Source organism: Leptodactylus fuscus, chromosome 4 (assembly GCF_031893055.1).
Source record: "Leptodactylus fuscus isolate aLepFus1 chromosome 4, aLepFus1.hap2, whole genome shotgun sequence".
Taxonomy (NCBI): Eukaryota; Metazoa; Chordata; class Amphibia; order Anura; family Leptodactylidae; genus Leptodactylus; species Leptodactylus fuscus.
The window spans coordinates 162586281-162730459 of record NC_134268.1 but is presented as its reverse complement, the minus strand read 5'-3'; the positions used below and the strand labels follow the sequence as shown (position 1 = coordinate 162730459).

General features: G+C 42.2%; 3 protein-coding genes across 5 annotated transcripts in view; 2 read left to right on the top strand and 1 right to left on the bottom strand.

The window, feature by feature from the left end:
* The first annotated feature begins 37842 nt into the window (after nt 1–37842).
* On the top strand, nt 37843–49926 carry GGCT (gamma-glutamylcyclotransferase). Its single transcript, XM_075271306.1, has 4 exons — nt 37843–38004; nt 44556–44701; nt 47078–47210; nt 49602–49926. The coding sequence occupies exons 1-4, from the start codon at nt 37867–37869 to the stop codon at nt 49746–49748; spliced, it is 564 nt and encodes a 187-aa protein (XP_075127407.1). The 5' UTR covers nt 37843–37866; the 3' UTR covers nt 49749–49926.
* Nucleotides 49927–59749: 9823 nt separating this feature from the next.
* NOD1 (nucleotide binding oligomerization domain containing 1) lies at nt 59750–102871 on the top strand. Its single transcript, XM_075271310.1, has 12 exons — nt 59750–59823; nt 75769–76032; nt 76486–76660; nt 79609–81397; nt 84503–84586; nt 86315–86398; nt 87640–87723; nt 88209–88292; nt 89852–89935; nt 101082–101165; nt 101485–101568; nt 102586–102871. The coding sequence occupies exons 2-12, from the start codon at nt 75856–75858 to the stop codon at nt 102653–102655; spliced, it is 2799 nt and encodes a 932-aa protein (XP_075127411.1). The 5' UTR covers nt 59750–59823; nt 75769–75855; the 3' UTR covers nt 102656–102871.
* Nucleotides 102872–115232: 12361 nt separating this feature from the next.
* Nucleotides 115233–144179, bottom strand: part of ZNRF2 (zinc and ring finger 2) — a 91666-nt gene continuing 62719 nt past the window's right edge. The window contains exons 2-6 of one of the 3 annotated variants that reach the window (XR_012715472.1): nt 130930–131025; nt 122784–122889; nt 121892–121972; nt 116306–117182; nt 115233–116271 (exon numbers count right to left, since the gene is read on the bottom strand). Coding sequence is in view for 2 of the 3 variants with exons in the window: in XM_075271304.1 (XP_075127405.1) it covers nt 121915–121972; nt 122784–122889; nt 130930–131025 (260 nt within the window). In the remaining variant the exon portion in view is untranslated. Of the gene's footprint in view, nt 117183–121891; nt 121973–122783; nt 122890–130929; nt 131026–144179 lie in introns of all 3 variants that reach the window. The other 2 variants (XM_075271304.1, XM_075271305.1) reach the window with 2 other exon arrangements.

Here is a 144179-nt window from a genome sequence, read left to right as displayed (position 1 = left end):
TTTTAGATCTTTGCGTCTGAAGGCCTATTTTTCGACCCAACCTACCAATGCTGCAACACAGGTCATTGACAATTCAGGACTTATTTCCTCTAGGTCACTGGGACTTAGGAACAGAAGTACGTTCCAACCACCTAAGAATATCCCAGCAGTTGAGGCCACGATCTCTCTGATCCAGAGGGACGTTTACAAATTGCGTAGAGAAATAGAGGGCAATAGGCTCTCATGTGTCTCGAATTTAACTTCAGTCCAGAGACAAACTCTACGGTCCATCATTGAGGATAAAACCCTCATTATTAAACCAGCTGACAAGGGGGGCGCCACGGTCATTATGGATAGGACAGATTATGTAGAAGAAATCCGGAGTCAATTAGACAACAGGGATGTTTATGAGCCACTAAGGCAGAACCCTTTGAACATAATCAGGGAAAGAATAGAGAATACATTACGATTACACCAACAACTAGGCACAATTGATGAGGACACAATACAATTCCTAGTCAACTCATCCCCAGTTACACCGGTCTTTTACATTCTTCCAAAAATCCATAAAAGACTACAGAAACCCCCGGGTAGGCCCATAGTTGCTTCCACCGACTCAATACTGTCACCCTTGGCCATTTTTTTAGAAAAAATACTAACTCCACTCACAAAAGGCACAGCATCATTTCTACTTGATACCTCCGATTTCCTCAACCACATACGCACACGCAGCCCAGTACCTTCGAATACCATTTTGGTCACATTTGATGTGGTTAGCCTCTACACCTCAATCACGCACAACAAAGGCATTCAGGCTACTAGGAGGTTATTGGAGAGATCAACACTACACCAACGAGTAATATCATTATCAGTAGACCTTCTGAGGATCGTACTGGAGGAGAATTATTTTCTCTTCCAGGATACTTATTATAAACAAAGACAGGGCACAGCCATGGGGTCCAATGTGGCCCCCCCTTATGCTAATGCTTACATGGCAGATTTTGAAGAAACCTGGGTATACCCATCCCCCCAGTTTCAGACACACTGCCTATTATGGCGGCGTTTTATAGATGACATCTTTTGTCTGTGGACGGGCAGTGTAGACTCATTGCTGACTTTCAGGGATTATATTAACAATATATACCCTGAGCTTCAATTCACTTTAACTCATAGCAATGAAACCATCAGTTTCCTTGATACATTGATTTGTAAGGATAGAACAGGGAACCTGTCCACCGACCTGTATGTGAAGGAAACAGACAGGAACAGTCTGCTTCATTATTCTAGTTTCCATCCTGAAGCAACCAAAAAGTCCTTGCCCAAATCACAGTTTACTAGAGTAAAACGCATAGTGGACGATCCACAGAAACGCGCTTCCAGACTGGAAGAGATGCGCCTGAAATTTGGTGAGCGGGGTTATCCTCCTTCAACCCTGGAGGATCCTCCTACTCCTAACATACGGTCGGCCAACAGGGTGAAACCAAAAAGGATCCCTTTTATTCATACGTACCATCCCTTTAACTATAAAATTCACCGGATAATTCGCAAACACTGGGGCACTTTGAAAAGGTCATTTCCAGATGTAGAGGAATTCCAAAATGGTTTCATGCCATGCTACAAACGCCCCAAGAATATTCGCGACACCGTGGTGAAGGCAGACCTGGGGTCTGACCAGCGAGTATCTAGGCAAACCTTCCTGGATACACCAAGGAAGGGCACTTTCCCTTGTTTAGGTTGCTTACAGTGCTCCAATATACTTAGGGGCGATAAAATTTACCACCCCCTATCAGGACGCACTTTTTCGGCGTCAGGATATTATACATGCGAGTCCACGTATGTGGTTTATCTGATTAAGTGCCCATGCGGTCTCGCATACGTGGGGGAAACTACCCAGCGTGTGCGGGACCGCATACGCCAACATAAATCGAACATCCGTTGCCAGTTACTACATCTCCCTATACCAGCTCACTTTATTGGACAGAACCACAATATTGCCCAATTACGCTTCCAGGTATTGGAACAGGTGGAGGCACCAAGGAGGGGAGGGGACAGAATACGCCTACTAAAACGCAGAGAAGCGTTTTGGATCTACACACTTCAGACAATGGAACCCCAGGGTCTAAATAGGGAGTACGACATTTCTGCTTTTCTTTAAGGTTGGACTCTTGACATTAACATGTGTTTTATATGATTTTTCAGAATCGCCGATAGACGAGTCTTTGTGACGCCACAGAGTAAGGTATCCTTGGTCCTACCATATATTTTCTTGATTCTAACTATCTCTAATTCTAATTTATTATTTTTTTCTCAATTCTCTTATTTATCTCTACATTCTTACTTTTCTTACTTTTCATTCTTACTTTCCATACACATACATGTCCATGTGTAGATACATTGTTGCATCCATTCACTCATCCTTTAGAATTAACCACTTTGTGTTACATCTCCTCTACGTTTCAATCATATACATTCCCTCCAGTCTCCCCATGGCTCCTCCCCCCTCGGCCATACACATTCACACTAATATGTGATGGATTGAGGGGCCCCCTTAGCTACCGGTCACGCTCGGACAGTCTAGAGCGTGGCCACGGCTTCCTGCGGTAGCTTGGTGTGCCGACGTCTCCATGACGACGGGTCACGTGTGCACGATCCGGCACGTGACCGCGGGACACCACGTTCGGCTGCACTGTCATTCAATTGAATGATATGCATGCCGAACGGACGTCGCGACGCACGAACGTCGTGACGTCACGGTGGGCGGGTCCAGCGCGGGTTATAGCGCTGGCCGCCGACAGAAGCTGCCACACCACCAATGCATGAGGACGGACCTCACATTCTCCCTAAGGTAAGGGGGATTTTACAACCTGGACAACGCCCACAGGCCACAGGGGGCTTACACCATAACTATGACTGACACACTTTTCATCCGTAGGAGACACTGCATATCATTACCTTCACAGCCATTGCCAGGAGGAGATAAAGGTAATTACCATATGATTTGTCAGGTGTTTGGAGCCATATGTGCAACAGAGTCAGACATTGACCACTGTTTATGCGTTTTACAGTCTTTTGCCAACAACAAGAGCATTTATACTTGATTCAGCCACACAGCCCCTACTATAGGGTAAGCCACTTTAATTTGTTCCCTTTGTCTTCAAACCACTCATATACAAATATGCTCATTATTGTATATATTCATTATGCAGTATCCACAGGACGTCTTTCCACCAAGCTGAATATAACACCCCTTATCCCAACCCACTGAGGGTAAGGCAATACCCTAACTTGACATATGTATCACTCTCACCCCTACATAATACAACCAATCTTGACAAACATATATTCTTCTACAGGTTTTCTGAAACACCTTTTGGTGTCTACTTATCCTCAATCTTCCTCATAAGCTTGAGTTGGTACGTACCCACAGTGATTTTACTTTCCATTCATTTCTTTATCTCCATAGGGGTATATAGACAATCGGTAGATTGTTATATTCTTTCTTGGTAGAGTTGGGACATTTTCTATATGTATCCTACTATATATCCTATACTTTATGTGACCAAGGACCTACGGCTGGAAGGCGATTTATTATTTCATCTATGTTCCACAATAGGCTTGAATATGAATCCCTGTACCATCGAGCCTGGTCTTTTTCCTCTATACAATGTCTTGCGAATGTGATGCTTTTGTATATTTTGTAAATTTTGCTATAATAGTTTGTTCCATGTTAGATGTCACTGTATGAAATATAATGCAATGGTGTATTATTCACTTTGATTGATTGTTTAATTTTATTTTATTGTTTATTTGACCTTTGTAGAGTCTGATGAAGGCCGAATAAGGCCGAAAACGTTTTCCACAGGACGTCTTTCCACCAAGCTGAATATAACACCCCTTATCCCAACCCACTGAGGGTTTTCTGAAACACCTTTTGGTGTCTACTTATCCTCAATCTTCCTCATAAGCTTGAGTTGAGTCTGATGAAGGCCGAATAAGGCCGAAAACGTTTATTTCACCAAGCATTATTGAATCTTTTGAAAAATAAATAAGCATTCTAAACAAAGTATATTCTTCTCGTGGTGAGATCTTCTTCATTATTGCTTATACAGTGGCCAAATAATTTTGCAATAGAGGTTGCTGTCATTACACACAGTCGTGTCCTTTAATCACTTCAGTATCGGGCCAATTTGTGGTCCAGGACCAGACACATTTTCAGTATTTTTTGTATGTGCGGTTTTGAGGGCTTTAACATTTTTCTCGTATGTCGGGGACACATAGGGCTTTATTTTTATGTTGTTTTTATTTTCGAATGTGTTTTAACTTTTTTTTATATCCGGGAAAATATAAACATAATAGGAGAGAAATTGTGTCTGGTTTTCAATTTATTTTTATTTTTTTAAATTTAATAACACAAAGTGTCACTGAAAAACTTTAAAAAATAGTTTTTCCTCTCCGTTACAGTAATTTTTATTTTTTATGGTGTCATCGGGGGTGGGGCTATAACCTTTAATAACGGCATTTTATTAGCGTATTATTTTTTTATTTACATTTTTTAAAACTTTTTTATTATTTTTTTTTTCAGATTGTGTCCCCATAAGGTCATAAGAGACCTTTGGGGACATCTGATCACTTTATTTTTTGTTGCAGAGGCTGATTTTCCCTGCAACTGAGGCTGCTACATTTAGCCCCAGTTGCAGGAGGAATACAGCCTCCTGCATGCTGTATACGCAGTATACAGAGCTGATCTGGGTGCTGTAGGACCCAGAGCAGCTCTGGTAAGACGCTGCTCCCGGCGGATCACGTGACCGCCAGGTCAGAGGGCGGCCACATCATGGTGGTGCCCATAGCCGTGTATACAGCGCTCATTGAGCGCTGTATACACAGCAATCGAGATGGCAGGGAAGGGAATAAACCTTCCCTGCCATCTCTCTAGGAGCTCCGGCTGAAGTTACAGCCGGCTCCCAGCTTCAGCAGCTGCACGATCTCTGTTCGTATTATTATTATTATTATTATTGTTTATTTACATAGCGCCATTAATTCCATGGTGCTTTACATTTGGGGGTTACATACAATACACAAAATATACAGGTACATATCATACTAACAGTGATCGGCTGGCACAGTGGGGTAGAGGGCCCTGCCCGCGAGGGCTTACAATCTATGAGGGAAGGGGGGTAGAGACAAAAGGAGAGGGGGAGACTGTACAGATGGCAGTGCGGTGATAGTGTTATTGGAGGTTGTAGGCCTTCCTGAATAGGTGAGTCTTCAGGGCCTTCTTGAAGCCTGTGATTGTGGGGTCAGTCTTATGTGTCGTGGTAAGGAGTTCCAGAGTATGGGGGATGCACGGGAGAAGTCTTGGAGACGGTTGTGTGAGGAGCGGACGAGGGCAGAGCGGAGTAGGAGGTCGTTGGAGGATCTGAGGTTACGTGTGGGCAGGTAGCGGGAGATGAGGTCAGAGATATATGGAGGGGACAGGTTGTGGATGGCTTTGTATGTTAGCGTTAGTAGCTTGAACTCAATTCGCTGGGTTATGGGTAACCAGTGGAGGGACTGGCAGAGGGGAGCAGCCGATGAGGATCGGGGGGTGAGGTGGATTAAGCGAGCAGCACAGTTTAGGGTGGACTGGAGGGGGGCGAGGGTGTTTGCCGGGAGTCCATGCAGAAGGGTGTTGCAGTAGTCTAAGCGGGAGATTATGAGGGCCTGGACGAGCATCTTGGTAGTTTCTGGGGTGAGGAAGGAGCGGATTCGGTAGATGTTCTTGAGCTGGAGGCGACAAGAGGTGTTGAGGGTTTGAATATGTGGTTTGAAGGATAAGTCGGAATCCAGGGTTACCCCAAGGCATCGGGCCTGTGGGACAGGGGTAAGTGGGGTTCCATTAACTTTGATAGATGGGTCAGGAGGAGGGGCCATACAGGATGGGCTGAAGATGATAAACTCTGTTTTCTCCATGTTGAGTTTGAGAAAGCGGGAGGAGAGGAAGGAGGCTACGGCCGCTAGACAATCTGGAATTCTGGCCAGCAGGGAGGTAATGTCTGGTCCAGAGATATATATTTGGGTGTCGTCGGCATAGCAATGGTACTGAAAGCCATGAGATTCTATGAGTTGGCCCAGGCCAAGGGTGTAGATGGAGAACAGGAGGGGTCCTAGGACGGAGCCTTGGGGGACACCTACAGAGAGAGGGCGAGGTGAGGAGGTGGTGTGCGAGTGGGAGACACTGAATGTGCGGTCAGAGAGGTATGAGGAGATCCACGAAAGGGCAACGGTACGTCCTGTCAGAACTAGGCAACCACTTCCTGGACGTATAAAGTCTATGGGCGGTCCGGAAGTGGTTAACATGTGGATAGAGCTTAGACATATAAAGTTACTAATGCATGTGGAGAAGGATAGTAGATCCGCAATACTTGTCTGTTCCTTTAAAAAATTACTTTTAATTCATTTAATTAAAAACTAATAAATAACATTGAAAAAATATATAAAAAATAAATAACATTGAAAGAGCTATGATTAAGGGACATTAAAGTCCTGAAACACGTCAGCTACGATGCAATGACAGCGTTTTTTATGGCACTTCTTTGTTTTTGTATTTTTTCCTACTTTTTTCACGTTTTTTGTATTTATTAGTCTTTAACTGAATGAAAAGTTATTTTTTAAAGAAACAGACAAGTTTTGCCGATCTACTATCCTTCTCCACGTGCATTGGTGATTACCACAGCTTTCTTGAGTCCGGAAAGCATTGGATCGTGCACCTTGATCTGCTGAATGGTGAGCTAAATTTCAGTACTATTATTATGTTTTTGGAAGTTGTACATATAAAGTTAGCCTGAAATGGCATCATATCATGTGGAGTAATGTGGGAGCGGGGACAGAGGAGGGTTAAATTTTGGGAATTCTAATTATGGTATGGAAGAGTTTACATTAGGAATTGTGATAGGCTTGTCTGAAAAGATGTGTCATTGGTTTGCGTTTGAAGCTGTAGAAATTGGGAGTTAATCTGATTGCCCGGGGTAGAGCATTCCAGAGAAGTGGTGCAGCTCGGGAGAAGTCTTGTATAAGAGCATGGGAGGTTCTGATAATAGAGGATGTAAGTGTTAGGTCATTGAGTGAGCGGAGAGCACGGGTTGGGCAGTAGACAGAGATGAGGGAGGAAATGTAGGGAGGTGCGGCATTATGGGGAGCCTTGTGGATGAGGGTGATAGCTTTATATTTTATTCTATAATGAATAGGCAGCCAGTGTAGCGACTGGCACAGACCAGAGGCATCGCTGTAGCGTCCAGACTGATAGATGAGCCTGGCCACTGCATTCAGAATAGATTGTAGAGGGGAGAGTTTAGTGAGGGGAAGACCGATTAGTAAGGAGTTACATTAGTCAAGGCAAGAATGAATCAGAGAGACAATAAGTGTCTTTAATGTATATCTGGTAAGGAAAGGGCGTATTCTGGAGAGGTTTTTGAGGTGGAGGTGACATGAGCGTGCAAGTGGTTCAATGTGAGGGCAAATTATGGGGATAATGTCTCTCCATCCTTATGGAGAGACCACCTATTCGGTGTGTGGAGACTTGTGCAGCCATAGTTGCTCCACTTCAAGGGATAATGGGAGGAATATGCAAATCTGTCTCCCAAGATGTAAATAGGGAGACAGTGCCTCTGTTATGCTGCCCTCTATAGGAAGCACCCTGAACATCATGCTCGACTTTCCTAGAAGCCTTTACTGCATAATGTGGGTTTTATACCAAGACAGTTTCTCAGCTACGGATGGCCATTTCGGTCTGGTTGGACTTCGTCAGCGCAGCGTAGAGAGAACTGACTTGGTAGAAGTGAGAGGCTGAGAGACCAAATTATGAGGATAATGTCCATCCTTATGGAGAGACCACCTATTAGGTGTGTGGAGACTTATACAGCCATAGTTGCTCCACTGCAATGGATTATGGGAGGAATATGCAAATCTGTCTCCCAAGATGTAAATAGGGAGACAGTGCCTCTGTTGTGCTACCCTCTGGGCTGGGGTTTGGAGAGATGTCCCCTGCAGCTAGGAGGAGTAAAACAGAGACAGATGGTGGTTCAGTGATTTATGTGGGCGCTTATGTTTAGTTTCACTGCTAAAAGAAGTAAAGGGGTGATTAAAAGTGTGAAAAGTGTGTGAGAGCTGTACATGGGAGAAGATAGAAGAGAGGGACGGATATGGATAGTGTTCACTGGTGGTAAAGATGGAGGGGAGGTCTGCAGTAAGACAATTGCTAAGATAACATGGGAAGAATATGCAAATCTGTCTCCCAAGATGTAAACAGGGAGACAGTGCCTCTGTTATGCTGCCCTCTATAGCAAGCACCCTGAACATCATGCCCGACTTTCCCAGAAGTCTTTACTGCATAATTCGGGGTTATAACCAAATCAATTTCTCAGCTACGGATGGCACCGTTTCTGTCTGGTTGGACTTCATCAGCGCAGCCTAGAGAGAATTGATTTGGTAGAAGTGAGAGGCTGAGAGACCAGATTATGGGGATAACGTCCATCCAATGTCAGTTCGCGAGCGCCGGAGGAAGACGGGACCCGAGGACATCGCAGGAAGAGGCGGCGTGGATGAAGAAGACGGCGGACCCTGAATGCCCGTCCACTGTGCACGATGGGTAAGTTGATCACATTCTTTTTTAGGGTATTATTTTAAAACTGGGGGGTAGTTTAATATAACTTTGGCGGTGCCTGAATAGCCTTTATAAAGGCTATTCACGCATATGTGGGGCTCTATCAGCATGATTTTGCTGATAGAGCCCCTTTAAGGATGGACATTATCCCCATAAATTGCCCTCATATTGAATCACTTGCACGCTCATGTCACCTCCACCTCAAAAACATTGATAGTAAGTGATATTGCAGCTCCATGATACCAAGTGTTAAAACTTGTTATTTTAGGTTGAATTTTACCTGGTCTTCTGCCATGGATAGCCTGTTTAAGTGCCATGTACAGTATAGGTGCTCATTGGTTAAGATGGATGCTTCCCCATAAGCTATATCTACTTATATAGGAAAGCAGAGCTTCAGAACTAGCACTAATTTAGTCATTAACTAATTAATCTACAAACTGTGACACATGAGGAGACTAGCATTGTGGATCCAAGTAGACCCCTGATCAGACACAGCCATAACATCAGTAAGGATCAAAAGACTGACACTAGTACAGATAAGAACACATGGAAGTGCAAAAATACAGCCTGGAGGAAATGCTAGAATATAGTTCAGTAATCAGTCAGAGTTGGGTGAAATAGAAGATCATATACCATTCAATGTTACAGCAGAGGCTGTGGATAAGCCTGTGACAGTCCTGGATGGAGATGCGCTCTCTTATTAACACGAGGCAATTCCTGGTGAACCATGTAGAGTCCTTAAGGATAAGGCCCGACATGTTGGAATCGTCACATTTTTGTTGCAGATTTTTCTGTGTTTTGGGGGGGTTTTTATAGCAAAAGTCAGGAGTGACTACATAATGAATGGACAATATAAAGGAAGCTCATATATGTTGACTTTCTGTTAAATCCACTCCTGACTTTGACTCAAAAAAATACAGAAAAATCTGCAACAACAAATGCTGTGTTGTTAGCACTTCAATCTTGCCGCACTGGAGCCTGAAGTTCAAATCCTGCCTAGGGCAACATCTGCAAGGAGTTTGTATGTTCTCCCTGTGTTTCAGCCTAAAACAGCTTACTAGGTGCCAGGTCTCCTGGATTTCCTCTTCAGAATGTAGCCCAGGAAATAGTCCATAAAATACTGAGTGGTACAAAAGACTGTTCCTAGGCTCATGTGATGTCTAGTCCAATGCTATGGGACATAGTACTGTGTGAAGGGGCCACTATGGGGTATAATACTGTATGCAGGGGCCACTATGGCGCATAATATTGTGTACAGGGGCCACTATGGGACATAATACTGTGTGAAAGGGCCATTATGGGGCATAATACTGTTTGCAGGGGCCACTTTGGTGCATAATATTGTGTTTAGGAACCACTTTGATGCATAATAGTATGTGAAGGAATGCGGTTTGTGCAGGGGGTGGGTTGGGGGGGCCATGTCAAATGTGGGCCAGTCATTCCATTACGCCAGTGTGTGAGGGGATGGCTAGATCATGAAAGAAAAAAATAAATGACTGGAGTGTCACTTTAAAGTGGTGGCCTAGTGAGCAAATATGCTCAAAACAAATTACTATTTCATGAAAGAATGATATTCTGCATCAACCTTATGTTTTCCTCCATTGTATGGTGCATAATAAAAAAAAAACAAAAAGGAACCTGATGAAAGATACCATTTACATATACACAAACCCTGCATATGTTTTTTTCAGACATCCATATGGCCTCATGTGATTTTCTTTTCTTTCTTTGTAATGCCGCATGGTGTTTGGATTAGAACAAAATATTTCCAACCTGGCTCATATTCCGAATTGAGCATATGCTGCTTACATAGAAATCTGCCATGGATACTATACATGAATTTCCATTTGTTTGCTTTTTCATTCTCAGTTGTGATGTTTCCTTTACATACTTTCACAATCTGTATAACTTCAGGAAATTCTTGGTATTCATTCTCTGCTGCACTCAAAAGCATTTGTGCTCCTTGTCGCTTGGCTATATAAGAACTGGGATTTGGTTGTTTTAAAAAAAACTGTAAAATTGCAGGGCAAGTTACAGTCAGACACGACTTGTTCTGCAGCCTATGTGACCAAAAAATGTCATATCTTAAATTGCCCTATATCCAACATGGTGACTTTCATGTTGTGTAACACAAGTCACTGTATAACGCTATACTTACCTTGAGCTACTGTTAGGGGCACTGAGAGCTTTCTAGCGTCGGTATTAGATTTAAAAAGTAGGGAAATAAGCAATAGTGGCAGTGTGACTACTGGAGTAGCATGTTTGTGCCACTAGAAGTATAGAAAAATGTGTATTCACCCTGGGAAAGCAGGGTGGAAGAGAAAAGTCTCTGGAAAGTTGGGTGTATCATTTTAGTTAATTCAAATGGGTTGTTAATGGGGTTAATCAGGAGCCAGGTGGAGGTGCTACACAAAAGATGTCAACCCTTCCCATAAGGCTCCCTGTTTGGGGAAAACAGGCTTTGCCATGGCCTGATGGCTCCAGTACCATGTGGGTTGTTAGAACCACTGTGTTTGTGGAGATACCAGGTATCGTATTGAAGGGTAATGAATGTGTTAGTAACTAGATGGCTTGGGATTTATTTTGTACTGTGATGTACTCTGTATTGGAGTGAGAATTTATTAAAGGTTGGATGAAGAGTTGGTGGTCCTATGAGCTAAAATAACCCCTTAGTTAATAAATAAATTTAAATATATATATATATATATATATATATATATATATATATATATATATATATATATATATTAGGGTTGTATCTCCCTATATATGTAGTCCAATCCTCCCTCAATATAACACGGTTTAAAATAAAACATGCACCTAAACAATCTTTCTGGTTATGGCGTTCGATGTTCATTGAGGCAATTTCATGTTCACATCAGCTGTTGTAATAAGAGCTACAAATTATAGCTGTAAAGTAATTTCCATGTCCTATTTCTGTGCACATCCTAGGGCCATTCATCCCCACTCCCACAGCAGATTGCAGCCAAATAGGGAATTTTTCCCTTCTCTTTGTGCTGGAATTCCTATTTTAATAAATGACAATAAGAGACCACATCTCTTAAATGCCATTATGAATGTAACCTTATGCACTGCACCATATCAGGCATCAATACAATAGAACATATAGAATGAAGCTTTGCAATTTTAAATCCATGACTGTGTTACAGGGGTAAAGACTATTCACTATCACTGGCCTGTCATTATAATTAGAATCCTATCACCAGCCGGTTTTAATATGCTAATGTGAATAGTTACATGTGTAATTCCTGAAGCTGAAGGGCTTATTTTGTGAGATGAATAAGAACACTGCCAGCTCACTGAGGCCTCAGCTAGCGGAGTGGTGAGTGGGCGATATTCTATCAAAGAGGACATCTGAACAGTAGGTGCCATGCTAATGTAAGTGTACGGCAGGATGATTCAAGAGATTTTATTGCATCCTAAAGTACCATTTAGGAGAAAATCCATAACACAATCTTAATCGATACATTATGTTTCTTTAGGGTTTCTTGTTTGTTTGGCCTTTACTCTCTATAGGCAACAATTTGATACATAATAATGGAATGGGAGGAAGGCGGATAAATGATGTACTTAAATGGTTTTAAACATCTACTATTTTGAGTAATTTATAAATTATATTATATTGGACTTTCTATATATAAAAAAGAATATATATTGTGGGGGGTATTTTATTTATTTTTTATATCCCACAGGCTGATAAATATTTTGGGTCTATTCAGACAGAGGAAAATGGTGAGGAATTTGGTATGGAATTTCAGCGCTGAGAAAAAAAACCTCCCATAGACTTGCTAGCAGAAAAAGGAACCCATTGAAGTTAATGGAGGCTTTATTTTCAGCGCTGAAATTCCATACCTAATTTCTCACCATTTTCTTCTGTAAGAATGCACCCTTAGGCCGGGGGCCCGACAGGCCGGAAACGCCACGATTTGGCTGCGGTGGGAAAAATTGCAGCATTTTACAGTACTTGCAAAGTGCATGGGATTCATGGCTTTCCCATAGATATAATTACAACAGAAAGTCTGCGGAGGAAAACTCTGTGAACTTTCTGTTCAAAGCGTGTGCGGGAAGAACCGCAATGCAGTCACGCTGCGGTTACTCCTGCAGCGCTTTAGTGCGGCGGTTCTGGCCCATGGGGCCTTAGCCTTCATGTGGTTTTATGGTTGTGCTGCCACCAAAAGGGGTCCCTAAATTGCCCTTTGCAGCTGCCCTCTTCCAAGATTTGACAGATTCCCAGTTTGTCTCTATTCAACATGGCAGCCAGTGCTCATAGCTATGTAAATGTCAGGACCATGCACGTACCATAAATACTGCACCAGAAGGAAGTACGAAACACTGATACAGCACAAAAACTAAGTTTCTCACTTCATAAATCAATTGCAATACCTGGTTGACCTCTTCTGAGTTTTCTATTGTCTAAAACTACACCACCCAGTATAACTTTGCAGTGGTAAGGGAATGCTGTTACTTGCTGTTTAACAATCCAGAAAGTGACCATCTGAGTGACAACAGTAATGATCCAATGCAGTCATTCCCAGAATAAACATTTCTCATTCAGTGACCTACGAGATGTTTTCTCTGGAGACATACTTCACACTTTACCTCTTAAAAAAAATGCCTCAATACTGTGCACCTAAATAAAACCTGCCCCATTGTGTCCCCATTGAATGTGCCCCTGAATAAAAACAATGTGCACCTGAATAAAGATATGCTGGCAATGTGCTCCTGAATAAAATATACCAGTATGCTCCAGAATAAAAATGTTACCCTGATTCAACTACTTGTCCTTCACTTTGCACCTAAATACAAGTAGGCCCCACATTGCGTCACGTATATATCACAATGTGCATACTGAACAAAAAGTGTCCCATATTTTATATATATATATATATATATATATATATATATATATATATCCTACTAATATTATAAGTGTGAAAGTTTGTGTGTTTGGATGTTTGTGAGTTTGGATGTTTGTTCCTCAAGCACGCTAAAACGCCTGGACGGATTTGCATGCAATTTTCCACAAACATACTTTTCCCTTAGGATTGAGTCACAGGCTACTTTTGGTGCCACTAAACAACATGGCTTCCTAGCAGGAGACTCACAAAAGCAGGACTCCTAGCCCCAGCTATAGACTCACACACACTGCCTGGCATTTCCTGTCTCAACCTGCCTGCACACTCCTTACTGTCACCTCAGGAGTAGCCCTCACTCTACTCACTCACATTTACATATACACTCACCGGCCACTTTATTAGGTACACCTCTCCAACTGCTCGTTAACACTTAATTTCTAATCAGCCAATCACATGGCGGCAACTCAGTGCATTTAGGCATGTAGACATGGTCAAGACAATCTCCTGCAGTTCAAACCGAGCATCAGTATGGGGAAGAAAGGTGATTTGCGTGCCTTTGAACGTGGCATGGTTGTTGGTGCCAGAAGGGCTGGTCTGAGTATTTCAGAAACTGCTGATCTACTGGGATTTTCACGCACAACCATCACTAGGGTTTACAGAGAATGGTCCGAAAAAGAAAAAACATCCAGTGAGCGGCAGTTCTGTGGGCGGAAATGCCTTGTTGATGCCAGAGGTCAGAGGAGAATGGCCAGACTGGTTTGAGCTGATAGAAAGGCAACAGTGACTCAAATAGCCACCCGTTACAACCAAGGTAGCCAGAAGAGCATCTCTGAACGCACAGTACGTCGAACTTTGAGGCAGATGGGCTACAGCAGCAGAAGACCACACCGGGTGCCACTCCTTTCAGCTAAGAACAGGAAACTGAGGCTACAATTTGCACAAGCTCATCGAAATTGGACAATTGAAGATTGGAAAAACGTTGCCTGGTCTGATGAGTCTCGATTTCTGCTGCGACATTCGGATGGTAGGGTCAGAATTTGGCGTCAACAACATGAAAGCATGGATCCATCCTGCCTTGTATCAACGGTTCAGGCTGGTGGTGGTGGTGTCATGGTGTGGGGAATATTTTCTTGGCACTCTTTGGGCCCCTTGGTACCAATTGAGCATCGTTGCAACACCAAAGCCTACCTGAGTATTGTTGCTGACCATGTCCATCCCTTTATGACCACAATGTACCCAACATCTGATGGCTACTTTCAGCAGGATAATGCGCCATGTCATAAAGCTGGAATCATCTCAGACTGGTTTCTTGAACATGACAATGAGTTCACTGTACTCCAATGGCCTCCACAGTCACCAGATCTCAATCCAATAGAGCATCTTTGGGATGTGGTGGAACGGGAGATTCGCATCATGGATGTGCAGCCGACAAATCTGCGGCAACTGTGTGATGCCATCATGTCAATATGGACCAAAATCTCTGAGGAATGCTTCCAGCACCTTGTTGAATCTATGCCACGAAGAATTGAGGCAGTTCTGAAGGTAAAAGGGGGTCCAACCCGTTACTAGCATGGTGTACCTAATAAAGTGGCCGGTGAGTGTAGATTTCCACTATATAACAGATAACATTGTCTGTATCACTACATACACAATATAACAGATCACATTGTCTGTATCACTACATACACAATATAACACATCACATTGTCTGTATTACTACATACAAAATATAACACATCACATTGTCTGTATCACTACATACACAATATAACACATCAGCTATAGACTCACACACACTGCCTGGCATTTCCTGCCTCAACCTGCCTGCACACTTCTTACTGTCACCTCAGGAGTAGCCCTCACTCTACTCACTCACATCACAATATAACACATCACATTGTCTGTATCACTACATACACAATATAACACATCACATTCTCTGTATCACTACATACACAATATAACACATCACATTGTCTGTATCACTACATACACAATATAACACATCACATTCTCTGTAAAAACTACATACACAATATAACACATCACATTGTCTGTATCACTACATACACAATATAACACATCACATTCTCTGTATCACTACATACACAATATAACACATCACATTTGCTATCCCACCAAACTTTTTAAAGCACTTTTACAGTTTCACACGTCTGTGTCCGCCCAATTCTCAAATCACCGCAGACGAAGTCGCGGGTAAAAGCTAGTATATATATATATATATATATATATAATCATTAGAGTACTGATAAGATGCGGTTAGTGGCAATATGAATATTTTACATCTAGTAATACAAAAGCGATTTCTTTGATTGAAGTTGTGCCGGCGAATAAAGAGTATCCCTATACATGTGTCCATAAATAACAATATGACCCACAGCGTGCCCCTGAATAATAATGTCCTAAACTGAACCCCAAATAAAATAAATGCTACATTTTTTTTTTTATTCATCCAGAACCTAAATCTGAACCACATTGTGCTCCCTAAAAAAAAATGTTCTCCTTGTATAAAAAATGCCTCCCAAAGCATCCCTGAGTAAAAATATGCCAATGTGCACATAAGCTAAAACTTGATTTCAATGTGCCTTGGAGTAAAAATATACCCCACAATGTGTCCCTGAATACAGACTGACCCCACAATGTGCACACAATAAAAAGTGCTCCATAATGACCTGTGACTATTAACATGGGCAACGACTAAGATGGCAGCAAATCCTGAAAAAAACAAAACCAAAACCTATTGAAACTATTGAATATGCTAGGACATAAACAAGAGGATTAGAGTACATACAGTAGTCTGTCCTGTCTCACCACCATCAGTCTGGCAACTTATAATGCAGGTCAACATTGTGTAATATGTTCCCACAGCAAATAGAACTGTAAATAGATTAAAGGAAGGTTAGAATTACCTTGAGAAACACATTAGCCATGGCGACTGCTATTAACAAGTAAGATGATGTTGATTCAGGGATTTCTCTGATTGTTAGGATTCGGGAAACAATATTTTTGCATTTCTAATGTGGCATATTATCTGATGATGGATGCAGGCAGAATGCCATTATACTGTATAAGATTTTGTCTGTTGTTGTTCTGATCCTATGACTGATCAGAAAGACGGTCTGATGTGAACTTAACAGGTTGAAGAGATAAGAACAGAAGCAATCATAATTAGTGATGAGCGAACCCGAATCTGTGCCACACATCATGGGTTCCTGCACCTGAACCCGAACTTCAGCACTAAAGTTCAGGTTCAGCTCATCCCTAAAGCTGGTTGGTTGATTGACTGCTCATCAGTCAATTGACCAGCTTTAAACCTACAGACATGCCAGTATGGTCATGGCTGTGATTGGCCAGGCAGGACATGTGACCACTCTGTATAAGAGGCAGAGCCACAAGTCCCGTCACCATTCCAGGTAGTTAGGCTAAAGAGGAAAAAGGGGACCAAAGGTCTGTTGAAGGAGAACAGCGCACACTGGTAAGTTTAGGAAGATGGTAAACCAGGGTCCAATCACATAGGGTTTATTGGATAGTTAAAAATACAGCATATAGCATGACGCGTTTCGGGCCTTACACTGGCCCTTTCTCAAGTGCAAAAAATGAGAGCTGTAGGATGATACAATAAAACATACTAAATAAAAACATAAAATAATATAAGGGGACCATCAAGGTATAATCAAACAAACGAACAAGAGGGCGTCTGACTCATTAGAATGCATCAACATATGTTGAAAGATACGTATGTATACATTTAAAAGAAAACAAAAATTGGTTTTGACATTCTGTAAAAAATCAATTAGCTGACAAGTGTCAAGCTCGAAAGATGTAACTATAATAGGTGTGACATTAGGTATATAGTAGTTAGGTAGTTAGGCTAGGTAGGGAGAGGCTGCAGCTGGAGATGGGACAGTCAGGACCTCAGCTAAATAATTATCCTTTTCAGGGCAGTGCAGTTAGATAGGGAGAGGAGCCGGATACTGTGAGTTTCTTTTATGTTATATTTTTTTATATTATTTACTCTCCCTACCCCATTTTTTTACAGGGCATTTGCCCTGTTATTGCCCCCATTTTACAGCCCTCTGCTCCTTACTATCCCCATTTTACAGCCATTTTTGGGTCAACAAGTTTGGGTCCCCATTGATTTCAATGGTGTTCGGGTACCCGAACTGAACTTTTTGCAGAGTTCGGCTGAAATTGTTGAACCCAAAATTTGATGGGTTTGGTCAACACTAACCATAATGGATTCAGGTAACGGCATACATAAAGTATAGAGTAGTATTTGGAAAATTAATGTAAAAGGCGCCATTTTCCCGGAGGCGCTCGGGCGTCGCCATTTTGTCGGTGATCACCGGCGCCTGGAGCAAGCTCCAGGGCCGACGTCACGTTTCCATGACAGCCGGGAGCCTTGTAAAGGCTCCCGGCCGGTGTGCAGCCTCTTTCTTTTGCAGTCTGGTCTATGCAGCCTGCAAAAGAATTGTTTGTTTTTTTGCAATGCATTGCAATGCATTAGCATTGTAATGCATTGCATTAGTGATCAGACCCCCTAGTGTTCAAGACTCCTAGGGGGTCTAATAAATGCAAACATTTTAAAAAAAAATATATAAATTTTTTTTTTAAAAGTATTAAAAATTCATATCACCCCCCTTTCCCTAGAACACATATAAAAGTAGCTAAATACTGTGAAACACATACACATTAGGTATCCCTGTGTCTGAAATCGCCCGCTCTACAAATCCATAAAAATAGTCAAGTGCCAAACTGCCGTTTTTTCACTGTTTTGATTCTGATAAAAATTAGAATACAAAGTGATCAAAGCAATAGCATTTCCCAAAAATGGTAGAAGTAAAAAGTACATCTGGCCCCGCAAAAAAAAGACGCCCTATGCATCCCCGTACACGGAAGTATAAAAAAAGTTACCGCTGTCAGAATGACGATTCTGACGATAATTTTTAGAAAAAATATTTTTTTAACAGTTTTGGATTTTTTAAGGGGTCAAAATGTAAATAAAACCATATAAATTTGGTATCCCCGGAATCGTACCAAAACACAGAATACAGGGGACATGTCATTTTGGCTGCACAGTGAACGCCGTAAAACCGAAGCTCGTAAGAAAGTCGCAGAAATGCATTTTTTCTTCAAATCCCCCCCATTCTGAATTTTTTTTCCAGCTTCCCAGTACATTATACAGAATAATTAATTCTGGCATCATGAAGAAAAATTTGTCCCGCAAAGATTAAGACCTCATATGGCTCTGGGATCCGAGAAATAAAAAAAGTTATGGGGTTTAGAAGGAGGGGAGTAAAAACCGAAAATCAAAAAATGCCATAGTTGGGAAAGGGTTAAAAGGTAGTCTATAGTTTCTGCTCTAAATATTCCAAGGAACTCTTGCCATGTGACAGTATTATGATGCAATAGTCGTGAATATCTGAGAAGACCAATAATTTTTTTGTCTTAATTGTATTGAAAATGACTTTAGACGTGTTTTTCCAAACTATAAAAGTAACAATAAAATGGAAATCTTTCTGATGAAAACAAAGGACATCCTGCTACTATTGTGCAGCGTACAGCCAGTGACTTCATACATAGTTTAATTATACAAACAAGTCTAATAATAACTCAGAATAAGTCAGCAATTAAATTACTCGTCAATTTTTAATTTTTTTTAAGGGATATTCTTGGATCATATGTAATCTTGTAACTTAAGCTAAATAAAGTCTTACCCAATACATTGCATTGTCTATCTTGCTCCAATTGACAGATACAGCCATATATATTTCCTCAGTTTTGTTGCCTAGGTTACAGACCACCACTCTCTATCTAGCTCTAGTGGTTGACTGATGACTCAGTCCCTGCACCCAGGGCTGCTTTAACACATTGGTGGGCCCAGTGCAAAGATTTGTAATTGCCCCCCCCCCCCCATCATCAACACTTAGAAATAACTGACATGCACAAATTATAATGCCCCCTTTAATGCCCCTCTCATAGTATAATGCCTCCCTAGTGGCCTCATACAATATAACGTCCCCCTCCGGCTATCCCCACTGTTTAATGTCCCTGTCAATCTGCCTCCACAACATAATGTCCCCCTCCAAGTGCACCAACAGTTTAATATCATCCTCCGCCTGTCCCCTCAATATTAGGTCCCTTTCCTACCAAAAAAAATACTCACCTTTCCTTCCTTTCTTTGCTTCCCTGCTGTTCTAGTCCAAAGTTTTCAGTGGGCTCCCAACTCCTGTATACCAATATTATCAATATACGGTGACCACATAGTAGTAACTAAAGACTTTACACGGGTCTCTGTAGACCAGGGGTAGGGAACCTTCGGCTCTCCAGCTGCTGTGAAACTACAACTCCCAACATGCTTCATTCACTTCCATGGGAGTTCCAAGAACAGCAGAGCAAGTATACATGCTGGGGGTTGTAGTTTTGGAACATCTGGAGAGCCATACGTTCCCTACCCCTGCTGTAGACCATTTAGGTGAATACAGCACAGGAAACCTTTCATGACTTATAGGTGAACTTTAATCTCTCACATTGTTTCTACCTGGACTGGACTGCCATGACTACTTTATCTTCCAGTTGTGAATTGTCTATGTAAAGTTTGCAACACAGACATATTTGGCTCCTTTTTCAACACCCCCCCCCCCCCCAAAAAAAACAAAACAAAAAAAAAACAAAAAAAAACCAAACCACTGGAGTTCTGACACCCAGGATCCCCGCTGTTTGAAGGGGACCACAGCGGTTTGCATGTTTACATTGTATCAGAGGGGGTCACCGTGCCAGCACATGCGTCATGGCATCTTCAAACAGCTGATCAGAAGAGTCCCAAGTGTCATTTGATCTGTTATTGATTATATATCTGAGGACTGACCATCAATAAAAATGAGCTGTAACAGCCCTATCATAAAGCCCAAGTGTTCTTTAAAGGGGTTGTCCAGGCAAAAACGGACAACTATTTTAATACAAAAGGGAAGCAATGGAGTTAAATATGTAGCCAGAAGAGCAGATACAATAGGTAATTTATTAGCCCCGAGCTGTTTACCATTAGCAAAAAAACCCGATTCAAAGGTTACAAAAGATAAAGGCTTCTATAAATGCAAATTTCCTAACTGTAAAGTATGTAGATACACCAGTAATAAAATTGTAACCAGTTTTGCAGCTAATTTTAGCTGCACAATTCAGACACACATTACTTGCGATAGTTGCAACACGGTTTATTGTATTAAATGCACTAGTTGCAATATCGACTACATAGGTTGTACTACAAGGAATTTAAGAACCCGAATTATGGAGCATTTAAAAGACAGCACAAAAACAATCAGTGAAGGTATGTCGGGAGCATCCCGACATTTCGCTACAGTGCATAAAGGCAACACGCAGAGTTTTAAATTTTATGGGCTAGAAGTCCTTAATCAATCCATTAGAGGGGGCAACATTAAAACATCGCTATTCAAAAGGGAGGCATGGTACATCCTTAACTTTAACCCCTTAACGCTAAATCACGTACATTGTACGTCAGGGAATGTGGTTAGTTCCCGCATTCCCACGTGCATGTACGTGATGGAGATCTCTCGGGCTCAGAAGCAGAGCCCGTGCGATCTCCATGGGAGGCCGGCTGTATCTGACAGCCAGGCTTCCCCTGTAGCAGCAGGGACGGTGATTGCACCGACCCCCCCTGTTTAACCCTTAAGGTGCCATGATCCATAGTGATCATGGCACCCTAGGGGTTTGGCCGGCTATAAAGCATGCTGCCGTCTGCATAAGGAGTCTGTGTTAGCTGTAATTTACAGCTACACGCTGCTCCTTAATCCCTCCCTCCATCGGAGCGAGCTCCGATGGGGGGAGGGTTAACCCCTTGGACATACCTCCCAACTTTTGAAGAACTGAAAGAGGGACAAAATGTGCAAATTTAGCCCCGCCCACTTTTGTGTTGACCCCGCCCACTCGTTAATTTTTTATGTGCCCGCACACAGTATAATCCTCCTACAGTCACCCGTAAATTATATGTCCCCCCTCTATCTCTCCCCCAGTTTCATATACACCCTTCATCTGGCCCCAGTTTCATGTCCCTCTTCCATCTCTGCCCTCAGATTCATGTCCCTCCATCTCTGCCCCCAGATTCATGTCCCCCATCTCTGCCCCCAGATTCATGTCCGCCATCTCTGCCCTCAGATTCATGTCCCCCATCTCTGCCCCCAGTTTCATGTCCACTCCATCTCTGCCCCCAGATTCATGTCCCCATCTCTGCCCCCAGATTCATGTCCTCTCCATCTCTGCCCCCAGATTCATGTCCCCACATCTCTGCCCCCAGATTCATGTCCCTCCATCTCTGCCCCAGATTCATGTCCCCACATCTCTGCCCCCAGATTCATGTCCCCACATCTCTGCCCCCAGATTCATGTCCCCACATCTCTGCCCCCAGATTCATGTCCCTCCATCTCTGCCCCGATTCATGTCCCTCCATCTCTGCCCCCAGATTCATGTCCCTCCATCTCTGCCCCCAGATTCATGTCCCTCCATCTCTGCCCCCAGATTCATGTCCCCCCATCTCTGCCCCAGATTCATGTCCCCACATCTCTGCCCCCAGATTCATGTCCCTCCATCTCTGCCCCGATTCATGTCCCTCCATCTCTGCCCCCAGATTCATGTCCCCCATCTCTGCCCCCAGATTCATGTCCCCCATCTCTGCCCTCAGATTCATGTCCTCTCCATCTCTGCCCCCAGATTCATGTCCACTCCATCTCTGCCCCCAGTTTCATGTCCACTCCATCTCTGCCCCCAGATTCATGTCCCTCCATATCTGCCCCCAGATTCATGTCCCCACATCTCTGCCCCAGATTCATGTCCCACATCTCTGCCCCCAGATTCATGTCCTCTCCATCTCTGCCCCCAGTGTCATGCCGTCCTCTCCATCTCTGCCCCCAGTGTCATGCCGTCCTCTCCTTCATCTGCCCCCAGATTCACGTTCCACCTCCACATTAAAACTTACCTTCTCCTCCGCTCCCTCGCCGCTCTCTGCCCGCCTCTCTCACTGACACATGCGGCTGAAGGAAGGAGCTGACACAGGTCAGCTCCTCGCTTCGCCGCTGCCCGCCTCTCTCCCTGACACATGCGGCTGAAGCTGCTCACGTGCTCGCTTCGCCGCTGCGTCTCTCTCTCGCTGACACATGCGGCTGAAGCGAGGAGCTGACCTGTGTCAGCTCCTCGCTTCGCTGCTGCTGCCGGCTCCTGGCTTGTACATCGCGTCTACAAGCCAGGAGCCGGCGGCAGCAGCGAAGCGAGGAGCTGACACAGGTCAGCTCCTCGCTTCAGCCGCATGTGTCAGCGAGAGAGAGACGCAGCGGCGAAGCGAGCACGCCAGCAGCTTCAGCCGCATGTGTCAGGGAGAGAGGCGGGCAGCGGCGAAGCGAGGAGCTGACCTGTGTCAGCTCCTTGCTTCAGCCGCATGTGTGTTCAACTCAGATCTGCGTCCTCTGGACGCAGATCTGAGTTGAAATCGGGACATACCTCCCTCCAACCGGGACCGCGGGACATGTCACCCAAATCGTGACTGTCCCGCGGAAATCGGGACGGTTGGGAGGTATGCCTTGGATGCCGGGACGAGAGGAAGCTAGTCTATGCATCTGCATAGCTAGCTTCCTCTATAGACTGCAATACTCGTGTTCTAGTGTGCTTACAGCACAAATGTAAAAAAGTTTTTAAAAAAAAAAATAAAATAAAGTGTGTAAAACAAACAAACAGTTACATTTCTTGTAAATCTGGAAAATCGCTGTTATACTTGTAAGCGTTGTAACGTCCAAAATAAATTAAAATACAATCAAAAGATGATGCCGATATAAAGCAGAGATATGGTAGATAATATTTATTCATGTATTTGGGTGATATGGTTATCTGCCTGAAAAGCAGAGAATTTCACATTTTGAAAATTGCAGTTTTTTCCAAATTTCCATCAAATTTCCTATTTTTTTAATAAGTAAATACAAAAATATTGATTAGTGTTTACCACTAACATGAAGTACAATGTGTTACGAGAAAAAATTCTCAAAATCACTTGTGTAATTTAAAGCGTCTCAAAGTTATTGCCATTTAGAGTGACACATGTCAATTTTGAAAAAATAGGCCTGGTCCTTAACATACTTTTGGGCTGTGTCCTTAAGGGGTTAACAGTAGAGCACCATCAGGAATGAATATAAGAATTGATATATCTTATATCTACTAAAATAAAAACCTCCTCATTCCTTCCTTCCCCCTCCTTCATCTATTATTCTTTCAGTCATTCATATAGAATTTACAAGTGCCCAAATATGGAGAGGATCATATATGTATAAAATCTATTTGTTTGTAACAGATGCATATCTCCTACATATCTCTTTACTTCATAACTAGTTTTGTTATCTTAAACCTCACGACGTAGTTGAATTCATATTAGAGATGCAAATGATGTTGACACCATGCAGGGTTAAAAATCTGGGATCTAATTCATGAATCTAATTATTAATACATTTAGACTTTACTTCTCTCCTAACCCATTAACCAGTCCAGTACTCACCTTTATATCCTATTTAGGTTTGTGTATGTTGTTCTCTTGGGGCTTTTCTTGTAGCCCTTATGCGCTTCGTGTGAAAATATTAACACGAATGACGCTTATTGGTCCAAAGGGGTCACGTGTTCCGGAACATAAATAGGCGGGATTATGTTATATAGTAACAACAACATACTTCAACCTGATAGTTCATTGGTGGATCTAAGTCACGTGACTTATGTAGGCGTGACAAAGGGATTTCCTATATATAGTAAAATAATGAATGAAATAGCCCGTCTCTCGGGAAAGGTATAAATCCCGAATAGCTCTATTGGTTCAGTCTATAGAGTAATTTATTTGTCATTTATTCGATCTATAATCCCCTTTTACTGTTAGAATTAGAATTAAAATATTGTGCAGCAAGTCTGAATATCTTCAGACAATAGACCTATTCAGCATTTTGTATGAATACATAAACGACAACAAATGTTAAATATGTGAAATCCTTAAAATAAGAACTAAAAATATCAGTTCTAGTGAATAAATAATACGAAACAAAGTTTTTTTCAATCAAAACAAACTTTATTTATACCCCAAGTTAACACACTCTGCACGTGACAGAACAATTACAAGCTACACCTGTGTATAGCATTTATTAGTCTTAGGGTTGTGAATGTATAACATGCTATGACTAAGGGGGACACCCCGAAACGCGTAAACGTCTTTTTTAACGCACCATGTGTGATTTCTGATGGACACCCTTTCTTGTGTATCTTCATTTTTTTAACCTAAATGAAATAAAGAATTGAATATTTTAAAGGCTGTGGAGTGTTTGCGGATCGCCCTTTCCACTTCATTTCAACTATTTTAATGTTTAAATCAGTTGGGGGGCAGTGAAATAAAAAAGATATGCATAATCTCCTGTCCCTGATGCTCCGGTGTCCTCCCATGCCTCCCGGTTTATCTGCTCCAGCATCGTCTTCCTACATTGTTGCTGAAGCCATTGATTGGCCTCAGCATTCACGTGACTGCTGAGGCTGATCAGCAAAGGGCCTGAATGTCACTACCTGTGACATCATATATCCTCTTCCTGAGGCCTCTGATTGGCATCAGCTGTCACATACATCTTTACCAAAACAGCCAGGCAACAGTGGGGCTAGTCACAAATGGTGCCAAGACTATGAAGGCATATTGTCTTACAGACAGTAATCTTAGAGACTGTGGTCCCAGCTCTCTTCAGGTCATTGACTGTGTAGTTCTGGGCTGGTTCCTGACCTTTTTCAGAATCATCCTTACCCCACAAGGCGAGATCTGGCATGGAGCTCCAGACAATGGAAGATTGACAGCCATCTTGTCTTCCATTTTCTATTAATTTCACCAATAGTTATTACCTTCTCACCAAGTTCCTTGCCTATTTTCCTGTAGCCCTTATGCAGGTCTACAATTTTGTCCCTGATGTCCTTAGACAGCTCTTTGTTCTTGGCCATGGTGGAGAGGTTGGAGTGTGATTGATAGAACTAGTTACCCATATAAAAAACACATGTCCACATGCCAATAGATGCAGTTAATACAGGCAAGATAAGATAATCCTTTAATTGTCCCACAGTGGGGAAATTTCAGTATGTTACAGCAGCATAGTAATACAGATACAGGATAATACACAGTAATATATTACAGAAGTAGACACACACATGCTGAGAAGAGAAGATATACTAGGAGTCCGTAGCAGCTTAGGAAGAGAAGAAAGAAAGAAGGAAGACTTCATAATCATACTCATTTAGTTTACCGTGCGGGGTGATCTTCGCTTGGTCTGATGTAGATTATACAGCCTGATCGCAGTTGGAAGGAAGGACCTGCGATAGCGCTCCTTCTCACACTTGAGGTGAAGCAGACGGTCCTTACAGTGCTGCCAAGTGTCATCAAAGTCCCATACATGGGGTGGGATTTGTTGTCCTGCATGGAGGCCACCATGGACAGTATCCTTCTGTTACCCACCACCTGCATTGGGTCCAGGGGGCTCCCCAGGATAGAGCTGGCCCTCCTGATCAGCCTGTCAAGTCTATTTCTGTCCCTGGCTGATATACTGCTCCCCCAGCAGGCCACACTGAAAAAGATGGCTGAAGCAACCACAGAGTTGAAAAAGGTCTGGGAAGTGGCCCCTGGACTCCGAAGGCCCTCAGCCTCCTGAGCAGGTAGAGTCTGCTGTGGCCCTTTCTGTGCAGCGTCTCCAGGTGATCAGCCCAGTCTAGTTTATTATTGAGGAGCACACCCAGATACTTATAGGTCCTGACTATCTCAATGCATGTCCCTTGGATCTCCACCAGGGTCGGAGCACTGGAATAGGAGGGCTTCTTAAAGAAAAACTAACAGGCCTGTGAATGCCAGAGATCTTGCTGGCTAGTAAGTGATCAAATACTTATTTCATGCAATAAGAGACTAAGTAATTAAAAATCATAATTACAGAACTCTCCATTCTTTGTAAGTGTGAAAACTTTTATCAAATACTTTCCCCACTGTGTGTATGTGTGTGTGTGTATATATATATGTATGTATGTGTGTGTATATGTATGTGTATATATATATATATATATATATATATATATATACACAGTATTTATTATTTCTATATTTTATTAGTGGGGAAGTTAGCTCGATAGAAGCAGTGGTCCAGATCCAAACAGTCAACAAAATATACAGCAAACTGGTTTATTTAGAAAAAACAGGAAAATAAATAAACCTTGACTTCAGGCACAGAATAAGTAAAACAAAATAAAGCCTTAACTTCAGGCAAAAACAAAATAAATACCTGCTCGTCTGAGCGACTACCTACATAGAGTTGATAACCAAACTATATGTGTGACTTACTTCCAGCCACACGTACAAAACAAGTGCAATCTTGTCTCACCGGACTCAGGGTTACAGGACAGACCCATACACCTCCTTTCACTCTGTAGAAGTGCACCGGAATGCAAGATCTACAGCCAGCCTTTTTCTGACCCAGTAACGAGCCAAGGATCTACACCTGGCTGAGGCCTACTCCAGATCCGCCCTGTCACCTTCTCAATATATATATATATATATATATATATATATATATATATATATATTCTTGTGTCCTTACAACATCTCTGCTAGTAATATTGACTTGCACTACAATTATGGTAATTATCTGCAAATGTACATTAAAAAGCCAAGGCAACCACTTAAGTGTTAATGTAATAGCCCTTTCTACAGCATAGTGCTTGAACGCCGGATATAAGATGTTCAATGAAATCTAATTTATTGGTTATTTCTCACATCTGAAAGGTCACTTGAGCACAGCAAAATGTGTTTTTATATTATATCCCTGGAGTAAGCTTATATTTCACTTACACCTCTATGCATCCTGACAGGTTTCTTTTATACAGTGGGGCAAAAAAGTATTTAGTCAGTCACCAATAGTGCAAGTTCCACCACTTAAAAAGATGAGAGGCGTCTGTAATTTACATCATAGGTAGACCTCAACTATGAGAGATAAAATGAGAAAACAAATCCAGAAAATCACATTGTCTGATTTTGTAAGAATTTTTTTTCAAATTATGGCGGAAAATAAGTATTTGGTCACATACAAACAATCACGATTTCTGGCTCTCACAGACCTGTAACTTCTTCTTTAAGAGTCTCCTCTTTCCTCCACTCATTACCTGTAGTAATGGCACCTGTTTAAACTTGTTATCAGTATAAAAAGACACCTGTGCACACCCTCAAACAGTCAGACTCCAAACTCCACTATGGTGAAGACCAAAGAGCTGTCAAAGGACACCAGAAACAAAATTGTAGCCCTGCACCAGGCTGGGAAGACTGAATCTGCAATAGGCAACCAGCTTGGATTGAAGAAATCAACTGTGGGAGCAATAATTAGAAAATGGAAGACATACAAGACCACTGATAATCTCCCTCGATCTGGGGCTCCACGCAAAATCTCACCCCGTGGGGTCAAAATGATCACAAGAACGGTGAGCAAAATCCCAGAACCACGCGGGGGGACCTAGTGAATGAACTGCAGAGAGCTGGGACCAATGTAACAAAGCCTACCATCAGTAACACACTACGCCGCCAGGGACTCAGATCCTGCAGTGCCAGACGTGTCCCACTGCTTAAGCCAGTACATGTCCGAGCCTGTCTGAAGTTTGCTAGAGAGCATTTGGATGATCCAGAAGAGTATTGGGAGAATGTCCTATGGTCTAATGAAACCAAACTGGAACTGTTTGGTAGAAACACAACTTTTCGTGTTTGGAGGAAAAAGAATACTGAGTTGCATCCATCAAACACCATACCTACTGTAAAGCATGGGGGTGGAAACATCATGCTTTGGGGCTGTTTCTCTGCAAAGGGGCCAGGACGACTGATCCGGGTACATGAAAGAATGAATGGGGCCATGTATCGTGAGATTTTGAGTGAAAACCTCCTTCCATCAGCAAGGGCATTGAAGATGAAACGTGGCTGGGTCTTTCAACATGACAATGATCCAAAGCACACTGCCAGGGCAATGAAGGAGTGGCTTTGTAAGAAGCATTTCAAGGTCCTGGAGTGGCCTAGCCAGTCTCCAGATCTCCACCCTATAGAAAATCTTTGGAGGGAGTTGAAAGTCCGTGTTGCCAAGCGACAGCCCCAAAACATCACTGCTCTAGAGGAGATCTGCATGGAGAAATGGGCCAACATACCAACAACAGTGTGTGCCAACCTTGTGAAGACTTACAGAAAACGTTTGACCTCTGTCATTTGCCAACAAAGGATATATAACAAATTATTGAGATGAAATTTTGTTACTGACCAAATACTTATTTTCCACCATAATTTGCAAATAAATTCTTACAAAATCAGACAATGTGATTTTCTGGATTTGTTTTCTCATTTTGTCTCTCATAGTTGAGGTCTACCTATGATGTAAATTACAGACGCCTCATCTTTTTAAGTGGTGGAACTTGCACTATTGGTGACTGACTAAATACTTTTTTGCCCCACTGTATGCACCAATTCAATATCTCTAATGGTTTATTACGTACTACTGAAGGAGTGTAAAGCACAAGAGGCTCTTCTTTCCTTTACTTGCATGTCCTTACAGTCTACAGCAGTGTTTCTCAACCTTTACAAGTGAACTACCCCCCTAGTGAAGGTATGTCCAACCAAATACCCCCAAAATCACTGAAGGGGGGCCACACAGTGGCTCAGTGGCTAGCACTGCAACCTTGCAGCGCTGGAGTCCTGGTGTTCAAATCCCGCCAAGGGCAAAAAACCATCTACAAGGAGTTTGTATGTTCTCCCCGTGTTTGCATTTATTTCCATCCCATATTCCAAAGACATACTGATAGGGAAAAATATACATTGTGAGCTCTATGTGGGGCTCACAATCTACATTTAGAAAAAAAAAATCACTGAAGGGGAAAATTACTCATATCACTGAAGGAGTAAAAATTTAAATATAACTTTTAATAAATTGCTTAAAAACACTTGTGAGATAAATAGTCCATTGATACGTTAAGGGGTGGTATTACCGATTCATCTAAAGTCGGGATGAAATATTCCCCACCTTTTCAAAGAAAACCACTTTTCCAGGCTGAAAATCTAGGATCGTTTTCCTTGATTAGAAAGTCATATATGTGAGTGCACTCAGCTATGGCTGTTGAATAGCTTCCCTACAAAAAGCCACAATAACTACTGGGCTACCGTAGGTGAATGCTGATCCCAAAGCTAAGTGTCTACACTGCCGATATCACATGGCAATTTACTATAGATTCTAATGTGGCCAATAACTGTGAAAGCTAAGTGCCATATATATATATATATATATATATATATATATATATATATATATGACACGGCGTCCTCCAATAGGTCACACCCATATGTCGCGTCAGAGGGCATCACAGAGGGGTGTGTGGGCTCCGTAAGTATTGTAACCCAACAACACATAGTAAACAAGATCCTAAATGTTTAATGGTAGGGTTGGCTCGTCACTGTGCATGCATCGGCTGATAAAAGCAGAGGTAAATAACATTTCTAAAGGTAAGTATGGATTTCTACAAGGAAAAAATAAGGCCATGTGTTGTCGCGGTCTCTATCCAGCTATAGCGGAGGTATTTGCATTTCTCCCCTCATTATTCCAAATAATCAAGCCTATGAGTTAGACCCGTACAAAGATCGCATGTTTACACATTCCGGAGGATTAGAAAGGTAGTAACGTTAGCTGTGATTCCCGCCTCAGAGAGCGCTTAGATGAAAAAACGCAACCTAGACGCACCATGTGGTTTGTTTCCAAAATAAGTGGAATGAGGTAAGGAGAGGAGGATGGTTACACAATTTCTACGTTCGCCAAAACAAATATAATAAATTGTCTGTTGGTGTGACAAAACAGATTCTATAAAATATCCCCGCCCAAATTATTATGAGGTAGGTGATAGAAATCAATGATTATTAGAATACGCATCTTGTGAATTATGGCTTATACACAATGGACAAAGGCTGATTATCTCATACATCATTGAATGATAAGAAGCTGGATATGGGGATAAGATGTCATAAGATGACCATGAAGGCATTCCATAAATCATAATCTATATATGTTTGGCAAAGAGAATTGTTCATTTTTTTTCTCATGAATGTACACTCGGCACCCCATTTTGACAGATAAAAACCAGAAATGTAGATATTTTTGCAAATTTATTAAAAAAGAAAAACTGAAATATCACATGGTCATAAGCATTCAGATCCTTTGCTGTGACACTCATATTTAACTCACATACTGTTCATTTCCTTCTGTTCCTCCTTGAGATGGTTCTATTCCTTCATTGGACTTGATTGGGAAAGTCAAACACCTGTCTATATAAGACCTCACAGCTCACAGTGCATTTCAGAGCAAATGAGAATCATGAGGTCAAAGAGACTGCCCAAGGAGCTAAGAGACAGAATTGTGGCAAGGCACAGATCTGGCCAAGGTTACAAAACAATTTTTGCAACACTCAAGGTTCCTAAGAGTACAGTGGCCTCCATTATCCTTACATGGAAGAAGTTTGGGATGACCAGAACTCTTTCTAGACATGGCCATCCATCCAAACTGAGCAATCGTGGGAGAAGAGCCTTAGTGAGAGAGGTAAAGAACCCAAAGATCGCTGTGGCTGAGCTCCAGAGATGCAGTAGGGAGATGGGAGAAAGTTCCACAAAGTTAACTCCCCCAGTTGGGGCTTTATGGCAGAGTAGACCGAAGGAAGCCTCTCTTCAGCGCAATACATATGAGCGCCTGCATAGTTTGCCAAAAAACACACGACGGACCCTCAAACTCTGAGAAATAAGATTCTCTGGTCTGATGAGACGAAGTTTGACCTTTTTGGCGTTAATTCTAAGCGGTATGTGTGGAGAATACTAGGCACTGCTCATCACCTGCCCAATACAATCCGAACAGTGAAACATGGTGGTGGAAACATCATGTATGGGGGTGTTTTTCAGCTGCAGGAAGAGGATGACTAGTTACAATTGAAGGAAATATGAAAGTGGCCAAGTACAGAGATATCCTGGAAGAAAACCTCTTCCAGAGTGCTCTGGACTTCAGACTGGGAAGAAGGCAGCACACAGCTAAAATAAGAAAGGAGAGGCTTCGGAATAACTCTATGACCATTCTTGACTGACCCAGCCAGAGTCCTTACCTAAACCCAATTGAGCATCTCTGGAGAGACCTGAAAATGGATGTCCACCAATGTTTCACCACCCAACTGACGGAAGTGGAGAGGATCTGCAAGGAAGAATGGCAGAGGATCCCCCAAATCCAGATGTGAAAAACTTGTTGCATCATTCCCAAGAAGACTCATGGCTGTACTAGCTCAAAAGGCTGCAAATACTCAATACTGAGCAAAGGGTCTGAATACTTATGACCATGTGATATTTCAGTTTTTCTTTTTTACTATATTTTGCAAAAATATCTACATTTCTTGGGGGGTTTCTGTCAAGACTGGGCTGAGTGTACGTTATTGGGAAATAAAATGAACTTTTTTTATTTTTTTTATTTCAGTAAATGGCTGCAATGAAACAGAGTGAAAAATTTAAAGGGGTCCGAATACTTTCCGTACCCACTGTACAATATATGCAGCTGTATGATATAAATATCCTGAACCCGGCTGTTATCAACCAGTGATATCTTTGGAAATCATGTAGATAGCACTGCAACCTTGGTGTCATATGAAAGAGAAGTTTGTACGTTTTATGTGTGAGATATAACTTTTTGAAGTGGCCCTCCCCCACCCTAATTTTTCTCTACATGCTACACATCCCTATACTCCATACACAGTAATATTCAGTGAGAGGCAGAAACAACCCTCAATACAAAAACAAGCGTGGAAGCGTGAAAAATAAATTGCAGGATTTTACAGAAAGGATCCAAAATTTGTTAATAAATCATCACAGTATAAAGTAATAAAGTATATTACAAAATGTATTAATGATACAAATACTGCCATAAAATCCAAAGTTTTCCGGAGGTTTAGTTTTGATTTAATCCTTACTTACTGCTTGCTTACAGTGTTTTTAAGAGCAGTCTTTCGTAATTGTGTTGTATACCCCCAGGGACTGCAGGTCTATACTGTATATACACCTTTAAATCAACGTATTATAGACTAAAATATTTTTTGCAAAAGGTTTTTATTACTAAAGAGAGACTGTTTGGTCCAGAATGCCGTCCAAACCAATCATGGTACAGTGTAGAGTCCTTTTAATTGGAATATGAACACATTTTTGCAACCACAAATCAATGTAACTTTCGTGATTATGACTTTGTCATTACTATGCAAATCAGTCATTGAGTGTATTGGTGACAGATCAAATCTGGGAGATTTGCACAGACAAAGGCTGAAAATAGAGATTGGTAAACCTCTCAACTAATTTCAGGTTCTGTGGCTTTGGTCCCTGATTTCTTTCAGATCAAACAAGTTTGGTTCCAACCACATCTTAATTGGCTTAAAACATAGTGTACTGTAGAATATTCTTAGGGCTCCTTGAAACACATCTATCCAATTTACTAAGTTATGTCAAAATGAAAAGTGACATTATTATACACATGGGTTCTTCAGACCACAGAGTATAATAAGTGGAGGCCCAGGGGACATGACAGAAAAATCCATGCATACTCTTTCCATTACCTCTTGTGTTGTTTGCAGCTTCTGGCGCTCTTCTGTAATGTCACTGCCCAGGGGGTCATGGCCAATGGTTGAGCCACCAATGGTCATATGGGCACGCCAAGTGTTATTAAAGGGATATTCCCACGTCGCATACTCACCAGTCTTCACTGCTGTAAAATCTTCTTTCTTCCTGGTTTCTTGCATCATTTGGTGGGCGGGGTTTCACAAGCAACAAACAAAGCAGTTTTGCTGAAGCAATGTATTTAGGAAAAGGCTTACATTCACATTAACAAGCAGTATAGATAGGATCCTTGTGATGGGACAACCCCTTTAAGTCTCCGGAAGAACCCTCAATGCTGCAAGCAGGCCCATAAGGTGAGTATGATTGTGTGTGTGTGTGTGTGTGTTTTTTTTTTTGTTTTTTTTTTTTTTTTAATCTCCCCTGGAATTCCTCCTATTATACTCTGGGGTCTAAAAAAGATCCTAGAGTATGAGGCAGCCGCTTTAGGTCGTCCAAAACAAATCTCCATTTGTTCAGTTTTACAAAAAAACTATTTCGAACTGCTTTGCTACATTGGTTAATGACCACAAATGTATTTTTCTGCTCTTATTAACCCCTTAACGCATATTGACATGCATGTACCCCATGGGACGCAGTGCCTAAATGCATCGCAATGTATATGTACATCATTAAGTTAAACGGTCACCATAGTGACTCATGGTGACAATTTAATATCAGTGGGACCCCATGGCAGGTGACAAATCCTGCTTGGCGACCGAGGACCAATGAATGCTGGTCCCAGCTGGTGATCGCTGTGATTAGTCCACATGTGGCTTCTCCTGACTGTCATACCTTGTTTAATGTTATGTTACTGAGGAAAAAATGGACATAAAGTTTTGGCTGCAGAACCTGACAGATTACCAGGAGGAACCGCATGTAATGAACATTTGTAGCATATCCAGTGGATATAACCATAAACGTCCATATTGGGAATATTCTACAGTGACCCATTATATCTGTAATTATCATGGGTCTGTGTATGGGGTGGTGACCCCAGGCAAAACTCAGGACAGGCCCTATACCTCATTTAAGCACATTAATGTGCACTCAGTCGTGTATATCTAGCCTCATGAATGTTCCCTCTTGTGTATCATGATTGTGCTATAGCTTTAATAATTCCCCATCATGATTTTCAGATTCTCAATGGAAATTTACAGGAGCTGGCGGATACGTAGGTTTTATATTGCCATCTATAGGCTATTATGTAGAATGCAGGAATAATTAATCTTGAAGGGTGTTGTTCACCTTGAGGCTGGGAATAGAGTGGAAATGTTTTATTTTTGTTGCTGCACGAACGCCTACAGAAAAAAAATGCAGCATTATTCAGGCTTTGCATCGACATTTCTGAAAAAATCTGCAGCGATACTGACCTGTGGTGAAGATATATAATCGGAGGCATATTCTTTTAAGCTGTGGATTTCACCATTTGCAAAGAGGGAAATTGGAATAAAATCTGAATTTCCTGAATGAAACACCCAACAAAAACTACACTATTTCTGTTGCGGAGTTCTGGCTTAATTGGTACAAATGATCTTCTACAGTCAGTCTCATGTTCTTACTGTTGGGCTAAGGCCACAAATGGTGAAATGCTGCTGCAAAAAATTTTTTTTTCTTCCCCTATCAATCTATGGGTAAAACTTTTTTTTTTTTTTTTTTTTTTTTTTTTTTAAATTCAGTAGAAAAATATGGAGTTTCAACAACATGGGGCCTTAGCCTACTTTTGGAATTTGATGCTCCTGTTCTCCATAGAACTACAGGAGCGTACTGCGCATGCGCGTGTAAGCGGCCTCCAAAAAATGGCCGCCGGCCTTTGCACTCGGCTGTGCCTGGGTCCCGATGGCAGAGCCAACTACGCAGGATGAAGAGGCGGTTGCTGAAGAAGATGGAGGCGTCGCTGGAGAGAGTTCTCTCGCAGCATTGGGGACGCCCCTAGTGCTGTTTGAGCGCTGGGGCCCGCCCAGTGGTGATGTCCAAAGTGATGAGCATTAAAGGGGCTCTATCAGCAAAATCATGCTAATAGAGCCCCACATATGCGTGAATAGCCTTTAAAAAGGCTATTCAGGCACCGTAAATGTTATATTAAACTAACCCCCGTTTTAAAATAAAACCCTAAAAAAGAATGTTATCTACTTACGGATCGTGCATGCTGGGCGGGCATTCTGGGTGTGTCTTCATCTTCATCCCCGCCTCTTCTTCCTCCGATGTCCTTCGGTCCCGTCCTCCTCTGGCGCTCGCGAGCGGACACTGATATAAAAAAAAATGGCCTGTGCGCGTGCGCAGTAGCATGCGGCTTCTACTACGGCTACTGCGCAGGCTCCCAGGCCATTTTTTTTCCATCAGTGTCCGCTCGCGAGCGCCGGAGGAGGACGGGACCGGAGGACATCGGAGGAAGAAGAGGCGGGAATGAAGATGAAGACACACCTAGAATGCCCGACCAGCGTGCACGATGCGTAAGTAGATAACCTTGTTTTTTAGGGTTTTATTTTAAAACGGGGGGGGGGGGGTGTTTAGTGTAATATAACTTTTACGGTGCCTGAATAGCCTTTTTAAAGGCTATTCACGCATATGTGGGGCTCTATCAGCATGATTTTGTGATCATGTGATGAAGGAGGCCATTGAGGGGTGATTCTGTGATTCAAACCCACCTAAAGGATCAGGCTTTAGAGATGGTGGAGCTTCTGTCATTTCTTTTATCTTTTAGTTTCAATTGTTTTATAGACATTACACTTGGCATCGCCGAAACTGTAACAAATCGCACAAGACAATGAACACAATATTGGTGTAAAGAAGAATGGCGCAATGGTACATTTTATCTAACTAGTAAAAACCCTGGGTCCAATATTATTATATGGGGTCTGAGGATATTTAGCTGCGCCCCTTTATAAAAGACCTCACCCCTTTATAAAGACCACGCCCCTTTATAATAACCATTCACACTTTTACCTCAAATTTGGATTAAGGAGCCACCCTGTGAAGGGCTCCCCCAGGCTGACGTATCTTCCATTAGATATGAGGAATAGCCTGATACTGGTCCAGGGGCCACATAAATACATCACTATTCTAATTGACAAAAGGTAATCTTAACCTCCCGGATTCTTGTGATTCTGTCAGTACAACGCGATTTTTCAGTTTTAGGGAGCGTTCACACTACCGTCGGTGTCCGACAGGTAGTGTCCGCTGCTAATGTCCGTTCAAAATCTTGTACAGACATTAGCAGCGGACACTAGCTGTGTCCGTGACATTTTGTATTGATTTAAATGGAGACCGGGTGTGTTTTACAGTCCGTGCCTGTCCTTAAGTGTCCGTTCCCAAAGATGTCCGACTTTTCAAGCGGACAGCAAAAACCTACATGTCAGGCTTTTCTGTCCGCTTGAAAAGTCGGACATCTTTGGGAACGGACAGTTAAGGACAGGTACAGACTGTAAAAGAACACACCTGGTCTCCATTTAAATCAATACAAAATGTCACGGACACAGCTAGTGTCCACTGCTAATGTCCGCACAAGATTTTGAATGGACATTAGCAGCGGACACTACCTGTCGGACACCGACGGTAGTGTGAACGCCCCCTTAGAGTTTATGGAGATAAGCTTTTGTATCCACAACACACCAATAGAATTCATTCTGGGGACCCACTATACAGAAAATATTAGCTGCCTCGCTTTCACAAATTCCAAATACTGCACTGACATTTTATTTTTTTTCAATATTCTTGTATTATCTAGCCCTTACCTTGGACGGTTTCTGTCCTGTGGCCCTCTGAGAAGCCTTACTCATTCTTGTCTTAGAATAGGGCCCCTTTTAGCTTTGTGAGCAAGAAGACTGGTGATGGAGGGTCTACAGTGACAGTAAGAAGATGGAGTCCAGTAGGGAGGATAGTGGTGAGCCACCCAATGCATCTATATGTAATAAACTGGGTAGTTTATGTGACCGCATAGACTGTATGAGGTGCTGTATGTTGCCTATTTATATGTAGTGCAGTGAGTGTACTGTCATGCATCACTCTTGCAGGGATTGGGGGTCTAGGGGTCCACTATCAAGGGCCTATTGGGGGATTCACCTGCCCCCTAAGGGCTTGTCCAAAACTGCAGAAAATAAAGAGATCAGAGAATTAGCTTAGTGTTGATCTCTTAAACTTTATTTAGCTGCAAAAAATTATAAGATAAAATAAAATCATACAATACAAAAAATAAAATAAGCTCTTAAAGCTGTCCATACAATGAGGGGTGGTGATTCTTTCAGTTAGGAAAAATGTAGAATTGCTTCTTTTTATGATTCCACATTTGTAAAACAATTATTTTCATTTAACAATATGACATGAATGGTAAAATAACGGCTCTGGTGACTTCTGTGTGACTACCACCCTCATCATGTGAATCAGTGTGACAGATGAGGATTGCACAGGCCGGACATCATGCTCTTCTATCCCATAGTGTTATCCTCTGGTATCTTCCCGTGAATCGGTCACCTGAGCAGGACATGAGACTGGCTGCACCACACAGGTTGGCTTCTGGGCTAGTACTCCTGCATTCCCGTGAGTCACCAGGGGAGGGAGTAACGCGCGCCTTTTCGAGGGCAGCTGGTTATGTAGTGCTGACAACGGAACATCCTTCACTTCACGCTGGTGACATGGAGAGGAATAACACGGCCGGGCTGCAGCCGGGACTCAACTGCTTCTACTACTTTGCCTATGGGAGCAACCTGCTGAAAGAGCGGATTCTGCTGGACAATCCATCTGCGTCATTCCACTCCATAGCCATGCTGAAGGTACTGCTTATATTGTGAGGAGGATGCGGCGTACAACGATGTGTAGTCACGTCTGTGCTGGGGAGAAGGCTTGTGCTCATGGTGAGTCAGCAGCTGCACGTAACCGAGCACTGCTACTTTAACCCCTTAAGGACACGGCCTGAAATGTCACTTTATATGGCAATAACTTTGAGACGCTATAACTTGCACAATTGATTTTGAGATTGATTTGGGGTTTTTTTTACACATATTTCATGTCTGTGGTAAAAATGCATCTGTATGTTATGTAATTTTTTATCAAGCACATAAATCCCACACATGTACATATAAACTGATGTTCGAGCACAAGTCAGTGTGTGGAAGGGAAGGAGCAACATTGGACGCTAGAAAAGCAGATTTTTGCTGGAGTCGTTTTTAGGTGACATGTCTCATTGGCAGAGTCGCTACAGTACCAATACAATGGGAAAACCCCTAAAGTGACCCCATTTTGGAAACTACACTCGCACAGAATATATCAAGGGGTATAGTGAGCATTTTGACCCCACAGCTGTGTCACAGGTTTTATTAACATTGGGATGTGTAAATGAAGAATTACTAAAACTTCACTTTATCCCCAAAGTTTTATTGGTACTATTCCGTTATCGGGCCAGCAGCAGCGCATTTCAGCACCAGCTTTCGGGACAGCAGTTCAGTTCAGCAGCGGGAATTACAATGACATCCGAGGACTGCTGGCCCGATGCTTGTGCCCAGTAGCCAGTACATCAATGACCCCCCCTCCATCTCCTCCTCCTTCCAGTGCTGCCCCCCAGCTCTCCTTACATCTACCCCGTACCCTCTCCCCGCCACATGACTAAGCCGATGCTGGCCCGATGATAGAGGCCGTGCTTGTGTGTAGTAGGCAGTACATCGATCGATGCCCTCATCCTCCTCTTCCTTCCAGTGCTGCCCCCCAGCTCTTCTTACATCTGCCCCGTACCCTCTCCCTGTAATAGGCCTCACCGTAAATCTTGAGCAATGAATGCTACTAGATAGCCGCCGGACGCTGCAGAAAGTTTGTCCCTCCGGCTCGCTGTAGCTCACCGTTCCTATAGTCGGCGTGTTTCTTGTCAGGGCCTGGATTGAGCCCCGGTGTCTTTCCTTTCGGTCTCGGTACTAGCGCTGAGGTGAGGCCTAGTCGTGTGGCGGGGAGAGGGTACGGGGAAGATGTAAGGAGAGCTGGGGGGCAGCACTGGCAGGAGGAGAAGGATGGGGGAGGGGGGTCATCGATGTACTGGTTACTGGGCACAAGCATCGGGCCAGCAGTCCTCGGATGTCATTGTAATTCCCGCTGCTGAACTGCTGTCCCGAAAGCTGCTGCTGAACTGCGCTGCTGCTGGCCCGATAACGGAATAGTACCGTTTTATTTTCACAAGAGGATAAAGGAGAAAAAGCACCTCAGTTTGTTACATAATTTCTCCTAAACCCGAGAATACCCCATATGTGGCTATAATATGCTGTATGGGTACATGGTGGGGCTCAGAATGGAAAGAGCGCTATTTGGCTTTTGGAGAGCAGATTTTTCTGGAATGGTTTTCTGGTACCATGTCATATTTGCAGAGCCTCTAGAGCAGGGGTCGACAACCCCTGGCACGAGAGCCAAGAGTGGCACGGGAGGCATATTTTGCTGGCACAGCAGCCAGCCCGCATCCTTCATGCATGAAATTGAGAGAGCGTCCGTTCAGTGCTCTGCTAGAGCTGAAGTACAGGACACGCCCCCTTCTCTCACTGCCCACCAATCAGAGGTGAGCCTCTCACTGTATAGAATAAGGGCTGGACCCTGCTGCTACACATGAGGAGCGCCTGCAGCCCTGAATAGGAGAGGAGGAGAGGAAGCTTCGCAGAGCAAAGTGAAAGTTAAAACAACCAGGTACATGCTTGTGTTACTAACTATTCTTATTAATGTCAGGAGTTTAGGGTTATTAATTTAGTTTTAGTAACTCAATGTGCCTCACATTAATAGCAGTTAACCCCATCATGTCCCTCATACTAACCCCTGTGTGGCTCACATAAGGGTTACTAAAATGTGAGACATATAGAGGTACTAATAAAGGACCTATATGATGAAGTTATTACCTCCATATGTCTCACATCAGTAACCCTTATGTAAAGCACAGGGGGTTAATGTGAGGGACACGATGGGGCTAACTTCTATTACGATGAGGCACATGGAGTTACTAACTTGTAAGGGCTCGTTCACATCTGCACCCGGTCTCCTTTCTGCAGGTTTCTGTTTCCTGCACAAAACAGAGGCAGGAGACGGAAACCTGCAGGACTCTTTCATACCCATTCATTTGAATGGGTTTGAAAGATGTCCGGCGGGGAGCATTTTATGCTCTATGCCGCAAAACCGTTTTTTTTTAAACTGGACACAATGTCGGACATGCAGTACATGGTGTCCGATTTTTTTAAAAAAACGGTTTCGCGGCGGAGAGCATAAAACGCTCACCACCGCTCACGGACGGACCGATCTGACAGGTTTCCGTCTTCTGCATGCAGAAGACGGAAACCACAGAACGGAGACCTGAACGCTAGTGTGAACCTAGCGTAATGCACATGACCAGACTTTTTATCCACAACTGTGGATAAAAGTACAGACCTATACATTTCAATTGATCAGAAGGGAGACATACAGTATAAGAAGCTTGCTATATATTTACCATTCCTTTTCTAGCCATTCTTGGCTTTGACGGAAATAACGCAGCTAAATCTGCAACAAAAAAAGCTGCATTTTTGCAACGTTGGGCCTCAGCCTTAGTGTGATTCTACTGGGTGGTGACACTGTAACTAGATGCAGCTATAGCCAAATCCAGTTCCTGGGTGTAAGTCTAAGTGTCTCAAAGTTATTGCCATATAAAGTGACACACGTCCGTTTTGAAAAATGAGGCTGGTACTTTTTAGGCTGTGCCTTTAAAGGGGTATTCCCACGTCGCATACTCACCAGTCTTCGTTGCTGTAAATTCTTCTTTCTTCCGGCTTTGTTGCGTCATTGGTGGGCAGGTTACATATGCAAAGCCAGCGGTGAGATGCTGCTGGCTCTGCGTGCACGCTCATAGACCAGTCTAGCCTTCACAATGCGAATACAGACCCGGCATCCGCCTCTCTCTATTACAGCAGATGCCGGGTCTGTATTCACATTGTGAAGGCTAGACTGGTCTATGAGCGTGCACGCAGGGCCAGCGGCATCTCACCGCTTGGCTTTGCATATGTGAATACAGACCTGGCATCCGCTGTAATAGAGAGGCGGATGCTGGGGAGTGTAGACGCCGGCACAGATGCCTGCAACATCGCTATGCTCCTGCCCTGCATGAAGCCAGCAGCGGCAGAAGCGATGCTGTTATTCCGCTCCTCCGCCCCCCCCAGAATAGCAGCATCACTCCTGCCGCTGCTGGCTTCATGCAGGGCAGGAACATAGCGATGTTGCAGGCATCTGTGCCGGCGTCTACACTCCCCGGCATCCGCCTCTCTATTACAGCGGATGCCGGGTCTGTATTAGCGGCCTCTTCCCCCCCCTCTCCAGGCTCGCTCCCGGGCACTTAGCCCCTCCTCCCTCCCCTCAGAGCAGCAGATACATCACTTGACTTATGACCAGATAATTCAAGGGATGTGTAAAAAAAAATTAATAAAGTAAGATAGTGGACAAACAAAGCAGTTTTGCTGAAGCAGTGTATTTAGGAAAAGTCTTACATCCACATTAACAACCAGTATAGATAGGATCCTTGTGATGGGACAACCCCTTTAAGGGGTTAAATGAAGCCTGACACCAGGGTGAAGAATATTAAATTAACATCACTGTAATGGTCAGGTTCACCTAAATGTAATGTTCTTGTCCCCATAAAAATTTGTGCCTACTTTCAGAGAGATTTATTTCATAATATGCAAATGAGCAGACTTGAGCATCAAGGGTGCTTCCCTTGTTCCAAATTGCTATGTCTCACACTGCCCAGGAACACTCTCATTTCCCCCTCCCTTCTATGAGTGACAAGGCCAGGGAGCCAGGCTGAAGTCTTGCTTGGTCTTGTCAGTCAAAGAGGGAAGGGAAAAGGAGGGTATATTAGGGCAGTATAGGGTGTAGTAGTTTGGAATAACTGGAATAACTAGATTGCTCATTAAGATATTGCAAAATCAATGAATATCTTATCAAGGGGGTCCTGAGTTTAAGGGCAGCACTGTTTATTTGTAAGGCTAAGCCACCAACTTCTCTTGTTTCTGCACAGTCCTGTTCTATTTCCCACTTCTTCCTAAATAGCTGACTGCCATGGTAAAGATCCTCTAATTCTCAAAAAAAAAAAAAAAAGAGTGATTGAATTCCTGTGAAAGTAAAAATGCAGCAAAATCTACAACTAATTATTATATAATATCAAGAATTGTATAATTACTAATTATTTCTTTGTGAAGTACAGGCCTGTAAATTTGGGAACAAATAGACCACGTTTCACAGGTGAAACTGTCTGTTAGCCTGAAGTTCATGCCAGGTTCCGGCACACACTTGGACAGAGTTTCACGGTTGAAACTCTTTCCTGTGAATGGGAGGGTTAGGAATATTATTACTTTACAACTGTTAAAGCTTAAGTGCTTAGTCGAACCTTTTTTGTAAGAGGGCGTTGCCAGCAATTTTGTTGTTGCATGGCAGACATTCCCCATATGTAGGACAGTACACATTGTCCTACATAACTTTAAAGAGAGATTATTAAAGCGCCTCCTTTGGATCCTCTTTAAGGAACATATCAGATAATTGCCTCCCCCCCACACAAACACTTATCCCCAAAGTACAAGAGACAAAATAAATGTCCAATCACATGGGGTCCCACCATTGAGATACCTACTGATTGCAGTACAAGGATCCCCGAGTCCCTTATGTGACCACTTTTATGGGACTGACTTAGTGCATTCCGCAACTATTGTCAGTCACATAAAGTCACTTAATCTTTAGAGCACCTTAAAGGGGTATTCCCACGTCGCATACTCACCAGTCTTCACTGCTGTAAAATCTTCTTTCTTCCTGGTTTCTTGCATCGTTTGGTGGGCGGGGTTTCACATGCAACCTGCCTTTTAGCTCTGCCCCAAAATCAGTGTGTAGCTCCGCCCACCCACATTGGACTATGAAGTACAGGCAGCAGCAACTCCATTCTGTGTTACATACAGAGACTGCCTGTCTCTGCCATAATGAACACAATTGAATTAGCTAGCCTGATAACTGGGAGAACAGAAGAAATGAAAGCAGCTCCTCTCCCCTATCTGCTAACAGGAACCTAGGTCATGTGGTGTAGACACAGGAATAGCTAGATACACAGGCTCGCTCCCTGCACTTAGCCCCTCCTCCCTGAGAGCAGGCAGATACATCACTTGACTTTTGACCAGATAAGTCAGGGCTGTGTCAACAATGAATTGAATAAAGTAAGATAGTGGACAAACAAAGCAGTTTTGCTGAAGCAATGTATTTAGGAAAAGTCTTAAATCCACATTAACAAGCAGTATAGATAGGATCCTTGTGATGGGACAACCCCTTTAACTTCTTACCATACAGCACTTTGAGCTTCAAAGTTTTATAATAGAATAATTCTCCATGGCAGCCACCAGGCCTCTTTCAGGCTGGGTTCACATCTGTGTTGATGTCTCTGATGTCTCTGTAGGAGAAATGGCCAAATATCAGCAGAGTAAAAAGTCCTGTATGGAGGATTTCTTTCTCTGCCTATTTTAGTTTTGAAACGGAGGAGAGCACGTGTTGTAGTAGTGTGAACCTAGTGTAACAGTGTCAAGTGTGCTTCTATAGCAGATGGGGGATAAAGCGGGGTATCATTAAAAACAAATATATACCAATTAGAGCTGGGCGATTAATCCTAAATCAAAGTCACAATTAATTGGGGATTTTACCACGATTACGATTAATGGCGATTATTTAGATTATGCCCCTTTTACAGTATGAGTATGTGTTGGGTGAACCTCACCTGAACCAAAACTGATCCCAGAGTAGTATAGCAAAGAGACCCCAGAGTGTAATGAATGGAGGTCCAAGGGAGGTGAACAAACATTTGAAAAAAATCAAAAAAAAATCCTCTCTAACCTCCCCTGGGCTCTGGTGCAAGTCCTTGTTGTGTTTGGCGGTTCTGACTGATGTCCGGGACCATTGAGGTCTTTGATTGAGCCTCAGCGGTTACATTAGTCACGCAGCATGGTGACGCTTGTGACTATGTGTCACAACACCGTGTGACCAGCTGAGTCCTAATCACAGTCAGTCAGAGGTGCCGAAGGGAGCAGGGAGTTATATTGTAATAACTGACATGAAACAAAAATCACATGATTATTCTCATTGCTGTTCAGTTTCTGTTATTTTTTAATGAATGGCCCAGCCATACTACAAACCTATTCACATCACTGCATCAGTCTACTTCCACTCTGTCTGCTCAGACTTTTTTCAGATTCTTCCAAAATACTTGAAGCAAGCACCTTTGGAACTAAATGCTAGATTACTAGGCAATGGTTATATGTCAGTACCTGCTTTTACCAGTAGTGAAAGCTTGATTTCTTTTTTTCAGGACTTCAAGCTTGCATTTGGCAACCACAAAGGCACCCAGAACTCTCGATGGCATGGAGGAGTGGCTACAGTAGTTGAAAGTGAAGGTGATAAAGTTTGGGGAGTTGTATGGAAAATGGACGTTTCCTGCCTGGATTCCTTGGACATGTAAGAACTTGTACTCGAATGGTACAATTTAAAGGGCCCTTGTATATGACGTTTGGGGGGGTGGGGGGATTGATACTGGTTATCGCACATGTTGTAACCTTTCTTTGTTGAAAAAATTCATAATTAAACAATTTTTTTTAAAAAAAGGGACTTTTACAACCCTATAATCAGTCACCTTTTACTAATTCCAATTATTCACGTGCTCCTTTTCTGAATATCTTTCATATCTTTCTTGCATATGTACATCAGAATGGGTGTGTTTTAAAGGTCTCTAACTTTATGACACATTCATGAAACCAAAACCCACAAATTTAGTACAGAATTGCTTGTGCAAAGTATAGGGCTGGACTATTAATGGTAAAATAACTGAAACCGAACGTCAAACCAGATAACTTATGTGATTTTGTGCACGTTGGCTATTTTGGTTATTACACTTATTTTTATCACTTATTACAATATTCGTGAGGTTATGTTCAGACTGAATTCTTCCAAACTGAAACTATTAGATTATAATAAGCGGAGGCCCATTGGAGATGGTCAACCAGAAAAAAAAAAGTATGTTGCTCACCTCTCCTGGGCCTTGGCACGACTCCCTGTTCTCTACAGGTATTCTGAATGACACAACCAGCATGCCATATAAAAAAAATAACTTCAAAAAAATTTTAAAAAATTACATAGGCAAGGATCCAAGACATATTTAAAAACAGAGGAATAGCTTATGCCTTTTGGGAGAGTTCAGAACTCTCATATTCTACTCCGTACAACAGTTCGTAGTTTTTCTTCTGAGCAGCCCCTGGTTCATGCTGTATATTGTTTTTATTATCATCGTTCTTCAGTTGGTAGAGCGTCATTATTGCATGTTTTTTGTAGGTATTCTGAATGCTTTCAGAGACCACTGAGGCCTGTGATTGGGCCTCAGCGATCATGTAGGTCATGTAGTGATGCTTGTGTCTATGCATTATGAAGCTACATGATCACTGAGGCCTAATCAGAGGCCTAAACTTTCTCTGATGTCAGTCAGAAAACCTGAAGAGAACAGTCGCGCCAGAGTCCAGGAGAGGTGAGTAACACTGTTTTTGTTTGTTTGATCATCTCCCCTGGGCCTCCACTTATTATACTCTGGCCTTTGCTTATTATAAGTATAATTGCAATTTCAGTTTAGACCTGTTTGCCCAACATATACCAATAGTTTAAAAGGGCGTGACATAAATAATCGCCATTAATCATAATTGAGGTAAAATGTCTGATCAATCATGATTTTGATTTGGGTCATAATCACCTACCCCTAGCAAAGTCTAAAACAGTATAAACTTAGGAATTTACACCAGTTTACTTTATGCGCCATAAATTCCTGTCATGTGCCTCATTTTTGTCTCCTCAGCTAGTGAAAGATTTATCTATGCTTATTATGTGTTAAAGAGGACCTTTCATCGGATCGGGTACATACAGTTTTATATACTGCTGGAAAGCTGACAGTGCGCTGAATTCAGCGCACTGTCGGCTTTCCCGATCCGTGCCCGGTGTAAAGCGCTATCGGTCCTGGGACCGTAGCGCTATAGTGTCAAAAGGGCGTTTCTGACAGTTAGCCAGGAACGTCCTTCTGCCTCGCGGCGCCTATCTCGCTGTACTGTGGAGCGGGGAGGAACGCCCCCTCCCTCTGCTCACACAGCTCGTCCATAGACGAGTATTATCAGGAGCGGGAGGGGGCGTTCCTCCCCGCTCCACAGTACAGCGCGATAGGTGCCGCGAGGCAGAAGGACGTTCCTGGCTAACAGTCAGAAACGCCCTTCTGACACTAAAGCGCTACGGTTCCGGGACCGATAGCGCTTTACACCGGGCACGGATCGGGAAAGCCGACAGTGCGCTGAATTCAGCGCACTGTCAGCTTTCCAGCAGTATATAAAACTGCATGTGCCCGATTTGATGAAAGGTCCTCTTTAAAAATTATAGGGCTTTAGATATGTGCACCAAATATTTTTTCCTTACGGTTAAATTTTTTTTTTTTTTGGCTACATGTTTTGCACCTGAAATTTGCCATAGGAATAAAGTGTCATGCTTCACCACAAGACAGATATTTGGCGTGACAAATGTAAACCAAAAATTTTAAGCCCAAACAAGTAGACAACATTTTGTAGGGAACATTGAGTCTGAATTTTGGCAACTCTAGAAACTATCCATATCCATATGACAGATTCATAAATTGTCTTTAAGCTTTGGCACCAGTTCGTAGTTTACCAGTATTGATAAATATGCCCCGTTGTGCTGTGTGCAGAATTTTTTTTTCCTGTAATCTAGTCAGCACTTGGCTTCACATGTAACTTCAGTCATGCCTTCATACGTGACCGTATAACTGTTTTTCATTTACATATTTTCTAGTCAAGAGGGTGTGGATGGTGGAATTTATCAACCGATAGAGATCAGCGTACAGACAGCAGATGGAGCCCTTGTCTGCAGGTGCTATAAAATGAATAAATGTATTTATGGACTGACGTCTCCTCAATACAAACAGGTAATACATATATGCTCTAGTCTGGGTCTGTAGTGGTAATGTTCTAGAAAATGCCTTCTGTTTCAGCATGATTCAGTAACTTGGAACAGCATGATTTGCTGCTTGGATCTCCATTCTCAGTAATCCATATTAAATGTTGTAAAGCAGAAGTCATGGCTTCTGTCTTCTAGATGACGTCTAGGTACTCAGCAACTTACTAAAATACTAAGCCATTTGCATACAATATACACAGCTGTTGTCAAACATGATACATTGTAGCCCAACCAGCACATTTTGTAACAGCATCTGTTAAAATTAGGTCAATCTCTCCAATAAAGCAGTTCAGATATACCGGATATATCATGATGGTGGCATGGTGGAGAAATCTACATTTTTAAAGGGATTCTATCATTAGAATTCTTTTTTTCAGGCCTACCACGTGGGAATAGTCTTAGGAAAAGCTATACCTTTAGATGTCTTCACCGTGCCACTGTTCTGGTGATATTCACAGTTTTCACCGTATGCAAATGAGTCCCCAAACAGCACTGGGGGCATCCCCTGTGCTGCCTATAGACTCTCCAGCGACACCCTCCATCTTTTTTTTTTTCGACTGCCTCTTCTCCGCATCTTCAACCGAAAGTGCCGACTGCGCATGTCCCGGCAGCCATTTTCCTGTGGCCTCTTACACGATTGTCCGTTGGGCCACAGGAAAATGGCTGCTGCCCACCTAACTTCTACTTTACTTCAATTTAAAAAAAAAAAAAATTCTATAATTGCCCATATTCCACGAGAGGTCATGTAACCACGCCAGGGACACTTTATGATAAATCCGGTGATGTTCCGTTTCAGTGCTTCTGAAACGGAATGTCGCATCACTCTTCCCCCTCCCCTATCCCCATCAATATTTACCAAGCCTTCCTGTGTCTGGGGACAGCTTCTCCCTTTCTTTTTTAGCAGTGGGCAACATAGATTAGCCAGGGAGATTGTGGGAGGGACTAGTGATGGGCTGGATTTCTAGTCAGTGAGTGGGAGGGGCTAGGCTTAATGAGACAGTAAGGGTGGGAGGAGCTAGGCTTATTGAGAGGAAGTATTTTGTAACAGTACCAGCATAGTGAATGTAATTTTGTCTAATCCTAGCTCCACACTGCGGGGGAAAAAAATGCTGCGGAAAAGCTGCATTTTTAAAAAACGTTTGCATTTTTGAAAAATGCAGCATGTCAATTATAGTTGTGGAAACGCTGAGTTTTTCCCTCCATAGATTTCTATGGAGAGTGTGAAAACTGCAGCAAAAACACAGCATGATAAATGTGTTGCGGAAACTCCGCAGAAACGCTGCGGAAAAACTTCAAAATCCGCAGACAAAAACTCACTGTTTTACTTGGTCGAGACTAAGGGCTCGTTCACATCTGCGTCCAGGTGTCCGTTATGCAGGTTTCCGTTTCCTGCATAAAACAGAGCAGGATACGGAAACCTGCAGGAGTCTTTCTCACCCATTCATTTGAGTCGGACATGCAGTACTCTGTGTCCAGATTAAAAAAAAAACGGTTTTGCGGCGGAGAGCATAAAACGCTCACTGCCGCTCATGGACGGACCCGGTCTGTGCTTTCCGTCTTCTGGCATGTAGAAGACGGAAAGCACAGAACGGAGACCAGAACGCAGGTGTGAACCTAGCGTAAGGCCCCACAGGCCGGAACTGCGGCGCAGTGGGAACAACTGCGGTGTGAACGCATTGCGGTTCTTCCCACAGCGCTTTGAACAAAAAGTTCATGGAGTTTTCCTAAGCAGACTTTGTTACAATAATATCTATGGGAAAGTCGCTGGCGTTTCTTTAGATATAATTAACATACTGCGATTTTCAAAACCGCAACGGTTTTGGAAATCGCAGCATGTCCGCGCTGCGATTTTTTTTTTTTTGCAAAGTGGGCATGGAATTTGCATGAATCCCATCCACTTTGCAAGTACTTTAAAATGCCACAATTTTTCCTGCAGCATTTCCGCCAAGGCCAAATCACGACGTTTCCGGCCCGTGGGGCCCCAGCCTAAATAGCAGAGGACCATAATTCCTTAGGATTTTCAACATAGCCTTTCAATTACCTTTATTGCACATGAGAAACTCGAGCAAAAACGCAATGAAAAACTCAACAAAAAACTCGATGGAAAACACATGTACATGCGCGTTTTCTCAGCGGTTTTTTACACTGCTTTTTTTTGCTGCATTTCAGCCCAGTGGGGCCTTAGCCTTAAGGGGGTGTCTACATGTCCTAGCTTGCCCTATTTGGAAACTGTAGAATCGAGGCACTGGAATTATGATACATTAAAGCCAATGTATTGCAGACAGACTAGTAGTTAATGTCTTGAATATCTGCAGATTATGCAGTGACTTATTTTTTTATTTTTATTTTTTTTCTGCAGGTTATGTGTATGGGAGCAAAGCAGAACGATTTACCACTGGAATATCAGAAAATGTTGGGAGAACTAGAAACCAATAACTACTCTGGCCCTATTGCAATAATGGACAAATTAAAAGAAGCAATTGAGAAAGTTCAAGATGATGGATGATTTCCCATGGAAGTGCAATTTCTTCCTGGACTTGAGTTGATTTAAATCCTGTTTTCTTATGCACTTTGTGGCAGCTTATATTTTTGGAAATATTTGAATCTAATAAGAAAAGCTCTTATTTATATTTCTGCTGGTGTCATTTGGGATCTAAAATACTATACAATATACTGTACCATAAATTTATGGATCCATTACCACTCTGTACATGTCTTTAGTAAATTTGTTAATTCTACATGAACACTTCTGCATTATGCTGTTCCTCTTTTTATTCCTCCTAAGAGTTTATGAATAAATTCACAAATGAGCTGTATCTTTCCCTTAATAAAAGGATTTGTCCCTACATATCCTGAGATAGTCAGCACAGCACTAACTGTAGAGTGTCAGGATGTGTAGACAATCTCCAACACCCAGTTATTAAAGGGGTTGTCTGGGATAAAATGATATTTCTACTCAAAGCTAAACGCCCATCCTTGCCTACCTTCTAACTTACTTGGTCTACCAAAAATGTATATTTACCTAGATCGCCGGGGCACATTTTTAGATTTTCCATTGAGGTTTCAATTCCCCATGATGTCTGCCGTCTACACAATACATCCAAAGCGCCGACACTCCAGATCTATTGTGCAGGCGCCGGCAGATGTCAAGAAGAGGAAGAGGCCCCGCAGACGAAAGTGATGTTCCATGCCCAAAAAATCCAGACAGGAAGACAGTGAAGTATGATGTGGTTTGGGGGGTGGGAGGGTTGATTTAGTTAGTTGTCAAAACCCGCCTGCCGCGACCATCGCTGTCGCGGCTTTCCCCTCCGCTGTCGTCTCAAATGAATGAGCCGACATAGGAGGGAGCTGCCGGGGGCGGAAGCCGCGCGGCTTCCGCCCGAAGAAAGGGCATGTCTACATAGACCACCATTGTAAAGGGGCGGATTTTGAAGCGAAATCCGCTGTTAAAATCCGCCCCTTTGCCTACGTGTGAACTAGCCCTAAGAGTATGGTTGCACACCTACTTTGTTTACACAGAACTGAGAGGAAAGCTACATTTTTCACATAAACATTTTATTTATTTATTTATTTTTACAAATCATTTGTTTCATAAGAAAAAAAAAATTGCATAAATGTCCCTTTACAATAGAGCTGTAACGTCTCTGCCTGTTCTGGTCTCTGTGACACCCTCTGCTCGCATGTGGCAGCGCAGGAAGTGTGCACAGTTTGATAACTTGCGTAGAGTTTTTGGTTGCATTGTCTTTACACTGTCCTATTCCTTCACCTTGTTTATTGATTTTCCACCACACCCATCTCCTTCACCTTCATTTCCCTCTGCTCCTCTAAGAGTTAAGTTTTGTTTTGCCCTGTGATTGACAGCCTATCCACCTATCAACTCCAGGGCGGGTTCTTCCTCCCTATTTATTCTTGGCTCACATTCACATTGGTGCTTGCTATTGCCTCGTGCTTGCTGACAGTTTTCTTGCTGTTTAGTTACTTGTATTCTTTATCCTGACCATGGCTTTCCCTATTGACTATTCTTTTGAACTTCGATTTGGCACTGCTTTACTCTACTGTTACTGAACCCTGGCTAGCTGACCTCCCTTTGTTGTTGTTTGTCTCTCCTGCATTTTGTGTGTCACATATATGGAAGGCATCATCTTCTAGTTGTTGCCTATTACATAGGACAGGGCCTGGCAAGAGGAAGAGACAGGGGGGGGCTCCAGTTTAGGGCTCACTGTCTCTTGTGCCCCTTCCTCCAGGGTTCTCCAGCAGCTACTGGGGAATTGTCATCTACGCACTGGGGAACTGCTGTCTGCACTTCCCTAACAAGAGTTCTGTTTGACACTAAGCACTGCAGTTCCTGTGCCTAGGAAGGTACTGGTAGGCAGGGCCAGCATTGGTATGTGACTGAGGAACAGTCCAGAAGAGACCTCAGAGTCACAGGGGAGCAAGGAGAGGTGAGTATCAGTGGTTTTATTATGTTATGGGGACAAATGGAGGGGGAGCATTAAACAGGGGTCAGATGGACAGGAGGCATTAAACTGGGTGAAGATGGAGGGGAGGGGACATTAAACTAGGGACAACTGGAGTGGGACATTAAACTGTGGGAGTAGGTGGAGCTGCCCTCATTTTAATGTTCCACATCAGCTACCCCTACATTTTAATGTCCCCCTCCAACTACCCCTATGGTTTAATGTTACACTCCAGCTGTCCCACAGTTTAATGTCCCCGAAAGATGCCCCAGTTTAATGCCCCCCTCTAGTTTTTCCCAGTTTAAACTGAGGTATCAGGAGAGAGACTTCATGTTGTGGGGCAACATTATAATGTGGTGGCATATAAGATGAAGGTGACTGCATGAGCATTATATTATAATGGCTGAGTATGGGAGGAGTCATTGTAGAAGTTGGTGGGGCTAATTTTGCATCAGCACACATAGCGTGCCACACATACTATCCCTCTTTCTGTCTGAAAGTTGGGAGGTATGTGCTGAACGATTCTTGGTCTCCAGAACTCTGGGATACTCCTCTTCTACAGACTGATGCAGCAGGTCTTCAGCAGGCATCTCTAGCTCTGATACCTGAGTAATAGAGCAGGAAGCTAAAGCCATGCTGCATCATTCTATTAAAACCCACCGGCTTAGTATGCCAATGTATTTAAAAGGAGGCAAGCCAACATTTTCACACCCAATTGTCATTACAGCTGGGAATCGCTCTGAGAATGATCTCATAAAATTATTTTTCTCTATCCTCGTAACCGTTTCAATAGACTTCTGCTGTTCCTCATCCATACTGATCAGGTAGGATTTATTCCCATTAGACAGGCCACTGATAACGTAATGATGAGAAACTGCAACATTGTCCACTGGGCTAATTGCCACCACAAACCCATCTCTCTGTTAGCTTTAGACCTCGAGAAAGCCTTCTACAGTCTATTCTGGACTTATCTGGCCCATGTCCTCAAATTTATGGACATTGCAGGTCACTTTCAGAGGGCCTTCCACGCCCTTTACTGTAAACCTATTGTATACTTAAAATTTCCCAGAGACTCCCCGACGCCTATTGATATTTGTCGAGGTACCCGGCAAGGCTGTCCCTTGTCCCCTTCCTTGTTTGCAGTGGCTATAGAGACTCTAGCTCAGGGGTAGGGAACCTTTGGCTCTCCAGCTGCTGTGAAACAACTCCCATCATGCTCCATTCACTTCCATGGGAGTTCCAAGAACAGCAGAGCAAGTATGTATGCTGGGAGTTGTAGTTTTGCAACAGCTGGAAAGCCGTACGTTCCCTACCCCTGCTCTAGTTATTGATATTCGCTTCCACCCCAATATTAAGGGTGTGCGGATTGGAGAACACAAATACAATTCTTGTCTCTTTGTGGGCAACATGCTGCGAACTATCACAAGCCCTCTGATCTCACTCCCGAATCTAATTAGTGTTCTCTCCCTCTTTGCACAATTCTCCAGCTTTAATCTCAACATATCCATATCTGAAATACTGCATTGTAATGTCCCTCAACTGATTGCCCTGAACTTTGGCTTCCAGACTAGGGATACATTCCTATCTTACCTAGGCATTAACCTCTCTAAGGGTGTATTCACACTACGTATACTGAAGCTTATTCTGAACGTAAAACACGTTCAGAATAAGCGGCGTATAAAGCAGCTCCATTCATTTCTATGGGAGCTGGCATACGAGCGCTCCCCATAGAAATGAATGGGCTGCTTCTTTCACTGCAAGCAGTCCCATTGAAGTGAATGGGAAGTGCCGGCGTATACGGTTCGGCATGAGCAGAGCTTGCTGTACACGCCGGCACTTCCCATTCACTTCAATGGGACTGCTCATAGTGAAAGAAGCAGCCCATTCATTTCTATGGGAGAGCGCTCATATGCCGGCTCCCATAGAAATGAATGGAGCTGCTTTATACGCCGCTTATTCTGAACGTGTTTTACGTTCAGAATAAGCTTCAGTATACGTAGTGTGAATGCCCCCTAACTCTTTAGATGCTCAATTCAACCCTTAGAAGACACAGACATTTTTAATTTTTGTGTTTTCATTTTTTACTCCTTACATTCAAAAAGCCATAGCTCTCATATTTTTCTGTTTACGTAGTCCTATGAGGGCTTTATTTTGCATATCTCCCAACCGTCCCTATTTCAGCAGGACATTCACGATTTCGGTGTCCTGTCCCGTGGTCTCGGTCGGCGGGAGATATGTCCCGGTTTCAACTCAGATCTGCGTCCGGAAGATGCAGATCTGAGTTAAATACATACGCAACTAAAGCAAAGAGCTGTCACAGCTCAGCTACTTGCTTTGCCGCAGCGCTAGTGGATGTGTAGGCGCAATGTGATGACGTCACATCATGTCTACAACTCTGTTAGTGAAACTGTGGAGAGAGCTGCGGGGGAGCGAGGAAAAGGTGAGTATAAGTGGTTTTTGTGTTAAACATTGAGGTGGAACATAATGAAGGGGGCACATGAAACTGGGGGCAGATGATGGGGGGGAGAACGGCATGAAACTGGGCAGAGATGGGGGGGGACATGAATCTGGGGCAGAGATAGGGGACATGAATCTGGGGGCAGATGAAGGGATTATATGAAACTGGGGGCAGAGATGGGGGGACATGAAACTGGGGGCAGATAAAGGGAGTATATGAAACTAGGGGAGAGATGGAGGGGTAAATATAATTTACGGGTGACTGTAGGAGGATTATACTGTATGGGGCACATGAAAAATGAATGAGAATGGGTGGAGTCAACATAAAAGTGGGTGGAGCTAAAATTGCCACAGCATGCTATGCGTGCAGCACATTTTGTCCTCTTTCAGTTCTTCAAAAGTTGGGAGGTATGATTTTGTGTGACAAGTTGTACTTCAAAATGGTACCATTTATTATTTTGTACAATAAGCAGTAAAAAAAATTCACCTTTGAGATTTATGAACAACTCTCAGTATCGCTTAATAGGTTATCGCTTAGGGGGCGTTCATACTACCGTCGGTGTCCGACAGGTAGTGTCCGCTCCTAGTGTCCGCTCAAAATCTGGCACGGACATTAGAAGCGGACACTAGCTGTGTCCGTGACACCTGTCATTCATTTCAATGGGCATCGGGTGCGTTCTTTTGCACTCCGTGCCCGTCCTTCCCTGTCCGCAAGTGAAGATGTCCGACTTCTCAAGCGGACAGAAGAACCCTGCATGAGCGGACACTAGGAGCGGACACTACCTGTCGGAAACCGACGGTAGTGTGAACGCTCCCTTAATCGCTTAATAAATTAATCCAACCCTCCCTGGATATGAGTCAGTGCAATCCAGTTCCCTTCTTGATGTACCATCCAAGAATTGTACTAGAATGTGGATGGATATGCAGCGGTTATACTGCCTGCACTGACCCCCTTCCAGTAAAGCAAGATGTTTATCAATGCTCAGCGATAGAGGATGAGAGTCAGCATGCAGTTCGGTACTTGTTTATTCCAGAAAATAAACCCTGCAAATTGTATAAACAAAAAATTAATCACTAGTCAACTAAGACGGCAGGAACATCAATGCTGGATCTCTGGGAGAAAGAAGATTAGGGATCTTTTTTTGATTAATACAATTTGTTGTGGTTCTTACAATAGCGCCCCCTTTCCTGGCCTTTACACAGTATAACGCCCCATTTACACACACTATAATGTCCTAAAGAGGCCCCCAGACAGTGAGCAGGAGTGACAGTGAGCAAATAGGACCCGTTACCTGCTGGGGTTACTCCATCAAGTAATAGCCTATTTAATAAATTTAAAAAAAACAAAAACGTCAGGGGTCCTGTGGCAGCCAACCCTGCCACCCCTGTACTTACACCACTGGACACAGGATGTCCTGCACATATTGCTGGTCTGTTTTAGTGTTCCTCATATCACTATTAGGGATAACTCCAGTGGTGTAACTAGGAATTGCGGAGCCCCGTGGCGAACTTTTCAGACTCCAGAGTATAATAATCGGAGACCCAGGGGAGGATTCAAACATAAAATAACACTGTTACTTACCTCTCCCTGGCTCCGATGCACTTCCTGCTGATGTCGGCCATCTTAAATAACATACGTGACGTCACTTGAGCCGGGGCTTGCGTCACGACACCTAAGGACGCAAGCCCAGCCCATGTGACATCAGGGACTTCACACAAGTAGGCCTGAAGCTTACTTGGAGCCAGGAGAGTTAAGTAACACTGTTTTTTATATTCCCTCACTTCCTGTGGGCCCCTGATCATTATACTTGGGAGTCTGAAAAGACCCCCGAGTATAATAATGGTGTTTGTGGGGTCCACGGTCTCACTTACCGATCCAGGCTCCTGCTCACAGCGGCCTCCATAGAGGAGCCAGGATCAGTAAGTAAATAGGGCCCATTACCTGCTGGGGTTACTCCAGCAGGTAACTGACTATTAAATTTAAAAAAAAAAAAAAATGCAGTGGTAGCAGCTGTCACCGGGCCCCCTAATGTCTCGGACCCTGTGGCCTTCAGTCTTCTGGTAAGAAGCATCACTTCTTCTGCTTCTGCCTGCGCAATAGAACTTTATTGTACAGTTGTCGGTAGAAGCAAAGAATGTATACCACGTGTAAGCAAGAAGTTCACAGAAAAAGATGCTGGCGGGACAAAGAAAACTGATCTCCAGGACACAGAAGACAGTTAAGTATGATTGAGGGGGGATTGGGGCTGAGTTAGGTAGGTAGTATATAGGCTAGTAGTCCATGGGCTAACTAGGGAAACAGGGAGGGAGTTCATGGGAGTTGCAGACTAGGGAAACATGTAAACAAATGCAGAGGATGCCATGATCTCCCATAGAAAGCCAAAAAAAAATCACTCAAAACACTACTAAAGATATTTTGGGGCAATTATTAACCCATTAATAGCACTAAAATACCTTTTTAAACAAAAAAATACGTTTTTAGTCTGGAAAAATCCTTTAAGACCGCCATCTTAACCCCTCCCCCTTTTTCCTGCATATATTTTTCTTCTACATATTATCCAGTTGATTTTCATTATAATTTTTGCTCTCACTCACCATTACATTAATACATACCTCCCAACTGTCCCAAATTCAGTAGAACGGTACAGGGTTCTGGGTCTTGTCCCGCTGTTTCGGTCGGCAGTAGGCATGTCCTGGTTTCAACTCATCTGCATCCATTTTGCGGACAGATCCTACTTGACCACTGTGCCCCTGCGTGGTCCTGCCCCGGGATCTGTATGCGCAATGTGATGACATTACTTACATCATGCCTACAGCTCCATGAACACTCTGAGAGAAAAGATGGCAGACTGAATAGTACGGGAGCAAGGAGAAGTGAGTATCAGTGTGTTTTTATTATGTTAAACTTTGGAAACAAATGGAGGGAAGGCATTAAAATGGGTCAGATGAAGAAGGGACATTAAACTGGAGGCAGATGAGGGTGTAACACTAAACTGGTGACAGATGAAGGGGGGGCATTAAACTGGGGGAAGATGGAGGGTGACATTAAACTGGGGGCAGCTGGAAGGGGACATGTCTGCCTCTAGCTGCCCCCAGTTTAATGCCTGCCTCCAACTACCTCAACGGTTTAATGTTCTCCTCCAACTACCCACACAGTTAAATGTCCCGCTCCAGCTACCCTAGTTTAATGCCCCCCTCTAGTTTCCCCCAGATTAAACTGGGGCACCAGGAGAGGTACTTCATACTGTGAAGCAATTGGAGGGGAGCATTATAATGTGGGGGCGATAAGGTTAAGGTAACTGAATGAACATTATACTGTGTGGGCGCACAAAGAAAAATGGATGAGAATGGGCAGAGTCAAATTATAAGTAGGAAAGGCTAAATTTGCCATAGTGCGCATAGCGCACCACACATTGTGTTCCTCTTTCTGTCCTTTGAAAATTGGGAGATATATTAATGACTCCAGTGATACTTTCAGTTATTATTTTCAGCTATTTCTACAGTTATCATCTATTGCCCAGCTATTAACCCTTAGGTGCACCAGGCCGTACAGTTACGTCCTGCTGTGCATGAAAAAACATGGTGGCTGTTCTGAAACAGCGCGGTTGCACTAGCTGCTGGGTCTGTACTGTTTCATACAACACGGACCCGGCAGCAGTGCCTGTGATCAGAGATGGCTCTGATCACGGGCATTTAACCATTCAGATGACGTGATCAAATGTGACTACAGCATCTGAGTGGTTACTTTCGCTTTCTCTTTGCTTGTAGGTAACAGAATGGCCCCCCGCAGCGTGATTGCCATCACTATGGCAGCCTGGAGCATTCTGAAGGCTCCCAGTGCTGCCATAGTATTGTAACTACTGAAGCCTGCGTGCAGCATTAAACATTAACACATTAGACATCTCCAAGTTTGAAAACATCCAAACTATTAAAATATGAAAACATTTCCCAATATGATAAATGGCGTAGCAGGAAAAAGAATCAAAATGGATGATTTGGCGTTTTTTTGCCAAATTACCTCCGTAAAACAATGGAATAAAAAGTGATCAAAAGAACATACATTCCCCAGCATGGTACCAACAAACACTACATATTGCTCTGCAAAAAAAGACACCTTACACAGCTCCTTACACTAAAATATAAAAAAGTTACAAGAGTCAGAATATGGTGGCTCAAAGAATTTTTTTTCTTCAAAAATTAAAATTTTTGCAAAGTTATTAAAACATGAAAAAAACTATATAAACTTGGTATCACCGTGATCGTACCGAACTGAAAAATAAAGCTAATGTAGCATTTTTACTGCAGAGTGGAAGCTGTAAAAACAAAACCCTTAAGAAAATGGCAGTACTGCATTTTTTTTCTCAATTTTTTTTTCTCTGTACATCGTACAAAATAATAAATGGTACCATTTTGTAGTACAACTTGTCATGTAAAAATCAAGCCTTCATAGGACTACATAGACAAAAAAATTAGAAATTGATGGCTTTGGGCAAGTAAGGAGTAAAAAACAAAAACACAAAAATTAAAAATGTCTGTGTCTTCTAAGGGTTAAGCTGTTCCATACCTAGTCCTGGCAGATTGCTCTGCACTGTGATGCACTTCTGCCCACACTCTGACTATTTCCACCCAGTCTGGTATAGGAAGTGGCAGGAATACAGGTATCACGCCCTCCCAGTGTGCTGTTACAAGCAAGGCTGAGTATTCAAACTGAGAAGCCAGTCTCAATAAGCAGAGGATACTGCAACTCGGTACTGACATACTTAGAGTGGCGGATACTGCACCAATCTATCACCGGTCCCCCAGTACTACAAGAGCATGTTCCTTGAAGAGATCTCCCCCACATAGTGGATTTCATGAATCAAATCAAGATTGGATCATCTAATATTGACTGGACTGTTACCAATGGTATTCTGTCCTATAACTTTTTATACTTTTGTACCATAGGTGAGTCTGAATTGATCTCTCCTCTATATCTTGGATAGTTTATTTACTTTTGATGTATTAATATGTATATCTAATATTGATTGCATTGAGTCATTACCTGCTTAACCTTAGATACATTTTTATGATTAATGACATCCCGAGACTCTAAGAAAATAGTAGGTTCATTATGCATAGATATCACTACTATTGTATTTTTTGATATTTGTGTGACTTTGTATCTTCATCCGTATGTGTATAAGAATAGATTGAGTGCTTTTGTTTGTTTGCTTCTTCATCTCTACTATATTTTTATGATGTTATGTATCTCAACCTATAGTCTGATGAAGGCAGCATTGCCGAAAACATTTACTTTTCTGTAGGAAATTTCTTTTGATTAAATCTCCTCTTCAACTCAACTTAAGGAGTGCTTGAATTCTTTATACTCTCTACATTGTCCTTTATGTCACAGAGTGGGCGGAGATAGAATGTTGGCTGTGTGATGTCACACATAAGGTGGGCGGGGATAGAATGTTGGCACTGCACCAGCTGACAGTTCTCGCAATCTCTGCAGTGTGTGAATACGGTAGTTGGGCGCAATTCTCCCTCACTTTGGGAAGTACCTAGTCTCTGTTTCATGCAGTAGTTTTCATTCCTTCTTGTATTACTTTTGGAAAGGGTTGTCATGCTTGCGATTGTAAGTGGTGTGGAGCCAGTGATCGGGCTGTACGGTGACATGTGACGAGAGTAAGTACTTTGTATGACATCGATCTGTTCCCCTTATCACATGCCATGGTACCAGCTTTCTCTACTACTGGATTTTCAGGAAATAGAAATGACTCACTACAAATACTGTTACATGGAGGATTACTACTAAATGTACATGGGTCTTGGGCTTATCATAAAACATCATAGTTTCCATAAATTGTGATCTGTTGGCAGTAACAAGTTTGCTAGTATTGTAAATATAAGAGTCAGTTTAGACTAAGTTCACATTAGTGCCCGGTCTCTGCTTGGGGATTCCGTTCCCCTTTCCATTTGAAAAATACAAAGAGAAAAGTGCTGCAATCAGGGCTTTTCTTTCCGCATTTTTCGTCCTTGTTGGGCAGAAACCTGGCAGACCCCATTATAGTCTATGGGGATGCTCAACCCGAATTCTTTGATGGAATGAACCTCAGGCTAGGGCTGCACAAATAGTATTACCGTTACTTATCCCGTACAGTGAATGGCTTTAAAAAACAAACAAACTGCAAAGCGCAATTTAACCCCTTAAGGACCCGGCCGTTTTTTGGTTTCGCATTTTCGTTTTTCCCTCCTCACATTTCAAGAGCCATAACTTTTTCATTTTTCAGTTCACAGAGTCACATGATGGCTTATTGTTTGCGGGACAAATTGTACTTTGTAATGGCATCATTCAATATGCTGTGCAATGTACTGGGAAGCTGGAAAAAAATTCAGAATGAGGCGCAATTGGAGAAAAAATGCATTTGCGCCATTTTCTTATGGGTTTAATTTTTACAGCGTTCACTGTTTGGTACAAATGACATGTTACCTGTGTTCTACGTGTCAGTACGAACGCGGTGATACCAAATTTATATAGTATTTGAAATGTTTTGATACTTTTAAAAAAATGATAAACTTTGCAAAATAGAAAAAAATTTTTGTGTCATCATGTTCTAACACCTGTAACTTTTTCATATTTCCATGTATGGAGCTGGTTGTGGTGTCTTTTTATGCGGGACAAGATGACGTTTCTATTGATACCATTTGGGGAAAGATCTGATGGTTTGATCACTTTTTATTCAATTTTTTATAGGAGGCAAAGTGTTGAAAAAAACGCTTTTTGGCGGTTTTTATTTTTTTTGCCGCTACGCCGTTCGCAGTACGGGATAAATGTTTTAATATTCTAATAGTTCGGGCATTTTGGAGCGCAGGGATACCTAATATGTTTATGTTTAATGTTCTTTAATTACTTTTATAGCTAATCTAGGGAAAGGGGGGTGATTTGAACTTTTATATTTTTTTATTTTTTTAATACTTTTAAAAACTTTTTTTTTTCTTCTGTTACATTTATGATCAGACCCCTTAGGTACCTTGAAACCTAGGGAGTCTGATCGCTCATACTATTCACTGCAATACTACAGTACTGCAGTGAATAGCAGAATCCCAGCACTTCTATTAGACGATGCCTCTGGCATCGTCTAATAGATCTAGTGCAGAGACAAGCCTGGAAGCCTTCAATAGGCTTCCGGCTGTCATAGCAACCGATCACCGCCCTCATGTGACGTTCAGGAGGGCGGCGATCGGCGAAACATGGCGGCGCCCATGCCGCCGGCGCCGTTTACACACTGCGGTCACGTTTGACCGCAGTGTGTAAAGGGTTAACAGCAGCGATCGGCTCGGGCACCGACCGCTGCTGTTAGTGGCAGGTCCTGGCTGTATTATACAGCCGGCATCTGCCGTGTATGGAGCGAGCTCAGCGTGTGAGCTCGCTCCATACATCCCCATGCGACCCATGACGTACAGTTACGTCAAGGGTCGCTAAGGGGTTAACATATTCTGGTCACTGTGCTTTCTAAATAAAATAAAAAAAAGTGATCATAAAATCATACATGCCAAACATTGGTACCAAAAAAAGTATAACTTGCACCACAAATAAAGAGCCCTGACATATCTCCATCAGCAGTACAGTTAAAAAGTTTATAGGCATCGGAGTATAGTGACCCCAAGAAAATGGCGTTTTATTTGTAAAAGTGGTAAAATGTAATAAAAACCAAAATAAATATGGTATTGCCATAATCGTAATGACTCGCCGGACAAAGCTGTCATATCATTATTAATGCAGAATGAAAGCCATAAAAACAAAATGCAAATAATGATATAGAAATGATAGAATTGTGTGTTTGTACCCCCAAAAACGCAAATAAAAGCTAATCAAAACATTACAGGTACTCCAAAATGTGGTGGCAAGTGAAAGTGCAACTCATGCAAAGAATAAGCCCTCACATAGCTCTGTCAACAGAAAAATAGAGTTATGAATTTTGAAAGAATGGGAGGGAAAACGTGAAAAAAAATCGCTGAGCATTAATGTACAAACTACCCTGCGTCCTTAAAATGTATGTGTACCTTTCAGAATCGTCTATCATGTCATAGAGTAACTAATAGGATCGTGAGCCATGCCTTTTACCCTGCATTCACATGACAATGGTGCAAAACCCCGAAAAACATTCACTTTTCACGCCCATTTTGTACCCAAAGAGCACCTTTTTTCACTGATTCATCATACATTATGGGGTATCTGTGAAAATGGACAAAAATAAAGCATGACCTTTACATTTAAATTAATGTAGCTGTTAAAACATCTGTCACATGGCCCATTTTCACTATCCTAAAAATATAGGGTTACTTTAAAATGGCTTCCTTTTACCCCGCATTCATGCAACTGAGTTTTAGCAAAAAGTGTACTCACATGACTGTTATTTTGACAGTCCGTCGTCATGGACCATCAAAATACAGTGGGTACGGAAAGTATTCGGACCCTTTTAAATTTTTCACTCTTTGCTTCATTGCAGCCATTTGCTAAAATCAAAAAAGTAAATTTTATTTCTTATTAATGTACACTCAGCCCAGTTTGACAGAAAAACACCAGAAATGTAGATATTGTTGCAAATTTATTAAAAAAGAAAAACTGAAATATCACATGGTCATAAGTATTCAGACCGTTTGCTGTGACACTCATATTTAATTCACATTCTGTGCACTTCCTTCTGATCCTCCTTGAGATGATTCTATTCGTTCATTGGAGTCCAGCTGTGTTTATTAAATTGATTGGACTTGATTGGGAAAGTCAAATACCTGTCTATATAAGACCTCACAGCTCACAGTGCATGTCAGAGCAAATGAGAATCATGAGGTCAAAGGAACTGCCCAATGAGCTCAGAGACAGAATTGTGGCAAGGCACAGATCTTGCCAAGGTTACAAAAGAATTTCTGCAGCACTCAAGGTTCCTAAGAGCACAGTGGCCTCCATAAACCTTGAATGCAAGAAGTTTGGGATGACCAGAACTCTTTCTAGACATGGCCATCCAGCCAAACTGAGCAATCATGGGAGAACAGCCTTGGTGAGAGAGGTAAAGAAGAACCCAAATATCACTGTGGCTGAACTCCAAAGATGCAGTAGGGAGATGGAGGAAAGTTCCACAAAGTCACTGCAGCCTCCACCAGTCGGGGTTTTTTGGCAGAGTGGCCCAAAGGAAGCCTCTCCTCAGTGCAAGACATATGAAAGCCCACATTGGGTTTGCCAAAAAAAACTCTTGAAGGACTTCCAGTCTATGAGAAATAAGATTCTCTGGTCTGATGAGACAAAGATTGAACTTTTTGACGTTAATTCTAAGTGGTATGCTTGGAGAAAACCAGACACTACTCATCACCTGCCTAATACAATCCCAACAGTAAAACATGGTGGTGGCAGCATCATGTTATGGGTTTTTTTTTCAGCTGCAGGGACAGGACGACTGGTTGCAATTGAAGGAGAGATGAATGCGGCCAAGTACAGAGATATCGTGGAAGAAAACCTCTTGCAGAGTGCTCTGGACCTCAGACTGGGTGGAAGGTTCACCTTCCAGCAAGACAATGACCCTAAGCACATAGCTAAAATAACAAAAGAGTGGCTTCAGAACAACTCTGTGACCATTCTTCTGACCTAATCCCAATTTAGAATCTCTGGAGAGACCTGAAAATGGCTGTCCACCAGCATTCACCATTCAACCTGATGGAACTGGAAAGGATCTGCAAGGAAGAATCACAGATGTGAAAAACTTGTTGCATCATTCCTAAGAAAACTCATGGCTGTACTAGCTCAAAAGGTTGCAAATACTCAATACTGCGCAAAGGGTCTTATGCCTATGAGATATTTCAGTTTTTCTTTTTTAATAAATTTGCAAAAATATCTACATTTCCATTTTTTTCTTTCAAGATGGGGCTGAGTGTACATTAATGAGAAATAAAAATGAACTTTTTTTTATTTTAGGAAATGGCTACAATGAAACAGAGTGAAAAATTTAAAGGGGTTTTTGTAAGAAACTCATTGATGGTTACCGGAAGAGGTTGTTTGCAGTTATTTTGTCTAAAGTTTGTGCTACCAAGTATTAGGCTGAGGGTGCCAATACTTTTGTCTGGCCCATTTTTGGAGTTTTGTGTAAAATGATCAATGACTTGACTTTTTTTTCATTCTCTTTTGTGTTTTTTCATCGCATGCAAAATAAATGAAGATATTAATACCAAAGAGTTTGTGGTTGCAATCATTTTCTGGAAGAAAATGAGTATTATCTGACAGAATTGCAGGGGTGCCAATACTTTTGGCCAACACTTTATACATAGTTACATAGTAGATGAGGTTGGATAAAGACATTAGTCCATCAAGTCCAACCTATAACCCTACAATCCCTAGTGTTTCTTGTGCAAAGTAGTTCAAGTAGACCACCTTATGAATTTATAATAATTTACTTAGTTTGCCACATATTTGTCTCCTCTATAAGCAAGACATGATTTGTGTCTACATATTATAGGATAAAATTATAGGATACTAGCATCTGCACGCGACTTCATCCGCTGGTTGTTTGTTGGCGCGACCCACGTATATGTATGAAATGGGTGCTGTCAATAATCCGCCTGGGTTTGAATCCTGGTTCTGCGACATCTAAGTATATGCGCAGTATCTGCAGGTGCGGCCCGGCTTCCCCCAATTCCTCCAGCCACCAGGTGTATGACACCCACTTCTCGGCAGCCCCACAACCACCCTTCTGCGTCCCCACATTTCAAAGTGCACCCCCAAGCGGGCTCCCACCCCCCTCCAGCAGACTCCCAGACCCCTCCCCCCTCTCCAGCAGGCTCCCGGCACCCCCCCCCCCCCCCCCCTCTCCAGCAGTCTCCCGGCATCAACCCTCCCTGTTCTCCAGCAGTCTCCCGGCACCAACCCCTACCCTCTCCAGCACTCTCCCGGCACCCCCCCCCCCCCATCTCCAGCAGTCCAGCATTAACTCCCCCCCCACGCTGTCGGCTGAAGAGGCGCTACCCCCGTCGTACTCACACAGTATCTGGAGCGGAGACATGCCGCCAACATTTCTGCTACTGTCACTCCCCGCCGGCAGAGGCTGAATAGTGAGGAGGCACGTCATGAGCACACAGCCGACAGACGCCGTGAAGTCACACACCAAGGCTGCATGGCGGAGACAGCCCGGAGCATCGCGATGCCATGTTCCTGAGCCCGTACACTACTATATAGTGCCGCCCACACACTTGCGAACGGCTGAAGGGCCTGAGATGATCTTGGGTCCTTTAGCCCAGCGTGAACATGAATTTGGCGGCTCTGGTAGAGAGGTACGGGCATTTAGCTGCATAATAAGTAGACTATGTTTCTTTCCCAGTTCCACTGTACTGTATGTGTGTGCCGATTGTGAGGCTAATCCGTGCAGATGTTTTGGCCTGATTGAGGAACAAACATCCAAACACACAAACTTTCACATTTATAATATTAGTAGAATTTTGTCTACATGTTTTGCGCCAAATATTTGTCAGATGATATTTGAGTTAGAATTTTGGAGCTACTAGAAACACTCCAAATTTATGAAGGTTCATACCACAGATTCATAAATATGTCTAAAACTATGAATGGGAATCGTAGTTTAAGACAAGTGCAAAGTTCCATAGTAGTGATAAAAGTGCCCCACTGTGTTTGGTTAGTGGCAGGGGGAAGCGGGGTCATGTGTGTTATGGGTTTGTGCAACATGAACAAACCTGACCCTGTCACTGCAATCAGATGTCAGTGCTGTAGTGAAACATCAGCCATGGTTCAATGTAGAAGCAAGACACTTGGTCTCAGAAGTACAATATTAAGCGTCAAGCCTCATAATGGCATTGCTGCCCCAATAATACTAACCCAAAATCAACGCAGTGACAGTGAAGTGGAGCCTATTGTAGGATGCAGACAGTTGGAATTGGCATAGTGACCGACATGCTTTAAGCAAACATGCATGCACACTTATTGACTTTTAAGGGGTGCAGACAGACATGCAAGTTTCCACAGGCCAATGCAGACATGCTCTATTTCAGTCAGTTTTGCTGACCACAATGCCATCCATCTGCAGCCCATTTCTGATGGACCCAGGTAGATTAAAAATAAAAGGAAATGTAAAAAAATAAAAAGTTTAAGTAACCATGGTCTGTACACAACCCAAAAATATTCAGAGTTGTGTGCTGTCCATGATTAACATGGATGTGTGAATAAATCCTAACCCTATGGTCACATGATATGGCCATGTGACAGCTGTTTTTTTGTTTTGTTTTTAAACAGCCATCACAAAGCTGCATTCATTTCACATGGCGCTATTCTCATGACCAATATTTTGACGGACTATTAAAATAGAGCTCATGCACTATTTTTCTCAGTTTTCACGGATCTCTCCATACAGATGTATAAGTGATCCTTTACTAAATTGACATAGCCCTGTAGGTGATGTACAGAATAGGTAGCCCAGCAGAGAAACACAGCAGCAGTGGCGTAACTAGGAATGGCGGGGCCCCGTGGCGAACTTTTGACATGCCCCCCCCGACCGACACTGAGGACCTCGACCAACCTCCTCCTACGCCTTCTTGCGCACTCTATTATGCCCCATAGTGGCCCCTGTACACAGTATTATGTCCCTTAGTGGCCCCTGCACACAGTATTGTGTCCCTTAGCGGCTCCTGCACACAGTATTATCCCCCATAGTGGCCCCTGCACACAGTATTATGTCCCTTAGTGGCCCCAGCACACAGTACTATGTCCCTTAGTGGCCCCTGCACACAGTATTATGTCCCTTAGTGGCCCCTGCACACACTATTATGTCTCTTAGTGGCCCCTGCACACACTATTATGTCCCTCAGTGGCCCCTCCACACAGTATTATCCCCCATAGTGGCCCCTGCACACAGTATTATCCCCCATAGTGGCCCCTGCACACAGTATTATCCCCCATATTGGCCCCTGCACACAGTATTATCCCCCATAGTGGCCCCTACCCACAGTATTATGTCCCATAATGAACACCCATAAACAATTATTATACTCTGGGGTCTTTTCAGACCCCAGAGTATAATAATCAGAGACCCAGGGGGAGAAAAACATTTTAAAAAACACTGTTACTTACCTCTCCACGATCCGGGCAAGGTTCGGCCTAGTCGTCTGACGTCTCATGACCCCGGCCTGCGTCCCGGGTCATGTGACGTCTGACGTCATTGAAGATCGACTACTTCGAAGGCCGACAGCGTAGGAGCCAGGAGATAGGTAACAGTTTTTTATGTTTCTTACCTCTCCCGGTCCACCAATCATTATACTCAGGGGTCCGAAAAGACCCCCGAGTATAATGATAGCTCCGGTAGCGGCTGTCACCGGGCCCCTAATGTCCGGGCCCTGTGGCAGCTGCCTCTGCTGCTACGGCGGTAGTTACGCCACTGCATAGCAGGCTATGTAATGCTACCATTACTGTGGCATAACCTGATCTGGTGGGTTGAGGTTGAGACTTCATTTTATGGCCGTTTCCAATAAATCAGTTGCACGACTAAGTCTGTGTCTTACTTGGGAGCTCCTCATACAAGCTGACTTAATAGAAACTTGAGTTATTAGCTTGCATCATGATACTTCTAATAAGCAGTTCTTCAGTTACATGGCCTTGAATAGGGTCAGTTTTGTAACAGGTTTTTCTTGGTAGATGCTGTGAGGACAACATTTCCAAATGTATTGTTTTCATAGAAGTAGGAAGTTACATGAGTTCAGCTTATGCTAACTTCTACTTTCTGCTCTTCTGTGTGGTGAAGATCTGGATGGAGCAATATAACACTCCGCTCTCTTCAGACAGTGAGACTTTAAAGGGAACCTATCACATGAGAAATGCCCTGCAGTCTGAAGGCAGAATATTATAGAGCAGGTGGAGCTGAGCAGATTGGTGTAAAGGTTAGTGGGAAAAGATTCCGTATAACTTGTAATTTTTGTATGAAACCTCTGCTCTTTATATATTTAGTAGTCAAGGAGGCGGTCCTATCAGCATACCGCCCAACTGTCCCGATTTTCGCGGGATACTCACACTTTCCCACCCCTTTCCCGCCGTCCCACGCAGCTCCCTGCATGTCCTGCTATGTCCCTTTAATGATTTACTGATCAATCATTCCTCTGATGTCCCCTCCAGCTACACCTACGGTTTAATGTCTGCCTCTAGTTGCCCCCAGCTTAATGTCACCCTCCAGATTCCCCTACGGTTTAATGTCTGCTTCTAGTTGCCCACTGCTTAATGTCCCACTTCATCTGCCATTTATTTATTGCCCCTCCAACTACCCCCATTGCTAATGTCCCCCTCCAGCTGATCCAGTTTCATATTTAAACTGGGGCACCAGGAGAGGGACTTAACACTGTGGAGCAGTTGGAAGGGGGACATTACAATGTGGAGACATATGGGTGACTGTAGGAGGATTATATTGTGCCGGGGGACATGAAAAATGAAAGAGAATGGGCAGGGTCAACATAAAAGTGGACGGGGCTAAATTTGCGCTGCACATTTTGTCCCTCTTTCTGTTGTTCAAAAGTTGGGAGGTATGTATCAGTGTTTGATATCCTCCCTCTCTATGACTATGGATACAGCTGTCACTCACTCATAGGACCGCCTCCTTGACTTCTTACCATAGAAAGAGCAGAGATATTCAGCTGTTCAGCTTCTGCTGCTCTATAACATGCTGTCTACAGATTGTACATCTACCAGGTGACCGATTCCTCCTAATGAGGTAGTTGTTTAATTTGCTGTCCATTGCTCTAGCAGGTGGCTGTTTTAGGCAGGGATGTGGAGTAGGTAGGCGTAGGAGTAGGTAAGACTCCGATTCTGACTCCTGGTTTTTGAAAAATGTGCAGAATCTGTGCGGAAATTGATCTGTGACAACTAGATAGTAGAGAATGAAATCTGTGCAATTCTGAAACTAAATTCCCTTTAGAAGTGTGTACAAAGCCAATGCCCTTCATGGCATAAATACCGTGATTTTTACAATCGCTGCAGTCACTCTAGCGAATTCCATCCACACACTGCAGAAAAATAAGCACAGCTGACACACTGCAGTTTTGGAAATCGCAGCGTGTCCCTATAGTGATTTCCCTATAGGTGTAATGGAAGCAGAAAGTTTCCTCTGCGGATTTTCTGTGAAAAGTGTTGCGGGAAAAAATACTACATGGAGCCTTAGGGTGCATTGATATGGAGTTTTGTGGCGCTGATTTTGCCACAATAACTCGATTAAAGGATCAGCGCTGAAAAAAAGACTCCCATTGACTTCAATGGGTTTTATTTTACGCGTGGAAAACCCTTTAAAAAACCTCTCATTGATTTCAATGTGTTCCGCGCGGAAAATGGAACCCATTGAAGTCAATGGGAGTCTTTTTTTCAGCGCTGATTCTTTAATCTTTTATCAGCACTGCTTCTGCCGCGAGTCATCATGGCAGAATCAGCGCCACTTTACTCCATTTGAATGCCCCCTATGCTTGAATTGCTCTTCTATACTTGCCACATATAGGATGGTGGCCATTATTATTTCAATTGGTCAATCTGCATTTTCCCCACAAGATATTATTTGGTTATCATCTTTTCCCACCCATGTCTATGGTGCTTTTTAGTCTTGGATTTCTTTATCTTGTGCTCCATTTCCAGGATGGAAGTCTCCTTCAGTTACTTCGGAATGTATGGGCTTCAGTCTTCAGAGGCCCTGTTACCAAATATGAATAACCCAGTGACATATGACATCTTATAGGTGCTGTAATACTGAGCATTTTTGGTATTTTGTTTATCCAAAACCATACAGCCATTCCATATAGATATAAGTGTTGATGCAGATTAGTTTATAGTAGCCAAGTGTGCAGTAGCACTGTGGTTTCTCTAGGATTGGGATCTCTGTATACTTTGTCATGCAGTGTTGTCACCCATCACTTGGCTAATGTAGCCTAATTTTCATAAATAATAAAAACTCTTAAATTTTGGGATACATTTAAGAGCCACTTCCCTGGTTTTCTTCTAAACATGTTGTTCAGCAATGTTAGACATATGTGCTATCTACCACCATGTAGGGCCTGTTTCCCATATAGGAAGATTGCATCTTCAGACTCCATAGGCATTATCTATGTACCACGCCCTTTAACCCTGGAGTTCTGGCTACTCTTCCCCTTCTGCCCCATTTCTTCTCTAGTACACCCATTTGCTGTTTTAAGCCAAGTTCACAAGGGGATTTTTGGTCAGAATTTTGACCTGGAATCCACGTCAAAATCGAGCTCAAAAAACCGCCTCTCACTGAATTCAACTGGTTCCTCCCAACTAGGCCCATTCTTTTGGGCCTTATCCGGAGCAGAATGCCGTGACTGGATGCCGGGGCACTGTATGCACTAGCATCCAGTTGCGGCTAGCTGCTTTTTGGACCGGATTCTGAGACTGCCTCCGCGTCAAAATCCGGTCCAAAAAACCCAGTGTGAACCCGGCCTTAAATGAGTTGTCACATGACCTAGTATTTGCTCTATTGTCATATTTTGCTTTGGATTCTTTTTGTACCTGAATCTATGGTATGGAGAGTTTTCTCACCCTGCTTGTTAAAGGGGCTCTATCACTGGGAAAAGTCATTTTTAACTAATCCCATCCTTGCATAGCCTTTAGAAAGTCTATTCCACACCAACCTTTAGTATGTAGATTGCCTCAGTGGTTTCTGAATAAGTCTGTTTTTATTAATATGCTAATGAGCTTCCAGCCAGCTCAGTAAGTTCCCAGCAGCCTCCTCTCTCCTATTATCTCCTATGTGTCAATGAGGCAAACAGGAAGCTGAGTCATCAGCAGAAGCAGCAGTCTCCCATAGGAAACAACAGGAATAATAATAATAATAATACATTTTATTTATATAGCGCCAACATATTCCGCAGCACTGTACAATTTATAGGATTCAGATACAGACATACTTAACAAAGAATGTCATTTCACACAATGGGACTGAGGGCCCTGCTCAAAAGAGCTTACAATCTATGAGGTAGAGGGGGTGACACAAGAGGTAGCAGGGGCGGCATTGCTTATACAGTGTTCAGACAATTTTGTGCATTAGGAGAGGAGAGGAGTGCACGATCTATCGTGCACCAGTCTAATTAGCCTGTGAATAAAAACGGAGTTATTCAGAAACCACTGAGGCAATCTACATACTAAAGGTAAGTGTGGAATAGACTTTCTAAAGCCTGTGTAAAGGTGTGATTAGTTAAAAATGACTTTTCCTAGTGATAGAGCCCCTAAGCGTGTGTTTTCTATATGATAAGAGATAACTTTAAAAAACTAAATTAAAAGTCTAAAAAATGTTAAAAAAAGATAAGCAATGTGATTTTTTTTTCACTAATATCGAAATTTTATAAACCTCATAAAACAGCAATTAGCATATACATATCTAGTATTCTGTATCCTGTACCACAGCAATCTAAACTACAATTTTTTTCTAACCAAAACTGTTCTTTACAGCAATATCAGAATACAAAAAAATATGATTGTTCGAACAAAGGAGGGAAAATATTAAGCAGAATACCTTGCAGTTTGTAAAGCTGTCCACACACTTTAGAAATCTGTTAGCTGAAGGCTCACTTGGCCAACAGCTGCCTCGATTTCCCCTTACACATGCGCACTCACATGGACCCAGCAGTGCAGGTGTACTGAACTGGGAGAGGGGAGAGGTCTGCTTCCAGTGGCGTAAATTCAAGAAAAAATGTATTGGTAGCATTAGTTTGAATTGGTTGTTAGCACTGTGGCCTTGCAGCGCTAGGGTCCTAGGTTCAAATCTAGCCATGAAAAACATCTGCAAGGAGTTTATATGTTTTCCCTGTGTTTTTGTGGGTTTCCTCCCATACTGCTAGGGAACTTAGATTGTAAGCCCTACTTGGGCCAATACCTCTTTGAGACTAAGGCCCCACAGGACAATACGCAGCGCTAAAGCACTATGGGAAAAACCGCGGCGGGAATGCATTGCGGTTCTTCCCGCAGCGCTTTCAACAGAAAGTTCACAGAGTTTTCTTCCACTGACTTTCTGAAACCATTATATCTACAGGAAAGCCACTGGCATTTCCGTAGGTATTATTGACATGCTGCGATTTCCAAAGCCGTGTTGGTTTTGGAAATCACAGTGTGTCTGTGCTGTGGTTTTTCACACAAAATGGGCATGGGATTCACATGACTCTCATCCACTTTGCAAGTACTGTAAAACATCACGATTTTTCCCACTGCATTTCCATGGGCGTTTCCAGCCTTTGGGGCTCCAGCCTACAAGTGTTGTTTAACCACTTCCGGACTGCCCATAGACTATATACGTCCGAGAAGTGGTTGCCTAGTTCTGACAGGACGTACCTGTACGTATAGTCAGAACACAGTAGCTGCACGGAGATCATGCAGCTACTGAAGCTGGAAGCCGGCTGTAACTTCAGCCGGAGCTCCCACAGAGATAGCAGGGAAGATTTATTACCTCCCCTGCCATCTCGATTGCTGTGTATACAGCACTCAATAAGCGCCGTATACACAGCTATGGATGCTGCCATGATTCGGCCGCCCTCTGACCCGGCGGTCACGTGATCCGCCGGGAGCAGAGTCTTGCAAGAGCTGCTGGGTCCTACAGGACCCAGATCAGCACTGTATACTGTGTATACAGCATGCAGGAGGCTGTATTCCTCCTGCAAATGAGGTTAAATGTACCAGCCTCAGCTATAGGAGAAATCAGCCTCGAGTACAAAAAAAAAAAGTGATCAGATGTCCCCAAAGGTCTCTTATCACCTTATGGGGGCACAATCTGAAAAAAAAAATAAAATATATATATATATATATATATGTATATATATATATATATATATATATATATATATATATAAAAAACTTTTAAAAAAATGTAAATAAAATAGTAATAATAAAAAAAATACACTAATAAAACGCCGCTATGAAAGGTTATAGCCCCACCACGAAGACACCATGCAAAATAAAAATTACCGTAATGGAGAGGAAACATTATATTATAAAGTTTTTCAGTGACACTTTGTGTTATTAAAAAAATAATAATAAATTGAAAACCAGACACAATTTCCCTCCTATTTTGTTTATATTTTCCCGGATATAAAAAAAAATTAAAACACATACGAAAATAAAAACAACATAAAAATAAAGCCCTATGTGTCCCCGAAAAAAGACGCAAAAATTAGTTGACTGAGACATACAAGAAAAATGTTGCAGACCTCAAAACCGCACATACAAAATAAACCTAAAATGTGTCTGGTCCTCAACCACAAATTGGCCTGGTACTGAAGTGGTTAATAAGATGGTGCTATATTAGTATGCAAAATAAATAAACATCCCAGTTCTTATCCCCCCTCCCCCAACATTTGCCAATGGAATAGAGTCAGAAAGACCCCTTACAAATTAGGTGGTGAGCTGAAATCAACGGGTTTGGCTGATAAACATCTAATGTTCATGGTCAGCTTAATAGTTAATGTAACTTTTATCTTTTCTCTGGCCCCCCTGTGCATATATTCCACCTACAGAACATGAAGGGTAAATCCTTCCTTTTTCTGTGATAATAGGGAAGGACTGCTCAACGCATGGAGACTGGTTACTTCATAGCAGCATTTCAGATGACGTCACTAAATGTAGTTTCACAACTACACTGGATTGTCATTATAGGGGCAGAAAAATGGATAACCCAACATGATCAGATAGATCTTGGGAGACTTCATGGACTCTAAAGCAGTCCATTGGGTATCTTTCATGGTACCTGTTGTTTCTCCAGACAAAAAAGTCCAGCATGCAAAATTTTTTTGTCTGCACTTCTCAACAGACTCTGAAGGAAGTTCCTAACAGAGCCTCAGATGTAGATATGTGAACACAGCCGTAGCCATTCATTGCAGCCAGATATTTATTGACTGGTTCTAGACGATAAAGAGTTCTGACTTACTGTGTGAATAGTGAAGCTGCTTGTACTATATATAGCAGCAGTGCCATATGTACAAACAAGCACAGTCAGCAAATCCAAATTCTCTTTCATGTCAGTTACATAATATAGCTGTGTGATTGCGTCTTCCATGGTCTCAAATGCTAGCAAGTAGCGAGTCTCCGATCCTTCAGTGCATAATGCAGATCTCTATTAGAACATATTATAAAACATATATTAAATGTATTACTGCTACTTTATTATAATACGTATTACTGCTGTGAATTGATCAGATACAAAATTCACATAGTAAGTCATTTGGTATTAGTTTTACTTGACAAATCCTCTCAATATGCTCTGTTAGACATTGGCCAGAATATTGATAAATTCCGCACATTGTACTTCCATTTTTGCTTTGTGTGTCATCTGGTTTTCTGTGTGTGCACAAATGAATCTGATGCTGTCTTCTGTGTTTATCAGCATCACCTAAGAATGGATCTGTGAAAATGAGTAAAACATTAACACTAGGTTCACACCTGCATGTGGGTTTCCATTCTTCGGGACCACTTGTCTGTATTTTACTTGTACTCAGGCCCTGTAGTTGTCATTCCCGTGTTAATGTTTAACAAGTAATCTTTTAAAAGACACAGAAAGTAGACCTACAAAGTCAAATATTGGTTTTGGATACAATGTTGCCTTAAGTTTAATATGAAAGAGAAGCTAAGCTTTACTTTTCTTGTACTATTTGTATTGGTTCCCATTAGATGTGTTTTAACACTGGTGATCTGTCTCAGATGACAATAGATCAGCTACAAGGATTTAATTTCATTCAATTAAAGGCATATTCCAATAATTTAAAGGGGTTGTCCAGGACCTAGCAAAGGTGGATACTGATGAGTTGAAGCCGGGACATATCTCCTGAGACAGCAAGCTAGCCCCAAAATTCAGTTGTATTAAATTCGGTTGTTTAGGAGGTTTGTCTCTACTGCGGCTACAAAAAGGAGGATTCTTGTCAAACAGAGATCATCCATTTATGATGCCCTAATAGGATTGTTGGGCTATAATTTGTCCAGTTGCAAGAAGCCTTTCAATTTTTAAAGGGATATTCTAATAACTCCTATTGATGTCATAGCTATACAGCCTGTAGGGGGGATTTATCAAGATTGGTATTTTGTACATGGTACTAATAATCTCTGCTCCTCTGGCTGATGTGCCACATTTAAGATCTGAGATGTATGCCAGCTTGTATCTAGTGTAGATTTCAGACACGAGTTACACCAGAAGACAGGCATAAATGGTGATAAATCTGATGGGGCTGGTGGTCATATCCAGGCACTAGTCATTAATAACCCCCCCCCTCCATGTGTAGTGAGTGAATCAATCTCCAAAGCATACTTGGCTTCTTTTATATGTCCCAAACAAGTATATGTATAACTCCAAAAATAGCAGAACATTCTTACTCTGCTTTCAGTATAGCAACAGAACACGTAGACTGCTTGTTGGTTTGTCCAATTGGTCTTACTAATATCAATCAGGTATGAATGTCTTTTGTTGGAACATCCCATATTGTATACGTAGTTCTCTTTATTTTCTGACTAGTATATTCGCCGTACAGAAACATATTTTTCTGGAATGTCCCTTTATTTTAAATGCTATCTTTTATCTCGTCAATAGATTTTTTTTGATGTTTATTCTTTTTTTATTTTAGTTAATGATTGAAAGTTTCCTGTGAAGTTTTCAACGAATCCTCTCCAGTTATATAGCTATATGAGAACTGTGATGTTGCACCAGTACAATGGAGTTACAGCAGCCCAGACATCAGTCTTATGTTCAGTTAATTATATCGAGTCGAGAAACATTGGTCAGTCTGATAAGAAACATCAAGTGCTTACTTGAGAATTTGATCAACCATGGGTATTTTTCCCTTGAAGATTCAGAAATTGTTCTACAGTTTCCTACAAGGACAGACAAGGTAAGTTATCTAGCTCATGTTAAAATTGCAGTGTCACTATAGAACATAAGGTGGTGGTGGTGGTGGGGGGGGGGGGGGCGTACTATATCTTTTTTAAGGAGATTCCCTTTTCAGGCCACCAGAAAACACTCAAAACACTACTAAAGGTATATGGGTGTAGTTATTAACCTATTAATAGAACTAACAGACCTTTTTTAAAAAAAACTTTTTCTGCCCCTGAAAAAACCTTTAATTTAATTACTTAAAATGAAAAAATAATAGATTTTGTATAATACTGTACTCACCAATTGTGTGCATGGGACTGCCTTCTAAGTCTATTTTTGATTAATGAAATTAGAAATTTCAGGATGTTTATTGTTCATCTCTGTAAACTAATCTCACATTTATGAATCAAAGACCAAAAATGACATGAAATGCAATATTCTAACATGACAAATACTTACCCTGTTACAGGTTCGGGAGATACTTGATCTAGTACAAAGTAAGGGGGAGGAAGTTGCAGAGTTTTTCATATATGTTCTTCATAAAGTACCCGAAGCCTACTATGATCTGAATTCTTGGATAAAAGAAATTGATTTTCAACCCTCAGAACAAATAAAGAGTTTACATATTACGAACAATGACCCTGGTATGAGTTCCTTCTTCTTATAAACTTGACCCAATTATTATGCTTTAATGAAATGGACTGTGTGCTTTGTCTTATAGTCTAGTATATAATATTTTATGTAATTTGCTGTAAAACTTCTTTTTCAGTGCTCAGTATGTACCTTTTGGGCCAGTTCACACGGAGTTTACGGGCGCTCATTTTGGTACGTATATATGTGTCAGAATGTGAGTGCTCAAAACAGATCCCATTCATTTCAATGGGTCGTTACGGGCATATAACGCAAAATTATGCGCGCAAAATTACGCGAGTTATACGCTCGTAACAACCCATTGAAATGAATGGGATCTGTTTTGAGCGCTCACATTCTTACACGTGTATACGTGCCAGAATGAGCGCCCGTAAACTCTGTGTGAACTGGCCCTTTAAGAGGTTGTCTCTCCTTGGCAACCCTTTTCCCTACAACCTATTAAAGGGGTTTTGTTATTACAGACACTTAGTCCTTATTAGAGATGAGCGAACAGTAAAATGTTCGAGGTTCGATATTCGTTTCGAGTAGCCCCTCAATATTCGACTACTCGAATTGAATATCAAACCCTATTATAGTCTATGGGGGGAAAATGCTCGTTTCAGGGGTAGGCAACGTTCGATCAAATTATACTTACCAAGTCCACGAGTGAGAGTCGGGCTGGATCCTCCGAGCAGTCTTCTCCTTGCAGCGTCCTCGCGGCGTCTTCCGGCTCTTCATTCACTCTGCCAGGCATCGGACTACACTGCCCGCACTACAAGCGGACATGCGCAGTCGGCTCTGCCCAGGCCCGATACCTGGCAGAGTGAATGAAGAGCCGGAAGACGCCGCGGGGAAGCTGCACGGAGAAGACTTCTAAAGGTAGGAGAAGATCCAGCGTTGATTGGCCGACTGTATAGCATTCGGCCAATCAATGCTGGTTCTGCATCAAACTTTTACATTCGAATAGCGAGTGGTACTCGATCGAGTACGAGTATTTCGAATACCGTAGTATTCGATCGAATACCTACTCGATCGAGTACTACTCTCTCATCTCTAGTCCTTATCCATGTGAATGAAGTGCTAGTATGCATAAATGATCTCTTCTCCATTCATATCTCTGTAGCTTTCTGTCACCTCAGAAATCTCAGGAAGCATCATAGAAGTGAGTGGAGCATCTGTTATTCATGCACACTGGCATTTCATTCATATGGATGGTGCAGGGGGACTTTTGGGTCTCCTTTATCCGTAATAACAAATCCTTTGAAGGCATATGGACATCATATCCAGCCAGTAACAAAAAATGGACAGAATTAATGAGGACTGGCATATATTATGTCACACTTAACTAGGGTTGAGCGATCGGGATTGGAAAAGATGGGATTCCGATCGGCTATCGAGCAAATTTCACAATCGCGATCGGAATTCACATTAGTTCCCATAATGCTTGGCTATTGGCCAAGCATTGTGGGAAAAGCTAACATGATGCCTGAAACTCAGGCACCATGATAGCTATGGGCAACTCAGGAAAAAGCTGCGTTTTATTAACAGGATTATCGCGGCGCATGATTTATTCCAGGGCTGGAGTTTAATTGCTCCAGGGGAAGGTTGCGCTGCTAAATGCCGGGTTAACAAGTAAGAGGAGGGGGTGGCGATGCGCACCAGTATCATTGATGGCAGACATGGCGCTCGGCTCTTTATAGCAGCTGCTCCCCAGAGTCATCGCTGGGCGCCGATCAATAACGCAGCATTCAGCGCTTCTCCTAGAGGTCCCAAGCAGGATGTACAGCTGCAGCCGGCACAGGGGCAGAGGATCAGCATGTAACAAGGGACAGGGGGCAGTAACATTCCAAGTAGGGTTGAGCGATCGGGATCGGGAAAAATCGGATCCCAATCGGCGATTGAGAAAATTTCACGATCGGGATCGGCTGGAAAATAATTGAAAATCTGATTTTTAAAAAACGATCCTTAAATCTCAAGATTGGCTCTTAACCTATTCCACTGTGGGAATTAGATGCAGCAAAATTATTAAGAGGCTCCAGCCGCCTAAGAATTCTGGTGTATCTCAAAGAGACCTTGTAGGCTAGAAATGACTAACTGTAACTCAGCTGTAACTCACATTGGTAAATCTGACAGGCTGAGTCGTGACCATCCTAGTCCAATAATTTCCCCTACACAGTAGTATCCCTTAAGGAATAAAATCAATTAGCAACTTGATGCAGGTAGGCACAATGACATCAAAGTCCCAGTGCCTGTGACCATGTATGGTATCAACTGTATTTGTATCCTGAGAATGCAGATATAGTTATCAGTAATATGAACAGTAATATGAACATTCTGAAAGATCAAATGTAATCTTCATATACTGTAACCTTTAATGATAGGTTTCTGTGATTTACTTGTGTATTATTGTTATATGATTGGATTGGTCCACCATAGTATTATGGACTACATAAAGGCAAAGATGGACACATAGTAAAATCAATATAGGCCTCGTTCTAGTTAGAAACATCAAACCACAAAATTGACCCACTATTGTAGAAGAGAAGAGTAACAGGTTAATCTCCCTTATATTGCTAGCATTGTTATATTTATGGAGGGGGAAAGGCTTGCGCTGATAGGAGAACATGAGCTCTCCTTCTTGACTGGGGCCATTACAGCTACATGGGCTGTCATTATGGTACATACACCTACTGCTTGACCATGAGTACACTGGATATTAGGAGTGGGGGAAGCGGTGACTTTAAAATATAAAAATGCAGTGATAATAATATAAAATAACTTTTTGCCAAAATTAAAGATAGTAAAGAGACTTCCAGCTTTGTAAAGGAATATTTCAACGCCATTTTACATGAACATTGATTACTTGAACTTCAAATATATCCCCCAAATATTTCATTGTTTGTTCAATGTTTTCTATTGGAAATGCCATTGCCAGTAATATTTCTTTTCTTATATCTTTCAGTTAGTTTATATAGCAAAAAGATCAAACAAGAGTTGTGCTGTGATTCCAAATTTGTAATGTCTTACTCTCAGAAAGAGGAGTTGATGCTCCAGGAAACTTATGTTAATGGAGTAATGGAATTGACTAATGACAAGAATGAAGCTATTGGACGAGTAAAGGATCTCAATTCCTTGTTTGATAACACTGGGGTGATCAATGAAGAAGGAGAAACTACATTCCTCTATGGTGATGCTGGCATGGGAAAGACACTTCTGATCCAAAAAATGCAAAATATATGGGCGAAAGAAGAATCCTACTCTGATATTAAATTTTTTTTTAGATTTCGCTGTCGGACATTTGTCTTTTTTGACGCTAGCACTGAGCTCACTCTTAAAGACTTACTCTTCAGATACAACTGCCATCCAGACCACGATCCAGAAGAAGTGTTTCGCTATATTTTGGAATTTCCAAAAACTGTAATGTTTACTTTTGATGGCTTCGATGAAATGCATTCTAGTTTTGACTTACACAACATCCCAGAGGTTTCCTTACCTACCGACGCTGCGCACCCTGCGGCATTGTTTATGCATCTACTGAGTGGAAAATTATTAAAAGGATCAAGAAAAGTTTTAACGGCAAGGACAGGTTGTCAGGTCTCGGGAAAGTTTGTTCGGAAGAAAATTATGCTGCGAGGTTTCGGGACGGATAACCTGATGGAGTATACTAACTTGTTCTTCAAGGAACCCAGTCTTCAGATGCGTGTATTAAACCACTTAAAAGCCAACCACAATTTCAGCAGTCTGTGTTCCATTCCCTTGTTTTGCTGGATAATATTTAAGTCTTATGAACATTTTCACTCCATGAATGAGAGTCATGAATTTTCTAGCCGTTCTGTAACACTTACTGATATATTTTTACTCATAATTGAAGTTTACTTGAACTTGTCTACCAAAGGAACCAACAGAAGTCAGGTTGAAACTTACAAGAATGGTAAGGAGACCTTGCACTTGATAGGTAAGCTTGCCTATAATGGAATGGACAATTCAGTCTTTGTTTTTGACCATGATACCATCACATCTCTTAATATGCCAGAGCAATATCTCAAGTTAGGTTTCCTCAGAACTGTGAAAAATTACAATGGATGTGGTGAAAGTAGCTCGTATGAATTTTTTCACGTGACACTTCAATCATTCTTTACTGCCCTATTTCTTGTGATCGACAGTGGAACTGGCACTACGGAGCTACTGAAGTATTTCAGCCATTGTGCACACTCCCAACAAGAGGAGATTCAACCCAACGGCATGGCGTGTGTTTGTGCAAAGAGGCGCAAGCGCGGTGATCCTTTTGCAAATAAAGATCACTTACAGTTCATCAACCTCTTTCTTTGCGGCCTTCTTTCAAAACCAAAACAAGTTCTTCTTAGTCATCTAGTGCCATCTTCAGTCTTGAAAGTAAAAAGAAAAGCTCTCAAGCATCAGCTTTTCAGAAGTGTCAAATTTCATTTGAAAAACCTGCCCCGCTCACATTTTATGGGTTACAACCGGGTCCATGCATTGACTCATTTCATCTGGATGGCACGATGTGTTTGTGAGACTCAGTGTGAGAAGGTGGGGAAACTTGTAGCCAAAGGAATATGTGCAGATTACATTAAGCTAAGTTTCTGTGGGGCTTCTTCTTCTGATTGTGGTGCCATCTCATTTCTTCTAAATCACTACCAGAAACAATTTGCTTTGGAGTTGGACAATAACAATATAAATGATTATGGAGTGAAAGAGCTTATACCATGCTTCCGAAAACTCACCGTGGTTAGGTAGGAAGCCTTGCATTGTATTGTTTGATTTGTGAGCTAGAAATTCGGATAATGAATTTCCTTCTTTGTCTACTTGTTTGGCACCAAGAAAATGTATATGTGAAAGTATATATTTTCTGTCTTATTGCTTCATACTCTGCAAATATTTTATCAAAATAGTATTCTCTCTTTTTTCAGTTTTTTTTTTATATATATATCTGATGAAGGGTACATGAACAGGACTGATCCTAAGCTAAGATGTTGCTTGATGTAGAGCATGTTAGAGCATAACACTAATGGTCTATCCTGACAATAGGTAGTCAGTATGAAACTTGCTGGGGGCCTGGAAAATCCCTTTAATTCAAGCAGACATCATGACTTGTTTCATCCCGATCTACCTATGGAATAGCTAGACTATTTTTCATGACACTTGTGAATGGTGAAAATAATGCCTTGACACCTGGAAACTTGCTGGATTTGCTCTTTGTTTACATTACATTTGTCATATGTGTTCAAAGGTTAAAGGGGCATTTATAACCACACGTATGACTATGACTGGTTTCCTCCCGGCATTGTCTGTTGACTGAACAAGCAGCAAAAAAAGTGATACGAAAACCTAGGTTTTATTCTGCCCAATAAAAGTACTACCGCATTGCCTTATCTACAATTCCACACAACAACACCCACAATAGGTCATACCAGCTTAACCACAAATACACAATATCACTTTACAAGTAGGCCACAGCTTTGGCCTAGCAATACTGATGAACAAATAGAAAGTAATAAATAAAGTCCTGCCCCTTACCAGTATGGTTGACACCTAGCCCAGGTTCATGAACCAAGGACATGAGATAACTGCCATCAGTCAACAGGTTGATCAAATGCAGAACTACTGTCCTCTGGAGTGTATGTCCTAAAGTGATGTCCATGATTTTTGGGCCTAACTGCTCCTAAGTACCAGTCCCACCATAACAAGTTAAGAAGAAGTAAAGGATAGATAGAAATTATTATAACTGTGGGATCAGACTATACAGAGTTAGTAAAAGATAGACAACCAACCAAAAATAAGCAACCTAAAGTATATGCGTAAATGCATGGGTTCCTTTAAACTATACCAAGCCCTAAAGAAATCTGTGTCCTCACCATACACATAAAATATCCACAAGAAAAACAATCGTGAGTATGACACTTAGTATAAAAGGAATATACTACACATCCAGTTTAGGTCAATAAACTTGTCATAATTTTATTTATTACATAATACACATATATAAAAGATGGACATTAGAAGGGGAATCTACAAATACAAACTGACTGGGTAAAAGTGAAGTGCGACAGATGGTATGTGGTCTCTTTAAGTATTTACATACAATGGAATGCACATGGATTAAGCTAATGCCAGAAAGGACCTCAGCACTGGAGTCTTTTATACACCGTGTGTGGACATTATATACACATAGCAATAGTATCAATAGCCGCTGAGGTATATATCATGAGTGGCCACTAGGTTATACACATTACCACAACAGCTCAAAGAAAGTGCTAGAAGTTTAAAGTTACCATGTGGTCCAATATATGTCTCCTATCCATTAAAGTAATAGCATTGATACACACACATTGGTGACTATAACAACATAGGTTCACATATATCCTATACCACTATATACAGGTCTAATAGCACTGTGGCTTACCCATGTTGCCAATAGGAGATATACAAATCAGGACAGGCACTCACTCCCCAGTACCTGACGCGCGTTTCGGCTATGCAGCCTTCGTCAGGAGATGTAGTCATGAAGGGATTGTGTGTTATTTATATGCCGGCATATAGTCATTCAGTCCAATAGGATCGCACCACTCTATAATGGCCAACAGGGTCTGCAGCAGGAGAATAATGTGTGGCATCTGTTTGTAATGCACGAGTAATAGAGTCACATGACCGCATGAAAGAACTGAGACCGAGGCTGTAGTCAAGGTAGCAGTATAGCACACCTCCCTATACAGAGTTAGTAGTCTATTATCATGGAGACACATACATCTGTATAAATCCTGTACACACAGAATGATAGAACACTTTTTACGCTAGGTTCACACCTGCGTTCAGCTGTCCGTTCTGTGGTTTCCGTCTTCTGCATGCCAGAAGACGGAAACCACAGACCAGGTCCGGTCGTGAGCGGCGGTGAGTGTTTTATGCTCTCCGCCATGAAACCATTTTTTTTAATCCGGACACAGAGTACTGCATGTCCGACTCTGTGTCCGGATTATAAAACCCAGTTTCGCGGCGGAGAGCATAAAACGCTCACCACCGCTCACGGCCGGACTGCTTTCTCACCCATTCAAATGAATGGGTGAGAGACTCCTGCAGGTTTCCGTCTCCTGCTCTGTTTTATGCAGGAAACAGAAACCTGAAGTACGGAGTGTCGGGCGCAGATGTGAACGAGCCCTTAGTTAACGTCTTTTAGGAATATGCGTTGTGTTTCGTAGTAGATCCATTGGTATGTTAGAGTTGCTAGATTGAATATAACTTTAAGCTGCTCTAAATGGACAAAAGTATTGGGACTTTTTTGTCCACTCGTCCAGAAGAGCATTTGTGAAGTCAGACATTGATTTTGGAATCTCTGTGGTCATTCTTCCCAAAGGTGTTTGATAGGGTTGGGGTCAGGGCTGTGTGCCAGCCAGTCAACTTCTTCTATGCCAAACTCTCACATCTATGGACCTTTTTTTGTATAATGAGGCACAGTCATGCTGGAAAGGACCCAGTCAACAAGAACGATCCTTATCCCAAACTGTTGCAACAAAGTTGGAAGCAAATAATTGTCTAAAAAGCTTTGGTATGCTGAAGCTTTAAGATTTTCCTTTATGCAGTGGTGGCATCCTACTACAGTACCACTCTGAAATTCGGTGAGCTCTTATAAAGGAGTCATTGTTAGGGCAGACAACATGGCTAGGTGAATGGCATGTAACTGACACACCTGAATTCAGTGATTCTATAGAGTGTCCCATTACTTTAATCCATATAGTGTATATTGAAGTTCACCAAGTAGACTGTGCAAGATATTCTGCTTCCATTTGATTGTATATCCTCAATATTTTGTATGTATAAAGTCTTCTATTTTACCTGAATTACAGATTAAGTGTGAATCAGATCACAGATGAAGGTGTCAAAGTTTTGGCAGAAGAGCTAACCAAGCATAAAATCATTAAGTTTCTTGGGCAAGTATCTTTTCAGACCTTATCTTGGAGTGCATGTGTTGAACGTAGAACGTGACAAAGTTTGTTAAAACAAATGTTAAAAGTATTGTAGGAGTATAAATAGGCACAGAAACACCTATGTGGCCACATACAGATGAAACAACGCAGAGATGATCATCTTTTCTACATGTGAAAATAATCTTCCAAGCTCACTGGTGCAGGCCTGATTCACCAAGACAACTGTGACTAAGGAGACTGAAACGATCATTCACAACTAAAGGGGTGGCATTGGGTGGAGATTCCAGAGAAGAATTGGAGAACTTGTGACCGACTGTAGGTAAATCTAGCAAATCCATTTCCACCCCATCCCCATCCAATAAATATCTTTGCATTGCTTCATCTCTTTCTGTCCACAAAGGTATGTTTCTACTCCTATTAAAGAACCCTATTGAAGACTATTATTGGTTTAGGAGACATTTTGGACCTGATAGACCACCTTTTAGGCTGAAGCTCCACATTGCAGAAGATCTGTGTCTTTCGTTGCCGATTTGGTGCAGTCTTTTGAAAGTCCAGAGTGGATTTAAAAGAAGGGAAACTTCTAAGGGCTTCCTTTATATTTCCCATTCCTTTTTAAGCCATTCCTCACTTTGGCTCCCACAACATGGGGTATTAGCTTTAATGTTATTGTTTAAACAATTCAGGTCTTGGCTGTTTTCCCTGGTCCAGTACCATACACATTTGTGGAATTCTTCATACATGTGGTTTTGAGGGCTAGAACAATTTTTTTTCCTCTGGGTTTATAAATAATTTTTGCATGATAAACGATTTGATTTTTACGTTTTTATTTTTTTCATGTTTTCTTCTTTATTTGAATACCTGAGAAAATGTACAAAACTGTAAATTTATCAAATAGTTTTCCCTGTACGTTATGGTAATTTTTACATAGGTGATGCTTATTGTTGAGTCAGGGACAGGGCTAGTGGAGGGGATTCAGTGGTTAGCGCTGCAGCCTTGCAAAGCTGGAGTCCTAGATTCAAATCTTGCCAAAGACAACATCTTCAAGGAGTTTGTATGTCCTTGCCGTGTTTGCGTTGGTTTCCTCCGGTTTCCTCCCACACTCCAAAGACATACTGATAGGGAATGTAGATTGTGACATGGGACAGTGGCTGGCAATGTCTGTAAAGCGCTGCAGAATATGATGAAGCTATATAAGTAAGCAAAATAAATACATTTTTTTCACTTTATTTATCCGTTTCCCCATCATAAGGTCACTATATACCATTGGGTGGTCATTTTAACTTTTTTTGCATGCTGATTCCTACATTATACTGCAGCTTCCTACACTATACTATAGAGCTACAGAGCTAATCAGGGTCCTCTAGGACCCATCAGTTTATGCAGTTACTAACCCCTTGAAGTCATGTGACCACAGGACTGGAAGTGGTGCCGCATCATGGCAGCTCCTATAGCTGAGTAATAAACCATCCGTGACTTCTCTATAGGAGTTCTGACTGTAGTAACAGCTGACTCTCTGCTTCTTCAGCTGCACAATTTTGTCGAATACCACAGGACACCTTCAGTCAACTTGTAAATTCAAATAATACCTTGGATGGCATAATGGGAACATACAGAATTTTAAGCAGGTGGTTTTAATGTAAAGTTTGATGTATATATATTTATACTTTGTTTTATACTTTTTTTGCTAAAACATAAAATGAGAGAGAAACATTGTTCTTGAATATTTTCTAGCTTGTACAAAAATCAAATATCAGACTATGGAGCTCGGCATGTGGCACAGATCATTGTCGAATGTCCCTTGCTAAATCACTTGATGTAAGTATACAGAGTATTTCTAGCTATTTGTGCATTAATAGTCTAAGGCTACATAAATGTGTGCAGGTGCTGGTTCCATGGTAAAACTGCATACAGTAGATTGTACATGGATGATATCTATGTGCTGTCCATGCCTTCGTGAACCTATTGATTTGCTTCAGTGAGCCTCATATAGGACCTGTCCAATGTTTTGTCCTGGGCTTACGGCCCCATACATGGGCCCGTGATAATACACAGTTCTCTATATGGTGGCATAGAAAATAATGGGTCCGTCAGCTAGCCGTCTATGAAGAAAACAGCTAGCACATTACCAAGCACACATTCATATTTCTGGAGCCTTACTCTGCAATGTTTAAACTCTTCTTTTGAATATGGGTAAAATATGTCAAAAATTCTGCCGTTTACTTCTATAAGAGCAGGATCTGCTGAAAGTTACTGGAGAGCCCTGAGTACAATTTTGGGTGGGGAACCACATGTAAATAATGTATATCCATATAGAAAACACAGATATGTATCTTCATGTTTATGTCTTTATGATGGTGATGTCTTTATCCATCTTATTTTTTAAGTGCTTTATTATATTACAAACCTGTTTAACCTGTTATACTCAGTCACAGTGCCCAGACAAGGTGGATGGCTCCCTGCCCATAGCAGAGTATTTGAGCTAAAGGCAGATTGCTGGTGCTCTCTGCAGACAGCATGGCATTGTAAATATATTGTGTCACATTTGTTGTGCCTTGTATGCCAGCTTTCTTCTATACAAGGCATACAACGTTGCAATATTTTTGTGCAAACCAGCATTTTGTGCATAAAAATAGCAACTTTTTTACCTCTTCGCCACTTTTGTCACTTCTCCAAAAGGAGGGCATGGTAAGCAGGATGGGCAAGGGGCAGGGTCATAGGCCCTACCAAATTTATCATTTAAGCCAGAAATTTGGCGTAAATGATGGAGGAGATATACATTTCTGTCAAGGCACACAGCACGGTGGAGAGTGTGCCTCATCATATATGAGGTGCACCCTCTGCTGGCTCCATTGCTATGAAAACTGGCCTGAGTAATGTCTCCATAAGCCCCAATGACTTTATTCTAGTGCATATAGAATAACTGTGGTCTGAATTCTTAGGGTAAATTCACACTACTGTTATAATGTCCTTTGCTCTCATTGCCACTCTACTACTGTTGTGTGAACGTTCCACTACTGAATTCATTGTAATCATCATTGTTGTTGTTCACTGTGCAGGCTGGGATACAATCAGTTCACTGCTGAGGGTGGAAGACATATTGGACGAGCTTTACAAAAGAGCACCAGCATTTTTCATGTGGGGTAAAGAGAACATGATTGTAAACTAAAAAAAAATCTTTCATAATTTTGGATTTTTTTTTTTTGTAAAATATGTGTATTTTGTATTGTTCAATCCTGTGACTTAAAAAATTCATCGTACTCGTGTAAAGTTACTTATGGGATGGTTACGGAGAGACTGACAACTTTCCACACATATTGCTAATATAAAAATATAAAGTATTTGGAACATAGTTATACACTTTATTATATGAAGCTTGTTTTAGGGGAAAATTGACCTGTTATTATTTTTTGGCTTATTGTACATTCCCAAATAAAACTCTTGTTTACAAAGTCTCAAAGCAAAACCTTTCACGTCTTCTGGCACCCGTGGGATTATATACCGCTAGAAATCTGACTGATACAAGTGTATAGATAGTATTATTTCTCTGCGTTATGTTGTATACTTGATACTCCTTAATTCATAATTTGCTGTCTTACAAGAAAGCATTGACTGTATCTATTTGCAGGATGTGGGGAAATAATATTGGCGATGAAGGGGCACAAGCATTTGCAGAAGCCATAAGAAATCATTCCTCCCTGAGAGATCTAAGGTTTGTTTCACTTTTTAGATGATAAAAAAGATCCCCGTAACAATGTAATAATATTTTCATGACATACATCTATAGCAGGGGTAGGGAACGTACGGCTCTCCAGCTGTTGCAAAACTACAACTCCCAGTATGCATACTGGCTCTGCTGTTCTGGGAACTCCCATGGAAGTGAATGGAGCATGCTGGGAGTTGTAGTTTCACAGCAGCTGGAGAGCCAAAGCCAAACCCCTGATCTATAGACTTTTGGAAACAAGGCTCTCCTTAGTTTTCTTGCGGCTTATTTGAAGACCTGGGATGTTACAATAATTTGTGGCTACTGCTCCATAGTCAAATGTAGGCTGCACGATGGCTGGGAAGGTCTTGGTATTATGAGACAATTCTGTTCATGAAGGTTTATAATTTTATATATATATATATATAATATCTCACAAAAGTGACTACACCCCTCACATTTATGTAATAATTTCATTATATATTTTCATGGGACAACACTAAAGATATGACACTTTGATACAATGTAAAGTAGTCAGTGTACAGCTTGTATTACAGTGTAAATTTGGTGTGCCATCAAAATCACTCAACACACAGCCAATAATGTCTAAACCCCTGGCAACAAAAATGAGTACACCCCTAAGTGAAAATGGGCAAATTGAACTACAAGTGTCAATATTTTGTGTGGCCACCATTATTTTCCAGCACTGCCTTAATCCCCTTGGGGTGATTTTGATGACACAACAAATTTACACTGTTATACAAGCCGTACACGTCCTACTTTACATCGTATCAAAGTGTCATATCGTCAGTGTTGTCCCATGAAAATATATAATGAAATTTCATTTAATTACAAAAATGTGAGGGGTGTAATTACAATTGTGAGATACTGTATATTATGAAATTACTATTAAGGAGGTCCTGCATCGGTTCTGCAAATATATCTTTACTTGGCATATTAACACAGGGCTATGCCCGGAACCGGCCAGAAAGTGACCGCAACATCTGCGCCTGCGTCTCCACCAATACAGACATGGGTCACTGGTAAACCAATATCGATTGATAGAGGCATTTTTTAAAATAAAAATATAATTTTGTAAGATCTAATAAATCACCTGTCACCATACTATGAGAATTCTTTCATAGGTGTTATATGCCGGGAGTTGCGCTTTCCTGATACAGCTGATCTGATAGGCCATTAATATTAGAAAGCTGGAAAACCTTTTCAAGTGTGAGCATAAAGAAAAATGTAAAGGGGTTATCCACGCTTCTAATATCAATGGCCTATCAGATCAGCTGTTCCAGGAAAGCGCTACTCCCGGCATGTAACACTGAGCATGAAAGATTGATGGTTTGCCCTTAAGCAAGGCTGTCAATTTTATATTGGATGGACCAATAATATTTTACCTTTACGTTTCCTTTTTTGACACGAAGTATAGTGAAAATCAATCGTACTAACCGTTACATTGAGGAGTTAGAATGAAATTAGGTTTATAATGTGTACTATAGAACCATAATGTCATAAACCCTTATGTAATTTAATGTATCTCTTGTCATTTTTTTCTATAGTCTGGCCTGCAATAACATAACTTCGGTTGGTGGCGTATATATTGCTGATGCTTTACAGCACAACAAATCTGTCAGAACTCTATGGTAACTATAGCTTCAATACATTTAAAGGCGCCTGTATTCTCTTTATTCTGTCTTTATTCAGTACATAGACATAAAAGTCTCTCATGTCTTGAACCGTACCTGCCAGATATCTGAATTGGAGAAGAATCATTACCTATACTTTCCTATAAGATAAAAAAAAAAAAAAAAAAAAAAAAAAAAAAACTATTGCAGAAAGTGAACAGTTGTCTAATGTATCAGTGCAGGAGTAGGGTCCTAATTCTCAAATCAAATAATAGGACTCTGCACACAAATTGTACAATAGTGGTAGTGGTTATTATTAGAGATGAGCGAACAGTGTTCTATCGAACTCATGTTCGATCGGATATTAGGCTGTTCGGCATGTTCGAATCGAATCGAACACCGCGTGGTAAAGTGCGCCATTACTCGATTCCCCTCCCACCTTCCCTGGCGCCTTTTTTGCTCCAATAACAGCGCAGGGTAGGTGGGACAGGAACTACGACACCGGTGACGTTGAAAAAAGTAGGCAAAACCCATTGGCTGCCGAAAACATGTGACCTCTAATTTAAAAGAACAGCGACGCCCAGCTTCGCGTCATTCTGAGCTTGCAATTCACCGGGGACGGAGGTTTCCGTCCAGTTAGCTAGGGGTTAGATTCTGGGTAGGCAGGGACAGGCTAGGATAGGAAGGAGAAGACAACCAACAGCTCTTATAAGAGCTAAATTCCAGGGAGAAGCTTGTCAGTGTAACGTGGCACTGACGGGCTCAATCGCCGCAACCCAGCTTTCCGCGGATCCTGAATGGAATACACTGACAGTGTATTCCCGTATACCCGATATATACCCCCGATACCCGTTCCAACGGTGTGCCCCCCCACCTTCACCCCAGAAATACCCTGCAAGTCCCCTAGCAATAGAATTGGGGCTATATACACCCACTATTTTTGCTACTGCCATATAGTGCCATTGTCTGACTGGGAATTCAAAGAATATATTGGGCTTACATATAACTTCAATTCCAGGGAGAAGCTTGTCAGTGTAACGTGGCACTGACGGGCTCAATCGCCGCAACCCAGCTTTCCCAGGATCCTGAATGGAATACATTGACAGTGTATTCCCGTATACCCGATATATACCCCCGATACCCGTTCCAACGGTGTGCCCCCCCACCTTCACCCCAGAAATACACTGCAAGTCCCCTAGCAATAGAATTGGGGCTATATACACCCACTATTTTTGCTACTGCCATATAGTGCCATTGTCTGACTGGGAATTCAAAGAATATATTGGGGTTATAAATACCCTCATTTCTTGCTACTGCCATATAGTGCCAGTTTCTGACTGGTAATTCAAAGAATATATTGGGGTTATAAATACCCTCATTTCTTGCTACTGGTATATAGTGCCATTGTCTGACTGGGAATTCAAAGAATATATTGGGGTTACAAATACCCTCATTTCTTGCTACTGGTATATAGTGCCATTGTCTGACTGGGAATTCAAAGAATATATTGGGGTTACAAATACCCTCATTTCTTGCTACTGCCATATAGTGCCAGTTTCTGACTGGTAATTCAAAGAATATATTGGGGTTATAAATACCCTCATTTCTTGCTACTGGTATATAGTGCCATTGTCTGACTGGGAATTCAAAGAATATATTGGGGTTACAAATACCCTCATTTCTTGCTACTGGTATATAGTGCCATTGTCTGACTGGGAATTCAAAGAATATATTGGGGTTACAAATACCCTCATTTCTTGCTACTGCCATATAGTGCCAGTTTCTGACTGGTAATTCAAAGAATATATTGGGGTTATAAATACCCTCATTTCTTGCTACTGGTATATAGTGCCATTGTCTGACTGGGAATTCAAAGAATATATTGGGGTTATAAATACCCTCATTTCTTGCTACTGGTATATAGTGCCATTGTCTGACTGGGAATTCAAAGAATATATTGGGGTTACAAATACCCTCATTTCTTGCTACTGGTATATAGTGCCATTGTCTGACTGGGAATTCAAAGAATATATTGGGGTTACAAATACCCTCATTTCTTGCTACTGCCATATAGTGCCAGTTTCTGACTGGTAATTCAAAGAATATATTGGGGTTATAAATACCCTCATTTCTTGCTACTGGTATATAGTGCCATTGTCTGACTGGGAATTCAAAGAATATATTGGGGTTACAAATACCCTCATTTCTTGCTACTGGTATATAGTGCCATTGTCTGACTGGGAATTCAAAGAATATATTGGGGTTACAAATACCCTCATTTCTTGCTACTGCCATATAGTGCCAGTTTCTGACTGGTAATTCAAAGAATATATTGGGGTTATAAATACCCTCATTTCTTGCTACTGGTATATAGTGCCATTGTCTGACTGGGAATTCAAAGAATATATTGGGGTTACAAATACCCTCATTTCTTGCTACTGGTATATAGTGCCATTGTCTGACTGGGAATTCAAAGAATATATTGGGGTTACAAATACCCTCATTTCTTGCTACTGGTATATAGTGCCATTGTCTGACTGGGAATTCAAAGAATATATTGGGGTTACAAATACCCTCATTTCTTGCTACTGCCATATACTGCCAGTTTCTGACTGGTAATTCAAAGAATATATTGGGGTTACGTGCACCCACAATTTTTGCTACTGGTATATAGTGCCATTGTCTCACTGGGAATTCAAAGAATATATTGGGGTTACAAATACCCTCATTTCTTGCTACTGCCATATAGTGCCAGTTTCTGACTGGTAATTCAAAGAATATATTGGGGTTATAAATACCCTCATTTCTTGCTACTGGTATATAGTGCCATTGTCTGACTGGGAATCCAAAGAATATATTGGGGTTATAAATACCCTCATTTCTTGCTACTGGTATATAGTGCTATTGTCTGACTGGGAATTCAAAGAATATATTGGGGTTACAAATACCCTCATTTCTTGCTACTGCCATATAGTGCCAGTTTCTGACTGGTAATTCAAAGAATATATTGGGGTTATAAATACCCTCATTTCTTGCTACTGCCATATAGTGCCAGTTTCTGACTGGTAATTCAAAGAATATATTGGGGTTATAAATACCCTCATTTCTTGCTACTGGTATATAGTGCCATTGTGTGACTGGGAATTCAAAGAATATATTGGGGTTATAAATACCCTCATTTCTTGCTACTGGTATATAGTGCCATTGTCTGACTGGGAATTCAAAGAATATATTGGGGTTACAAATACCCTCATTTCTTGCTACTGCCATATAGTGCCAGTTTCTGACTGGTAATTCAAAGAATATATTGGGGTTACGTGCACCCACAATTTTTGCTACTGGTATATAGTGCCATTGTCTGACTGGGAATTCAAAGAATATATTGGGGTTACGTGCACCCACAATTTTTGCTACTGGTATATAGTGCCAATTTCTAACTGGGAATTCAAAATGCGCAAGGCTCCCGGAAAGGGACGTGGACGAGGCCGTGGGCGAGGTCGGGGGAATGGTTCTGGGGAGCAAGGTAGCAGTGAAGCCACAGGGCGTCCCGTGCCTACTCCTGTGGGGCAGCAAGCATTGCGCCACTCCACAGTGCCAGGGTTGCTTGCCACATTAACTAAACTGCAGGGTACAAACCTTAGTAGGCCCGAGAACCAGGAACAGGTCTTGCAATGGCTGTCAGAGAACGCTTACAGCACATTGTCCAGCAGCCAGTCAGACTCTGCCTCCTCTCCTCCTATTACCCAACAGTCTTGTCCTCCTTCCTCCCAAAATTCCCAAGCTTCACAGAACAATAACCCCAACTGTCCCTGCTCCCCAGAGCTGTTCTCCGCTCCTTTCATTGTCCCTCAACCTGCCTCTCCACGTCACGATTCCACGAACCTAACAGAGGAGCATCTGTGTCCAGATGCTCAAACACTAGAGTCTCCTCCATCTCCGTTCGATTTGGTGGTGGATGACCAGCAACCCACCCTCATCGACGATGATGTGACGCAGTTGCCGTCAGGGCATCCAGTTGACCGGCGCATTGTGCGGGAGGAGGAGATGAGACAGGAGTTGGAAGAGGAAGTGGTGGATGATGAGGACACTGACCCGACCTGGACAGGGGGGATGTCAAGCGGGGAAAGTAGTGTGGATGTTGAGGCAGGTGCAGCACCAAAAAGGGTAACTAGAGGCAGAGGCAGAGGTCAGCAGCTTAGGCGAAGCCAGGCCACACCCGGAATCTCCCAAGATGTTCCAGTTCGTACCCAGCCCCGAAAAACTCCCACCTCGAGGGCACGTTTCTCGAAGGTGTGGAGTTTTTTCAAGGAATGCGCCGAGGACAGATATAGTGTTGTCTGCACAATTTGCCTCTCGAAATTGATTAGGGGCTCTGAGAAGAGCAACCTGTCCACCACTTCAATGCGCCGTCATTTGGAATCCAAGCACTGGAATCAGTGGCAGGCAGCAACGGCAGGACAAAGGCCGCCTGCCGTTCACGCCACTGCCTCTGCCTCTGCCTCTGCCTCTGCCACTGCCACTGCTGACTGTGCTGGCGATGCACTCCAGAGGACGAGCCAGGACACCACTTCATCTGCCTCCGCCACTTTGTTGACTTCTCCCTCATCCTCCCCTGTTCCTGTCTTATCTCCTTCTCCTGCACCATCAAAGGCACCATCAGGCGCTTCTTTACAACAACCCACCATCTCTCAGACATTGGAGCGGCGGCATAAATACACTGCTAACCACCCACACGCGCAAGCCTTGAACGCCAACATCGCTAAACTGCTGGCCCAGGAGATGTTGGCGTTCTGGCTTGTTGAAACTCCCGCCTTCCTGGACCTGATGGCAACTGCGGCACCTCGCTATGCCGTCCCTAGCCGTCACTACTTCTCCCGGTGTGCCGTCCCCGCCTTGCACCAGCACGTGTCACTCAACATCAGGCGGGCCCTTAGTTCCGCGCTTTGCACAAAGGTCCACTTGACCACCGACGCGTGGACAAGTGCATGCGGACAGGGACGCTACATTTCACTGACGGCACACTGGGTGAATGTAGTTGAGGCTGGGACTGCTTCCCAAACTGGCCCGGTGTACCTCGTCTCCCCGCCTAACATTCCTGGCAGGGACACGAGAAGAACACCCCCCTCCTCCTCCTCCTCCTCCTCCTCCTCCTCTACCGCCTCCTCCTCCGCCACCGCCTCCTCCTCCGCCACCGCCTCCTCCTCCGCTGTTAGATTGACCCCAGCTACGAGTTGGAAACGTTGCAGCACTGGCGTTGGTAGACGTCAGCAGGCTGTGCTGAAGCTGATCAGCTTGGGGGACAGACAGCACACTGCCTCCGAGGTGAGGGATGCCCTCCTCGATGAGACGGCAATATGGTTTGAGCCGCTGCACCTGGGCCCAGGCATGGTCGTTTGTGATAACGGCCGGAACCTGGTAGCAGCTCTGGAGCTTGCCGGACTCCAACATGTTCCATGCCTGGCCCACGTCTTCAACCTAGTGGTGCAACGTTTCCTAAAGAGCTACCCCAATGTTCCAGAGCTACTGGTGAAAGTGCGGCGCATGTGCGCCCACTTTCGCAAGTCGACAGTAGCCGCTGCTAGCTTAAAATCTCTCCAGCAACGCCTGCATGTGCCACAACACCGGCTTTTGTGCGACGTCCCCACACGCTGGAACTCAACGTTTCAGATGTTGAATAGAGTGGTTGAGCAGCAGAGACCTTTGATGGAATACCAGCTACAAAACCCTAGGGTGCCACAAAGTCAGCTGCCTCAGTTTCACATCCATGAGTGGCCATGGATGAGAGACCTTAGTGACATCCTACGGGTCTTTGAGGAGTCCACAAGGAGGGTGAGCTCTGAGGATACGATGGTGAGCCTTACAATCCCGCTCTTGTGTGTTCTGAGAGAATCCCTGATTGACATCAGGGATAACTCAGATCACACAGAGGAGTTAGGGATAGCATCCGATCCGTCACAGCTGGAGAGTAGGTCCACACATCTGTCCGCTTCACTGCGTTTAATGGAGGAGGAGGAGGAGGAGGAGGAAGAAGAGTTGTCCGATGATGTGATGGTGATACAGGAGGCTTCCGGGCAACTTCGAATCGTCCCATTGTTGCAGCGCGGATGGGTAGACATGGAGGATGAGGAGGAAATGGAGATTGAACTTTCCGGTGGGGCCAGAGGAGTCATGCCAACTAACACTGTGGCAGACATGGCTGAGTTCATGTTGGGGTGCTTTACAACCGACAAGCGTATTGTCAAAATCATGGAGGACAACCAATACTGGATCTTTGCTATCCTTGACCCCCGGTATAAAAACAACATCTCGTCTTTTATTCCGGTAGAGGGGAGGGCCAATCGCATCAATGCTTGCCACAGGCAATTGGTGCAGAATATGATGGAGATGTTTCCAGCATGTGACGTTGGCGGCAGGGAGGGCAGTTCCTCCAGTAGGCAACCAAGTTCTCACCGGTCCACACAAACGAGGGGCACACTGTCTAAGGTCTGGGACACCTTGATGGCACCCCCTCGCCAAAGTGCCGCCACGGAGGGTCCTAGTGTCACCAGGCGTGAGAAGTATAGGCGCATGTTGCGGGAATACCTTTCCGACCACAGCCCTGTCCTCTCCGACCCCTCTGCGCCCTACACGTATTGGGTGTCAAAGTTGGACCTGTGGCTTGAACTTGCCCTATATGCCTTGGAGGTGCTGTCCTGTCCTGCCGCCAGCGTCCTATCTGAGAGGGTGTTCAGTGCAGCCGGTGGCATCATCACTGACAAGCGCACCCGTCTGTCAGCTGAGAGTGCCGACCGGCTCACTTTGATAAAAATGAACCACCACTGGATAGAGCCTTCATTTTTGTGCCCACCTGTGTAAAGCACCCGAACATGAAACTCCATGTCTGTACTCAACCTCTCCAATTCCTCCGCATCCTCATACTCATCCACCATAAGCGTTGCACAATTCTGCTAATACTAGGCTCCCTCCACCCTGATTTCCCCCAACTCTGCTGGTTAGAGGCTCCCTCCACCCTGATTTCCACCAACTCTGCTGGTTAGAGGCTCCCTCCACCCTGCTTTCCCACAACTCTGCTGGTTAGAGGCTCCCTCCACCCTGCTTTCCCACAACTCTGCTGGTTAGAGGCTCCCTCCACCCTGCTTTCCCACAACTCTGCTGGTTAGAGGCTCCCTCCACCCTGATTTCCACCAACTCTGCTGGTTAGAGGCTCCCTCCACCCTGCTTTCCCACAACTCTGCTGGTTAGAGGCTCCCTCCACCCTGATTTCCACCAACTCTGCTGGTTAGAGGCTCCCTCCACCATGAATTGGTCCAAACTGGGCTGTTTAGAGGCTCCCTCCACCATGAATTGGTCCAAACTGGGGTTTTTAGAGGCTCCCTCCACCATGAATTGGTCCAAACTGGGCTGTTTAGAGGCTCCCTCCACCATGAATTGGTCCAAACTGGGGTTTTTAGAGGCTCCCTCCACCATGAATTGGTCCAAACTGGGCTGGTTAGAGGCTCCCTCCACCATGAATTTGCCCAAACTGGGGTTTTTAGAGGCTCCCTCCACCATGAATTGGTCCAAACTGGGGTTTTTAGAGGCTCCCTCCACCATGAATTGGTCCAAACTGGGGTTTTTAGAGGCTCCCTCCACCATGAATTTGCCCAAACTGGGCTGTTTAGAGGCTCCCTCCACCATGAATTTAACCCAAACTGGGCTGTTTAGAGGCTCCCTCCACCATGAATTGGTCCAAACTGGGGTTTTTAGAGGCTCCCTCCACCATGAATTGGTCCAAACTGGGGTTTTTAGAGGCTCCCTCCACCATGAATTGGTCCAAACTGGGCTGTTTAGAGGCTCCCTCCACCATGAATTGGTCCAAACTGGGGTTTTTAGAGGCTCCCTCCACCATGAATTGGTCCAAACTGGGCTGGTTAGAGGCTCCCTCCACCATGAATTTGCCCAAACTGGGGTTTTTAGAGGCTCCCTCCACCATGAATTGGTCCAAACTGGGGTTTTTAGAGGCTCCCTCCACCATGAATTGGTCCAAACTGGGGTTTTTAGAGGCTCCCTCCACCATGAATTTGCCCAAACTGGGCTGGTTAGAGGCTCCCTCCACCATGAATTTGCCCAAACTGGGGTTTTTAGAGGCTCCCTCCACCATGAATTGGTCCAAACTGGGGTTTTTAGAGGCTCCCTCCACCATGAATTGGTCCAAACTGGGGTTTTTAGAGGCTCCCTCCACCATGAATTTGCCCAAACTGGGCTGGTTAGAGGCTCCCTCCACCATGAATTTGCCCAAACTGGGGTTTTTAGAGGCTCCCTCCACCATGAATTGGTCCAAACTGGGGTTTTTAGAGGCTCCCTCCACCATGAATTGGTCCAAAATGGGGTTTTTAGAGGCTCCCTCCACCATGAATTTGCCCAAACTGGGGTGTTTAGAGGCTCCCTCCACCATGAATTTGCCCAAACTCTGCTGGTTAGAGGCTCAATCCACCCTGATTTTCAAAACAAATGTTGGTGCCAACCTCAACTTACTACAAGGGCCAAATTCACTGCTGGTGACAAGCTCTCCTCACTGCAAGTGCCAAATACACATGTTTCAAGGTGTTTTCCTACTGTCAGAGAGGTGGTATTGAGTGTGTAAAGTGTGTAGTTGTTAGGCTGTGATGTTGGGGTAATAGAGGGTCTTTGGTGTGTTAGATGCCCCCAGACATGCTTCCCCTGCTGTCCCAGTGTCATTCCAGAGGTGTTGGCATCATTTCCTGTGGTGTCATAGTGGACTTGGTGACCCTCCAGACACGGATTTGGGTTTCCCCCTTAACGAGTATCTGTTCCCCATAGACTATAATGGGGTTCGAAACCCGTTCGAACACACGAACATTGAGCGGCTGTTCGAATCGAATTTCGAACCTCGAACATTTTAGTGTTCGCTCATCTCTAGTTATTATGAGTAGGTAATGCTCACTAGGGCTAGTGTTTATTATGAGTAAGCAGTGTACACTAGTGATGGTGTTTATTTTTATAGGACAATGCACGCTAGTGATGTTTTGATCCTTTTAGGATCATTTTCAAACTCTGACTGCAGTGTAGAAGTAGAAATGCAAATAATGCAGATTGTAGACACTTGCAGTAGCACAACCTCAGACTGTTATAATGTGACCTAATTGGGTCATTTAATTTGCATCAAAGGTTGGGTTACTACAAGCGACTGCAACCTACTGTTGACAAAGGCCTCATGTGACATCCCACAGCAAAAAAAAAAGCTGAGGGAAAAACTATGATGGCAATGCATCGCGGTTCTCCCTACAGCACTTTGCACAGAAAGTTCACAGAAGTTTTGTCCGCGGACTGTTTCAATTGCATCTATAGAGAAACCAGTGACATGCTGCAATTTCCCAAACGGCTATGTTTTTGGAAATTGATGCGTGTCTGTATCGCATATTTTCCCGCAAAGTGGGGGATCATATTTACTAGAATCCCATCTACTTTACTGCGATTGTAAAATGCTGCGTTTTGTTTTCTGCAGCGTTTCCACCATGTGGGGCCTCATGCGAAGGCCGTATGCTGATGTAAAGCTTCTTTTTTTGGTTGCAGATTTTGCTCTATTTGATTTTTTGAGCCAAAGCCAGAACTGGTCTGACCAGCTCTCCTGGCTTTGTATTGTTTCAGTCTGTTGTAAAACACACTACGTATATTTTGTGGGTCAGTCTGACTTATTTATGTTTACCAACGTATCCTTCAGCACTGCAAAGGGATTGTCTGTGGGGCTCACTATCTAATTCCCTATTTTGGACACTCATTCACGATGGTGAATTTCATAGAAAGCTGACTATCCAGAGAAACATGGCAAGAACATACTCCATAAACATGTGCTTGGTCAGATTTGAACCTAGGACCCCAGCACTGCCTAACAACAATGTTTTTTTTTTTTTGCTTTGCTTGACTAAGTTAATAAGCTAATAACGTTTTATTTGTTCATCTATGGAGTCACGTTAGGCTTGTATTGGTATTCAGTAAGTATGGTTTTTTGAACACTCTGTATTCATTTTTGGGTGGAGAAAAGAGGTACAGAACTTATTTATCATAATCCAACGCCATCACTTAATAGGATATTTAATCACTTAATATTCAAATTTTTAGTAACAAAATCATGAAGATGGTGACAAGTGGGAGAAGCACGGTGGCTCAGTGGTTAGTGCTGGAATCCTGGGTTTGAATCCTGCCAGTAACGACATCTGTAAGGAGTTTGTATGTTCTCCCTGTGTTTGCGTGGATTTCCTCCCATTCTACAAAAAAACATACTGAAAATGAAAAATAAAAATATACATTGTGATCCCTATACGGGGCTCACAATCTACATTTAAAATTTTTTTTTAAAAAAAGGATGGTGACAAGTGGCACTTTAATGAGAAGCGAATGGATTTGGATGTAACTCTTAATTAAATTAGTTAAAACCTCCTGTAAATAAACACACCAGCCCACGACACAGAGCCATTGTGCTTTTCACCACCATGGGTATCGGATCCTGCCCCAGGACACAGTACAGTCTTCAAGTCACTATGTGCATATGGACCATGGTCAGATCAGTTTTAGGCCGAGGCCTCACCGTAGTATTTTACAGTCCCTTCAAAGTGGATGAGATTCTAGCAATTCCCATCCACACATTGTGGAAAAACAAGCACAGCGGACTCGCTGCAATTTCCAAAACTGATGCAGTTTTGGAAATCGTAGCATGTCAGTTATACCTATGGAAACACCAGAAGTTTCCCTATAGGTATAATGGAAGCAGAAAGTCAACACAAGAAACTGCTGCAGACTTTTTTTTTTTTTTTTAAATGTAGATTGTGAGCCCCACATAGAGCTCACAATGCACATTTTTCCCTATCAGTATGTCTTTGGAATATGGGATGGAAATCCATGCAAACACGGGGAGAACATACAAACTCCTTGCAGATGGTTTTTTTTGCCCTTGGCAGGATTCGAACCAAGGACTCCAGCGCTGCAAGGCTGCAGTGCTAACCACTGAGCCACCGTGTGGCCCCATACTGCTGCAGACTTTCTGTGAAAAGTGCTGCAAGAAACACCGCCGGACAATGTCTGTTTGTACTTACAACAGTGTTGCCGGTTTTTACTTAAATATTTTTTGCATTGATTTTTGTTGACACATTTTGATCACTTTTCATAGGTTGACAGAAAACAACATCACAGATGACGCTGCGGAAAGCTTTGCCGAAATGCTGAAGGTGAACCAGACGCTTCGAAATCTGTGGTGAGATCATGTAGTGTATAGTAATGGCTGAGAATAGGGATGTTTCCACAATTTAGCACCATTACTTTTGAACCAATATGTAGACATAGATCATTTTCAATATATGGATCTGTCAAACCATCCTGATCTTCTCGGCTAAGAACCCATCAGGCTTCCCCATAGCTTTTTTTATGAATAAAGGTTTGAGTTATAATTGGCTCTCAAATATTATCTAAAAGTTTAAGAGAACATTTTCCATCCAGTATGACATTTTGTAGGTATTATTTCAGCCCCACCATTGACTTCCTCTCACTGAGTTCCCCTTTTCTTTTCATTGCAGGCTAATTAAAAACCACATTACAAACTATGGAGCCAACCTATTGGCAGGCGCCCTGGAGCACAACACTGATTTAGAGGAACTATGGTAAGTATTACATAACTGCTAGATGAGTGCGGAATAGTTGTTTAAGGTTGAGCCATAATAGTTTGTTCGCAAAAAGAATGTTCTCAATTATGTGTCACCTCTTTTCTCTACATTAAATGGTCTCTAACTTTTCAACACACTTTGCATAAATCAGTTGTGTAAATGAACATAAAAAACCCTTATTTGGCTCTTCCTAAACTGACATGTACTCTGAAATCTCTGCTTAGAACTAAGGACAGCACCTCACAGAGATATCATATTACAGTTTTACATAGATGTCTATGGAGAGGAGAGGAAAGGATGCGGTATAAGCGGGAGTGGAGTGGTGAGGCAACACACTGAGGCTAAGGCTGGTTGCACACAACTGTAAAAGCACGTTCGTTGCACGGGGGACACGCGGATTTCACCCATGTGATGACCGTTTACTTGCCGTGCTTCCGCAGCTCCTTTCAATGAATAGGAGCCACGGAAGCATTGCCGCAAAATAGGACAAGTACAGGACCTGTTCTAGATTTTGCGGCCTGGACTGTCAACACAGTCATGTGTATAGGCCCATAGAAATGAATGGGTCAGTGTGCTATCCGGCAAAAACATGGATAGCACACTAAAGTCGGCCACAGTCATATGCAAGAGGCCTAAGACAAACATAAGTAAGTGAAATTAAAAAGTAAGTTTCTTTTTCACCCCAAGTTTCCCTCACCATTTGTTAGCTGCAATTCTACAGTATATGTGGTCTTAGACTAAGGGTATGTCCATGCATACAAATTTTCGACACCACGTTTTGAGATAATTTTTGCCACATTTTTGTATCAAAAGACTTTAACTGTAAGGAAATAGGGAATAATGAAACCCACTACAAACCGTGGTGGGTGAAGGAAACCTTACTGTTTTGGGTCCAGTAATATGTGAATCTTGGCATATATTGCACCAAATTGGTTTAATAAGCTTGCCTATCTTTTGAGTGGTGTGTGCTTTTTCACCTACAATGGATTTCATCTAGGATATCCTTTCTTTCAGTTTACATAATAACCCTCTTACCCCGGATGAGAAGGAACCTTTTCAGATGAACTCAAGGATTAAAACCTGATTCCATCATGAAAAACTGGAAGATGTAAAGGAACAGAAGAGCCTGGGGCCACTTACTACTGTTACACTTCAATGGGCTTAGCCATGTGTTAAGCCGTATGAAGCTTTGTTACATTCTCCATACTGTGAATACCATTTAGAGTCAATAAATTTGCTTTTAAACATGAAGAAAAACACTAAATCTATCACTGAAAGAACATTTCATCTATTAACCACCATATTGCTTCAATCCTTAATGTAAACTTGCCGTTTTGAGATTGTGCACATGTGGTTCTGTATCGGCCCTGATAGTTTTTGCACTCTTTTCATGACATATGGGACTTTTTTTTTTACTATCATTTTACAATGTTTTAGTTTTATTAGGGGTGTATAAAAAGTAAATTGTATTAAAAAAAAAGTATAAAGTTCTACATGTTTTTTTTCCTTAAATTTGCAAATTTACTTCTATAATAAAGTATTAAGAAATGTTGCTTACCGTATATAGCTTTTATACCTAATGGGGCAGATTTACTACACTAGAAATTGTGGCCTAATTTGTACTAGAAAACTGTCCTGTACACCCAAATTTATGTACTTTAGCCACTATTTTTGTGCATTGTCAGCAAAGTGGAATGGCTTCTTGGATATGGTCATGGTCTACTTGGAAAATGTGACACAAAAATCGTGCCAGAATTGGGGTGCCTGGCAACCCAACTAATAGGGTGTGTAAATTTAGAATAGATAGTCTAAAACTGCACCAGACACTGTGAATACTACTGTCCGTTATGCCCCAATATGTATGGTAAGTGTGAAAACAGGGAGGCTATGTAGATATTTTGGGTTGATGTTGTCCTTTATTTAGAATTGGTTTACTGATTTTTATCTGTTTTTTAACAGATTTTTCACTTCTTTGGCATCAGTAGCGCTCCAATCCATATCCCGGGTATTATTTTTTGTTTCTTCATTAGTCTTCACCACCTCTCAGGTGGGTGCCCGGGTAGGAGCTGCAACTGTTTTTACAGTCTATCCCCTTGGAGGGTCCACATACAGGCACCAGGTCAATTTTTAGTTTTTATTCTACTAATACTCAGACTTGCTCACCAGTGGAGCAGAAGGTCAGTAAGGGGGGAGTGGGGGGAATAGGAGGGGATGCAATCAGAGACCTGCAATATGCAGTAGGCATCCCATGGGGTCCATACAAATTGGAAAGCCTCTACTGCTGTGCTCAACTGGTAATTCCCTTACACATAACTTTTACTGATAAATTAAAAATAGCCCTATTATAGGTCTCTTATTCCAATGTCAAATTCAAGTGTCATATTATTACAAACGTGCTCATAAAAAATCAGAACCGTCTTCCCGGTGACCTCTGGTTTTAGGAGGAGGAGGGAAAAGAAACAGAGTTTCAGCAGTTAGTCCGGCATAGTGGGGAAGGATGTTATGTTACCCTTTTATACACCCTATTATCCTCAAAAAATTACTCCTGTCCATCACAAGAATAGCGACAACCTCTCTCCCTATGCTTCCTACTTGTTTCATACCTCCCTAATAAGGGGTAGGGGGCACTCTGCAGAGGAGTAAAAAAGGTAACCCATATCTGTGAGAGACTTAGTATGTACCCAGTATTGCTCCTTAAAGGGGTTGTCACATCTCAAGGATCCCATCTATACTGGTAGCTTATGTAAATTGAAGACTTTTCCTAAATATGTTGCTTTGGAAATGCTGCTTTGTTTGCCTGCTATATGAACCTTGTTCCTCCCATTGTTTACACAGCATTACCATAACCACAGACCTGTGAGATAGGACAAGTAATGTCACTCACTGCAGTGCTGGCAGGACAATCAATTCAGCTAATTGCAGTTTTCTGATAAAGCAGAGTCTGTTATCTGTCTATATAAACACACAGATAACACTGAGTCCTTTCTCTACAAACATGGGCATATTATCTGTTCTGAAGACGTATTGTGATACCGCATAGTGTCGTTCAGCAAGTTGGGGGGGGGGGGGGAGAAATACAGGAAGTGAGAAGAGACAGCACAGGCAAACTTTGGAAACAAGATGGGAAAACCCCTTTAATTTGCTTTAGTTCTCAATGCCAAATTACTATAGCTAACAACACTTACTTTGCTAGAGGTGTCAGTGGAGAAACTGTTATACACATGCTCATGGCACACAAAGCCAAGAAGACTATGCAGGAAGTAGAGATAATTATGAAATTAAATATGTAAATTGCTATGGGTTGGGGTGGGGAGAACTATTACCTGTGGGGTTCACCTATATTTATTAACCTGTAGTGGGGTGGGGACACTAATACCCATGGGGAGACATCCAGCCAAAATAGGTAAGTAGTTTTACAAACCTGTTTTGTGTTATTTAACAAAATGTTAACGTCAGCATTATGGTTGCCTACAGTGGGCTATAAATTCCACCTAAGTGACATAGCTACATTTATACACGTATCATAGTGGAAACTGGTTAATGTCTGAAAATAAAGCCACACAAGGCTGTTTTATGTCGGTATGTATTTGCATGCTGAAGGCGTGTTTAACGGAACACAGATTTTAGGAAGTGTGTACAGTACATTGCCCTCCACTACGTAGCCAATTTTTTTTTATCAAACACTTTCATTCCCACTTCTACTTCTGAGTACCGTATATACTCGAGTATAAGCCGAATTTTTCAGCCCAGTTTTTGTGCTGAAAAAGCCCCCCTCGGCTTATACTCGAGTCAGCAAAAAAAAAAAAAAAAAAAAATTTTTTTTTTTTTGGGGGGGGGGAGGGTGAGGGGGGTTTATGACCAGCCACAATATCAATGTATAGAATCTCCCATAAAATAGTGCAAAATTTTTTATTTTTTTTTTAAATAAAAGTTCTTAATCCCTCCTTTCCCTAGAATACATACAAAAGTAGAAAATGACTGTGAAACACATACACATTAGGTATCCCTGTGTCTGACAGTGCCCTGTCTACTGAATATAGGGGATCTGCAGTGCTCCTGTTCCATCAGGAAGGGGTTAATAGGGGCACTGCAGATATTCAGCCAGGCTGAATTCCAAGTGGGGGAAAAAAAACAGTCCTCAAGCTCAGGGAAGGGGCAGACAGACAACCAAAACACCCCCTCCCCTTTCCCAGCATCTACTGCACCCAAAAACTACGACCATTTTAATTTTTGAAAATTTCCAGTAGCTGTTGCATTTCCCCCCTAGGCTTATACTCGAGTCAATAAGTTTTCCCAGTTTTTTGTGGTAAAATTAGGGGGGTCGGCTTATATTCGGGTCGGCTTATACTCGAGTATATACGGTAACAATGACTTCCTACTTTTAAAGGTTTTAAAGCTGAATCATGTTTTCCTTGAAATGGTAACAAGTCATTTATAATTAGATTCAATATAAGATATACAGGAAATTATTAATATAGTACAGATTTATTATAGATGATAACATCTCACCAATAAAACTGCATGCAGTACTCATGTACCTTCTTATCGATATTCTGGAAAGAATAAGGGTGTTAAGCCCCAACCTAGGCCTTTCTCTGGCTGAAGATGCAGTAGACGAGCAGGAGATTAACAATCCATTTGTCTTGCTGCAGATGGGACACAGCATGGAGACTCCTGTTGCAGCAATTTGTATTACAACCTGTGACATGACGGAGAAGGATGAGGGGACATATGGCTGAGCTTCTAGGACACACAGATTATTTCTCAAACTTAATTGTTACATGAAGCAAAAGAGAATCAAAGGCAAAAAGATTGATGGAGAGCGGGCTGGAAGATATTATTTTTCAGTGTATTTTTTTGGTTTAGGATTCCTGAAAAAATTGCCTACACTTCTGTATATTTATGTGACCATCTCAGTCCCTGTTAAAGTAACTTTCGCCTTGGGTTCTTATCATGTGCTAGCCATTGGGCACGTGATTTTGGCCTATTAGCCCTTGATAAAGTGAAAAGTTGAGTTCATGTAAGTAACCCATAAAGTAGGGTCGTAGCAGTATAGAATGGGTCAAGGTCAGGTATAGCTTATGTTCAGTTTTCATGTAATTAATGTACTTGTACATGCCATTTAAGATGCTAAATGATTGGTGTGGACCAGTGGATAGTGTACCCTGATGGAAAGCACAGACCGGGTCCGGCCGTGAGCGGCGGTGAGCGTTTTATGCTCTCCGCCGCGAAACCGGATTTTTTAATCCGGACACAGAGTACTGCATGTCCGACTCTGTGTCCGACTCTGTGATTTAAAAACCCAGTTTCGCGGCGGAGAGCATAAAACGCTCACCGCAACTCACGGCCGGACAGCTTTCTCACCCATTCAAATGAATGGGTATGAAAAACTCTTGCAGGTTTCTGTCTCCTGCCTCTGTTTTATGCAGGAAATGGAAACCTGCAGAACGGACACCTGGGCGCAGATGTGAACGAGCCCTTAGGGGGCACCCGACCTGGCTGCAAACCACTGCTCTGGAAGTAGCAGGTTTAGGGTGTGTTCAGGTTCTGATGCACCTGGGAAGTCAGTGCTACCAAACCCAACCACCGTCTTCTAATACCGAGCACAGTGGCTGCCAAGAAGAAGCAGGCATCAGGTTGAAGGGGGGATGGGGGGGTGCATGCACATGTAATCTTCCACTACAAAAGTAAACAAATAGCTTCGGTCAAGTTCGTTACATTAGTGTCAATGGAAAAAGACACAATTAGTCTGTGACAATTCTCTGAGAGCCAAGAACTGTGAACAAAAGACTCACCAGTTCAATCCCTGCCATTCCAGCAATTCCTCTTTCCCTTGCTGTTGGGGTTCCTCAGGGCTCGGTCCTCGGCCCCCTACTCTTTTCTCTCTACACAGCCCCCATTGGACAAACCATCGCCAGATTTGGCTTCAGGTACCATCTTTATGCTGATGACACCCAATTATACACATCTTCCCGTGACATCACCCCTGCACTCATACAGAACACCAGTGACTGTCTCTCTGCTGTCTCTAATATCATGTCCTCTCTCTATCTGAAACTAAATCTCTCTAAGACTGAACTACTACTGTTTCCACCATCTAACAGATCTGTCCCTGATATATCCATTGCAGTCTCAGGCCTTACTATAACTCCTAGGCAGCAGGCCCGCTGCCTTGGGGTCATATTTGACGCAGACCTCTCCTTCACCCCTCATGTTGAATCACTCGCACGTTCATGTCACCTCCACCTCAAAAACATCTCCAGAATACGCCCTTTCCTTACCAGAGATACACTAAAGACACTTATTGTCTCTCTGATTCATTCTCGCCTTGACTACTGTAACTCCTTACTAATCGGTCTTCCCCTCACTAAACTCTCCCCTCTACAATCTATTCTGAATGCAGCGGCCAGGCTCATCTATCAGGCTAGACGCTACAGCAATGCCTCTGGTCTGTGCCAGTCGCTACACTGGCTGCCTATTCATTATAGAATAAAATATAAAGTTATCCCCCTCATCCACAAGGCTCTCCATAATGCTGCACCCCCATACATTGCCTCCCTCATCTCTATCTACCGCCCAACCCGTGCTCTCCGCTCACTCAATGATCTAACACTTACATCCTCTATTATCAGAACCTCCCACGCTCGTATACAAGACTTCTCCCGAGCTGCACCACTTCTCTGGAATGCTCTACCCCGGACAATAAGATTAACTCCCAACTTCTACAGTTTCAAACGCAAACTAAAGATGCATCTTTTCAGACAAGCCTATCACAATTCCTAATGCACAAAATTGTCTGAACACTGTATAAGCAATGCCGCCCCTGCTACCTCCTGTGTCACCCCCTCTACCTCATAGATTGTAAGCTCTTTTGAGCAGGGCCCTCAGTCCCATTGTGTGAAATGACGTTCTTTGTTATGTATGTCTGTATCTGAACCCTATAAATTGTACAGTGCTGCGGAATATGTTGGCGCTATATAAATAAAATGTATTATTATTCCTGTTGGGCTCCATTTACTTTGCTGAAGCTATGATGCGCCTCTTTACTCCACATTTCTGCTGCAGGCAATAATAGCCTCAGGGGTATGTGGCTCTAGACTGGCTGCAGTGGAAATGCGGGGTGTATATAAGCACATCATAGCCACAGTCAGTACAGAAGTAGAGGAAGCTGTGAGGGAATAAATTGTTGATGATAGCTTTGTTCAATATTTTAGCATAATTCCTGGCTTGGGGCTCCCTTTTCATCTTAGAAAATCTGATTTAAAGTATTTCTACCACTTTTTTGTTTTAGAGTCTGTGTATCTCCTTTATGTAACTGGCAGTTCTGCTGCTTCTGCCATAGATATGACTGTGTACTGGCTGGGCTAGCATGCTTTCCAATGCCCCTGCAGTAGCACAGATGTGGATGAGGTCACTCAAAGATGAACACTGTTTGGAGAGAAAACATCAACTTTTAAGGGTCCATTCACGCGGAGCAAAATGGTGAGGAATTTGGTGTGGAAAAAAAAAAGCCTCCCATTGATTTCAATGGGTTCTGGTAGCTTTTTTTTTTCCACTAGTGGAATTTTCCATTAGCGGAAAATTCCACTAGTGGGGGGAAAAAAAGCTAGCACAACCCATTGAAATCAATGGGAGGTTTTTTTTTTCCACGTGGAAAATTCCACATCAAATTCCTTCACCAATCACAAACCATTAAGGAGGTATTCCCATCTTGGCCATAAATGTAGGTCACATTGATCTTGAGAATTGGGAGTCTGTTCATGGCCACAACAATAGGAAGGGCCTTTGGCATATTCAGAACTCTTTCACTCCTCTCAGCATTTCCTCTCAACCTGTCCCTTAAACATCTCTAATACTAATAATCTTTCAGTTGCAAATAAGAGTCATAAGAGCATTTACATGGTATAGTGATGCCTAAAAGGCCCAGAATGCAACTGGTACACTGAGCAACCCCCCAACTAATGGGACTTGGCTTCAGAGTCACTGGAAGAATACAGGGTATATATCATGAATTGTAGTATTTCTACACAATCCCCAGTCAGTCAAATATAACCTTCATTGACAGTTTCAGATCTGTCACATCATGATTCTCCACTTACACATGTAGCTCCTTAGTAATTCCCGATCAGACAGGTAGGTATATCTCCCTTTCCATTGCACCATGCTTTATTAAATGTCATATATTTGGAGCTTTTCTTCCTTGGACACAGCCTCATACAACCCGAATATCCCAAGGTTTGTTTGTTGTTTTTTTGGGGGGTTTTTTAACAAAACTGAATAATTTGGGATTTGTCTCATATGAGCTAAAATGTATTGGAGTAAATTATTATACTCTGGGATCTCTTCAGGCCCCAAAGTATAATTGTTGGAAGTCATGACATTTGGCTTACTCATGTCACCACTAAGACAAAAATCACAGGATTCAGCGGTGACCCTACACACATAGAAGAGCACCTGACATTGTGGAGAAGTAGAGAGTGCCGGACAGTTTTTTTTTTCTTGGGGGAAACCTCCAAGTTAGGACTGAATCATTGCTTTACTCAAATGCAGGACGAAACAAATTTTCTGAGGTTTGCCCATCTTTATACACAGCCGTCTTCATTCTGCCCTATAGCTTCCATGAACCAGTTTCGAGTGGCCCATTGGTAGAATATACTTTGTAGATTAAAGGAAATATCCAAGAATTGGACCAACCTATGGGGAGATGCAAAATAATAATAACTGAAAGGACTGCTGGAGTGCAGAACAGGTGAGTCTGTTTTTTTTGTAGTGTGAGATGACAGGCAGATTGCTGGAGTCACGGTATATCTCCCCCCAAGAATACCCCAGGTTTCCGGCATATGTGTGGTCCAGTGCAGGTCTTGAGTAGGCCTCAACCCCAGGACTGCAGAGCCTGAACTTCAGGGCAGATCCAGGGAGCAAGAGGAGGCGCCTGTTTCTGTCCTGAAATACCAAGTCTGATGAGACCGTACTGTGCTATTTTGTTTGTTCATGTGGTTGGAAGTAAGCCAAACGTATAGTTAGTGCTATACTATTTAGTTAGTGCTCGGACAAGCAGGGTTTTGTTTTTGCCTGAAGTTAAGACTGGATTTTATTTTGCTTATTCTGTACCTGAAGTGAAGGTTTATTTATTTTACTATTTTTACAAATAAACCTGTTTGTATGAGATATTGTGTCCCTGTCTGAGTGGTTTGGTCCACATCATTGCTGCTATTGAGCGACCTTCCCCACAGAAGGCACATTGGGTGGCTGCAATGACATAGGTATTCATGTCAGGCCAACCAGTATCCTTCCTTCTAGGGGCCCCATCTTCTCTTTGACTCTGCAGGTGCCCCCTAATCATCTTGCTGAGGCCTGCTGCTGTGTAGGCACATAAACCAAGCTCACCTGGCTATGTCGGCCCTAGTGTGTCTAGTGTGCTCCAGAATGAATTTTACTTGTGGGCTCAAAGCACTCCAGACCAACACAGTCCATAAATGGTCAAATTCAGATCTAAAGTTTCCTAAAGGATTATTGTAACTGAACTGTATTAAACTGAGTTTCTCCAAGTAATACTCCTATACCAAGGAATACTTGTTATTTGTACCCTATGGAGTACAAAGTTTGTTCTGAGTAGTAACCATACTTGGACAATTATCAACAGTTTTTTAATGATTCACTTTTTGCTTTTTTGTAACTATGTAAATGATCTAACATCTCAAATTCAACTGGTACCGTAAATGGAAGTGTACACATTAAAAATTACCGTGACATTTTAATGCCAGTCTTACCAAGCTATTGTACAAGGTGCTTCGATTTCTGAATTATAAAGCATTACAAAAATTAAGCAGCTGAAACATAACACATGATAATAATAATAATACCAAAAGAAAAAGCGACAGTCATGTTTTGATTGACTGTTTAACAAGATCCAGCACAGGATTTTCTTTACTGTCAAAGTAGCGTGAAAAATAATTTCATACAATAATAACAAGGTTACAACACGTTAATTACAGCATATTTTATGTACCATAATGGCCAATAATTACCCGTAAATTAAAATTAATTTACCACTTCGAAAAACTGAACTTTTATTCTAAAAAAAATTGCATAGCTGCAATATTATGGTGTGTTGAATGTATTATTTTAAACTCTTAACACATAGGACACAACTGCGTTAACCCTTTCATCCCTGAGTTTAACAGCTTTACCTGCACTTCATAAGTAATGCAAAGAAAGCGCCATAGTTTGCTAAGCAGATCCTAGGCCATATATGTCAACATACAAATCATAGCATTCTTGAGATTAAATTAGAAAATTGTCTTTTTGCTTGATATAGTTTGCTTTTAGACTGTACCTCTTGAAAGGAAAATGTAACATTCACATTCAGTCTTAGGCTGTGTTAACATCAGCTTAATTTTAGTTTGTTATTCTGGTCAGTCCTAGGATCAGAACAATGGACTAGACGGCCCACACTGTCTACATCCATCCTCATTCACTGTAATATAAAGAACAGGACAGAAGCTTTATTCTGCCTGGTGTGTCTACTAGGGTTGAGCGATCGTGTTCGGAACACGTGACGTCTCCCCTCCCAGTACCCGCCCACACTCTCCTAACCTGGGAGGCAGGGGGCAGCAAGGCGAAGAAGAACGAGAACACCGGGCACTGGACCAGCCATATCTGCAGGTAAGTGGACACCAGGGGGGACTAAGTAGCCAGAGAATTAAAAAAAAAATCCTCTGGCTACTTAGTGATTAAAAAAAAAATCACTACAGAGCGTGGGTTCTAACAATTAAAGCTTTCAATTGTTAGATTCCATGCTGTATAGTGAATAGGATTGTTTTTAAAATCCGATCTCCGATTAGTAAAAAAAAATCCCATTGACTTGCATTGGGATCGGAATTGGGATCGAGATCAAATGAAAAATGATCGGAAATCGGATTTCAAAATCAATACTGAAAAGTCAAGATCGCCTCAACCCTAGTGTCTACTTGTCAAAAAAAATAAATAAAGTAATGCAGGTATTACTGATTTTCAGTAACAAGGTGGAAGAAAGCTTCCATCTTGTTTTTTACATTACAGTGAATGATGACTGGTGTTCCACCTACATCCATCATTATATTACATTTTCAGTCCATTGCTCTGATCCTATAACAGATAAAGTGAACCAAACCTTAGTCAACTAAGTAGTAAAATACAGTAAAATTCTGTTTGAGGCTTTTAGGATTTCAGCAGGGCAATACACTAAATGTGTTCACACAGGCAGATCCCACATATACACAATGTGGAAATCATAAGATGTTTCATTAAAACCAAAACATTTTTTTCACATTTCTACAGGTATGCTTACACAAGGCAAATATAATGCCGGCATAAAATCTGCTACCGTGCCAACAAAGTAGGTACGATTTTACCAAATCTCATCCCCAATACTGCGAAACCTCATAGGTTTCTCTCTTTATAATGCATTTGGTGAAGTTTGCATGTAAAAGTATTCTTATATGGCATTGAATCCACAACAGATACTTATTCCGCTGCAAGTTAAGTCTTGTGTGGACAGACAAGTATGCCGCCATGTTGGCTCATTTAGGGCCTAAGAAGTAGTCAGACTGAATTGAAGTAGAAACATTACAATCTACTGTATTGAACTGTATTTTTTGCTGGCCTCCTGGTCCAGATAGTTTGCAGCAAACAATGATTTTGCTAGCATATTAGTTATAAAGCATCTAGATATAGTATAAGTCCTCCACATTTGTAGCATGCAGTGCCTCCATATGTTAGTGACTACTCAGTATTATGCATACATCTCTGTAGATGGTTACTTTAAGAAATATGGCTTATTCCATAAAACAATTTATAGAATACAGATGTATGCTTTAAAAAAAAAAATGACTGGTAACGAAAAGTAAAGAAAAATCATTCTGGCAGTATGTAAACTTAAACCTGAGTCAAAGATAAAGTGGCAGCTGTAGCACTAACTTGCTGTATCTGTAACAGGACACTGACTACTATACACAATATACAGGTTCTAAAAACTTGCCACAGTGGTTTTGGCTTCAAGTGTTGCGCTAATGTAATTGGACTTCAGTTGAGCACATGTAAACCAGCTGTACCGATACATAACCCACGTTGTATAGGAATGTTATGGCTTCAGGATGTTGTGCTGTTACATACATTAATAATAATAAGATTTATATTATCATAACATACATAATTCTTCAACTTAAATTCCCTCCATTGTATTTAATCTTACATTTTATGACAGTTTCTGGGGCAAAATATATGCTAAAAGCTGAAAATTTTGGCACATATATTTCATACCAGAAACATACCACCGCATACTACTTTTGCAAAGAGTTGGCATGTGGATAGGTGGAGGGGGCATGGATTTACAAATACTTTATACCCGACAATGACAAATTACACCTTAAATCCAAGCCATCTCCTGTCTGCGATTGTGAAGCACAGAGGATAGGAGATGCACCTAACTAATGCCCCTTAATAAACCCTGACACAGGGGAGATCAAGACGCTAGCCTTGGCAAATCTCCCTCAATGTATTATTCCACCTCAGGCATGTCATCACTTGCAATTTTTACCTCTTTGCCACAGTTAGAAGAGTTGTCCAATTTCTGCAACTAAATGTTAATGCTTGTGTAAGTTATACAAATTTCCAGCATTCTTTCTGTATCAATCCTCAGTTATCTAGATCTCAGTTTGTGGTTTTCATTTTGCTTACTTCCAGTGGATAAAAATCACTCCATGGTCATGTGATATACAGTCCATGGTCATGTGATATATAGTCCATAGTCATGTGATATACAGTCCATAGTCATGTGATATACAGTCCATGGTCATGTGTTATACAGTCCATAGTCATGTGATATACATTTCATGGTCATGTGATGGACACACAGGTGCACAGCAGAGCTCTTATTACTATGTTGTAAGTGTAACAAGTAGAGATGAGCGAGTAGTATTCAATCGAGTCGGTAATCGATCGAATACGACGATATTCAAAATATTTGTACTCGATCGAATACTACTAGCTATTCGCAGTAAATATTTGATTCAGAACCAGCATTGATTGGCCGAATGCTATACAGTGTATAGCATTCGGCAAATCAACGCTGGTTCTGCAGCAGGCTCGTCCTTACTAGGAGCTGGCAGCTTGCGGTTACGAAGGAGCTTACTTTTTCTCATAGGAATAAATTGAACAGCGTTGATTGGCCAGTGTACAGCATTCGGCCAATCAACGCTGGTTCTGCCATAGGCTCGTCTGTGAGGAGGCGGAGACTAAGATCGGACCACAGCAGTCTCCATTGTGCTCCGATATTAGACTCCGCCTCCTCACAGACGAGCCTCCGGCAGAACCAGCGTTGATTGGCTGAATGCTGTACAGTGGCCAATCAACACTGGTCAATTCATTCCTACATGAGAAAAAGTCAGCTCCCTCGTAACCACAAGCTGCCAGCTCTCGTGACTAGCAAGGATGAGCCTGCTGCAGAACCAGCATTGATTTGCCACAGGCTCGTCTTTGCTAGTTGGGAGAGCAGGCAGCTTGCTGTTACGAGGGAGCTTACTTTTTATCAGCGCAACTGCAAGCGCTGTGCAGTTAAAGCGCACGGACCCCATAGACTATAATGGGGTCCGTGCGCTTTAACTGCACAGCGCTCCTCCTAAACACTCTCCTCCTGTTATTCGTGGACTTGGTGACTCTCCTTTAGTCGAATAGTGGTTTCCCCTGAAACGAGCATTTTTTCCCATAGACTATAATGAGATTTGATATTCGATTGAGTAGTCGAATATTGAGGCTCTACTCGAAATAAATATCGAATCTGGAATATTTCACTGTTCGCTCATCTCTAGTAACAAGCCATGCACCTGTATGTCCATCACATAACCATGGTCTGTATACTACATGACCATGGTCTGAATATCACATGACCATGGTCTGTATATCACATGACCATGGTCCGTATATCAAATGACCATGAAGTGGTTTTATACACTGCTAGTAAACAATGAAGAACAACAAGCAGAATCTAGAAAACTTTGAGGAATCGATACAGAAAATATATTGGAAAATTGTACAACGTTTCACTATACAGACAATAATATTTATTTGCTGAAGCTGGACATCTCCTTTAAAAGGAAACCTATCATCATTTTCGACTTGTTCGGCTGTCCATGTCCAATTTTACAAAAGTGCCAAGTGCCGTGTGTGATTATTTGCTCATAAGGGGCGTGTGCAAAAACGTGCAACATTTCTATGCCAGAAAATTGGCACACAATCATTGATAAATTGCCCCCTATATTTCTCTGAAATGCCGCAGTGTTTCAGAGTAAAAAAAATAGCTTATAATTAAGGACCCTATAAGGATTTAATGGTGCCTGTGGTTCAGGGTCCATGAAATTGATGACAGGTTCCCTTTAACAGAATGAGGTCACAAGCAGCGGACTCTCCTTTATGACGTCAATACACAGGGGCATGAGTTGCCCTAATTGGACACAATATAATGGGTATTTGGCAGTGGGGTTTTATTCACTTACCTTTAATTTATTGAGTCTCTAAAGGCAGCCGATAAGATTCCTTACTGTCTATTAGATTATGTAATTTTTGTATGAGGCGTGCTCTGTTCCTGTATTATTCCCCAATTTCTACATAGGCCTTAGCGACTGCTATGGCAATGAGATGTTCTGTCTAAATTCACGTAGTATTCTCCTCAGATATTACATAGCACAGTCCTAGGTACATTATACAAGCTACAAGCATTCTACTAACTGATGTAAACATACCAACTGCTTTATGTTTAATGGCACTTTGATGGCTTATGTTCCCTGACGGATTTCAAATTTTTTTTACAAAACCAAGAAGACAAAAAACATCACCACTCAGATGCAGGTTTGTGGCTCTGAGATGAAAGGGTTAATCGGCGAGAAGATATGCTTTAGTATGGTCATCACCTTCTGGAAGCATCCAGTGACAGTCCGCATAGGTAGACACAGAACTGACGCACAAAAATGGTGGGTATGGGAAGTCCTATAACTACAAGAGCAATAAAAGAAAAACAAAAAGAAAAAAAAAACAACACTTATACGATTTCACATTTTTTCTTCTCAAAAGTACAAAAATGGGTCTGTACCGTAAAACCATAAACTGTTTTGATTTTGGCAGCTAAAAAGAAATTATATATGTTTCAACAATAATAGAACAAAAAAATTCTCGTCCCAGACCAGTCCAAGTTCCTGTAGTTGAAACTCTTGGAGGAAAAACAAAATCTTTCTGGCTCCGTAGGTCATTTAATTTAAAAAAAAAGTGAACGCAGGGACAAAAGTTAACTTTGGCCTACATTATGTATTGTTCATTAATAGGAATGGCGGGGCACAAGTGTGTTTTCTTCTTAAACAGTATGTGCAGCATTTTGTAAATCCCTGTGTGCATCCTTACATCATGAACGTTTGGCACACTGAGGAAATCTATTGTCTCTTTCGTCTTCACTGAATCTAGATTCCCAGTAACATGAAGGTCTAAGGCAGGGAGGCCTATAATGCCCCTTCTCAGGATAGTCACAGCAGATGGAAGCCTGTTCCTTAGGCAAGTGTCTTCTTACAAGCAGGGAAATAAAGCTACTGGAAAGAGAATATACTTGGTTAGTATAAACCTAAATGTATAACCACTAGAGATGAGCGAACACTGTTCGGATCAGCACGCTCCCATAGAAATGAATGGAAGCACCTGGCACGGAGACCGGCCGCCGGCAAAGTGTACGTGCCAGGTGCTTCCATTCATTTCTATGGGAGCGTGCTGTTCGGAACGGCTGATCCAAACAGTGTTCGCTCATCTCTAATAACCATATATCCTTGTACCGTGTTAGCCAGTGGATATGAAATGAAAGAAATTTTCTGAGAGAAGTCCTCAGTAGTTGATACCTTTTTAAATGGCTAACTCAAAAAGTTTTTTGATGACATATCGAGCTTTCGGGACTACTATAAAGGTCCCTTCATCAGGATGTTAACACACAATGTCTGAAGGTAGGCATATATATACAGAGAAATGGAGTGTTAGATGCAAAATAGATGGAAAGCAGAACATAAACAGCACATTGGGGGCCTCAAAAACACATTCTTGAGGCAGGGCTACCATCCAAGAACAATTGATAACCAAATCACCAGGGCCACCAGAACACCAAGATCAGAGTTATTAAAATACAATACCAAACAGGAGAACACTCGGGTACCCCTGGTTGTCACATATAACCCACACCTGGAGACGCTGAGAGGAATTACACGCAAATTACATCCACTACTGCAAAAAGACAACCATCTAAAATCCATATTTACAGAACCCCCTCTCCTGTGTTACAGACAGCCACCAAACCTCAGGAATATGATTATTAGCAGCTCACTGTCACCTCCAACTAACAAAGGAACATTTCCATGTGGACAGAAGAGGTGCAAAACCTGCCCGCACATACTGACTACGGACAAAATAAAGATCCCGAACTCTGATCGACACTACAAGATCCCAGGTAACTTCACCTGCAGCACACCTAATGTAGTGTATTTGATATTGTGTACTAAGTGTCCTGAGGGCCTGTATGTAGGTGAGACAGGACAGTCACTGAGGATGAGGATGAACTCACACAGACATACGATTAGAGAGCAAAGAATGGACCTCCCGGTGCCAAAACACTTCTGTAATCAAAATCATAATATGACACAGGATATGAAGATCCTGGTACTAAGGGGGAATTTCAGAGACAGAAAAGATCGCCTCATATGGGAATTTAAACTTATGACGACCCTTTGCACTCTCCAACAAGGTTTAAACAGGGCCCAGGGTTTTATGGCCTTTTATAACCACTAGACACCACGTCACTGATCAAAGAAGCCATAAACCCAGAGAACTTTCCTGCAAACTGATATATATGTGTTTTTTTTAAAAAACTGTTTATGTTCTGTTTTCCATCTATTTTGCATCTAACACTCCATTTGTCTGTATATATATGCCTACCTTCAGACATTGTGTTATACCATCCTGATGAAGGGACCTTTATAGTAGTCCCGAAAGCTCGATATGTCATCAAAAAACTTTTTGAGTTAGCCATTAAAAAAGGTATCAACTACTGAAGACTTCTCTCAGAAAATTTATTTCATTCCTCTAATAACCACTAAGCAAACAGGTGTTTAAGTGGAATACAAATGTTTAGAAAATGGACAGAATGGGCTAAATCTTAAAAAAATATATAAATATTACATGAAAAGATGGGAACTCAATGGAACTGACAACAGTGACAAGAAAGGATACTTTGAGTACTAGAAGTAGAGAGTACCTGCTATAAATTCGGAGGGGGCAGTCATATCCATACATACTGGAAGAGACAAGCCCATGCTCTTACAATCCTATTAATATTATAAATGTGAAAGTTTGTGAGTTTGGATGTTTGTGGGTTTGTGTGTTTGGATGTTTGTTCCTCAATCACGCAAAACCCGCTCGACCGATTTGGCTGAAATTTTCCACAAACATAGTCACTACACTCGATTGCGCAATAGGCTACTTTTCGTCACAACAGCGCACATACGTTTATGCCAGGACCCCCACAAAACCCAAACTCACACCACCATCTCTGCAATCTCACACACTTTGGACCATAGCAAGCCACAAAATTCATATTGCCCTCTGCAGCCTAGCCCCTAACCCCACACAATCTCATATACATATACTTTACCACTTTGCCCCTCCCCTTAACGATACTCCAGGAGGCTCTCTATAACGCTCCGGAGCAGCCATGTTTGCTGACCCCCACCGCTCTGACAATCCGCGACACCGCCCACCCATGTCAATACCCCTAGGAAGTCTAATAAATGCAAAAAAAAAGTTTAAAAAAAAGTAATAAAAATATAAAAACAAATAAAAAGGATTAAAAATTCAAATCACCCCCCTTTCCCTAGAACACATATAAAAGTAGTTAAAAACTGTGAAACATATACATGTTAGGTATCCCCGCGTCCGAAATCGCCCGCTCTACAAAGCTATACAAATATTTTTCCTGTTCGGTAAACGCCGCAGCGGGAAAAATGGTCAAAAGTGCCAAACCGCCGTTTTTTCACTCTTTTGATTCTGATAAAAATTTGAATAAAAAGTGATCAAAGCAATAACATTTCCCGAAAATGGTAGAACTAAAAAGTACACCCGACCCCACAAAAAAAGACGCCCTATACATCCCTGTACACGCACGTATAAAAAAGTTACGGCTGTCGGAATATGACGACTTTTCAAAAAAAAATGTTTTAACACAGTTTTGGATTTTTTTAAGGGGTCAAAATGTAAATAAAACCATATAAATTTGGTATCCCCGGAATCGTAACGAAACACAGAATATAAGGGACATGTCATTTTGGTTGCACAGTGAACGCCGTAAAACCAAAGCCTCTAAGAAAGTCGCAGAAATGCATTTTTTTTGTCAAATCCACCCCATTCAGAATTTTTTTTACCTGCTTCCCAGTACATTATATAGAATAATTAATGGCGGCATCATGAAGAAAAATTTGTCCCAAGAAAAATTAAAATCTCATATAACTCTGGGAGCGGAGAAATAAAAAAGTTATGTGGTTTAGAAGGAGGGGAGTCAAAAATGAAAAACCAAAATCAAAAAATGCCGTCGACGGGAAGGGGTTAACTTCAAATACTTCTGTCCCAAAGTCACTATGTAAAGTTTCTCACAACACCGTATAGCAGCTCAAATACAAAGTAACTTCAACACAAAAGTCTCACGTATTCTCTGAATTAAAGCAAAAACAAGATACAAAGTTACATTTCATATCCCATACCTTATACACAGTACGAAAACCTTACCCACGCCTGTATATACCCACTTCTACAATCACCGCAGACGAAGTCGCGGGTACCAGCTAGTAGGGAAATAAAGGGAAGTGCTGGGGCCAGTTTTAATACTATAGGAAAAGATGGGCCACTGATGTGACAGCCATGGAGAATGGTAAAGTACGGCTTGAATCCCAGTTACTGAGCTCTGTACTTTACCTGTCTCCAGCGCTCCCATTGAAGTAAATAGGAGCGGGCGCACTCCTCTGTCCATCAGTGGGTTCAGAAACTTTACCTGCAGCTCAATTTACAAAACTCCCCTGTTCTAAGGATTGGTGGGGGTCTCATCGGTCAGACCCCACTGTTCAGCAATTCACCCTCTATCCCATGGATATTGGATAAATATGTTTGGTGGCATAACCCCTTTAAGGCTGGCAACTTTCATATTTTCCATCACCACTTTCCAAAATTCATAACGGTTTGAGTTGCCCATAGAGATTAATCACAATTCAGCTTTCATTGGTTGCTACGGACAACTAAAACAGTTTTTGCTTCTAGACTATTTTAATATATCTGTCCCTATTTGTATTAGGCCAAGGTAATTTGGAGGGTGCTGCCTGGCCTTCTGGCTGCCAGGGTAACCCATCAGCATCTTGCTATCTAAACTAGGGTGTGTGTGTGTATGTATGTGTGTGTGTATGTGTGTGTAAGTAGGTATGTATGTATGTGTGTGTGTATGTGTATGTATGTGCTAAAGTGTATGTATGTGTGTGTGTATGTATGTATGTGTATGTATGTATGTGTATGTATGTATGTGTGTGTGTGTATCTGTGTGTATGTATGTATATGTGTGTGTATGTATGTGTGTGTTTGTGTATGTATGTATGTATGTGTGTATGTATGCGTGTGTATGTATGTGTGTGTATGTATGTATGTATGTGTGTGTATGTATGTATGTGTATGTATGTATGTATGTATATGTGTGTGTGTGTGTGTGTGTATGTATATATGCTAATAATAATAGGTGTGGTGGTACATTGGGTTATAGGTAGTGGGATAGGATCCCAATCCGTGATACGGTGAAATATTGATCCCACAAGAAGTCGTTACTTCTTGTGGGATCAATATTTCACTGTGTGTATATATGTGTACACCCACGTGCCTTGATCTGAATACTTTGCGTCTTCTGCAGTTAGTCCTGGCTGTATTACACAGGCTCTTACTACTGCCTACACTGTGGCACTGAGCATAAACTATACAGTCAGTGTGACGTAATAGTACAGGGAAGAATGTTAAGGGCTTAAAATTTAGGATTGGCTCCTGGGTAAAATGTGTTTAGGGCTATCTATTCCAAGGATACGCACATTGTCCCATAATATTCTTTGAATAAAAGTATTGGTCACGTCACTCTTAATACAGCTGATACAGTACATTGACTAGAATATCACTAGCAGAGGGCTGACTTTGGACTTCATTACTGACTCTTTAGTCATGACAGAAGTAAAGCGTGATATACCTATCATACAGGATAACCGCTGTCTAGTCTGACGGATGCTCAGGACAAGATCTATTCACTTCAAACCATTCATCTATGCACCTGCAAAGAAAAAGGAAGAAGACAAATCAGACCCAACAAATATATAAAAGTTTTACTTTGGAAATATCTTCTGTAAAATTATTTTGCTACATACAGGACAGACATCCAGATCGGGATTTCTCAAGTTTAGCATTCCCTCTATAGACTTAAGATATTATATAATGTACTGCACATAATACATTACTTAAGGAGATTCTCCAGGAATTGGGGAGGGGGTGGGTTGGTACAAACAAGGATGTTAGGATTCTTTTTTAGGTTTCTGCATATGGGGCTGCATAAGGCCCCACGTTGCAGAAATGCAGCTTTTCGTGTTGAAGATTTTGTTCCATTTTTTTGAGCCAAAGGCAAGAGTGGCTACAAATGGAATGGGAACTATATAGGAAGTTTCTTATACTTCTACCTTCTCCTTAATCCACTCAAAAAAACAAAACAAAAAAAAAAAACCACAACGCATCAAAATCTGCAACAAAAACACGCTGCATTTCCGCAATTATACCATTTAGGGCATTTTTGAACGCAGGTATACCTGATGTGTATGTATTATACATTGTTTATTTATTTTTACATCTCATCTAGGTAAAGGGGGAGGGGATTTTTTTAAAATTTTTTATTTTTACCCCACCCCTGATCTTGTTCTGAGGAATGGCAACCTTCACCAAAATGGTGGTGCCTCGATCCGGTATGATGGAGGCATCAGAAGGGTTAATCAGTGTACGCACATAATAGTATAGTGGATGTTAAGAAAGGGACAAGCCAAATGACAAATGGTTAAAAAAATAAATAAAAATCCACAAATAAACCAAATACTTACCCTTTATGATATATACATAAACAGGGTAGCCTCGCTATTGTGTCCCCTTGCTGTAGGTCTTCCAGACATATCGTACATTCACCAGCATCTTTGCCAAGAACATCCTCTGAAAAATAAAAGTAGAAGCATTGAAGATTATCGGCCTTGCTAACAAATAATGCATAGTATCATACAGCTGCGTGATACACATTGGTTTTACATGTATATCCACCAGTTTCATACACCTGTATGGCAGCATCTGTATTTTAAAAAGGGGGAACTATTTTAGTAACAAATGGCGTTAAATATTGGCGACTATTTTACTCCAAAAAGTTGTGTAGGGTATTTGATGAACCCTCCCCCAATGTATGGAAAAGTTCCTCTAATCGTTCTGAATGTGAATGGAGACTGAGGACTTACATGTTAATTGACCAGTGTTTCCACTAGAGGTCACTAGACACAAAGTCTCATTTTACAGAATTACTAAAGACCGCTTGATGTACCTGTAACATGTTACATAGCTTTGGAAGTTCCTCATTGCACAAGAAGGAATTCAAACCAGTTTTTGGGTAATAATTGAGCTGTGTGACTGCATTCTGGATTTTAGGAGGGGTGCAGGTGCCTTAGTTTTACAAACAAAAAGACAAGTACACTGTATCTAAACTACAACTTTACAAATGTGATCTATAGAGGTGTTGCTTTTCCTCTGTTCAGAAGACTGTTCTCGCCCTCGTAAAGAGAGTCTTGAGAGGAGCTGGAATCCACAGATTTGTAGGCTAAATAGATAGAGTTAGAGTATCTATTAGCCTTAGGGTCCATTCACACGGAGGAAAATGGCGCTAATTTGGTGCTGAATTTTTCACGCTGGAAAAAAAGCCTCCCATTGACTTCAATGGGTGCCGCTAGCTTATTTTTCCACTAGTGGAATTTTCCGCTAGTGGGAAATTCCCCTAGTGGAAAAAAAAGCTAGTGGAACCCATTGAAATCAATAGACGGCTTTTTTTTCAGCGTGGAAAATTCAGCGCCAAATAAAGCGCCATTTTTCTCTGTGTGATTGGACCCTTAGTGCCCTTGATCTTACCAGTATACTGGATAAGCAGATTTTTATTACCATCTCTAAGTTTGGCTATTCTTAAAATATTGTAATCTAAATCTCCTGGCATCTAGACAACTGAATTCTCTCCCTTTTGTGTTCTGAGGGTTAACACAAGTATAAAGTAGCACGATCTCCTTGTAGTGATAATATGGGGAAATGACTGTCAGAAGGAAAGCAGGTTCAGATTTGAGAATAATTTGGTCACTCCTGATAACAATAGGGGAACCTGTATCCTTATGAACAAAGATCCTCGATCTCCCTGAAAATTTTCAAGCATCTCTCCCCACATTCCTTATCTTGAGACCATGAACTCTGACAGACTGGGTGTCGATTCCAATCACGTGACCCAAGCCTGGAACCCCCGTCTAAAGAAAAGAAGCGGTGACAGACTATGTGTAGAACACCTTTAAGACATTTCAAATGATCCCTAGAATACATATGCTGTTTGAGATCTATACATTTTTCTCTAGTGTCGCTGAGAAGACTTTTTTTTTTCCGGTTTCTTGGTCTTTAAAAAAGAAATTCAAAGGCCTTTATTCCTCTAGAGAATTTCCACTTTCCTTGTATGTAACCCTACAATTTCCATTGATTCCTAATCTTCTGAAACAAAAACAAAAAACCTGAAAGATTTAGAAAAAAAATGGAGAAGGAAATCTTTTCATCTTGTCCATTGCCATAACCAAAGGTAAACGCCAGAGTCTATTCTTTGCCACCAGATATACTAACCAGGTTTTTAGTCAAATGGTTCTATGGCAGCATTGGCCAAGGATGAAAACTTAACTGCATCAGTAATCTCTGTGACTTTCTTGGGAGTAGGGATTGTGGCCAAAAACTCTTCCTGGAGATTTCATTTGCCAATTGGGATTCTAATGTGTTCAGCTAAAGAAGAGTGTATTGTACAAGTAGCAGCCAAAGTCAGTATGAATGAGGGCTATGAATTTCTATGAGTTGCTTTAGATAAGCATATATCCAGCTTAGGTGGCCTATCCCAATGGTCTCCCCTCCTTCACAGAGATGTATATTTCTTATACTAGGAACATGAAACTTCTTTTTTGAAGACCCAAATATTCTGATGAACACAGAGCACTAAGTTTAGGAGGATCTAGTTCACTGAGCAAATAATCTGCAATAATAAGTAAATAGGAACTGGATCTTGGATTGACTAGATTGATGGCGGTCCTAACATCTTTTAGAAGCCCATAGGTTTCATCTCATCAGAAGAAAACAGTGGTTTGCCATGCCCTTGGAAGCAGAAACTGAGGATGGCTTCACATCAGTGTTTGCACTCCATACGGGGATTCCGTTCTCCTACACATTTTTCGCCCTTTACAGGCAGAAACCGAACTGAAACCACACAGACTACACTATAGTGTATGGGGTCTGTGGGTTTCCTAAGGTAACTGTTTTTCATGAGGATTAGCTTTTCGTTTTACCAAGCGGACCCCCGAACGGAAACCTGAGCACAGATGTGAACCTAGCCTAAAGAGACCTGTTCCTCACAATCTAAACCTTCCTCTGGCAGAAGGGAGACTGAGGACATGGTAGGTAAATCTGTCCTAAGGGATGAGAAGGAACCTGGATATGATGAGGAGCCTTATTTCCTCCAGAAAAGAGGGAAATTCTTCAGAATAGGACTGGGAGATTATGAATAGAGATGAGCGAATAGTGTTCGATCGAGTAGGTGTTCGATCGAATACTACGGTATTCGAAATACTCGTACTCGATCTCACACTACTAGCTGTTCGAAGTTTAAGGTTCGATGCAGAACCAGCGTTGATTGGCAGAATGCTATACATTCTGCCAATCAACGCTGGATCTTCTGTTACCTTTAAATGTCTTCTCCGTGCAGCGTCCTCGCGGAGTCTTCCGGCTGGAATTCACTCAGCCTAGGCATCCGGCCTAGGCAGAGCCGACTGCGCATGAGCGGGCATGCCCTCGCATGTGCAGTCGGCTCTGCTCAGGCGTCGGGCTGGGCAGAGCCGATGACTGCGCATGCGCAGTCGGCTCTGCCTAGGCCCCGATGCCTAGGCAGAGTGAATTCCAGCCGGAAGACGCCGCAGGGGGCGCTGCGCCTGGAGAAGACTTCAAGGAGAATCCAGCCCAACCGTCACTCGTGGACTTGGTAAGTATAATTTTATCGAATTTTGTGTACCCCTGAAACGAGCATTTCCCCCCATAGACTATAATGGGGTTCGAAACCCGTTCGAACCGTCAAACAGCGTGCGGCTGTTCGAATCGGATTTTGAACCTTGGACATTTTAGTGTTCGCTCATCTCTAATTATGAACTAAATCAAAATTGCAATTAAGAAGCATGGGGAAAAAGGTCCAGGACTGTACATATTCCAGTTGTTTGTATACTGGAGACTAATGCTGCAGAGACCCTCTCTGAGATTTAATAATCACAGGCCTTAAACTGGAGCAATATACTCTATATAGGTCTCCTGCCTCTCTAGGGCAGGAAATCAACATACTATTTAATATATATATATATATATATATATATATATATATATATATATATATTCTCTTCAGTGCATTTATTATTGCTACATATCATACACAGGAATTTAAGAAGGAGTCAAAGTGTGAAAAACAGTCAAAGTCAAAGTTAGAGACAGACATTTGTCTTCTAGACTCCACAACCCTGTACTTGAGTAGTGAAGCTACAAACTGTCTGGCACATAAGGTATGATAGTGTTTCCAGTAGACTATCCACACTTGTTTGCCAAGCTTATTAGGGTGACACGCTGGCCTCGTGCAAATGACATTAGGTCAGGAGGAAAAAGAACAGTCTGGTAGTGGGAAGAGGACTCAAGTCATTATTACTGGGCAATAAAAACTCATCTATCATTTTCCTGCTGACATATTTATTACTACAGTAATATTACACTGACATATAAATAGCTCTCATGCTAATGACTTAGAGCTGCAGTTCCTTGTGCCATACCTTCAGGATTACTGATCAGTTATATATGTACTCTTGGACTTTCGCCAATTTTTTATTTGTGGCCTATTTGGCTCCTACTTTTTGACTTGCACTTGGAATCTTTCCTTTTGTCTATGATTTCATATTTGCTTAAGTTACTTGTCGTTTTTAGCCATAAACAGTTGTGGGATATGTTGTAATGTGTACTAGCAGGCTCGCAGTGACCGGTGACCATGCCGCAACATCACTATTTTTATCACAGCAGTCAATGATAAAAAAAAACGCATATTCTGATAGGAATATGGGGGCTAAATGCAGACAATTTTTTGCTGTAGCTCTGTAAACAAACTTTTGACTGTACAGGAGAAGATACAAATTAGCTTAGACCTCTGTAGTCATTCTGGAATGCTGAAATGAGTATTTTCCGAACAGTTACACATGGCCAGCATACTGACAAAGCACAGGTTCCTGTGCATGGAGCCTAAGGGTTGGTTCACACTAGCGTTTGTATTCCGTCCGCAAGGAGTCTGCATGGAGACCCCCCCGGATGGAATACCAACGCTAATGCAAGTGCTGTGCAGTTAAGCACACGGAGCCCATAGACTATAATGGGCTCCGTGTGCTTGCCACGCACTGCCCGCACAATTCATTTGTGCGGGCAGTGTGCGGAAAGCACATCGCTTGCAATTGCAATTTCATTCCGTCTGGAGGGGGTCTCCATGCGGACTCCTTGCGGACGCAATACAAGCGCTAGTGTGAACCAACACTAAGGTCCACTTGACATCTGCGTTTGGGCCATTCTGTTCCCCTATTCTCATGAAATATGTGGAGAGAAAAGTCCTGCAAGCAGCACCTTTCTCTGCACATTTTTTGAGTGGAAACCGAGTGGACCCTATTATAGTCTATGGGATTCACAGGTTTCCTTAAATATTCGCTTTTTTATGCAGATCAGTTTCCATTCGGGGACCTGAACACAATGTGAATCGGGAATGACACATAGTACTGGTATATTTTAATTAAGGGTGTGGTTATGCCAATTTCCTCCTAAACACCAATACATGCTATGGTTAACTGGAGAAAAATGGGACAGAGTGTACACCACAGTAAAATGCCAAGATACAACGCCCCAGAGCTGTAACCTTATGATTAAGGTTTGGAAAGACAAACTTTTGAACAGCAAATAAATTCAACAACAAAAAAGAAAAAAAATCCAATGTACAAATAAGTATTTATATAAGAATTCTATAGCAATCTGTGGCATTAACGTCCCTTTAATTTGCAGTTGTGCAGCCTTCTCCTCTAATGTGTCCGGCACATAGTAATTTACTTTGGCATTTAGGCATTTTGATTATTCCAGACAAGCAGATTCTGAAAAATGTTAGCTGACTGCAGTGAAAAGTAGGGGAAGCTATACGGCTTACATATCAAGTCTGGGAGTTAAAGCTGCTTTTTAAAGGTCATCAGAACTACTGACAGTGACCAAGATTAAACCACGAAAAGTCAGGAAGTTCGTCTATTCATATTTTTACTGTACTTTCTGTAAAGTCTGAAATTTGTCTAGAGAAACTAGACAGACGTTCTCAGTTTGTTGCTGGTCCATGTTACCCACCAAACCCTGACAGTGGGTTTGCAGTCTTAATGTGGCCATACACTTTCAATAGCATTCAGCTAAAAGATCATTTGGTGGCCAGCTATTCCTAAAGATCCCACCATTCACGTGCAAGTTTAGTTTGGCATGTAGTGTAGTATGCATGTAGTGTTCACAGAGCAAACCACCAGCAGACTGCAGCCACACAACTGAAACAAAACAAACTAACAAAAATAATCTATGAGTGGTGAGGAAAGCTACCAGCTGTGACCATCATCCCATCTGTAATCACAGAGGAAGCAAGAAGTACATAGAAGACTTTTCTTGCATTGTAAGCCTGGAGCCACACCTGAGCTTGTTCCCCTAGTCCTGCAAGCAAGACTTTTCTCTTTGCATTTTTCAGGTGGAGACCGGTCTCCACCCATCTTCGCTTGGTTTGATGTGGATTATGTAGCCTGACCGCGGGTGGGAGGAAGGATCTCCGATAGCGCTCCTTCTCATACTTGGGGAGAAGCAGTCGGTCACTGACAGTACTACCAAGTGCCATCAAGGTCTCATACATGGGGTGGGATTTATTCTCCAGCATGGAGCTCACCACAGACAGTGTCCTTCTGTCACCCACCAACTATACTGGGTCCAGGGGCTCCCCAGGACTGAGCTGGCCCTTCTAATCAGCCTGTCGAGTCTACTCCTCTCTCTGGTTGATATACTGCTTCAGGCTACACCGAAAAAGATGGCTGAAGCAACCACAGAGTTGAAAAAGGCCCTAAGAAGTGGCCCCAGGACTCCAAAGGCCCTCAGTCTCCTGAGCAGGTAGAGTCTGCTGTGGCCCTTTCTGTGCAGCGCATCCAGGTGATCAGCCCAGTCCAGTTTATTATTGAGGAGCCACCCAGGTACTTATAGGTCTTGACTATCTCAATACCTGACCCTTGAATCTCCACCGGGGTCAGAGCACTTCTCCACTTACTAAAGTCCACCACCATCTCCTTGGTGTTCCTGGAATTAATCCTGAGGTGGTTCCTAGAACCAGACCACAAAATCCGGTTTAAGTCTCTGTACTCCCTTTCATCTGGGGTGAAGGGTTTAGAGCAGTGGTAAAAAATTTGGAGAACTATATTAATATAACAGAATCAATTGTGCACAAGTCTGCATCCAGCATACAACCGCTGCCCGTGATCTGATCTATAGACTGAAAAATTTGAAATCATATTTTGATTATTCAGACCAGTGATAGTATGCCACCCTGGTATTCTGCTGCACATATTCCTATGGCTGGTACAGTAATAAAGATCTGGCTCATTTACCCATAAGGATTACACATGCCTGATAGCAGCACATCTAAAACCTTATTGGGTTATTCTGCTCCATTAAACATTTCACAGGAATTGCAAAGTCTACAAGAATCCACAAAGATGTAGAATCAGTACTGTAGAGTTTGTGAGTAAATCTGAACTATGTGGTACTATTTATTGGGATATAAACTTCTCCACCACCAAAAGTGTACAAAAAATATTTTGCACACTCACACTGTAGACATGGTCCACACCCTCTAAATTTAATAAGATCATGTCCTGAAATAAGGTTTTCAGTCTGATAGATCTATACATATAGGATATTTCTAGGCATAGCTAATAACGGGTGGATTTAAGGTGTTGGTCCTACCTTGTATAAGTAAGACAAATTCACTGTATAAGGGAAAGTTATAGAGCGTTCCTAATCATTTTACCTCTACTTACTGTAAGAAAATTCCCATTAACAACCAGAGACTGAAAATGTAAAAACCCTCCTCAAAAAAAACAAAAACTACAAACCATTCACATGGGCAGTTCATTTTAGTGCACTGTGCTAAAGGTGCTGCCCAGCACGTGAAACACACTCAAAACCACCCCAACTAGAGTATGCTGTTTGTAGGGAAAAAAAATACATCTGAAGCAAAGAAAAAGTCCCCCTGGTTTCATTCATGTGTTGTTATGCTTGTTCCATCTTCATGTCTGGATTTACATGTACCACAATGTGTGTTCTGAGATACGAGTGAATGACTGTATTTTCAAACTTTTTGATATGTATAAAGTAAGCAGATTAAAAAGAAGCAGCCTGTATATGGCATGTTTTTGCTAATCTATTCCTAAAGAGATATTTGGCTGTATGCGTTAGGCCTTATTGAGACAACTGTTCCGTTGTTCATGACATTTGGTCTGTGAAAAAATGGAAGTATCGGTCCATTTTTGCCCTCATTCACATGAACATGAAAAACTGGAATTTTATGGACATTTTTTGAAAGCCCTTCATGCAGCAGTTTTACACTCCTTATGAGTCCACAGGTGTATTTACATGTCCATTTTTGTAACGTAAAAATAGACATATCCAAATTTTTGATGTACCTGTGAAAAGGTCTGTCAAAAACAGACACATTAATAGACCCGTTCATGCTCATTGGTTTTAAAACACCATGCAATGGCTGTTCAAAAAGTGGCTGTCGTGCTGAAGTTTTTCACACATGGAAGCAAATGCTGATTTGTGGCTGCTTTCTTTGGAACTATATAGTGTACAACTTACCATTATACGTTATTCTTGGTTTTGTTAAACACATAACAAGGTGCAAATCCATTTCATCTGTGGGAATAAATTTTGAGCAAACTGGGCACTTGAATCCTGTAAAAAAAAAAAAAAAGAAGAAGAAAAAAAAAACCTAGTGAGTAGTAGAAGCAGATACACATTAAACTATATTATGGGTCTACAATATACTATGATGTAGTAGACTGTCAGGTCACAGGGTATACAGCAATGATTACTGACAGAGCGACAACAGCGACAGCATAGTTATATGGTAATTGTACAGTCCAGGGAAACAGCGTAATGGTTAATATTAACAGGTTTCGTTTTATAAGCATGACAAACCTACCAGCCTTATGCCTGGTTCACATCTGCATTTAGTAATCAGTTCGGGGAGTCCACATGGGAACCCCCTGAACAAACTACGCAGTCCATATGCTGTCACTGCACACCGCTTGCCAATGCATTTGGTATTCCATTCGGATTACTAAACAGAGATGTGAACTAACCCTAAAATAGTATTAGGACAGGAACTGAAAAAGGAGACTTTATGAATGTTATCTATGAGGATGCAGATACCTGCTTGTTTCCACACTAAATAATGTACACAAAAAAAGTATATATTATATATATATATATATATATATATATATATATATATATATATATATATATACACTATTCTTCCTACTAATCCTATCCTACTTAATATTATAAATATGAAGGTTTGGATGTTTGTTACTCAATCACACAAAAACGGCTGACCGGATTTGGATGAAACTTGGCACATAGATAGTTTGTACCCTGGATTAACACATAGACTATCCCAATAAATGCCATGGTTTCACAACTGTTATCAATTTATGTTAATATACTGTACTCTACTATACTATCCTAGTAATATTAAACTGCTCTTGCAGGACAATTCAGCTAATTGCAATTTGCTGATAAAGCCTGGTCTGTTACCGCTCTATGTAAACATACAGATAACACTGGGTCCATTCTGTACAAGCATCTGCATATTATCTGATTTGCATAAGTTTCTGTGCCCAGTCAGAGGCAGGAGGGGGGAGAAAAATACAGGAAGTGAGAATCAGACACTGCAAGCAGAGTGCTGAGATACTGTGATGGGAAAACCCCTTTAATCCAAATTGGCAGTTTCCCAATTTTAAACATCCTGGGGAAAAGAAAATCTAATTTTTCGCAAAATTCTCAAAAAAACGAGAGTTATGAAGGTAGCCAGAAGTCAACAGACTTCTACTCAAGCGGACCTAAGGAGGATTGAGCAAGCTAGGTATCAAGCGGCTCTTAGAGCAGCTGAAACACCTGAGCAGGCGGATCATCGACACCAATAACATGCTCATTATATGACATTCCAGCGAGCTGCTGAGATGCCGGAACAATCACAGGCACGGCATGAGGAACAAGTTCAGCGGTAGGCCAGCTTGAGAACTGACGAAACGCTGGGGCAGTCGGATCATCAACGCCAACGACACACAGACGAAGTCGCGTGCAGAAGTTAGCATATATATATTATACACACATATACATTTTTTTTTCCTTTAGGATCTTCTCTATGAACTCTGCATTGCAGTTCCTCTGTTACTCCTCCTAGAAATTGGAAGTATCCTTAAAAGGATAACTTTTTTTTTTTTTAAACTGATGGTCTATCATTACTACAGCCCATTAATTCTAGACTGGCAGGGTTCTAGTTTGTATTGTTTATATGCAGAGAACTGTCCTATTCACTTGCCATACTTTTAGTTGTGATGGTTATGGACTCTTCAGTAGTGTCATAGAGACCCGAATGGGACACACCTGCAGTACACAAGTGAGCAGGGCTGCACATAACATGTGAGTAATGGCGGGCACTTATATATCAGCTACTGGGATGGCGTCCTAGAGCAATGTGGGAAGCAGCAGTTTGGAGTAAGAGAGCTGCCCACAATGCTGGTAATTTGCATATTGTGAAATGAATGAGTATCTCTGACACATGCGGACATGGGGAAAAGGGCGTAACATTCAGGTGAACCTGACCTATCTGTGTTACAGGTCTAATAAGCTTCATCCTGGTGAGAGACTACTTTTACGTAAAACACTTTCGTATTGTGCATCACTAGAGCACCATCACTTTTCCACTATTCACATTTATGGGAAGTCCATTTATTTGTTACTAGCTGGTACCCACGACTTCGTCTGCGGTAATTGTAGAAGTGGGTATATACAGGTGTGGGTAAGGTTTTCGTACTGTGTATAAGGTATGGGATATGAAATGTAACTTTGTATCTTGTTTTTGCTAAATTCAGAGAATACGTGAGACTTTTGTGTTGAAGTTACTTTGTATTTGAGCTGCTATACGGTGTTGTGAGAAACGTTACATAGTGACTTTGGGACAGAGGTATTTGAAGTTAACCCCTTCCCATCGATGGCATTTTTTGATTTTGGTTTTTCATTTTCGACTCCCCTCCTTATAAACCCCATAACTTTTTTATTTCTCCGCTCCCAGAGTCATATGAGGTCTTAATTTTTCTTGGGACAAATTTTTCTTCATGATGCCACCATTAATTATTCTATATAATGTACTGGGAATCAGGGAAAAAATTCTGAATGGGGTGGATTTGACAAAAAAATGCATTTCTGAGACATTCTTAGGGGCTTTGGTTTTACGGCGTTCACTGTGCAACCAAAATGACATGTCCCCTGTATTCTGTGTTTCGTTTCGATTCCGGGGATACCAAATTTATATGGTTTTATTTACATTTTGACCCCTTAAAAAAATCCAAAACTGTGTTAAAACATTTTTTTTTTTTTAAAAGTCGTCATATTCCGACAGCCGTAACTTTTTTATACGTCCGTGTACGGGGATGTATAGGGTGTCTTTTTTTGCGGGGAGGGGTGTACTTTTTAGTTCTACCATTTTCGTGAAATGTTATTGCTTTGATCACTTTCTATTCAAATTTTTATCAGAATCAAAAGAGTGAAAAAACGGCAGTTTGGCACTTTTGACCATTTTTCCCGCTACGGCGTTTACCGAACAGGAAAAATATTTGTATAGCTTTGTAGAGCGGGCGATTTCGGACGCGGGGATACCTAACATGTATGTGTTTCACAGTTTTTAACTACTTTTATATGTGTTCTAGGGAAAGGGGGGAGATTTGAATTTTTAATCCTTTTTATTTGTTTTTATATTTTTTTTTACTTTTTTTAAACTTTTTTTTGCATTTATTAGACTTCCTAGGGGTATTGACATGGGTGGGCGGTGTCGCGGATTGTCAGAGCGGTGGGGGTCAGCAAACATGGCTGCTCCGGAGCGTTAAAGAGAGCCTCCTGGAGTATCGTTAAGGTGAGGGGCAAAGTGGTAAAGTATATGTATATGAGATTGTGTGGGGTTAGGGGCTAGGCTGCAGAGGGCAATATGAATTTTGTGGCTTGCTATGGTTCAAAGTGTGTGAGATTGCAGAGATGTGGTGTGAGTTTAGGTTTTGTGGGGGTCCTGGCACAAACGTATGTGCGCTGTTGTGACGAAAAGTAGCCTATTGCGCAATCGAGTGTAGTGACTATGTTTGTGGAAAATTTCAGCCAAATCGGTCGAGCAGGTTTTGCGTGATTGAGGAACAAACATCCAAACATCCAAACACACAAACCCACAAACATCCAAACTCACAAACTTTCACATTTATAATATTAATAGGATGATGTATAAAAGCAAAGTTGGCTTGTGAAACAACAAGCTTAGTATAAAGACAGGAGAGATACACAACTATGATAGCGGAAGAAATTAATGAAAGAAAGATCTAAAATCCTGTGATAAGGTTAGATGTAATATCCTGAGTAAAGATTTTGCAGTCTATCTGCAGCTTTGCCTGTGAGGAATACATACCAAGACTACAGATCGTCTCTGTCGCTGATACTGAACTAACATAACTGCTGAGAGGTAAGAACAAGTCACAGAAAGCTGTTGGCCACAACGGATGAGTTTAACCAATTGAAGGGAGCGTTCACACTACCGTCGGTGTCCGACAGGTAGTGTCCGCTCCTAGTGTCCGCTCAAAACCTGTCACGGACACTAGGAGCGGACACTAGCTGTGTCCGTGACACCTGTCATTTATTTCAATGGGCATCGGGTGCGTTGTTTTGCACTCCGTACTCGTCCTTCCCTGTCCGCAAGTGAAGATGTCCGACTTCTCAAGCGAACAGAAGAACCCTGCATGCAGGGTCGGACACCGACGGTAGTGTGAACGCCCCCTAACCGATGAAGATTTAGAAATGATAGGCAAATGTGATTGGTTAGGCTGGACTTTTATGCTGTCAACTAAGGGTTGGTTCACATCTGCCTTTGTATTCTGTCCGGGAGAGTACGCATGGAGACCCCCCGAACGGAATACAAGTGCAATTGCTTGCCACACACAGCTGACAAAACCACCCGAAAAACACAAACTATCCTGGAAGAGGCCAAAAAGGCACTTCTTGCCTCAATTTGAGGAAAGGAGTCTATGTTTAAAGCCTCCTATCATCTCCACAACTGACACTTACTTTATAACACCCATCTATTGCAATATTGAAACAGCGTTCACACATAGGCACTGCTTCATTCATTGTCTATGGCAATGTTTGGCTAACATTGTCACACCCATAGATCCTTATGTGACACTGCCCAATTCCAGCAGGAGACACAGAACTTTTGATGGTGGTAGCTCAAGAAATCAGACACTAATCATCTATTTTGAGGGATAAGTTTGGATTTTTAGACAACCCCTTTAAATGTATACAATGCAGGTATCTTCTGATGTATACATTAAACACAATGTACATAGAGCCTAATATAGAAACTATATATTCTTATTTACCAAGGTCGCAGGAATAAAGTTTAGCCATCGCTGTCAATACTTTTATTTTTCCTGAAACTTGTAAAATTAATGCAAAATACTAGAGGTCACTTTAGTATAACAGAAGCACAAGGGAAAATGATTATAACCAGAGAATTATTCAATCATGTCATATGTCTTAGTCAGCTGCTCCCATGTAGCATTCAGATAAAGCAACCTGCCTGCTGTAAGAAATCTATCACTGCCAACCATGAAAAATACTTTGCAGATCTCAAGGAGAATTTCAATATACTGCAAGGTATAAAGAAAATGTGTGTGGCATTAAAGGGATCTGTCATTGTAAACACCTATAAGATGCTCTTTATGAAGCCAAATGGCTGGTGCTATTGCACATGCTGAATTGGTGGATGGTCAAAAGCATACGATGGATGTGAGTTTGCCTAAAAAAAGTGTCACAACTGTGAGAACATGGCGCTAGTCAGACTGGGAAGTGTTATTAGATTATTTTTTTTTTAATTAAGTTTGCAGTCAGACTCCTCTGTCACTGGTTTACGTTAGTTTGGTGGCAGATATCTGAAGAAATTTACCTTTCTTTCATTCTATTAAAATAGAAACTGGTCATTTTTATCTTCTTCAAACATCTTAAAAATGTTCTATTCTTGGCAGTAGGGCCAGAGGCCGAGTCACGGTTATGTAGCTTCTGTATTGATCTGTCATTGCAAAGTAAAACCAAGATCACTATTGAATAAAGGTGATGCTTATAATACTTATTATAATACCTAATGGATTAGAAGAGATTCACTTTTACATACATTAGAAGCGGAAGGATACTTTGTCACTGTCACCTGTACACAGACATTTACCATACTAAAGGAAGGCCTAAGAAGAGAGTCTCATTTCTTCCCCCATTTAGGTTAAAGGAGTCTGGCCTCTTAGGGAACAAAGTGTTTTTTTTGTTGTTGCAGATTTTGCTGCGTTTTTTTGAGTCAGGAGTAGATTGAGGAGTAGAAGCGATTCCTTTTACTTATTTCCCATTTCTTTTGAAGTCATTCCTGAGTTTGGCTCAAAAAAAACAGCAGCAAAATTAACAACAAAAAAAGCTGCTTTCCCGCAACATGGGGCGTTAGCCTTAAACCTGTTGGCAATACTATAGGGAGAGCAATGTACAAATGACACCTAGAGCCCCCATCAATTAGCTGTTATCCAGAGGATGGAGCAGAAAACAGACAGCTCTGCTCTGTGTAGTGTATGAATCACTGAAGCTTAGTTCCTCTTCAAGTCAATGGGAGCAGATCTGCAGCACCGGATCTCACCACTGCACGCCCAACAGAGCTATCTGGGGTGCCAGGTGTCAGGTTAACAATTTCAGTTCTGTGGGGGTCTATCTTTTGGATATGTTATCAATGTTCTAGCCCAGAGAACCCCATTAGGGTAAGTTCACACAGAGGCCGCCTCAGGTTCCGGTCCAAAATACGGGTAGCAGTGACTGGATGCCGGTGCAGTGCAGTGGCATCCAATCATGCACTCCGCTCCGGATTAGGCCCAAATGAATGGCCTAGTCAGGAGGGAGTGTCTTCAGGTGGATTTTGTGAGGCAAATCCGCCTGAAAAAATGTTTTTTTTTTCCGGTAGCCAGAACAAACGGCTCCCAGAAAAAAGAACTGTGGATACGTCTCAAAATCCTAACCAAAAACCCCGTTTGAACTTACCCTCAAAGTGTGGATCTCCTAGCACTGCATGACCATCCACCCACCCATTCCTCTGTCCATGACACTTTGAAGGGTTAAAACTGCTAACAAACATGGCTACTTACTTCCATAAATAGCGTGACAAATGTTTTGTCAAGGTATACTTTATTGTCAACATTTCTAAAGGCTCATGCACTAAGGTGATATCTGGGTATATTAGGGCTAGTTCACACGTGGGCAAAGGGGCGGATTTTGACAGCGGATTTCGCTTCAAAATTCGCCCCTTTACAATGGTGGTCTATGTAGACCGCCGGGCTTTTTTTTTCGCTAGCGGCGGGCTGCCGCTAGCGGAGAAAAGAAACGACATGCCCTTTCTTCAGGCGGAAGCCGCGCAGGCTCAGCCGCACAGCTTCCGCCCCCGGCAGCTCCCTCCTATGTCGGCTCATTCATTTGAGCCAACAGCGGAGGGGAAAGCCGCGACCGCGATGGTTGCGGCAGGCGGGTTTTGACAAGAGAGAGACGCGGCTCGCCGCGGCTCTCTCGGTGTCAAAACCCGCGCGGGCAGTTCACGTGTGAACTGACCCTTATTCTTCTCAATATACTAACTCTTACAGCCTACTATATCATTTAGCACCATAAAAGATCATACATTCTACAAATATGCATATTATTTATGGTCTAAAGATAGTAAGAATAGAGCCGAATATTACAAGGCCAGTGTAACACACTATTTAGTAAGAGCGATGATCTATGGCCTTTGACCAGGATTATTATAAAGTGAGTACATGGCCATGGCTTCAGAAAACCATTTGTCTTCCTGAGTGTATATACCCTAAATGTGAAAGGTGATGAATCTCTCCGAAGCATGTTCAGAAAACAATTACACAATTACTTGTCCAACCATATGTCATGACTCTGAGTAAAGCGCTGACGTCTTATAACACTGTATACTGTATGTAAACTCTGGATAACACTGGATGGTACAGTTTGCTTTGTTCGGCTACCCTGATAAAAGTCACACATGTCTCAGTGCTAACTGGTTTTTCCGCATAGTCAATCCAGATCTGTCTTGCTAATTCTGACCTGAAGAAGGAGTCAGACAAAACATTGTATGAGATAAAGTGAAGAAAACTATGAGCTGAGAAGGTTTTAAAGAGGACTTGTCACCGCTCCTGAGAAATCCATAATCATAATCCACAACAATATAATAATTCAGGTTCATCTTTTCTTAGAACTCTATGTTGTGTTGTTCCTCTGATATCACCCCTAGAACTTAACATATAAAATGACATCAGTGGCCAAAAATAGGGTTTGGGGGTGTCCCTTCAGATCCAAGCCACCGTGATAGTGCCAGACTGTTCAGAGAGACGCCCCTCTTGTTTAAGTCACTTGTCAACTTATTCATTAACATTCAGGAGGAATAACAAAGGAACAACAAGCAGTTATGGGGAATAAAAGCATTTATTATAACAGATGCACCAGTGGTGACACATCCTCTAATAACCAACTATAAATCATATTCTTACTATTTACTGCATTGTCAGAGATCGTACAAACCAAGGAAACCAATGTAAAAATGTTCAAACTGCACAGGAAAAATCTATTCCGCCCTACAAGAATTTCTAAGTTCACTGGGAAATAAGCACATGGCCCTAACTGGAATATCTACCGCCATTTATACAAGGTCACTGTTTGACCTATAAATATAGAGCAGGACACTACATGATCTATGCACTAAATGCAAGGTCAGCTCAAGCCAAGCCATTCATATGGCATCATTAGAAATAGGCATTTGCTCCCCCATTCGGCATCGTTATATCTCTAAATGGGAGGAAGCTTTGGGTGCTCCCCCATCACCGGGCCAGTGGCAGATTGTTTGGTCCCAAGCTCACAAATCCTCTCAGTGCATTACTTTCAGGGAAACGCAGTTCAAACTATTGATGCATTGGTACCATACCCCAGCTCTTCTCCATGCTTTGAATCCTGCACTCCCTATGGGGTGTTGGCGTTGTAATACTGCTGTAGGCACTCTGTATCACATTTTTGGACCTGCCCCCTTATCCTGGGCTTCTAGCAAGAGTTTTCCTTCAAGGGGTCCCCCTAGATCCCCTTACTTATATTTTGAACCTCCCTCCTAGGAATTTGGGTCGTAAGACCTCCAGGCTGTTCCTCCACCTATGTTCTGCTGCGAAGACCCTCATTGCCAAACACTGGAAGAGCCGTAGCCCTCCCTCTAGTACGGAGTTCCTGGCCCACATTAAGGGCGTGCAGAGCCTTGAATACCTTACCGCCAGTCTTAACAACACTCTAGACGACTTCCTCTCCATTTGGTCCTCCTGGGATGCCTACTGCGCTCTACAGGGCCTGTGACCTGGTATTCCCCTCCCCTCCCTTCCCCCCCTCTCCCCTTTTACAGTCTCTGTGTTTTTGTTGTCCCCCCAGGGGTGAACCTGCCCCTCTCGCCGCCCGAAGCGAACGAGAGAAAGCCGCCCCCCCCCCCCCCCGCCGGGGAGGGGCGGGGCTTAGTGGAGGGGCGGGGCTTAGCGCCGTTCACAGGCATGAGAGCAGGCCTGCTCTCTGCCTGAGTGTGAGGGGAGGCTGCCGGAGCAGCGCTGCTTCAGCGGCCTCCCCAATCCACCGCTCCGTACTAAGCCAGTCCAGGACAGCTTGTCCTGGACTGGCTTAGGTAAGAAAAAATGTCGCCCTCCCTGAGGCCCTGCCATAGCGCCGCCTGAAGCGCTTGCTTCAGGTCGCCTCATGGGAGGTGCGGCACTGTGTCCCCCCCAAGTATTTTTGTTTTTTGCTATGCCTCTTCCTTTTGTTTTGATACGAGTTTTGGGATTGGGAGCATGCCTCTCCCCCATCTTCGTTTCTTTGGTTGGATTTGTTTTATTCCTTGTTTTGTTCTTTCTCTCAACTATTTTACATATGTCCATGTAATTCAATATAAATATTTAAATTTGGCAACTATAAGTTCTATTTGGTTTCGGAGCCAATGTTATTTTTTTTTAGCCTGGATACATTTCATAACATAGTACAATACATTTATGCTGCTAAGTCACTGAAAATATTTAAATGATATGTGAAGTAGATAAACATTCACTTTAAAAAAAATAATGAATTATATTTCAATTATTTAAATATTTAAAATTCCTATTTAAAAAAAATGGAAGTATCCATTCCGTCTCCCAGTTCTTGACCATGCTCGTGTATGCTTGTATTCGAAACAAGCATTTTGGGAAGTGGAGAAGCGCTTTGGCCACTTACAGACCCAGACCTCAACATGCTGAACTCACCAATTATGCTTATGCTAAATTGCTAATAAAGTGCAATCTACTATCTTGTTATACATCTAGAAGTAACCATGTCAAGAACAGTCAGCAGTCCTACTCCTTCTTATTACTAAAAATTCCACTACAATGTTGTTTCTATGGTAAAAGAGTGAAAATGTCATCTAAACCACAGCTTTAAGACGCTAAGCCTTTAAGTATAAAAATAACACCAAGTCTTGGTTCCTATTAATTATCCCAGGCAATTCCCTGGAGTGTGTACAGAAAACCAAAATTGTCATGTGGTATTTAATAGAAGTGGGAAGATAGAACATCTGCCAGGAAAATACTCAACATCATAAAGATAATGGATGATCGCATACTACATCAATAATTCAGAAAGTGAATGGTCACAGATTTACTGTAATATCCTGATCTCTATGAAAACATGTACAAATGTGTTGTGAAAGCATGTAGCCTATACAGTGAAAAACAGAGGATTCTATCCAGTGGTGTGGAGTAAGGAGAAGCAATACTGGAAAGGGCCACGGGTGGTGTGGACATACCAGAACCTGCTGCCGAGCTTTGTCTAGTTCTTGTCTAATATTTATCGGGGCTATAGTGTTGATGAAGGCTATATGTAAAGGATGTATGGTTTCCCGAACACTACGTTCTTAGGGTCCTGTGTAAGCCACGGGGTACATAGTGACATGGGTGACATTAGACAATACTGAGAAACTGTGTGTCATAGTGAGCAAATAAAGGGAATTTGTCCTCAGAATTGTGCTGCCCCGCATGAGAGAAGTATAGTGACATACATTTGGATTCCAGGACTGTGACCATGAATCCTCACATTGATGTGGAGCCCTCCATATTCCATATTGCCACCCACTGCTGATTGACCGTTTTCTCTCTGTACACAGTATAAGGAGAAAGGTCAATCGGTGGAGGTGGGGGATGGGAGAGCCGCTCATGAATACTAATGAATACTAGGACTCAGCACTCAGCTGCTGGTACAGCAAATAAAAGTATGTCAAGGAAAATATGTCAAGAGAAGAAGGAAGTGACACAGTGCTGGAACAGGGGATGTATCACTACTTCTTGCTTCGTTCATATAGGGACGCCTATACCTGGTAACAGAGTCACTTTAAGAACATTCATGAATGATAGGCCAATGGCGCAGGGATCCAAGGCCCACATGGATTGAAGACGTTTTCTGGGAGTTAAGTATTGATGACATACTAGGTCAGCAATATCTCATTGATGAGGGTCTGATACCCAGGACCCCCATCGATCAGCTTCACAGGCCAATGATGTCACATTGATTTGTCACATGGACTCAGCTACAATACCAAGCCATGGGCCCTATGTAATGTACAGAGCTCTGACTGGTATTCAGAGAATAAGCAAATGTACTTGCTCAAATGCTGCAGTCTCTCCAAACTGCTGATCAGAGGGGACTTCTGGTGTTGACTATCCTAAGTTTAGGACATCAGTAGTACAATCCCAGAAAACGTGTAAGAAGGGTGCACCCTACATTATTTGCTGTCTATGGAGGGGGGTTTATGTCAGTGAGTCTGTTCCCTTTGAATGTGCTCTCTGTATTAGTGGGATAGATGAGACAGAACTATATGAGGTAGGAGTTAGGTCCCATGCACACGAACTAGAGCGCTTCCACTGTGGGCCAAGTTTGCAGTGATATGCACACAGAGGACGCTTGCAGTGACACCCGAGTGTATGCAATGTTGCACTTACCGCTATGGGACTTCCAATCCATTCTCTTCAGATGAAGCAGAGCAGGTTAAGACCTACTCTATAATCATCCAGGTTATCGGAACAGAATGGATAGAGGCGAGTACATCACAGAATGCACTTGGATGTCACTCCTAATATCATCTGTGTACATTCCACTGCAAACTCAGCCCCACATTGGAAGAACACTTTATAGTGTGCAAGGGGTCTTAGAAAGCAGTGGTATGAGAAACCAGTGGCATTAGAGAGATAAGAGCTCATGATGGAACAGAGAGAGCCGAATCCCTAAGTGACATTGACATTTGTCCAACAATACTATAGATTTTTATCTCTTTAGTGTGTTGGCATACCTCAAAATTTGTCTGAGACTCTGACAACAAGCAGAAGGAGAACACAAGTGTTCAGTTCACAATATACGTAGACCCAGATTGGACTATTGTATACCCTTACCTCAATTCAAGTGCCTGTGTCCATTTGAAATTCATACCTGGCTCCGATTACAAACAGCTTTAAAGGGATTCTACCACTAAAACACTTTTTTTTCTAGTTACCACGTCGGAATAGCCTTTAAAAAGGCTATTCGTCTCTTACCTGTGGAAGTGCTCTCCGCCGCGCCGTTCGTTCAAAATACCGGTTTGTACCGGTATGCTAATGAGTTCTCTCGCAGCGATGGGGGCGTCCCCATCACAGGAGCAGCGATGGGGGCGTCCCCATTGCAGCTCGAAAACTCACCGCAGCGCCGCCTCTCTGGTCTTCGGTGTCCTCCCTTTGCTTCTTCAGCGTACTGTCGGACGCCTGCGCAGTACGCTCTGTTCGACGAAGATTGCCGAACATACTGCGCATGCGCGAAATTGCGATCCCAGCCATAGTGCGGGAATCGAACTTTCGCGCATGCGCAGTACGTTCGGCAATCTTCGCCGAACAGAGAGCATACTGCGCAGGCGTCCGACAGTACGCTGAAGAGGCAAGGGGAGGACACCGAAGACCGGAGAGGCGGCGCTGCGGTGAGTTTTCGAGCTGCAATGGGGACGCCCCCATCGCTGCGAGAGAACTCATTAGCATACCGGTACAAACCGGTATTTTGAACGAACGGCGTGGCGGAGAGCACTTCTACAGGTAAGAGACGAATAGCCTTTTTAAAGGCTATTCCGACATGGTAACTAGAAAAAAAAAGTGTTTTAGTGGTAGAATCCCTTTAAGGAATTTTCCATGTAAAGTCTCACCTGTACTCAACAGTAGACCAGAGGTCAGTGTAACAATAGCACTACCCGTGACCCATAACTCAACGCCTGCCATAACTTTAAAGGAATTGTCACTTCCCAAAAACAGTACTTCTAAAATGTATCATCTTTATTAATATCGTATAAAAATAGCTATCTTTTTAGACAATATTAATAAAGTTTATACATTTTAGAAGTACTGTTTTTGGGAAGTGACACTTTCTTTAGGTTTTAGGTTATTTTGAGTCTTTAGTTGATTTATTATTTTTGGTTTCACCATAACTTTAAAAAGAATCGGTAACCAGGAAATTCAATATCAAATGAGCCGCAGTGCCAAAAGATAAAGATTATGGGCAATACACTGGGGTTTTTTTGCACTTAAAGAGGACCTTTCACCGATTTGGGCACAGGCAGTTCCATATACTGCTGGAAAGCTGACAGTGTGCTGAATTCAGCGCACTGTCGGCTTTCCCGATCTGTGCCCCGGGTAAAGCGCTAT

Coding starts and splice junctions, on each gene's coding strand:
- NOD1 (XM_075271310.1), top strand. CDS start 75,856: ATGGAGTTACAGCAGCCCAGACATCAGTCTTATGTTCAGTTAATTATA. Junction 76,033..76,485: donor TTCCTACAAGGACAGACAAG/GTAAGTTATCTA, acceptor ACCCTGTTACAG/GTTCGGGAGATACTTGATCT. Junction 76,661..79,608: donor TATTACGAACAATGACCCTG/GTATGAGTTCCT, acceptor TATATCTTTCAG/TTAGTTTATATAGCAAAAAG.
- GGCT (XM_075271306.1), top strand. CDS start 37,867: ATGGAGAGGAATAACACGGCCGGGCTGCAGCCGGGACTCAACTGCTTC. Junction 44,702..47,077: donor TGCCTGGATTCCTTGGACAT/GTAAGAACTTGT, acceptor CATATTTTCTAG/TCAAGAGGGTGTGGATGGTG. Junction 47,211..49,601: donor CGTCTCCTCAATACAAACAG/GTAATACATATA, acceptor TTTTTTCTGCAG/GTTATGTGTATGGGAGCAAA.